The sequence below is a fragment of the Perna viridis genome, chromosome 5 (assembly GCF_037379345.1).
Source record: "Perna viridis isolate PV_CMFRI_1.1 ecotype Kerala chromosome 5, ASM3737934v1, whole genome shotgun sequence".
In the NCBI taxonomy this organism is placed as follows: Eukaryota; Metazoa; Mollusca; class Bivalvia; order Mytilida; family Mytilidae; genus Perna; species Perna viridis.
Genome location: NC_142449.1, coordinates 14972363 through 15098728, shown reverse-complemented (window position 1 = coordinate 15098728; position 126366 = coordinate 14972363). Strand labels below are relative to the sequence as shown.

Genomic DNA, 126366 nt, shown 5'->3' with positions numbered 1-126366 from the left:
AAGGCAATGGTTTTTGAGTTATTTGCAAAAAACAGCCATCTGACCCCTATGTTCTATTTTTAGTAACGGTGGCCATGTTTTTTCATGAATCAACAATCCCAACAGTCATTTTGTGAAGGATACCCTAAGAAACATAAATGCCAACTTTCATTCAATTCTGTGCAATGGATTTTGAGAAGATTTTCAAGGTTGCACATGCAAAAAATGCAAATAAAACTGTTTCAGGGGCCTTAACTCCTACATCAGTTGACCAATCGTTTTGAAAATTTTAGCATGGGTCCATCTCATGATGCTGACCAATATTACCAGCCAGAAATTTGCTAAAGGCAACGGTTTTTGAATTATTTGCAAAAAAACTGCAATCTGACCCCTATGTTCTATTTTTAGTAACAGCAGCCATGTTTTTTCGTGGATCAAAAATCCCAACGATAATTTTGTGCAGAACAGCCTAAGGAACAATCATGCCAAGTTTAAAACCTGTCAGTCCAGTAGTTTCAGAGGAGAAGATTTTTTAAAATTTGTCCACGGACGATGACAGATGCCAAGTGATGGCATTAGCTCACTTGGCCTTTAGCCAGGTGAACTAAAATAAAGAACGTAATCCAAGGATAACAAGTAAACCAAGAAAATAGACTCACAAAATAAAATAACCAATATAACATGCACATATAATCTAATGTAAATGAGCATCCCACACTCTACAAAAAAACAAAAATCATGGACTAGGTACACTGGTAGGGTAAGCATCCTCTCTCTTACTATCTGTAAAATTGCTCATAAAATGTCAAATCTAGGGTAAACAAAAGAGGAAAACTGACACCATGAACAATTCTGTTCACAGAGGAGATTTATATACACAGCAGGATGCATTAAGGTAATCTGGTATACATGTGCCATTGTTTGTATATTTTTCATACTTGCTACATGTAGAAATCAAAAATGCTTTCAGCAATTTTTCTGACACTTAAGAAAAAAGTATATATTTATATCTCCACTTAAAAAATTGTGGTTATATAATGGTATGGCACTGGTTTTGTGCAAAAACTTGAATATTTGTTGGTTGACCTTTTTAAAATTTTATAACAAGGTTCTTAACCACAAAAGGAAGGTTGGTACTGATTTTGGCAAAAAAAAAGGGGGAACGGTACTAAAAAAAGGCATTTCATAGAATTTAACTACATAACTCATGTAAAAGCATAGGAATGACTATGATATTATTCAACAATATTTAAACCACAACAGTCAGACTGGTTTTGGTTTGGGTTTAAGACGAACATTTTAGAAATCAGGGACCAAAAGAACAAGCATTTTACTAATGTCATGACAATAAGTTGAACATAAATGAATGGATCTGCTTGAAATTGTATTACTAGGTGCCATACCACCAAAAGGAAGGGTTGGCTTAATTTTGTGAGTTAAGACTTGAACATTTTTGGAATCAGTTGTCTGAACTAAGCATTTTCCATGTGTCTAGAATAATAACTTGAGTATCTTTGAAATTGTTTTACAAGGTACTGTATTATGAAAGGAAGACTGGGATTGATTTTAGGGGTTGTAACTTCAGCCGATTTGAATGAAGGGCCCCAAAAGAGCCCCAAAAAGTATTTTTATTTATTTTTGGATAATTTCAGCAAAAGGGAATGGATCTCTTTGAAACTGTGTTACTTGGTGCCATACCCCCCAAAGGTAGGTAGTGATTGATTTTAGAGGCGACTGGAACCATATAGGAATTAGGGGCAAAAAAGTGAGCAGTTAAATTCTGGTTAAAATTCTTATCATGTGTCAAATGTCTAACTGTAACAAAAATTCAAAGCTGTTTCATTTTTGAATGGACTTATGTCCAAACCTGCCCCAACTGTTCTGGTTCCACTTCTGTAGTTGTATCAAGCTGTGTCCTGCAAAGCATTTTATTCTAATTTTTTTATATTTCTCCCTTAGTTGAAGGATTTTTTTATTCATATAAATCGGTGGGATTTTCTAGTGTGGTAACATAAAATACTGGATTTTGATATATTTGTAGCCATGGAATAAAGCGCCCTGAGTTTTTACTACAACCTGTGTCACCAACAGTGAAAGCTGGTATACTAATACTAGCCACTTGTCTGTCTGTCACACTTTTTATGTACCTACTTTGAGAAAGCTGTAACTCAACTTGCATTTGACCATCATTACTCAAACTTTTTACAGTACGAAAATATTTTTTTAAGATTTGCATCTTCCATCATGAAAGAATTTCATAAAAATATACTTATATATTCCACGTTGACCTTAGCCATTTTGTCCACTCTATGTTGTTGACGGTGCATACTTCATGTAATCCAGAGCTCAATAACTGTAGAATTAATATAATCCAAACTTTGCACTGTGTTAATAAATTGAAGATGTGCATCTTCTGTTATTGACAAGGTGACAGATATTTAATATGATTTTATACCTGCTGAACTTTTCACCAGTATAATACGTACTTTTTTTTTATCTTGCACAGTGTTCATGCATACATATATACTGAGAAAATATGCTCACAAACATCTGATTCTAAGACAGGTCCCAAACATCTGATACTGACACAGGCCCAAACATGTGATGCTGACACAGGTCCCAAACATCTGACATTGACACCGATCCCAAACATCTGATACTGACACAGGCCCCAAACATCTGATGCTGACACAGGTCCAAAACATCTGATACTGACAAAGGCCCCAAACATCTGATGCTGACACAGGACCAGACATCTGATACTGACACAGGTCTCAAACATCTGATACTGACACTGGTTCAGACATCTGATACTGACACAGGTCCAGACATAATATTGGTCTTGTTTTCTTGCTTTCTTATTTCTTAGTATCTGTTTTAGTGTAATAGTAATACAACTATAATATATGTTATATTTATAGCATAGTATTCCGAGTTAGACAAATAAACTTTCGAACGCGCAGTGTGAGAAGTTTATTTGGCTAACGAGGAAGGCATTGCTATAAATGATTTGTAACATGAATGACACGCCCATGACAGTCCGTGCAGAAAAAAATAACGTTTGGCGGGAAAATCTAATAACCCGCACAGTAGGCAGTATGGCAGACGCATTCTCTCTACCAGATTGAAACAATTCAGAAAAAGGTTTCAAATGTCCTTAATCCGCCTCAAGATTCCACCGAAATTGCAGTGGCGCCCATTTTCGAGGAAAATGCTAGCGTTGAAGCAACTAGTGAAAATTCGAGCGTGTTGGCCATCCCACCGATAAAACGTCAACGGACCACACCAGAAATCCTTAAAGACGTTACAAATACTAAAGGGGTAGTTCAATTTTCAAATTGCAACTTAAATTAATAAACTTGGGGGTTTTTTTTTTTTTTGCTAATATGTTTCAAAAGTAGAGAAATGTGTATTTTTTCGGTTCTATCTTTAAATTAATGAGTAGACATTATATTTTTTGTTCTCTGTCTGGCAAAGAAAACGTGCAGAGATTTAAAGATTTGTATTTTATTATATGAAACCTAATAAAATTGACATTTGTATGTGTGCTTTTTTGTAGGCGTAATCTTTTCCCAAAGAGGCGGAGCTTACCCATGCAATATTGGTTTTAGTGTTTTGGTTATTTCATGGCTGTTTCCTCATTGCATTATATAGGCCCATGTGACCTTTCATGCAATATTATTTGGTTGCTTCAATTTAGAGCATACATTTTGGTACATGCTTGTCGTCTCTATGTTATTCCATAAAAAGATCAAAGGAAAAAAGAAGATTCATGTTACAAATACAATTATTTCACAGTTGTGTACCATCCTAGATGAAAATGCCTCAATTAACAATCTACACTATATGTAGGGATGAATAACATTAACCTTAAAATGAAATAAGTGTATAATTTTGAAACATTAAGTTGCAACACATGTTTTATCGTACAGTAATTTTACATTGGACAGTCACTAAAATTGCTTACAATGTATGCCCCATCTATAAAAAGCCACATACTCAATTTAAAATCAATCAATCCATTGGATACCAAGATAATTGCAAAGGAATTCAGACAGACAGAATGATGGATGGACATGATGATTCCAATGTACCACCCACTTGTGAGTGGGGGTATAATAATTCATTACATTTTCTAGTAGTACTATGTTTTATAATTGATTAACTATCTACAATAACTGGAGCATAATCGTCAGGCTCTGTGTCAAAATCCCACTTAAATTTCTTGGTCAAATGTTCCTTAAATTTTTCACCTTTTCTTTTCAGTTGCTCATCTGCAGAACTATTTTCTAAATTTGAAAAGAATTCTTGTAATGTTGTTGTAAGAAAATTACTGTGGGAAACAATATCAACAAAGAAGTCCTCAGGAATTTCATGTACTTGGAAATACAGTACACCAATGAAATCCTTAAAGAGTTGGGAGTCAGTTGATAGAGCATCTTCACTACTGCAAAGCAAATGTACCAATTTCTTCCATTGGTCAAATCCATCATAAACCTGACCAATCAGAAAACAGATAAAAGAGAATTGAATTTCTCCAAGAAGCTCTTTGCAGTTTGAATTGTAGTTATGTGAAAGTAATGTCCTCAGCAAGTAAGAAGAGTCCATGTTGTATTTTGTAATGTCAGTAGGTTTACAACCTTCTGGATATCGTTTCTTTGGAATTTCCGTAAACCTAATAAATGTTCCGGGCTGTAACCTCATCTGTGGTAACTTGGATTCTGCATCTTTACATGATGTAGGTTCTGAAGATGTCAGTGATGCACATTCATTTGCTTCTTTTCGACTCTTTGTATTACTTCTTTCAGACACAAATTCTGAAACACTCAAAATTTTTCCATTTTCTGGCTGCAGTTTAGTTACAAGTGGCTCATTTAGGCAGTTAGAGAGGGAAACCCATTTCTTGTAGCTGTAAGTAGTAATGTTAATTCAGCATATGATATTAAATTGTACTTAATAAGTTGATCTATAATTTTAGTTAAAGCAGTGAATCGAATATTACATATGATAATTTCATTTAAAAAGTATTCCCAATATTTTATGTAAATTATATTTTGTGGATCAGGAAAAAAACACAAGTTCGTGGATTCTTGAATTCTTGGTTTTGAAGTTTTCTGTATACACACCATTGGGAATCTCTTATTCGTTGGAAACCAAATTTCGAGGTTTGGTCTACCCATGAAATCCACAAAAATTGGTACCCCACAAATAAAAGTACTTTCACAGTACAATTTTTTTCCACCTTGACAATAGGTGTATTGTGTCATATTCAATGCTGAAGTATATCTCAGTCCCACTTCTTACCATTACCATGCCCTATTAACTTGCATGACAAGACTTGTGATATAAAACTTTTTGAGATCAAGTATGGTGATATTAGCACAGTGGTCTAACTTGAACATTTAACATTATTACAATTCTTAATTAAGATTGAGAATGAATATTTGATACAGCTTTGTTAACTTCCACAGAATGAACATGGTCACAGAACTTAAAATTGAAAATTAGACTTGTTATGGTCTGAAATCCAAAATCTAAATGCACGATAAGATCCAGCATAGCAAGGAACATCAACAATGCATTTCTTGTTGACTTTGGACCCTGACCAGGACAAATTTGAAAATATTACCTTTGTAATAGTGTTGTTCTGTTTTACATATAGAAAGACCTCATCAGTTTAATCTTGGTTGGAATTGAAGTTTGATTTAAGACCCTATGAATGTCAATGTAGACAAATTTGAAATCAAGACCCAAACTCTTAGTTCACAGGTAGATTTAGCATATCAATAAACCAGAAAAATTAATCTTTTTATGGAATCAAATGTTTTATTTAAGATAATGATCAGGAACAACTAAAATATGAGATCCAAAATAAAAAAATCAAAATACATAGTAAGATTCAGAACCCTCAAAGATTCAAGACATTCAATTAAATCTCACTGTAATTATTCTAGAAGTAAATAATTTTTGCAAAGTTTAAAAACAAAAACATTCCTTAAGTCTTTGACCTCTTTTAATCCCAGTCTTGAATTTCTACACAGTTAGTCCCATAACAATCTCAACTTTTCTTTTGAGGTGTGAAACCTTGCAGTATAATTTCATAGAGATTCATTCACTTATACTAAGTTATTGTTGCGAAACAAATGTCTACTGATGATGACATCCCCATGATGTTCAACAAAAGGCAAATTTTTTTTTGCTGTCTTATAAAAATGAACTGGTATATACAATTATAATATTGTTTTTACCATATTGGGATTTTTTTAATTCTTTCTATGACATTCATTTTTTGCATTATTGTCTAATAAGCATTTTATATAAAAAAAACCCCCAACTTTTCTTAATCTTTGATATTCGAGTGTATTTGGTTTGATAGAGACAAACAAATCATATCTTTCATTCAATGCATACGTAAAAGGAATGACAGAACATTGTTAATCTGTACCTTTTTCCCTTTGATCTTGTTGACAGATATTTTTAACACTCATACATAACAAGATGCTCCAAAACATCTGTCAATACATTGGGAATGACAAATATGTTTATCTTACCACTTTAAAGCCTATATAGAAAAAATGGTAATGATTCAATATGTACATCTATTTCTACCTACCTTTCATAAGGATAAGCTCCAAGATATTTATCTAATTCTTCTTTGTTGTCTTGCAATCTCTGTACTTCAGATTCCGCTATTTCAGTTGTATCTATATCTGAAATAAGAAAGCAATTTTAATTTGTTTTAGCATATTTTAAACAAACAGATTCGGATTCAATGTGTGCCTTATCATTTATAAGTTCCTAAAATATCCTTTATTGAATTTTATGTGCTACATTCTAAATTCATTAATCTTCTCTACTTGTTTTTTTTTCAATACTAAAATACTGTATCACTACCTGGAATGTAATTACTCGCCAATGATGGACAAATCTTAACATAAACTTACAATTATATAGCATCAAACATAGAGAATGAGCAAACCTTCCATCATTTTATTCCATCTTCGAACAACCATTTCATTTTTCTTAAAATTGTAGAAGAATCCAGTCCTAGGAGCTGCCTGACCTTCCTTATTGCAAGCACTAAAATATTGAAGAACAGAATTATGTGTAATCATATCAACATACCAAGTCCTTTCAGTAAGAATAATTTTGTGAAGATTCAAGGTAATTCCATATTTTACCAAGGACTGGCCAACAACAGTAGTGTGTGTGATAAAACAATGATAAAAAGTAAGTGACTAAACATCATTTGGCTTCAAATTTCATTATTCTTTAAGATAATTTTTAAGATTAATGGTTAATTACGAGTATCACAAACATCTTGGTAGATCAACAATTACTTAAGAAGTCGACCATATACATTTGTAAGTAACACAAAAAATAAGAACAAGCATGGCATATGGCACATCCAATTAAAGCATGATTTATCAAGTAAATAGCCTCCACACACTGTTTTCTAATGTTCCTGATGCATATGAAATTTAATCTTTCAAAGTAAATGGCTAACCCATGATAATTTTAGGAACTCTGAGCGAACCATTTAGAAAACCAGAATAAAATATCACATTTGATTCAGCTTATTAAAGATTCTGTACATTTCAGTTTTTCATTGAATCAATCTACAGTAAGTTTAATATTGGTACCTAATTTGAACTAAAAAATTCTAAATACATGTACAAGGGAATATTCAGCATATCACAGAACCTCACAATTAAAGAACCTATTGAAATTTGACCCATACAAATTTTTAATAAGTTGGTTTTTCTTTACCTATGGAATATTATAGTAAAATTCATTAGAGATGGATACTAATATATTACAGTTATATGTCAGGAAACTAGAAAATTAGGGGGGACAAATATCAATCCCAACCTTCCTTTATGGAACCTTGTGGTACTGAGAGATCCATTCACATATATTCAGTGATCTAGTTGAAAGTTTAAGAAAAGGTGATTTTAAATGATGAATTTAGATTTTAAATTGGCTATTCCCTAAAATTCTCTGTAAAATTTCTAATTTTAATGGGACATTTACTATTGGAATATGATTAATGACCCATGGTCACATATAATCACAATCACTATTATTCTCAAGTTATTGTAGATAACCATAGCATCATACATGTATGACTGCAATTTATTTTTGTAGCTCTATAAAATGTGGTATATAAAATAATTTGTTGGTTCCTGTTGAAAGAAAGTTAACCTCCAGTGTTACTGTTTTATTCGGTAATGCAGTAAATGTTTCTGAAAATTTTGTTTGACTAAACTAACTCACATTAGTTCTAGGTATATTACATACTATCTTGTTGAGATTTTCCCTAATAAACTTATCTCATAGAAGTTTCCATTTAGCATGTTAATAGTTCATTCCAAAGAGTAATCAAGGGAACCAAGATTCTGGTGGAAATCAAAAGAATGTAATCCTGGGACAAAGACTAGACATGGAAAGCAGACACACACAACAAACAACATAGAACAACCAAAATAATACATACAAAGTAACAAAAGTAAATGAGCAACTCTGACTCCACTAAAAACTGGAGCATGGACCAGGTGCTCCAGTAGGGTAAGAGTCCTCTACTTCTCTAGAAACACCTGCCAAGTTTCTCATAAAAATTCAAGTCCAGGGTACATGAAAGAGGAAAGGAAAATTATGACACATTGAACAAATCAGTTTTCATGGTGCAGATAGATACACTGTAATGGTCCATGAGTTCATGATGACAACTATAAGACTTCTGTAGTGATGACTTCAATCTTGTATCAACATAACCCTGTTCCAGAAGTGTAAGAAGTCTAGCATGATTCAAAAAGTCTATGTAGTTACAGCGAGCTCTAGCATAACGTATGAGTTGTGATATGAAAACTCTAAACACAGGTGCTGAAGGAATGTTGCTATGGTTGAAAGGGAAGTTGACAATATGAAATGAAAAGTCATAGCGTTTGTCGTATAGATTGGTCAATAGTTTCCCTTTACCAACAATCTCCAAGTGTAGGTCAAGGTATGAGGCAGACTTAACTGTGTTGTATCCTTTATCTCAAGTTCTTTGGGGTAGATGCAATGTAGAAAATCCCCAAAACTAGGATTGTTTAATGATAATACGTCATCAATATAGCGGAAACTGAGATTAAAGGATCTAGTTAAACAATATTACTTTTTTTTAAATCTTTTTTTTACGTGCTGTATTAGGTTACCTGTACAATTTTAAATTGTTAAATATATCATAATTTACATTTGTGTGCCTATATATTATATATGTTATGTATTAGAATTTGAACAGATATATTATCTTAACAATGAGGCATACCTGTAATATATAAAGTGAATTCCTGGTGGAATCATTTTAACACCTTTAAACTGTGGGCCAACATTCCATGAGTTATAATCAATTCCAAATTCTGTGCCTACTGGTACATCCAGAAATGCAAAAACTCCTCCTTCCCTGAATAAGATTTGAGCTGTTTCTTGATCCATTATCTAGGATTAGTGCAAAAATATAAGTATGACTGGCACCACAATCTAAAAATAAACATGAATAATTTGTACATGATGTACATGAAATCCAAGTAAATGCTCTTCACTCTGTAGAGAGATAATACTCTCCATTATTTTTATCAATTAACAATATTTACATATATATAGTGTAATATATACAAATTATTCTAATCACTTCACATATACATAAAAGTATACAATAAACCAATCAAAATGCAGTAAAATAAAATATGTTAGCAGGTACAAATATACATACATCTGCAAAATGGAAATGCTTTCACAGTGTTTTTAGAACTCCTGGAAAAATTGGTCAGGGGTCCCCCTATGCCCTGATACCCCATCAGGTCTCTGGGTGGCAAATAAGTCTGCTATACATTTGCTGAGAAAGAACATAAAATGGAGTTAAAAAATGGCTATACAACGTTTTCATCATCACTGTTCAACTTGGGAGACCATATTGACCAAATATCGATGAAATCAAAGCAAGTATGAAAAATAGCTAGAAAATGACTGCCATCTTGAAATTGGCCATCTAGAACAATTTTTTGTCATCACCATTCAACTTAGAATACTATGTTTTCTAGAAAAAAATAAAAATAATCCAAGCAACTGGTAAAAGGGCCATTACTTTTACATCCGGCAACAAATAATTTTGAAAATTTCAGCACAGGACTGTCTTCTGATGGTGAACAATATTACCCCATATGAATTTTGCTTAATTCAACAATTTTTGAGTTATTTGGAAAAAACTTTATTTTAACCCCTATGTTCTATTTTAGTAGCAGCAGCCATGATTTTCAATGTTCCAAAAATTTTAAACTATCAGTTAGTGCAAGGTACCCTAAGGAACAACCATGCAAAGTTTCATTCCAATTGAACAAGCAGTTTTAGAGGAGACTATGTTTGAAAAAACTAAAACGACGACAGACAAGGACAAATGCATATTGATGACATTAGCTCACACAGCATTTGCACAATGCACACAGCATTTACACAATGTAGGCCAGTTGAGCTTAGAAAAACCCATTTAACAAATTTAAAGAGCATACAAGAGCCTGTATTCAGGTGCTTGTAAGGCAAGGTTAGGCTGACCCAAGGGGTTAACTTGACTACCAAAATACATGAATAGAGTTTTGAATTCAAAAATTATCCAGGTCATGTGAGATTTTAGACCAAAAATTATCTGAGGAGACAAAAAAATCTGACCTGTATTTTCTAAACCATGAGGACTTCAGGTAAGGGGGAAACGATTCACCATAGGTACCAAAATTGCGGTATTTTTGGGACAATTTGTTCATAATATATTGTGGCTGCTTGTGATACTAATGATACATTGTTATTTTTACACAAATTTGTCAGTGTTAGTGTTACAGCTTAAGTTATTCTAATGACTCAGAGCGAAAAAATAATATATTGGCTAAATGTTTTATTTCAAATGAAATGATGGTTCATATCCTAACTAATTATTTCCTCTTGTGCATAAACCACTTTGTAAAAAATGGCTGCACCCATGAACGACAAACATGTATGGGAAACTGTATCCCCGTTTCTAAAAAAAATAGAAAATTCGGACTCAAAATCTCAAAAAAACATGAAATCTCTACTTCTGAAACCAATCAGAATAGGATGGGTAGAAAAGATAAGAAAAGTCCAAAAGTCAAAATAGTGGCAAATACATACTTAACATCAAAATATACATTAGTATACAATGTATTTTGATGTTAAATATGGTTCAATAAAACTGTCATGGGAAAAACTCTGAGACGGTAGAAAAAAAGGACCAGAAAAGTCCAGTCGTAATTCAAATAAAATAACAAATATGAGCTTTTATAAGAGTTTGTCAATCTCATTTACTAATATGCATACATGTATCATTACGTGTCAAATTGGTTGGCAAATAAACAATTGATAATTTCATGATAAGTATCCCAATTTTCAAAACTTTGTTATTTTATATCCAATATCGGTTCTCCTGTAAAATTTTTCATTTAGATAAAATAATTCATATTTATAACGGAATTTATAACTTTTTTATTTGAAATGATATTTATATGCAGACCTCTATTCTCATATAAAATTATTTTTAAAATTGTATGCTCATATAGTCTAATTGCTGAATATTTATTTAAAAAATCCATGGATAAAATGAGTTTCATTGGCAATGAAGGGAACCAAAATAATTTAAAGTTGATGCACCATGCCACTCAACTGATTCTTTGCCAACCAAAATCAAATCAAAGTTCAAGGATGACATCACAAAGAACTCTCCTATTTTTTGATAAAATATGTTTATGGCTATGCAGACATGTTTCATCAAACTTCAGCACATATTTATCTATGTTTTGGTTTCAGTGATAAAAAATGCCAATTCCACTGGTAAGGCCCAGAAATGGAAGAAATACAGACGAGAAAGTGCAGAGGTGCTTTCAAATTTTTACTTGTAGTAACACATGTGAACAGGTTAATCTGTTCATATTACTGTAATAATATTGCGAAAGTAACCTTGGCAATACATTTAACCTTATTTAATCCTGGTTGATTAAGAAATTTACGTAGTGAAAGGTGTCAATGGAGAAATTTGAAGGACTACTAGTACTCCTGACACATGGATGGGTGTTTTTTTTTTCTTCAGTTTTTCCTGCCCAATCGTTCGAGTTACGTTTGGGAGATGCATTTATTGGGGACTGAAGTGGTGAAATGTGTCGGTGCACTGAGCTAACCGTCTGTTTCGTCCAATCATAAGTTCGGAACATTAGGACATATTATGGCACTCCCAGTCGGAGGACAAGGTAGATGTGACTTTCCTTACATAATGAGCTTTAACTTAATTAGACCCAGATATATATATATTTCAGGGAGTTTGTCATACATCTCATTTCCAAAATTAAAGCAACTGAATTAAAAAAAAATACTGGAAACATTAATATTTTTAGCACAGACCTACTCCTACAACGTAAGAGGTTTGGAATTCCGTTCCTCCATTAGGGGTGGTACAAAGTCAGAAAATAGCTTGCCAAACAACCTCTAGCATTGCTGGAGTAAGCAGAGACCTATAATAACAGGTCTATGTTTTTAGTGTTGACTTATAAGATACTGGCAAAAATGTTCCAAAGCGTCAACAACTGGACAATCAAAATAGTCAAAATCCAAATGCACAGCCTGAAAGTGAAAAGGTGTAATAAATGTATCTGCATACACAATACTGTAGCTAATCGAATACAACAGATCACATATAAAAACTGAAGATAAGGAAAAAAGATGTAAAACAAAAAAGACTAAAGCGCAAGCAACATTAACTCACATAAAACAAATAAACAAACAAACAAACAAACAAAACAAACAAACAAACAAACAAAACAAAACAAAAACAAAACAAAACAAAACAAAACAAAACAAAACAAAACAAAACAAAAAACAAACAAACAAAAATGGCTTCACATCAGGTGCCCCAGGGGCGGATCCAAGATTTTAGTTTAAAATTTCGCCGAGCGTAGCGAGTGGAGTAATAAATTTTTTAGATTAATTTTTTGAAATATTCTTCTAGAGTGAGTGCAACGTAGATATCTTTTGTGGTAAAATTAGCGAGAAATTAAAGTTTCAACCTAAAACCGCCTAAATCCACCTCTGACAACCCATGCTTTGCAAATTTTAGGGGGGGCGCACACCCGCCACGCCCCGCCTGAATCCGCCCCTGTGCTCGTAAGCATATCCTTCTCCGGCAAAGGCGTTATATTCCCTTGCAAGTGAGACATAATATTATCCGGTAATAATGAAGCGCCTCGACACGAGTCACAAAGGGCGATATCATTCAATTCAACTAAGTATTACAATACGATACAATACAATACTTAATTGTCAATCAAGACGTCCTAAATAGAACAGAACAATCACTAAAAGTACTATGTATACATTTGATTATGATTGATTACATTGATTAAATTAAGGATAGGCATTTTTTTCTTCTTAGAATATCATAATATTTAATAAGTACAGTGATCTGGAGACACCACATACACGTACTAGATCTACTACTAACAAATGAAGGACACGTGGTGTCGAACATTGAACACATTTATAGTCCTCTTAGGAATAATGATCATTGCGTTATTACCTTTATTTACAATTGCTTGATTAACGTATACAGCTCGCAAAAAAATGTAAATATGTATAAATATGGAAACTACAGACATTTTAACCTAGAATTGGTATAGTGAATTAAATAATTCACATAATGTTGACAGAATTTTGACAAAGCTTTTAACCATTTTATAAGATTTATAATTCAGGTTTGTCCCAACCTAAAATCCTAGATCCGCCTCTGCTTTCCCAATGGACAAGAGAACTCGTACGCAAGAAAAATCCCTTCTCGAAAAATGTATTAAGCAGCAATAACCCGAATGTCTAATTAAAATATAATAAAGTAAGAAACAAAGTAAAAAAATAGTTGCTTAACTGAAAAAGAAGTTTGAAACAAGAATATCTGCAAATGCAAAGACAAACCCAAAGGCTGTTTGGAGCTGCATTAAATTAAAGCATAGAAGACATAGCTATGTGATATATACATAGACCATGAGGATACAAAATCCAATAAAACTGATAATGACAAGAAAAAGGCTGATAATTTATCTGAGTACTTTGCTACTGTTTTCACTAGTGAACCAGCAAGTGATTCGCCAGAAATGTAATCCGGTGAAATATCAATCGACATCCTGAGGTAAATATAAACGAGGAGATAATGTATTGAAGCATGCACCCAAAAATATTAAAATTGATAAATCACCAAGCCCGGATAATTTGTATCATAGACTACAGCTTGAGCTAAAAGAGACTATATCAAAGCCGCTATGTATACTTTTCATATATTTTCAAATACTAGTAATCACTATCAACATCATTATTCCAAGGAATTGGAAGTACGCCCAAATAAGCGCAATTTTTCATACAGGTAACAAAACACAAGCCAAAAAATACAGACCCGTCAGTTTAACATCAATGATATGCAAAACAATGCAGGTAATCATCAAGCAACATATCATTGACCACATGAAACTACAATTTTTTTTCAAACAAGCAATATGGGGTTAAAGCAGGAATATCTACAGCCTTGAGATTCCTAGAAGTTATAGATAAATGGATTGCGGCATCGGATCAGGACCTAGAAGCAGACTGTATCTATACAGATTTCCGGAAAGTTTCACACAGAAGGCTAATTAATACGATTCAAGATTACTGCATTAAGAACCCAGTCTTAGACTGGATTCAATATTTCCTGATAGAAAGGTTTCAGAGAGTATATATAAAAGGAAAGAGAGGAAACATCAGGCATTCCTAATGGATCATTACTAGGACCTCTACTCTTTGTTCTATGTATAAATGATTTGGTGGACTCAGACGTGTATTTATTTGCCGATGATACTAATTAAGAGCTTCAGAATAATAAGAAACCGCAACGATAGGCAGATACTCAAAAGCGATTTAGATAAAATGGAAATGGTTGCTCAAATTCCACCCTGAGAAGTGTAAGTTCGTGAATATACATAGACATGGAGTCGAGCAATGAGACGATGTAAATTACACCTTACTCGAGCAAACTACATAAAAAACTAAAGAGGAAATAGACATCGAAGTAACCATTGACGAGAAGATCACATTCGAGAAATATATATCTATGGGAAGGTAAACAAAGCAAATGTAACATTTGCAGAACTTCTTGGTCTATGTCAGCAGGTATGTTCATTCCATTGTACTTAACCTTAGTGCGTACACATCTCGATTATGCTAGCTCAACATGGGTCCAATATAAGAAGAAATTCATTGAGTAAACACAGAGTGTGCAAACCCAAATACCCGGGTTCAAAAATCTAAGCTGTGCTGAGAGACTTTAGAAACTCAAATTACCAACTCTAGCTTACATGAAAATCAGAGGAGATATGATCGATGGGTACAAAATCATATACTGCAGCGATATGATCCAGAGGCTTGCACCTTTCTGAAATTATTGTTAAACACAGATAATAGATATAGCACAAGAACGAACAAGAGTAAAATAGTTCACCAGAGATTTAATACAAGCACAAGCTTTGCCGTATGCATAGCAAAAATATGGAATACACTTCCAGAACATAAAACAAATTTATCAATGCATTTAAGGCACTGGGAAAGTGGTGAACTATTAAACCACTATAGAGCTGAAATCATTAATCAAACCGGAAACGAGAGAATTGTACAGTTGCCTACTTGAGAGCCCGAAGTAGTGGAACCGGAAGGATCCAGTTTCAGGAATCATTATTAAGTATAAGTAAGTTTCATTAAGTATAAGTAAGTAATAATATTAGTTTACCCCGTTTTAAAATGTTTTATAGGAGGCAGAGCTTTGAAGATATTTTTCTTTACATTTCTCACTTTAATTGTCATAATGAAAAATGTTGAAATTCAATTAATTTAAAGAATATTGTTTCTCTCATCACACAGTTTAGTCATAAGTAAATGCTGAGAATACCCATGTCAATTTTTGTAGACTATTCATGAAAAAGTTCACTAATCCATATTTCCACCAGGAAATGGTGGAAAATTATTCGAAATAGACAAATTAAATTAAGATAATCAAATACATAAAACATTAGACATGGGACATGCTATATATGTAAAAAAAAATGACCGAATGTTTTTAGGACAGTTCAAGTCACATAAAAATCTAAGCACATCCGTAGGCGGATCCAAAGGGGGTCATAGGGGGTCCGCCCCCTTTAAGGTCGAAAAAAAAATAGGTGTTTATATAGGAAATCACTGACCCATGACAGAACCGGGACTGCCTCAGACCATTCAAGGGGCCCCTCTTTTGAGAATTTCCGGGCCAACACCTAAAGACAGTTTGTGGGTATGCAAGCTGAAAGTGAAAATAAAGTAAGTAATATCAAGGATTTTTTAGTAGACATTGGTACTTACTGTTTTAAAAGAGAAAAATTGACAACAAATTTGCATATTGGCTGGGTTTTAGGTTAATAGCAGTTTTATTGTCCCCGATGTACTAATTATTGTCCGAGGCAACGCCGAGTACAGAGGGGACAATGAAAATACTATTACCATCACATCCAGTTAATAAGTGTTTTATTATACTGAAAGAGTAATCAAGCAAACCAATGTTATAGCGGTAATCAAAAGAATGTAATCCAGGGACAAAGACCAGAGAGGGAAAACAGATATACACAACAAAGAACATTAAGTAACTAAAATCGTACATACAAAGTAACAAAAGCAAATGAGCAACTCGAACTCCAATGAAAACCGGGAGCATGGACCAGGTGCACCGGTAGGGTAAGCGTCCTCTACTTTTCTAGAAACACCCGCCGAGTTGCTCATAAAAAGTCAAGTCCGGGATTGGCAAACGAGGAAAGGAAAACTATGACCCGTTGAATAAATCAGTTTTCATGATGCAGATGGATACACCATAACTATGACAACTATAAAACATCTGTAGTGATGACTTCAATCTTGTAGCAACATAACCCTGTTTCAGAAGCCTATTTGTTAGAGCTCTATCGCGATACAAAAAGTCTGTGTCGTTTCGGCAAGCTTTGGCGTAACGTATGAGTTGTGATATGAACATTCCATACGCAGTTGCTGAAGGGATGTTGCCACAGATGAAAGGAAAAAAAATTCTGAATGAAAAGTCATCATGTTTGTCGTAAAGGTTGGTTAATACTTTTCCTGTACAATCGATTTCTAAGTGTAGGTCAAAATATGAGGCTGACTTCACAGTGTCTGTAGTATCCTTTTATCTCAAGTTCTTTGGAGTAGATGCGATGTATCAAATCCCCTAAATTAGGATTGTTTAAAGATGATACGTCATCTATTTAGCGGAAACTGAGATTAAAGGATCTAGCTAAACGATATTCTTTCTTTCGGATCAGATCAGCTATAAAGTCAGCCTCATAAGAGTGAAGGAATAGGTCAGCAAGTTTGGAGCAAAATTTGTTCCCATTGGAATGCCAACCGTTTGTTGAAAAACACGTTTATCACACTGGACAAATATGTTGTCGGTTAAAAATTCCAGCATTTTGCAAACATCTTCCTCTGTATATTTGGAAGATGATTTGGAATTATTTCTTACAAAGTATGAGGAATCTCTACCAAGAACTATATATTTGTATCTAGGTGTACCATCTTTTTTGGAAAAACAAATATGTATAATGCATTTAAGTCGGTATTTTAACTGATTATGGGGAATAGAAGTATACAGCGTTGAAAAACATAGGTTTTAATGCTATTGTATACAGATAATAGTCTTAAACTGATAAACTGAAAAACTCCCGGGTTCTCTCCCATGACGTCATTTGATTTAAAACAATGAAATGAATGAGACAAAAAAAGTCCGGGGAAATGTATACTATCTTCGTGCTACACGGTATAATTACGTCTGTGTTGAATAGGAAGTAAAAACTGTATACTGCATTCATAGACTTTTGCAAAGCCTTTGATCGTGTAGACCGTCGTATATTGTGGTATAAGCTGAAAAGCAGTGGTATTAGCGGTAAACTGATATCTGTGATATAAACAATATACTCCTCTGTAAACTTTGTGTTAGGTGTAATGGAAATATACCGGATAATTGTGCTAATTATGTGTGAGTAAAACAAGGCGATGTTTTATCACCTTTTTTATTTCCATGTTTTGTAAATGACATTCCGATGACATTAGTTCCGACCAGGATAGAGATAACCAGTTTTTTGTATTGAATGAAGCATTGTTATACTTTATTTTATTTGCGGACGACATTGTGCTATTTGGGAAGACTCCAGAATCTGTTCAAATTCTGTTGAATAGACTGTACTTGTATTGTAGTAAGTGGAATAAAAAATGTCAACAAAAGTAAAACCGAAATAGTTGTTTTTCGCAATGGATGGCAACCAGTTATACACAAATGGTACATGTACTTTGATAATGAAGAATTAAAATTTGTAAATTCCTTCGTCTATCTAGCTGTACTTTTGAATTATAACGACAAATTTCAATCGACTCAAAAGCGTGTTGCTCAACAGGGAGAAAGAGCTTTTTCGTTGTAATTAAACACTTTAAAGACATTATATTGATCAATTACAATATGTTATAGTCCATGGGTGAGAGGATCCTCCATGCAGATCCACTCATCAACTTCATGGTGATTTTTGGTACCTATATACCTCTCATTACCCAATCATTTTGTCGCCAAAGAATATTCTCGGATTCTTTTTCAGTACAAGCCTATATTTGTACCCAACCGGGTCTAAAGGCCAAGATTTTCGATTTTCGATTAGTGATTGCTCAACTAAAACGTCTCAAATTTGGTATCATTCGATGGATAATTTAATTTTCTACATAATTAAACCACGAAAAGCTAATTTTCAAGAAAGAATTTTCAAATATATCTAAAATATTACCTCTACCCCTAGAAGAGTGGTCTCAGTATCAAATACAATTCTAATTCACAGCATATACCGACACTGTAAAAATCATATTTTAGGCATTCATAATTAACATAATGGTGTACCCAACATAAGAGATCAATTCAGGCTCTTAGATGTATCTTTTGGGCTGACAATTACCAAAAAATCGAAAAAAATGAAATTTTCAGAAAATTTGAGACGTGTTTGTTGAGCATAACTTGTGGAGTCGAATTTATGTCACTTTTTTACGAAAAAAATCGAAAACCTCATTTTTAAAAATTTTTTTTGTGGATAAATTCTGACTACGAAAATCACCCAAAGTATCCCATAACTATCAATTGTGATGATACTAAGCAGAAAATACCAAATAAGCCATTTTTACTGAAGCATAAATTCTCTAGGGGTTTTGACATTGAAAAATATGTCAATTTAAGCGATTTTTTAGTGGGGTAAGGGTACATTTTTTTTCATTTTACCCCAAAACCCTAAGTGTTTCCGCAACTTTTTTTTTGAAACCATTGTAAAGCTGTGACATTTGGTTACATGTTGATACATATATATGTCAGTTTACTTCGTTTTGTAGAAAGAAGAAGTTTGAAGATTCAAAGTACGTAAAAAATGGATTTTTGCCTCAACGAGGTATAAAAAGTAGCCAAAAAAATACAAAAATGTTTCAGTTTATTTTTTGGCGACAAAATGAATCGTACATGGGAGTTAAAAGGGTAGCTGAAAATCATTTTTTGGTTGATGAATGGGGGTATCACGGGGGTTATCCCAGCTCACGTACTAATATATTTGACAGTTTGGTCTCTTCAGTTTTGTGCTACGCATCAGAGTTACGGGTATTGTTACCATGCAAATTAAGTCGAACATTTGTAGATTTGTTTTGAAGGTCCCAAGGTTGTTTATTGGGTGATTATTGTCACCTACCAATGTATATTGAAATACTGATTAATAAACCTGATATTGTTTATGATTTATACGAACTTATAGTTTCTGACTGTAATAATGGTAAAACGAACTGGGCTTTTAGTGTTAGAAACTTGTTATATGAAATTAGGTTTAGTAAATTTATGGTATAATATATATATTTAACTCCTTGATTTTTAAATATGAAACTCTACATAGACGTTTAATTGATCAGTTTTATCAACACTGGCATTCCACAATACAAAACTCCGAGATACTGTGTGTATATAAGATTATAAAGTCAGAATTTTCCATTGATGATTATTTACAGCATTTTATGAACTTTGAATTGTTTAAAAACAATCTTAGATTTGGAATGCTAAAGTTAAAAACTGCAACTAGAACCAACAAGATAGATCATGTCTTTGTTGTAATATGCAGAGTATTGAAAATGAGTATCATTTTATGTTAGTTTGTCCAGCATATCGCCAGTTAAGATTAAAACATTTTCCTGGTAATTAGTGTTCGTGGCCAAATTTTTACAAATTGTATAGTCTACTGAAGGCAAAATCTAGAGAGAAAAAAACAACATATAATACTGTGCTTCTTAAGAGAAAGCTGAGACAAAAGGTCTCATACACTTTCATAACTATTTGCTGATGCAATAAAGTTTCTTCTACTATGTGAGCTTAAGCCTGGATTACCATATAATCTGATCTTTGTCTGAAATCAATCGATACCCAAATCTATGTTTGAAGTCGTAATCAATACCTGAATTATTATGAAATTATTTAATTATCAAATCAGAACGAATTCAGTGAGGACTTCTAATATATTACCATAGACCTATAAACAATACGATATCTGTGATATTTTTATATCTCTATTCTAATCAGCATCATCATCTACAGGTACAGAGATTTACACTCCCTGATATCATAGAAGAAGTCTATGCCGATATTACAGATTTTTTTAAATGTCAAAAAGCTCACACTCTGGAACTTTTATATTATTTACTATAAGCCCCAGATATATGTTATAATTATAGGTCTGTGGTAACATATAGTCCGTTGTTCAGTAAAAGACAAACTCGACACCTTTTTTTCTATAAATTGTTTATGAGAGAAAAAAATATTCAACAGAGAATTCTTCATTTTGTAAACAAATACACGTGTTATTTTTCCCGCGATATGACGTACCTAATTTCGTAGCAACATGTGAACGGAACTCATTTTTGATTGGTTCAGTTAGACCATTTAATGCGCGTAGAAAAACAGTTATGGTGGAAATTCCAACCTCGAAGATATAGAGGGTAAATATTTTCATATGTTACATTATTATGTGGATATAGTTTTTTCGAAGCCAGTTTGAATTATTTTCACAATCTAACGAAACATTTTGTTATCAAATTATACCCAAAATTACTTGCTAGACGTCGTTTTGTTTTGGTAACCGATTGACCTGCGTTGGTGGCCTCGTCTGATTCATCTTGTGATCTAATAGGGAAATAATTTGGTGTTTGAAAAATTATACGACTATGTCGTTAGAAAAGATTGTTATTTTCTTTTGAAGTAGGAAAGTGTTTTATTCACTTACTCTACTTCTCTTATCATTTGATTATATTTCCAGATCGTAAACAAAGGGACAATAACAAACCCAGACCGAGGCTTTGCATTTTGGACAGGATCTGACAGATTCTGTACTGGTAAAAGATCTTTGCATCAACTTGATGAGGTTTTATCTGAGCACACGTATAGTTGACAGTAACAATGAGAGAAGAAATTGCAGCAGCTGTTGTGTTTTTATCACGTGTTGTACGCCAGTGCGGTAGCATTCCAAGTGAAAAAATGGAATCCTTCTCAGATAGTCTTTCAGCAGTCCTTGTTGATCGATTTAAGAACCACTGGTACCAAGACTCACCAACTAAAGGGCAGGCTTATAGATGCATCAGAATCAGCCCAGAGGAACCTATAGATCCAGTCATTGAAAGTGCTCTTCTTAAGTCTAAGCTAGCCTACAAAGATCTGATGTTATTTTGTGAATTAACATTATGGGTTGATCCTTCAGATGTTTGCTTCAGGTACTAAATTTCATTTTCACTTTTGTATAATAGGATATGAGAACGAAAAGCAATGGATGGAGAGTACAATTTTAAAATGCAAAATTTATATAATTTTGCACACATGAAAAACTTAGTGTACATCTACAAAATCATGAAAATGTAGTTCAACTAGGAGCAGTCAGTGTAATAATACCAGAATTTGCCATTAGCCCTATGTTTAATATTAGCGAAAAGTGTTGAAATGTTGTAAAAATCTGCCCTTCAATCTTAGAAGGCAGTGTCCAAAAGATCACACAGGTGTTCTGTAGTACATTGTAGTTAAGTAGGACACATAGTTATAATGTAGGGCAGATTTCTACCTACATGTATAGAGTTATTTGAATTGCTCACTAACCTACATAAATTTGTATCGAAATTGGAACTGGCCTTTTTAGCTCACCTGGCTGAGTGAGCTTATGCCATCACTTGGCGTCCGTCGACGTCGTTGTTGTGGACAAATTTTAAAAAATCTTCTCTGAAACTACTGGACTGACAGGTTTTAAACTTGGCATGATTGTTCCTTAGGGTATCCCACACAAATTGACAGATGGGATTGTTGATTCAAGAAAAAACATGGCCACTATTACTAAAAATAGAACATAGGGGCCTTATGGCAGTTTTTTGCAAATAACTCAAAAACCGTTGCCTTACGCAAATTTCTGGCGGAGGGTAAAATTGTTCAGCATCATGGGAAGGACCTATGCCGAAATTTTCAAAACCATTCATTGACTAATGCACAATGTAGGAGTTACAACCCCTGAATTAGTTTTTTGGTTGTTTTTTTTTTTTTTTGACATGTACAGATTTGAAAGTCGTCTTCTCTAAAACCATTTAAGATCATTGAATGAAAATAAGCATAATAGTTCTTCAGTGTATTGTGCTCAAAATGACTATTGTGATTTTTAATCCGTGAATAGATATGGCTGCCTATACTAAAAATGGGGTCATAAGACAGGGTTTTGAAAAAAATTCAAAAATTGTTGCCTTAAGCAAAATTCTGGTTCTGGTCATGAAAATGCTATGAATAATTTTAGTTGATTTTAACTTAGCCTGTATCGTTCCTCAAGTTTTTCAAATAAGTAAATGGTGAACCAGGTGACCGATTCAGGCTCTCTTTAGCCTCTAGTTCAATTAGCTGTAAAAATAGCTTATACTTTTTGACACAAACATTTATTTGGTATTAAGATTCATTTATACATGCTATATTTATCCATGTTCATTACTTTTCATATTGTTGAAAATTTCAAATGCTCTTTTAGGTTTGGAGAAATGTATGGAGCTGTATGCACACTCGCCACAAATAAAGATGGTAATCTTGAGAACAAGGCACATACAGTTGAAATAGATGAATATCTGCAAAAGGAAAAGGAGCGATACAATAATCAGGTATACCAATTTATATTTTATTAATGAGAAGGATAAATGAATTATTTTTGTGCCATAGTATTAGTAATGTACATTGTAGGCATGGTTTAAAGTCATACATATATCTTTTTGCAAGGGTGAATGGCAGATAATTGATTTGTGCAATTTATGAAAAGTTCATTATGTATTTTCAAACACTGGGTAAATATATTATGGGCATGTTGTTATAAGTAGTTTTAAAAACAATTAATCATTAAGTGGGATAGTTGGAACATGAATCATAAAATGTTTTACATCTCATTGTTTTACATTCAAGTTCACATCAACAACAGATTCATTTTATTTTCCTTTTTAGGTTAATATTGTAACCACAAGATCAAATACTTCATCCCGTCCATACAACCATAATCTAGTCTATAATGGTTACAACAATTACCATCAGCATAATTACCATAACAATCACCGACATCATCGCAATAACAATCGCCGTAGAGGTCATGTGGAGCATCAAGTCAATGGAATAAGAGTTTCCCCTGACCATGTGAATGAGGTTCGCCAACAGTTCTTAAATCAGGTTAATAGCATTGCAGGAAAGCCACAAACAAAATCTGATGATTCATCAAAGTCTAGTGACGCTATGTCAGTGTCGTCGGATGATGGCGGTTCGTCTGATGGAAGCAAGTCCCCTGACCAAAGTCCAGCAAAGTCTCATGACAAAAAATCCCTGCAATCAAATAGATCTCACCAAAATAAAGGGAAGAATACCTCAAGTTTTAATCAGGGAAAGTCCAAACAAGGCAGCTCAAACCATGGAGTGAAGAATTTTAAAGGGGGCGACCAGTTTTATTGGGGTAAAGGGTCAGGCCCAAATCACAGCAAATTTAATCAAGCACAGAAAGTACATTGATAATTAACATGTAATGTGTTCATTAATAATGGCCAGATTTTTCATTTTTCATTTAATTATTATTTATAGCAGAGTATTTATTTGTCAATTTGTTCTTAAAGAAATTTAGTTTTGTTTGGTTGTACAAGGTATAAATCACAGGAAAAAGACCAATACTTCTTGTCCTTGACAAGAGTTGTTATTAAGATATCATTTCAAAATCAAACCAGGTAAACTGTATTTGAAATACATGTACGTAAATGTAATTGGATTCAGTTTTAGTGCTACTGAGATATACATGTATGTTGATATATTGTTCAAATTTCTGATAAGAAAAGACGTACAACTATCTTGCCACTATTTAGTGGTGTATGTAGAAAGTGCTTTTGAGCCTCAGTTGTGGTGAACTGAGAAATGCATAGTAGATGAATTCTTTAAAATTTTAGTTTATTATTTTATAGATGAGTGAATTCATCAACTTTGTGTATAGAATTAAAGCATTCAAAGTGCAAATTGTGATAATTCCATCAATTCAGGATTAAAGAACTCTACAGCTTTATTAATAATTCTTTCATCTAAAGAAATGAGTAATTACATGTAACAGTATGTAGACCTGAAAATAATAATTTAAAAATATGCTTTTTAAAGTGTTAGTAATTTTTTTTTAAAATGGCATAATTTTTTACGATGTTTGTATTGTGGAATTTTGGAATGTAGTAATGTGCATGTTAGCTTTTTGCTACTTGGAATTTTCAAATCTACATGTATGTAGCTTAACATTTGCTACATAAATTACCGCAAGCAGAACTATCTAGATAGTAACTGTAGAATGACCAGAGCAATAATTGAATCTTACGATGAATTGATGGAAGTGATTGTCTTAATAAAAATTGAATGTCGTTTTTCTGTGTGGTTAGAATAAAATATGATTTCTGTATAAATTCAGAATGAATTGCAAACAGTCAAAGAAGTACATGTTTTATTGATAGACACTGAATTCTGGCTCTGCCATTGTCTTGGTGTTTAGCTTTTAGTAAATTGCTTTGTCAACGACTTTTTTTTTTGCTTATGCCTCAAATATGGAAAGTTAAATTTAAAAAAAAAAAAGTTTTTATTCCAAAATTAGGATCAAGATGGCTCATAATAGAGAAGAGCATGTCACAACAATACATGTACTACTTTTAATGTTGTAATGGGTCATACAGGTGGTTGTGCTGAATGTCACCTCAATTCTAGTACTATACAAATCATCAACTACAATGTAACTGACAAACATTTTTTCGTCATTTCAAGATAAAAAAAAAATATATTTTACAGTTTTGATTCTGAACTGAAACTCAAAATATATATTAGCAGAAGTTGTGCACTTTTGTAGCATATTTGCTTTGAATTTGTCATTTTATGAATCAATAGTACTTGTTTGAGGAGGAATCCCTGCCATTTCTGTTACCTATTGAACAAGGGTCACCTTTGATCTTTGTTTTATGTCTTCATTTTATATATTTGTGATAATGGATCAGCATGGAATTGCTGACAGATAAAATGTGTATTGTCGAATTCCAAAATATATTTTATTATTTCTGTATAACCCTTAGTGGCCTCTGAAAGATCCAATGCTATTTACATATCATATTTTTATTATGAATCTTAGCAACCAATGCTTGGTGCAATATTGTTAATTTTTTAGCTTTATTAATTGACAAGTTAATGTAAGTCGGAGTTATGTTTCCTACAAAACCTGAATCTCTTGTCATTGACATTTTCATGTTATTAATGTGGCTTTCAGTGGTCAAACAATGGTTATAACTAAATGTTTTATGGTATGCTAGCTTCAACATAAGAATTGTGCTAAATTTAACTTAAAATACAGTGGTCAGTGACATCTAATTGTTTCACATGACGACAGTGATCCAACAAGTAAACTATAATAGAAGAGCAAGTCTTTGAAAAGAGTCAATTAATAGACTTATCAAAAATATTGGCACACTGTACATATTTGATATAAGTTCTGGTATGGTTATTTTTATTTGACTTTTCCCTAGTTTATGTAAGCATTGCAATGTAAGAACTTGAAAAAGGTAATTTTCTGGTAAAAATGTGTAGTCCTTTGGAAGGGAAAGATGTGCTATTTTATGCTAACTGGGACACTGGTTACAAATATATTTGATTTCTATTGTGTAAATATGCTAGAATTTACTTTTGAAGACCATAATGATTGGTTTCAATATTTTTTTATTCAATCTGCTTCAACTTTTAACTTTGATAATAAATTTTATAGTTGAGAAAGACTTGTATTGTCCACATTCTTGTGTTGAATCAAGCAGACCATTTTTATGCTAGATCAATGGAATTTTAAAACTCAGTGTGGTATTCACTGTTTTTTTTATGTATTTAAATCGAGTTTGCAAATCTGACATAAGAAAGTCTTGACACTGAACTTTTTTTCTTGTTGTTATTCCTGTAGGCTTATGTAGTGCTCTTGCTGTCAGTACGACTTAAATATTATTTTCACGTCTTCCCAAAAGGTTTTCATTTAATAGATGTACTATGGTTGTAATTTAAAAATCCTTTTGATTTACTGTAAGTCCTGTTACTAAATTTTCTTTCACCTTTTTGTCAATTTGGCTTGAAATTGAACTTCTAAAACTTGATTTGATTTGTTTCTTGACCAATTTGTGCTCCTGCTTGACAGACTTGGTACTTTAGTTGTATGGAAAAAAATGATCTTCCATTTGTTTTGGTGTTTTATGATCTAAACACTGCTGAGGCAGACATGTTCATTTAGTAAATTAATGTTTACAGTATGTTACACTAAATCACTCGTAACAAATGTGGGAATATTGGCATGTGTAATTCATTCTGTCTCTAGAAAATTTAAAGAGTTTATTATCAACAAAAAGTTGCTACTGAACAGAAAAAAATTTACAATCCTTTAGTTAACGAGTTAAAGGGTGTGCTGAAATTTTTAAGATTCAAGCCAGTAAACCATCAATTTTGCTTGAATTTTCGTGTTAGTTTGCTGGTGAGGAGTCTTGGTGCTTAAACAAGTTCGAAAAATAATGTATTTGAAAAACTGTTGAAAAAACAAATGTTTTTGTTATTCATATGAACTTGGAATTCGATAAGCTTTAGGGATGAATCTGAATTTCTGCTTCAAGAAAAACAGATATTACTGTAATGTTTTCTTGTTGTATATTTAATTCTGAATTGACCGATTTTAGCTTCCCTGTTCCTTTTATTTCATCCCTTAAGCATTCTAAATCATGAGATATTGTACATTTTACTAAATTTTGATATCCACCACTTTTAGTATAACTTTGATTGTGTATAGTTAGTTCGGCAACACATTTATAGACGAAATTGTATCAATGGACTTCAATCTTCATCCTTATTAGCCAGCATGCTCATTTTATATTTGAACAAAGTTGTAATGAAAAAGTTGTTATTTTTTTGTAAAAGTTTTTCTAACAATTGAATTCTTCTATAGTACTGCAAATCAAAATTCTATCTGTGATATAATCATTTTACATACCTGAAATAGACTTTTAATCTTGCCAGCATCTAGTAAATGTCGTATTATTGAAGTAGCTTGAGTTTTTCATTTCTTGTGGCGATCGTATTAAGATTTGTTTGGTGAATAAGAAGAAGCAAAAGAACATGTCAGATATCTTTGTATTCCAAATCAGGGCAGGTCACTCATTTTATTGATCTCTAGACCTTCAATACATTCATTATTATAATTGTAAAATGGCATTCATCATGTGTTTTTGATGATCTCAATTATGTTATGTTTGTATTTTGCTAATTTTATTGTCACCTTTGCAAGCATTTATGGCAGTCTTACATAATCCTTTGAATCAAGTTGAGTTATCAGATTCCGAGTTGTCATCATTACTTACAACTTGCTGAAAACCAATTGTTCATTTATTGAATACCAGTATTTATTCACATTCATTTAAAAGCTAATAGTACGGACACCAGTGATATATAAATTGTTTTTAAGATCTGTTATCCACAAACCAATACATTTTAATTACATATAGATAAGATTATATTTCTCCTGCAACTTCAGTACTTGTGATTGTTGATTTGCATGTGATGCATCCAAAAGTGTGTTCAGATAATTTGCATAACTTGATGTTTAATACACCCTGTGATATTATACCACAGCATTACAAGTTTTAAACTTGTTTGTTCCAGTGATCTGGTATTAAATTTTATATATATAGAATATGTGTTTGTTTTGATATTCTTCCATTATGCACCACACACACACACAAAGACCTAAAGTAGGTAAAGTATAACTGAAAGAAAAAAAAGACAGCACAATAGAAACTTTAAAACATTTTAAACTTTAAAATCCTACTAGATTGTATGCATATCCAGATTTACATTGAACACTTTACAAGATTTTCATTCACAATGGCGGATTCACATCGCCAACCTATGGGAATGAAAAATTTCAGGTAATATAGATGATGATAAAACAATCTGAAAAGTTGTGGTTCTTGTTCGTTGGTGGTTATGAAGTGAGATGTCATTGATAATACTAAAGACAAGAGGCTTTGAAGAAAATGAATTGATCACCTGGGTCTTTAAGGTGAAATAAGAAAAGAATAAAACGCCTGGAAGTCACATTGGTACTATTTTAATCAAAATTTAAAAAGCTGTCAAGATTCTTTGCAATTTCACTGCTAAACATAACTGTAGTGTGGTAATTGTCAAATATGATAAAAAAGAATAGTAAAACCAGGCTGTAGACGAATTTAGCCCTGTGAAATTGGTTATAGTCCTAATGATTCTACACTTACTAACATGGTCATCTTCATATATTCTGGCGCATAAGGTCTCCACACATTTCCGCGAGACACCAGTATCTGTTATCTCTCCTAGGTGAAGCATTGTGCTTTAGGTTCTTTCTCTACGTGATTTTTGGCGGATCTCACTTTCTCAAATTTTGCTTTACTTGTGGTGTACTGGGTTTTACAGAGGACGCCACCACCAATCCTATCTCCATATTCTTCCTGTGATGTCTCTTGTTGGAATTTCTTATATAGCCCCTAGGGGCCAACATATCTATATTATGACGTCTTTTAAAATAAAGAACTATCAAGTTTTTGTTCCAAAGAAGCCAGTTATCACACTCATAGAGTAGAACCGATTTGATATTAACGTTCAATTTCCTTGCTCTGGATTTAAGTGCTGTTGGTTGATTTTTCAGAATTAACCTTTTAGTATTCATTGTTTTATCCATGGCAAATCGACTTACGCTCTGTTGCATGAAGTGTAGTCATGATAGAACTCTGTACAATATCTCAATATGTTGTTTATTCTGAACGCACACAAAACAACTATGCAAATCACATATTAGCTGTTTCCATAAGTTTACTTAATTGTTCCTCGCAGTTGCTCAGATGCATACTAAAAAGTGTGAAAGAATAATCAAGGGTATCAAGGTTATAGCGGTAATCAAAAGAATGTAATCCAGGGACAAAGACCAGACATGGAAAACAGACGTACACAACAAACAACATAAAGTAACTAAACTAAAATTATACATACAAATTAAAAAAAAAGAAAATGAGGAACTCGGACTCCACTAAAAACTGGCAGCATGGACTAGGTGCACCTGTAGGGTAAGCGTCATCTGTTTTTCTAGGAACACCCGCCTAGTTGCTCATAAAAAGTCAAGTCCGGGGTATACGAAAGAGAAAACTAAGGAAAACTATGACATGTTGAACAAATCAGTTTTCATGGCGCAGATGGATACACCGTAACGATGAACAAGTTCATGATGACGACCATAAAACTTCTGTAGTGATGACTTCAATCTTGTAGCAACATAACCCTGTTTCAGAAGCCTATTTGTTAGAATTCTACCTCGATACAAAACGTCTGCGTAGTTTCGGGAAGCTCTGGCATAATGTATGAGTTGTGATATGAACATTCCATACGCAGGTGCTGAAAGGATGTTGCCACAGATGAAAGGAAAGTTGACAATACTGAATGAAAGGTCATCACGTTTGTCGTAAAGTTTGGTCAATAGTTTTCATTTACCATCGATTTCTAAATGTAGGTCAAGATATGAGGCTGACTTCACAGTGTCTGCAGTATTCCTTATCTCAAGTTCTTTGGGGTAGATGCAATGTATCAAATCCTCAAAATCAGGATTGTTTAAAGATAATACGTCATCTATTTAACGGAAACTGAGATTAAAGGATCTAGCTAAACGATATTCTTTCTTTCGGATCAGATCAGCTATAAAGTCAGCCTCATGAGAGTAAAGGAATAGGTCAGCAAGTATAGGAGCACAATCTGTTCCCATTGGAATGCCGACCGTTTGTTGTAAACGCCTCTACTACACTGGAGAAATATGTTTCGATTAAAAATTCCAGCATTTTGTAAACATCTTCCTCTGTATATTTGGAAGATGATTTGGAATTATTTCTTACAAAGTATGAGGAATCTCTACCAAGAACTATATATTTGTATCTAGGTGTACCATCTTTTTTTGCAAAACAACAATGTATAATGTTTTTAAGTCGGGATTTTAACTGAGTATGGGGAATAGAAGTATACAGTGTTGAAAAATCATAGGTTTTAAAGCTATTATATTCTGATAATAGTATTGAACTGATTGTCTTCAAAAGATCTTTCGAATTTTTCAGGATCCACATTGAATTAATGCCACCACGTGAGTAACACGTGTTGTGGTAGGGCTGCTGACCCTTTTTGACAGCTGTGAGTATAGAAGTTAAAAGTTTTGAAAGAGGTTTGGTAGTACATTTTGCAGATCCAGCTATGTAACGTTGTTTGTATGGATTCTTGTGGAGTTTAAGAATCAAGTACATAGACAATAAATCATTATGATCGTCCTTGGTAGAGAGACCAAAAGAGGGTATCACTGATTTATGGTTTTCCACAATCTCTTCTTTGGAGAGTGTGTTAGCAGTATATGTCTTATCACTGCTTTTATTTTCTACCTTTACCTCTGATAATAAACATTGGATGCAAAACGTTTTGCAGACAAAAACAATGTTGTCTTGGGCTTTGTCTGCTGGTACGACAACATATTTGTTATGCATAGTAGACAATGTTTTTTGCTACATCGGGGTCTTTAAAAACTGGTGTAGAATTTGCACTCATTGACCTACTTAAAATTTCATTCGTTTTTCAAAATTAAAGACCTCACGGCATTTAACCACTCTGACAGAGAATCAATATCTTCTTGTTCTCGTTTTATCCATTTTCTTGCGTAGTTCTCCACGGCACCCATGAGGACTTTAGAGTTCCAATTTATGGTGCGTGGTTCACGGTACTTAGGACCTTTAGAAATGATATTACGGGGAGATTTGTTTTCGATGATGGTTAAATCTCCCGTAACGACGTGACAGGAAGGACCATATTTGAATGGAGAGTTTTTGCAAGAACAGTCAGGTGGTTTAGTCTTGAAGTCCTCGATCTCGAGTTTCTGCAATAGCCATTTATAATTGAAAATTTTGGATGCAATGGGTGAAGTATAGGAATATGAAATATTTGGTATGGATTTGTCTTTGAAATATGGGGGAATTTTGTTGGTAACGTTTTTGTGATGGAGGATGTTTAGCCAAATTAATTACATCTATACCTTTGTGGACAAACGGTAGTGGAAGAAATGATCGTTTTTATTCATCTTGACTTTTCACACAAACTGGATTAAAGAGTCTGTGGAAACCAATATCCAAAATGATGGCAACAATTCTGTATAATGATCAGGTAGTGTCAGAAAGAGGAGTGTCAAGGCTTGTTTTGTAAATGGAGTGTAGTAGAATGAGAAGTAAAGAATAGAGTTTGGTTCTAATGCGATGAAGTCCAAGAAGTATTTGTATGAAAGGAATGAGACCATCTATGGAGACATCATGAAAAAGCCAATTTAACAGGAAAAAGCGGATACTCCAACAAGCAGTGGTGGATTCAGGCGGGGGCGTGGCGGGCGTACGCCCCCTAAAATTTGCAAAGCTTGGGGTGTCAGGGGCAGATTTAGGCGGTTATAAGTTGAAACTTTAATTTCTCGCAAATTTTATCACAAAAGATATCTACATTCCACTCATTCTAGAAGAATATTTCAAAAATTTAACCTACAAAAGTTTTTCGCCTCGCTCCGCTCGGCCAAATGTTAACTGTGCCCCCCCCATCTAAAATCCTGGATCCGCCCCTGACAAGAGTAATCACACAACTTTGGTCATATGAAATAAATTATAGCCCCGATTAGATGATTTCTGCACTTTTAATCAGTTTACATTTACAGTTTCCGATATTAGCAAAAAAGTCAATTTATTTTGATAAAACCATTTGCACTATTTTTCATACATGTACTAGTATGTTAAAAAAATGAAAGGTCTATTAAAATGCATTTTTATGCGGTTCTTGAAGTAAAAGTTCACGGGAATTCCAGATAGTAACTTAATGAAACTGTACGAGGGAAAGTTCCGATTCAATTTCGTGGTTATGGCCCAAATAATTTAGTAATTAGGATCTTAAACCAGGGTTGGGTTAATCGTAATCGACTGTAATCCATAATAACATAGTGAGTATTCGAAAGTAATCCGTAATCATCAATGATTGCAATTACTTGTAATCGAAAGTTAATTGATTACAGCTTCTCCAAACTCTGTAATCATCGATTACTTTTCAATTACATTCAATTACATTTTGGAATCTTGGGGTTTAAAAGCAGTGCATTTGTGTAATTTTCAAGAAAAAAACCCATTTACTAATGATATTTGAATAGAAAATATGTTTATAATAATGAAATATGCTATCATGTATCATATCCTAATGCATCATGAATATTGTTTTAATTTGGTATATAATCATTACAGACAAATTTAAATATATCATGTTTTACCAAACGTGTTAATAGTTTAATAATAAATTAATTTAATATTGTCCTTAATTGTATGTGTCTCCAGGAAATTATACATATAATGCTGAGGGAGTTCGCAACCTTGCATCGATTCTAGAGTTGGGGTGTAGTTTAGACTTAATTATATATATATATACATTCTTGTATTAACATACTATGTTGATCCTCGCCGTGCATGTTATGTATCTACACAATAATGTACCATCAAGTAAGATGGTAGAGTTGCCTCACCCCATTAGACTTCTTATATGTATTATATACTTTGTGTGGCTGTATTTGTATATTGTTACTAACAGATCCTCTACTGGGTACCGTCAGAGGTTGTCCTATTCAATTACATCATGTGCTAATGTTGGCACTCTAGATTTACTTGCGAGGAAGTATCACTCGGTTAACGAAAGAGTAATCAAGGGAACCGAGGTTATAGCGGTAATCAAAAGAATGTAATCCAGGGACAAAGACCAGACATGGAAAACAGACATACACAACAAACAATATAAAGTAACTAAAATCATACATACAAAGTAACAAAAGCAAATGTCAGAGAAGAGAAGAGGTTCGAATCCCGCTGAGGGAGCGACCAAATTCGATTCTAGAGTTGGGGTGTAGTTTATACTTGATTATATATATATATATATATAGCCTAGTTGGTCGAGTGGTCTGGGGCAGGTGCAGGTGGTGTTGTCATAGCGGTACGAGTTCGAGTCCCGCGGAGGGAACGACCGAAAATTTGCATCGCAAATTTGGCAATTCTAACATCGCTGGGAATTTTTCAGACCTTTCTATACGTTTATATATCTTCCCTGTATCAATTTGATCCGATGGAGCAGTGTAGCGAATAGAGTCGTCACATTCTGAGACGTTTATATATATATATTTATATATAATTATTTTTTTTGTTTTCTTTTACTTAAATCATGTCCAATTGAAATTCTTTTTAAATTTTATCGAAATATTATAAAACAAACAGAATAAAAGACATTATTTAAAATAATGTTTAAATATTAATAATAATAAAAAAAAAAAACAAAAAAAACCCCTCCGAAACATAAAGATTCATAGCGATTTCAATAATTGTTTGGTAGTTGTACCGATAGACTAGATGACCATTAACAATTTAGTTTTTGAAAGATGTAAAAAAACTAAAGCTTTATCAGAGCAAACATTAAAAAAAAATAGAAAAAAAACCTTGCCCAGTCTATTCAAAAGAAATTAAATCGATATGAAAATAAAAATAACAAAAGCAAAAGGTTACTATAGTGTACATGATAACTAGTACATTATCACCACTTTTCCCCGCACTCCATACCTTAAAATTCTTATAAACATGCTTGATCCTAGATATGAAATTCCCTCAGGCAAACAATTCTCAACTTAACACTATAATATAGTATTTGAAGAAGTTGAGATGGAATTGAAAGGTACCTTTGAGATCTGTATAATTTGTAAGTCTGACAGGCGACTTTGTGATGACAGTTTTCACAAAATTATAATGATAGTGCCAATGTGATATTTAAGTTTTATCAATATGTGAATTACCCTTTGATCTGGTATTTGAAATTTAATGTTTTTTCTTTATATAAATATATTGAGCATTATATACTTTTTTGCCTTCTGAGAAATGTAACCAAAAGTAACCGAAAGGAATCATCGATTACATCTTTAAAATGAAAATGGAAACAACCCATGTAATCGATTAATAATCGATTACTGTTGAAAGTAATCACGTCCATCCTTGGCTTAAACAAAGCATTTGATAGTGTAGCGTTTAGCAAGAAATCATTCCGCCTGCCGTACATGGTAACAGTATAAAAGCTGGTGACGGATGCAGTTTAAACCAGTAGGAAGAAAAGAGGAGAATTACAGAAGTGATTGACAAAATTTTGCAGCGAAATATTTCTGTGGACTGTAATTATTAGAATCAAAATGTATACTGATTTAAAATGTGATTACAGAATAATTATACCAAAAAAAAAAAAAGAATAGGGAACAGAGGCAATATCTTCATACACAATATGGACAGCAGAATAGACTACAATTTCGTATTTAATAGTCTAAGCGTAAGAACCATCAAACAGGTCCGAGTCATTTTCTTTCCAAATGATAAGGTGTGTTCGTTTGCCTAAACTACAGTTTATGTAACTCTGTTGTCTATACAAACAATAATTGCATTGACTTTACACAAAACCGACACATGGATGAGGCTATGAACCGCGGAAAAAATCCTGTAAATATGCGGTTTTATGCCTTTTCACTGTTTTGATAGAACGTTTGTAGTAAACCTGTAAGCTTCTTCAATATCCGAAATCAACTGAATAGCATACCTAGCATACTCAAACAAACGTATCAATAAAACACATCCAACAGAATTTAGTGAAAACATGTCAATAGATGTCTAAGAAAAACAAGGTTTTCGTCCAAATGCCAAGATAAAAAGTAAGCAGGATGAAATATAATAAAGTTAATTATTGTTTAATTTATAAACAAGAGAGTCAATATTAGAACAAATAAAGCACAATTCAAAGATTTTACAATGACAAACGAAGACAAATCTTACGGATAAGATTATTTAAATATTTAGGATTCTGTTTAAACTTTTGTGCTTTATTTATTAAAAGGAATGTTCCCATCAAGGAAGGGAAAATTAATATTTGGAAACGAGAAATCGTCCCTCTTGTCGTATTTTTGTTTGTTTTGAGTTTACCATGTGAAATGGAAACTTCCAAATCCAGAAAAGGACAATTAAGTCTGTCCTTATTAGCTTTATTTAAAGTCATTTCATTAAGGTATATTTTAGTAGTGTATTTTATTCATAACAATACGGGAATAGATCTGCCATTAAAAGAACCCAATTTGTGCCCTACAACCTCTCGATGAATTTAATCACCGAAAAGGATATTAATATATAAATGTTGCCAAGAGGAAAATTGACTGAATTTACAATGTCCTCACAGATCCAGTAAGTACATCTATAAGTTTTATATTTGTTTTGTTCGTCTAAGAAACGACCATTCTTTATGATAGCAAATATATTTTTGATCTGTTTTATCGAAACACCATTTGATAAATTTAATAAGACAATTTCTGTTTATTATGGTAATGTGGAAGAGTGTAAAGTGTGGAGAAATCAGAACTGTTAACTTCTTCGGGTTTATCCAAAGCATGTAATTTATCCAAAACTTACAACGAGTTTTTTACAATCCAAAAAGAGTTAACACAATTATATTCATAAAATTTATTACAATAATTCATAATTAGTTTATTTAACTTAATTAGAGCACTGGTTTTTAGTTGTAGCTTATCTGTGTTAGGAATGTGATTGTCTACTATTTGACTATCTGTTGAGTACATGGCTTGAAATGTAGAAAAAATCATAAGATATCTTCATTAAAGTAGATGAGTATATACCCAAAATATTATTATTATCAATGCATACAAATGCTATCTAATGAGGTATATAAAGACAAGAAAAAAGCTTTCTGCTATCTGAATTTCAGCTAGATTTCACGTATAACCGGATTTACAACCCAATTAATTGACTTTTACCGTATTATTACTAATTTGCAGTGGAACAAATGTCACCGACAGAGCAGGACATGCTCACCCTCTGGAGCGCCTGATGTCACTCTCGTTATTTTCATCGAGTCCATATTGCATATGGTTTATTTTTTTATTTACTGTTTTGTTTTCATTCGGTTTTATTTATGTACATTTGTAGTTGTATTTTGTTTAATTGTCTACATTATGTATGTAAATAGTCTCTGTATCACGTTTTATCATGTACATGGATATTGATGTCTCTGAATTGTTTTTTTATTTAGATGCTTCGCTTTATTTTTGTCAATATTTACCTTTGAGCATTCTGTTATTTCTTTGCCTTTGACATTTGATCATTGTAGTCACTTAACTTATTTACAATAGAAAACAAATATATATATATATATATATATATATACATATATCTTTTAACTGCATTCAGGGTTAGGAATGTAGAATTGAAGACACTTCGCTATATGAATGTAGGTGAACAATCCTTTGTTGAATATAGATCAGAGGTTACGTAACGAGCGAAGTAGCGAAGACTTCATATATCATGCATGTATCATCAACTTCTTCGTCATTAACTTGAATCATTAGTACAGTTTATTAGTCAACTGTCATATTATATATACTATTATGTATGGTATGAAATTAAACCAAGCTAAATGGGCTGAATTATAACAAGATTGCTACGCCTAACCATATGTCCTCTGCCTCCGCAAAAAAAGTTGAAGCGCATAAGTCCCATAACTCCTGTAGATTTTGTAGAAACAAACTTGCCGTGCAATATTGTGGCTAACAGACTTGCAAATTTTGAACACAATCCGTACAGCGGTCTCCGAGATTTGGCGTCCACAAAGTGTTCCATTGGTATAGACTGTACAATATCAAAAATGTTCAATTACTCCTGCAAAATTTGTCGAATCTAAATGGCAGTGCAATATGATCAACTACATATGGTGAATAACAAACTACAACATTTGAACTAAATCCGTAAAGAGTTTTCCGAGGAGTTGCGTTTTCAAAGTCAAAGGTGCAGACGGACGCATCTTTGTCTCTTCCGAGTTGCGTCGGGGACAAAATGGCAGCATATAAAGTTAAGGCAAAAAAGTTTATTTTATTTCCAGGCAATATCTTTGATTTTATTTGTGTATAAATTTATATGAAAGTGTTTAATCGACGCAAAGTTCATCAGTATTAGGGAAGACTGAATATTGTGAAGTATTTACCATATAAATAATGAAATAGAAAGAAATGGATCAGCGACACCAAGGGTGACAGCGATTCTTGTAGAAATTAAAACAGAGGGATGTAGCGATAATTTCTATAACATGCGTGTATCGTCAATTTCTTCACCATTAACTTGAATCATTGGCACAGTTTCTGAAACTTCTTGAGAACCTTCGAATCTGAAAAAATGCACCAATTACTTATTGGGAACGTTGACAATAGACAGTTGCTAATTGTCCGGACTTTTTCTGGTGACAAATTTAGGATATTGAAAATGTTTTGTATTCAAAATATTCAAAATATTTTTAATTTAAATTATTTTCAGGTAACTTTCTATTTGACTAGATTTTTTAACAAAATAAAATTGCTGTCACGTGATATATATGCATGTAAGTATTACCGATAGTCACTTTCGATTTGTCAAGCTTTTTTATTACCTTCTATATTCTTACCTTTGATGGTATCCGTGAGTTTTATCGAAAATTTTTAAATTCAACTTCAATCAACTGGAATATCATTGACAGCAAAAATGTTAGATGATTCAAAGATTTCTTGACGATTGTTAAGTAATCTTGATTGCCCCTAAGATATACATGTATAACTACTCACATTTCCTCCTCGTCAATCGTTGGTGTTGTTGGTGTAATTTTTCGGCCGGTTTCCTCAAGTTGTGAAATGCTGGTTATGGTTCCACCTTCTTCAATAGCAGACAACAACGGTGCACGCGACACTGTGTGATCAGAAATTGCCTTTTCTATCTTCTGCGCGTTTCTCTTTTGAAATGTATTTGGTTCTATGTCGGAACCATCTGATACCTTCTCGACAGTAAATCTAAAATGATTTGTTAATTTGAAAATAAAAGTATCAAGTTAATCCTGCAAAGTAGCTGTCGAGTAAAAGTAACAGTGCAAACTAAATCAAATTAGTGAGGAGACTAAAGTGAAATTGGGTGTGGCGAAAACCTACAAATAAGCAGAATTAAGTAAGGATATAAAAAACGAACCCATAAAAATATAATGTACAAACAGATTTAAGATGCGATATAAACGATATGAAAATGATCAGATAAATTAAAAAAAGGTGATGCATTAAGTATAAAAAAATGAATTATAAACCATATTTTTGTAACACCATACCTGCTACCTTTATCGCCTGCCATGATAACTCTATCTTCGCCGAGAGTTTCAAGGTTTGGTGGAAAACTTATTTTTCTTTTTCGTTCATTGTTTTTAGTTGTGTTTGAGAATTCATTGTTTTCAACACTTGCTCGTTTCAGAGGAACATATTCTTGAGCATATTCAAAATCTCGCTCCAGGTCCTCTCTTGCAGATACAGTAGATATTTTTCTTGGTGCTGATGCCGAAGATCGAACAGTTGATGTTGATTCACACGAAATTTTCCGAGAGTCATTTCTTCTGAAGAAATTAGTTAAATGTAGTGGAAAACTGATTTTCCGTCTCCTTGGTTTCCCCCGTGAGTCAGTATTAGACCTGTCTCTTCCCATGGATACTACACGTGCAAGAGCCCTCTTTGTAAGACTAGAATCAGACGACCAAGATGGTCTTTTGCTCATGCGTGGTGGTCTTAATCTGGTTTTGTTTCTCAGATCTATTTCTTCGTCAAAATTACTGACGGTATCTGGATTATGTCCATTTGGCATTTGGTGGTAATCAACGTATTGCTTGTCCAATGGAACGTTGTACAAATGATCGTGTGAATTCATGAAAAACCTTGGTTTTCTGAAAATAGTCGAGTAATTCAATTTAATACTTATTCTATAATATAATGTACAAGTTCCTTCGCTTCTTATGTTATTTACCTATCTTAGAATATATAATGTCTATCATTTTACAATCAAAAGCACATACAGACATTGTTTGTTTTTGTTTGTCTTTGCTGTTTTACTTGTCTTTCTTGATTTCTTGATTTTGTGTAATGTCTTTGTAAAAATATCAATTGTTTTTGTTGACTTTGACTTCTTGGTTTTTGGTAACTTGTACTGATCGTTTTAAATTTACAACATACGTATATGAGGACCGCCCTGTTACTACACTGGCCATAGAGCCACCTCCATGGTTACTGCTAAATGACATGTGTCGTTGTGATTCAACGTCTCCTGTTTCAAACAATACCATCCTCTGTCCCTTGACTGTCGGTGACCTTAAAACGTGAGAAATGTAGAAAGGAATAATTTTATATGAGATTAAATTTATTCCCTTCACATAACTTAATATTTCAAAAAGACTTTTATATCCTTAAAGATCTAATTGCTGCAATAATCACAAGTCACAATCCTGTCATAAAAAATATAAAAAAGTAAGAAATTGCTTTCTTAAAGTGTAAACGCGTAAGTTAATACCCTGATATAATTCTAGTATAATATTAGTGAAGAAATAGCCATCAGAATTTAAAATTGCTTACGCAAGATTGTATGTTGAACCGAGGAACATTGGTTTCTTTGATGCCATAGAAGCTTCGGTGTAGGGCAAGTCCGTGAATGTATCTTCAAAGTGCATGTCTTTCACTAGTGGAGGACATTGATCACACATCTGGTCTACCAAGGTCATTACTACCTATTATTTTACTATAATTATAGTTAAATGGTTGGACACTACAATAACTCTAAATGCAAGAAACGAAACGGAAAAAGACACCGCAATTTTGGCATAAGGTCATAGGACAGCTAAATTAATTCAAGGTAATTCTAACAACAAATAAAAACCTAGATTTGCAATCAATATTTAGCAATATTCAATCCTTTTTATATGTACCTATTTCTGTGAAGTAACTATTAAACCATTCATCATTATTCAAACTGACAATTCATTACGAAATGCAATGAAAGTCTCGCTATTCTTTTTAAAAAAGAAGAAATAAAACAAAACAAAACAAAACAAAACAAAACAAACGAGCCGATACCAGCAAAAATACTTTCTATTAACAGTCAGCAAAAATACCTACAGCGGCATGTCTATCAATTAACCAGTTAATGTCAAAGTCATCGTCATCTTCACCAAATGGGTTTATTAACTGTTCCGCTACCTTTTAAACAAGAAGTACATCTTATAAAACATATACTTAAAGTCAAATGGTCTTGTCAACTAACTTCTATAACTAATGGTCGATAAAGCAGGCGCCATAAATTCATATACTGAAGCTGTAAAATTATTCACAAGAGTTCACTGTTGATGTAGACTCTTCAAGCATATTTATATTGCTCGTTTTTTATCCTCCTAATCAATGACAAAAATTGAAATAAACTTCTTATCCCCATGAATATGTAAGGATCTCTAATACAGATCATTTCAACATTTCGCTTTTGTTCCTGACTTGACTTACTTAGTTGGTAATTTTAGGGGAATGTAAGTGAATTATAGCCAACCTGAAACGTTGATATGTTATAGAACCCCAGTTGACAATAACTTTGTTAAGTCTGAAAAACGATGACAACAATAAATTACTTCGATAATACTCTACCTTCAGCCAACCCATGTAGAAGAAAAACTGAAGCAGTGTGAAGATTGGGAGGTAGAAGTCAGTTTCATGTCCTTTGTAGTTCTTTGATGGATCTAAAAACTGTTGACTGACAAGAGTTGTGGCAAAGTATGTATGTACAGCCCATGTAACAACCTGGTCACAAGATTAAAAACCATTTCAACTGTCAATAAATTCTTTATCTTGTAGGCAGATTCGGAGACTAAAACTAAAAACATTCTTCTCACACGAATTAAATTTATTGGAAAATTTAAGGATGTCATTAAATGAAATATTTTTAAAGGCCAAATCAAAGTTATAGTAAAACGTATACTAGTATAATACTAAAGACATAATAACGAAATCATTTTCATTCCTTAATTACTAACATAGTAGTGGCACGTTTTGAAGAAAACGTATACAAAGAAAAATGACAAAACATAACATAAATATTTCATGTCATGAAGAAGACAAATCAAATGAATTGTGTCAACGACTTAAGATGTAACACAGAATTTGGTGTAAACAGGTGTAACCTTTATACATTTTAAGGACATTTTAGTCATATAAGCAAATGATTTTACACAATATATGATCTACTTTTTCTTTTGATGGATGCAATTATGTTTGATGTTAAAAAGAAAAGACATAGAAACCAATAAGTCCATATGCCATTCAAGAATGAATTTAAATTCTTTAAAACGACGTTCATGGTGTCATTTGTTTTTTTAAGATAACGATCCTTTTGTGGAATTGAAGAAGGTATATTTTGAAAATGTGAATCTCCATCTACGCACAAATCAAAATAAGTCCAAATAATATGCTAATACACTGTAAGGTAACTTATTTTCACGAGCGATTTATTTTAGCTTATATAATATATGGTCGCGAAAAGGTTTCCTTATAATGAATATAACTTAGGAGAGGGTGTTATGAAATTTTGGTAAGCCACGAAATTTGACTTTCATAAAATAAATGATTTACAGTTATCATGTGATACTACAGCATGTATGTTTATTATTCTGTCCATTTTGTTTACTTTTATAACCGCACATATATTAAGGATGCCAACAGTGAATCACCCAAACAATTAAATCGATTATCAAAATGGAAAAGAACTTTGGTGATATCTTCATTTTTAGATTTAACAGCATATTCACGAAACACCTACACGTAGATAATGAATCAAACATCGTAGTATTACCAACTTACTTGTGTATAGACGAGAGGAATTGTGATCCAGTCAAAAACAAAACAGCGAGAGCATGTATCTCTGATGTTTGCTACAGGCTAAAGGATAAGATGAAACATTTGAATATGTAATTTTTTTGTAGGCTTTAGGAAGCAAGCAGATGCAGACAAAAGTTTGATTGTTTCAGATCAATCAAACATATTATCTTCAAGATGATGAAGATTAGAAAGAGATTTGTCTTTGTTCTTACTTCAAAACTTCATTTATAGTTTTTAAAGGAGTAATCAATGGAACCAAGATTATGGCGGAAATCAAAAGAATGTAATCCAGGGACAAAGACCAGACATGGAAAAACAGACAAACACAACAAAGAACATATAATAAAATAATACATGCAAAGTAACAAAAGCAAATTAGCAATTCAGACTCCACTAAAAACTGGTAGCATGGACCAGGTGCACCAGTAAGGTAAAAAAGGTTGAATCTATTTTGTAATGTACTTGAAAAAAACCCATTCATACTAGATTAGTAAGGTATCGACTGACCTCTATAACCATCCTCAATCCAAAGTCTGTCTGTATCAATCCTTCCTTCCGAGCCGTTACTAACACTGTATTTACCCACATGAATGGTACCCAGAATTTATTGTATTTACACTCAATATTTTCATACATTGAAGCCTCTTCTTTTGTTATGAATCCTGTAATAAAAATATTACTATATGAACGTGTTGATATATTTATTGCAATTGACAAAAAGCTTTTGTTAAACACATATTATTATCTGAATTTCTAAGCTGAAAGTTTTGAACTTTAATTCACTTTGAATTGTTTTAATTTTTTTTCACCTAACCTACTCTTAGTATAGAATCCGTTTCAGCATAAACTAGAACATATTTGATTTTATTTTAAGTAGTATCCATTTTTACTGAAAAGAATGTTGTGTAATTACCTGCCTCTACTATGTGGTCCAGAGTTGGAAATCTTTTCATCACCGCCACGCTAACAGATCTGGCTATCAGAATAATTCCGAACATCATGTACCTAGCAACAGTCCTCCGGAACAATCTTTTCCTATCTGTCTGCCCAGGTAGGTAACAACACAACATGAATATAGTTCTGAAATCAGATCATTTGTAAAAATATTTCTATTTGATCATGCATTATGAGAGTATTAAACATGAATTAACAGTGTAGTTATAACGTAATATTATTTGCATTTGCGTAATTTATCATTTGAATGGATGCTAATAGGTAAAACTTTTTAAACAAAAGATTCGAACTGTGTAGGGTTTAATATATGAATTGTTTTCTTGTCATTGTATGTTCCATACCTGTCTGGCCAAGGAAAATTCTCAAACTGTCTCCACCATCTTGATACTACCATAGTTACATAGAAACCCAGGACGAAGGATAAGGGTATGTATGTAGTATATTGATGACACGAAATAACCACTTTCTCAAACATTCTATAATATTATAACAATCATTTAATTTATGTCCATATTTTTTCGACAAAATTGGATTTATAGGTTTCACGAGTTATTTCCCCTTCATTATCCAACGTATAAATGAGCTTTACTATGAAGGTTTGATTGTTGCACTTTCAAGCCATTTTTACAAGCATAACAACAACAACAAACATAAATAAAGAGAGACTGAAGCACCTATAATATTACGCTAAAATGTTATCAATATTGATTTTTGTAGATCCCTAAAAAGGCTTCATCCTTTGTATTAACATGGGGCTACAATAATGTAACTTCCTTGACAAACTCTGGTTGAACTTAAATGTGTTGGATTTGACTACTTATTTCTTGTTTTTTTTGTACTTCCTGTATACAGTTTACTTTTGTGTAGTATTTGGTATAACGCTGCCAATGAGAGGTTAATTCTTGAAACATGTGTACTTTGTTTTGGTCTGATATTTCTCTCATCAGTACAATACAAAGAAATTTTGGGTTTTTCAAAACTTGTGTTTGTCGTTTACACAATTTACATACTTGTATGTGATAAACTAGTCATACATGGGTATTTTTGCATTAATGAGAAAACGTAATTAACAGAAAATTAATTTGTAATTAGCATGATTTAATTGAGATGATCATGTGACATTTTCTTTTAGTTCACAAATACGAAGGACATTTTAATTGACAAAATAGACATACAGTCAAACCTCGGTAGCTCGAACCTCAAGGGACCAGTGAAATGTTTTCGAGTTATCGGGAGTTCGAGAAATTGAAGTTCGTATATTTCCGGATTTTTTTCGGTGCCGGTCCGAGTTCGACTTTATTGTTAGAAATTGCCTACTTCCTACGAAGTTTTGTTAGTTCGTAGATCTTTTTCGTTCGCTTTCGGAAGATTATGTTGATTTTTGGACATTAAAAATGCTGTATTCGCTTTTAAAAACGTTCAGAGTTCGAGTTCCTTGGTCAATAATTTGTTTTCATCCGATTTTCTTTCATGCTTTTATCATACCGACTTCGTAACATTCTCGAACTTCAATCAGTGTTATATTAAAGATCAAAACTACCTAATTAGTGATGACTTAAATTTTACCTGTAATTAATTAAAATGACACTGATTAATGATAGGGTTTCAGTTTTTCACACCTTTTATTACCCAAGCTGACAAAATTGCTGACGAGTTGGAGTTAGTGAGGTTTATTCTCCAAGATTTATTACCGAATGGAACGACTAGTCAGTTCAAGCACTGGAGAAATCGAAATTCAAGAAATCCAAGGTTATCTATATTGATTATATAGGAGACAATTTTGGTACTTTGAATTGTGTTCGAGAAATTCCAGGTGTTCGAGCCATCCGAGTTCGAGCGAGTGAAGTTCGACTGTATTTATGGTGATGAAATGCAGTTTATTTAACTTAGTATTGTCGTTGTATTCTAAAGGATCAAAGGTCAATTATGATACATATATGCTTGTATTTTATCGTAAAGTCAACAGTAGTTAGTTGCATTTTAAGCCCTCAAAATTTTGTATTGTTTAAAGAAACTTTTGCCAGACATGCGTGGATTGCAAAACATATAAACTGTTTTATGAAGCGTGTGTGTTTTTTTTTTTAATAACTTGAAGTTAATATTTTACTTTCGGTACTTTTTGTCAATAGTTAGTGACATACTTACAATTTTTGTCCCTTATTTAGGGCTAGCCTATAAGTCAAAGAAATAGCAATATAGAGGCTGGAGTAAATAATCATTTCTTTGTACAGAAGTTTGTAGACACTACCCCGCCATCTTAGCAATAGCTTCACAAAAGTCCCTAGTCCTGTGTTTGCGACTTTGTACTGGTATATCACCGTCATTCTTAATTTGTTCAGAATAACAAACACACAGAAAAATAATCATTGCTCAAAAGTATATGCAAAAAAGAGTGTTCTGTTGATGGTTGGCCACCATTATCATTTAACTCAATATGTGAAATCGGTCTGCATCTAAAAATAAAGGAAAATACTCTATGCATTTATCGGTTCGGCAACTTTGTTATTTTCCTTCATTTTTCAGTGTATCAAAGTTTGATTGCTGCACTATCAAGTCATTTTTACAAGCATAACAAAAAGTACAACAGAAAACATAAAACAAAAAGTACAACAGAAAATATATATAAAAATATAAATAAAAATAGAATAAAAAATAATACGCTAAAATCACAATTTTGTAATGGAGGAACGATACACGTCATTATTCGTTAAAGCAACGTCTGAAATATATGTGTTCTATGAAAAAAGACAGCCATTGAAAAACGCATTGCTCATTGATTTTTGTTTTATTTACGTGTTTTTGGTTATTTTGTGTTCTTTGTTACATGTGTATATTTCCTTTGTCTAGTCGTTATCCTTGGATTATGTTCTTTTGGAAAAACCATTCGAATCGTGGTTACTTTGATTTCTGTTTAGCTGTCTGTGTCATGTTTATGTTTCGATAAACCAATTAATTAGTCAATCTCTTGGATATAAAAATCGCTTTTTATGGTACAAATCGTTGAATATAAAATAATGTTAGTACGATCCATTTAAATGACGGATTTCGTACACCGACTTAACGGACTAAGTTAGACAATATGAGTGATGTTAACATATTTATGTATTAATAATGACAATACAATTTCACTTCCTGAAATAAATTCAACGATCGGCGTTATCATTACTGCGTATTTACACGTATTTATATGTATCATGGATTGTTTATTACATTTGGCATGAGCAGCAAGTCAATTTCTTTAGCTTGTTAAGCAGTAATGCCAGTAAAAATAAGGCGATAATCTTCTATTGTAGGCCCTGAGTGGATGAACTTAACGAACTGTATATTAGACATTAAGGTTACAGACTAAGATTTGACAATCATCTTATTGAGAGAAATGAAGGTTCATAATATTTATTCGACGGGGTCTTATTATAAAGAGCACCACTTACAACACCTTGTGTATTCATGATACATCACATATCAATACCTTTGTCAATGTCATCTCAACTATTAATCAATAGTTCACTCAAAATCGACAATTGATGAGAAACGGAATAAACCGTTTAAATTCCTTATTATGAAGCTAAACCTAACAATTTCTGTATATTTACTATCATAAGATACTCCAGTTTCTTTGTTTCGACACGGGATCACGAAGATAACTTTATAATAACCAAAAGGTACAAATAACAAAATGAATCTAACGTAACTGAAATATGCGCTTAAATTTCAAGTAAAGTAACTGTATTGAAATATTTCATTTATTTTGTTGAAAATAGGTTTTTATTGTTGTATGTAATTTTTTTTAAATAGTGTTAAGCAGAAAGATTGTTTTATGAATATCCGCGCAACAGACTCCCGAATCATGGGTATGAAGAAATGCGTCATAAAAGCGCATTTAAGATATCAGCCATTGGTTGAAAAATACTTGTTTTTTTTCTAACATAATGAGTGATAATTGTTTTTTTTTAAATTGTTCTTTGTGATGAACTGACCGCTGATTTACCGATTAGGACGCAATATCATGCAAATGCTTACTCACCACTGGTATATTCATGCGGAATGGAAGAGGGAGGTTTAGCGGGCTGTAAAACCTAGATTTAACCCACCATTTCGTTTGAATTGCCTGTAACAAGTCAGGACCATTGCGTACCAGCTGCTCCGGTGGTATAATATCTATTTTGCCAGATTTATTTAGGACTAGACTTGATTATGAAATGGATTAATGTACGATAATTTAGTTGTTACCTTTACTTAAACACATCTCAAAATTAATTTGATATAATTATTTACAACTAGAATGTAAATTACATTTGGTTAAATGACAGTTGCAAATTAAACTTGATATACTAGTAGTCGTCCCAAACCACCTAAAAGGTAAAACTGACACCATTTCACAGTATTGATGCGTCAACGCAATGGAATATTTGAACTATGATGCCTGAAATTATGCACATTGAAACTTCATAAGATGTCTAACTTATTATTTTTTTTTCGACATAATCGTCAGTGAATATACATTCATTTTAGATTTCATATGAAATTAATACCGATTTACACAAAAAGAACATAACAGGTAAAATGAATTAATTAACAGTATAAAATGATTCATGACAATATTTACTATGTGACGCGATAATTATATAATCCAAGGCTCGTTTACATTGTTTTGTAAAAGTGAACATAGTTCTGTATTCAATCTTCAGAAATTCCACTGTTTAATGCACATATCAGGATATTATTTAAAAAATATCTGGAATTATGCCAAAATGGTTATACGTTTTTGATTTTGATAGTGTTCTAAATTGTTTCCGGGTTTCTATTTCGTCCAGTCTGTAAAGTAAGGCTTAAACTATTGACTTTTAAAACTTATTTCTTTTTATTTTGTTTAATTTCCACGTTACATGACATACAAGGATTAAATCATTGAACTGTACACATATTGTATTAAATATTCATGGCATCTTTTTATTACCTATGCATAGTGTCCTCCAAGACATTTCCCGTTACAATTGGATGGTGCCTATGATGGAATTAAGTGGTACCACGCCCTCCCCCAAATTATTTTAGAATTTCTTTTGATCAAGTGAATAGGTAATAAAATGTGACTTACCTTGTTCAGGTAGTGATAGATAGAGAATAAACGTCGGCTGACAAAAGGTGAATGTTTTAACTGTATACAGATGACGTTGTTTTACTTGTATCTTAACGGAAATAAGATGTAGTTAATAATTTAGTTGTCCTCAAGGTATCATTATTCTAGAACTCTTTTGTTTCAGTTTCATTAATGTCTTTCAATATTTTCTTTTTAGTTGTTAATTTGTGATTTTGTAAAAATGTTTTACTCATTGTACATTTCTTTTCATAAATTAGATACCATATATGTTAATAATCATACACTCATGAGAAGAAATACTAATTTTATTAGGTTTATATGGTCACACAAAAACAAAACTTGTAAACTTAAACATTTCATTCTATTATTCGTTATTACTACTTTTTACTTGAATATGTATTAGAAAAAATTCTTACGTCAGAATACCGAACCTTATGCATATCTATCAAAGGGTTAGTACTAAAAATTTGAATAATATTTCCAACCGAAGTTGTAGTTAATAAACCGGTGTTTTTTTTTTTTTTTAACAAAATCAAACAACGAACTGTGTAATTAAACCTATTTTCCCAGGAAAGTATTTTTGTCGGGAAACCGAAGAATGCCGAAAACATTTTCTAAACCTACTTCATACATTGCAGAAATGACTTAAAGCTTAAGACAAATGTAAATTTTAAATTTAGGGGGTACCACAAAAGATATTTCAGTAGATGTTAATATAACGGTAGTAGGGATTTCAACAGCTGTTAAAACTTTCTTGATAAATTCATAGTATATTCCTTTTCAATTTTTTGAAACTGTTTGGTAAAATGATGAGATATTCTACTTTTTGAATAAATACAAAAGATATGGCTATTGTTAGCTGCAAAAATTATTACTAGATTTGTAAAAAAAAATTACGAACTCCATTTCAGTGTTATTATATGTTATAGACATGGACTCCGTACAAAGGGAAATAAGTGGTGTTGCTTAAAATTGAATTTCTGTTTTAAAAAAGGCGCGTGCTACTAAACACTTAATCAATAAACTGAAGAATAAATTTTAAAAAGTGTTAAGACGCATTTTTTTAAACGAGAACTCACTAAACTATCAAGAAGGAACGTGAAGTATCCATGTTTAAGACCAAAATGAATCTAGGAAACATTATCTTGTTGTTTTTCCATTAGAATATGTTGGATTGTTTAATTATCTTCGCTGCTACATTAAAATATATTAAGTGTATTACAGAATGCATTTAGAATGAATTATATCCAAATTTATTTTACGTACTCATGTATTGCTTTGTGTGTATTGAATTTTAATGCGATAAAATCATAATCGGATGTCTCCCCCCCCAAAAAAAAACACACACACACACAAGAAAATGTAGATATTTAATGTATTGAACCCAGTAAAAAAAACATTTTATTTTAAATCATACAACGTACCTACCTGTCTAAGATTATATTGATTAGTATTTGTATAATAATTATTTTTTATTTAGATCTTCCTTTGTATTTGACTTTAATGCTGCTGCTGAGATGTTATTCCTTGAAACACGTATACAGCATATTATATGATTGGTTCTTTTGTATTTGATAACCACTGGGTCAGTGCCTTGTTGACCAAAAGTCCCCAAGGGTAATCGATATCGGTATTTGCATTATTACAAATTTAAAAAGTAAAAAAAAACAAGGCTTCATTCCTTGTATTGCACATGAATGATTTTCTTGGTGCTGGGTTTAACCTTCTATTTCGAAACTTGTGGTTTCGAAAACAACTTCTTGCTTACCATTTGTTTTTATTTAGGTCTTCCTTTGTATTTGATTTTAATGCTACTAATGAGAAATTACTTCTTGAAACACATCTACAGCATATCACAATTGGCAATATTATATAAATGGTTATTTTGTATTTGGAAAAAAAATATTCCCAAATTCCTAGAATGCTTACATCATTTTAAAAAGTTAACTGTCTGTAGATCGAAGAATGTTTATATATGGGAAAAACCGTCAAATCAAATCAATCAGTGTAGCAATATCTTCATAAAAAGTATGATCGGACACAGAGGAGTTCCTCTTTTGTCTATCACGCATATGACATTGTATGAGCAACTCGGTGGGTGTTTCTACGAAAGCAGAGAACACCTCCCCTACCGATGCACCTGCACCTAGTCTATCACGGATCCCAGATTTTAGGAGTCCGGGTTGCAAATTTATTTTTGTTTCTTTGTATGTGTATTTCATTACTCCACGTTCTTTGTTGTGTGTGCATGTTTTCCCAGTCTAGTCTTTTTCCTGGCAAAATATTCTTTTGATTACCACTCGAATGGTGGTTCCCTCAATTACTTTTCTTGATTAAGAATTAACTCCTTGAAATTGAAAAGTCGTTACCATGTTTTGAATTGTTATTAGTTTTTTTTTCAATATATTTTTATGAATACCTTTCAATCCAAATTTAAATCGTCAATATGCATTAATAGGTCAAGAAAAATGCGTATTTAAGAATAATTTATTTTGGTCAAATTTTGACTTTATTTCATGCTGACTTTAATTCTTATGACGTTCTGCTTGCCATACAATGCGATTCTATTTTTTTACTCTTTTTGAAGATTTGGTAGTCGCCGTGTCACTATTTATGTCTTGGTTTTGAAATTAAACCTAGTTTGTAGAGTATCGCGGGTTTATGGGTCTGTATTCAGTGTCATACTCGGTGTCTACCTAAGTATGTATTTATGTATGCATGTAAGAGTCAAATTGTGTATTCAAAAGAAAAACGAATGAACCTTTTCTTTATTATTGTGTATTCAATTATTTCCTCGTTGACAAACCCAATTTATTTGGTTTATGCCCTAATCATTGCTTCTTAATAAATAAACTTCGTAGATATTTGATAATTCTGAAAATGAACATTTATAGTGGTATTTGTCTTATTGGTACCTCAGAATATTTTTCTAAAAATGTACAATTAGATAACATGACTTATGCACTTTGCTGAGAATTTCTTACAATAATTCAAAATTTTCAGAAAAAAAATTATTTAAGTAAATTCCGTAATTTGATCTCGTTTTGCCATTAGGTGCAAATATACTGCTACCAAAAGAAGCACACTAATTATAACGCACTTGCTTTAATATAACGTTTAATCAAAATATAAGAACACATTTGTATTATTTTAGCTAATGTGAGCCTTGATGGAACATTAGACGGAAGACTTTTTTTCATCACATAAAAGAAAAATGACATTACGAGATATGTTGTCCATTAGTTCTGTTTAAGAGAAAAACCATTAATATACAACAATAAGAATTGGTTTACCTCGATTTAATGTTTTGTTAATTTGTAACACACGCACAACAAATTAGATTTTCGGAAAGAATAACAACAGTAATATGATATTTTATGTTAAATCTAACAAGAAAGAAAAATGCTACTGATCGAAAGTCATAGAAATTGAAAATTGTTTTGGATGAAATCAACCATATGGTAGTCCTAATGTATCATTACCATAAAACTAATTAATAGCTGGAGTTGTTGAAATGAATGGAACAAGTGAAAATGTAAAACCAGCTTATTTGGAGATAATTATAATCCTCTGTTCTCGTCTACTAATCAGGAAACAGATTAATGGTATTACACTTTACCTGAAATATGAACACTGATCGGTAGCAAAATTTGTAAACGTCATGCCATATCTGTGTTTATAAACAAATCAATGTTAAGTAAATTTGTAAAGAATGTGTGTTTTAACCATGTGTAGGTCATAGAGTCTAAGTTCATATACATTTATTGACGTTTGCAATATTTTCATAATCTTTCCGTACCTTTTTAGAAAAATATCTTCATCCATTTAACTACAGCGGAGAAAACGTCAATGAGGTTTAGTAATTTCAAATGTTTTCCGTAATTTTTTGATACAAGTTAAAAAAACATTCCATTGTTTAATTCAATTTTTGGAACTAATATACCAAGAGCGTGTCTTACTATTTAAAAATAACTTAAGTATATATACGGTTTTTTTTTCATGTTATCGTTTTGGGTTTTGTTTATTTTACCATACATTTATTCTGTAAAAAACTGCTGAATTTTGCTGTAAATGTGTGATACTTGCTTATATATCTTGTTAATTTGTAAATAAATGTATCTGTACGTCACTATATTCATTGTTTTGATATTGTTGATGGAAAAAGCTTTAATTTTGAAAAAAAGTAAGTTTTGTCAATCTATCTTATAAAAATTGGATTTTGTTTGTGATCATAAATTAATTGATAACTTTTTTATGCAACACTTTAATTTCAAACAATGATTGTCATAATAATACATACAAGTATCTCATGTAAGATATAAATATATTATATATTTAAAATACCATTTTTTAAAATAAATCTCATTTTGTTTAAGCAGAGAATGCTTTTCTATCAATAAAAGTACACCGTAAAACAAAGTGGTGACAATGCATATTATAGATTACAAAAAGGTTTCCACACTGTCAGAAGATGTGCTTGTATTTGCTGCGACATGAAAGAAAACTAAGAATATAGTGAAGGCAATTTGATTAATTACAACGAAACTCAAAATGTGTGCAGTGCCAAAGTGTGTATCTCTTTTAAATTTGATGAAGTAATATTCATAAATAAGTACATAAAATGAATGAAACCTAAGAAAAATAGTGAAATGAAAGAATATATTTAACCCAGTTCAAGAACATGTGTCATATATGATATATAACATATAGCAAGTCTTAAAATTTCGATTTTAGAAAGTTTTTTATCTGGCGGCAACGTTGGAAGCAACTTTCTAAGCTCAGAGAATGCAACATTAAATGCTTCTACCCTAATTCTTTCTCTAGTTGCGTGCGCCGTTCGATATTTCTGTGTTGCTCTCCGACGTCTTCGTCTCTCTTCGCGACTCAATCCTTGTTCCAGCACTGCATCGTTGTTTTGGTCCTCTCGTTCATGTTGGTGATCAGTTGAACCTTTTACATAACAATATCCGTCCATTGTTTCTTCCTCTGAGTTAGATGTAACACCACATTCTGATCCGTTAAAATCAGTTTTTGAATTTGAAAGCGAATTCAATCCCTGTTCTTGAATATATCCATATTCAAACATCTCGGTTTGAAAGTTTTTCATTGCAACTGAAAAATAGAGAAGACAATGTAAATTATTAATACACCCAATTGAAACACATATAATCATCGATTCCTATTAGACTTTGCCTCATTTCTTCAATTTGTATCACCGTATATAGGGTCTTGCATTAAGATTTTTTTTATTTTTCTCGATCTCTTTGAAGGTGCTATGTTGGGTATTTTGTGCGATTGCTTTAAACCGAAGAAAAATTCTTGATGGGTAGCTGTACACTGATCAACTACACGAAACAATTTTTATTGTCTTCGCTATTTATTATTATTATTATTTTATAACGTTCTGTGAAATTTTCGTGAACGATCCTTGGGATACTAGAATGATTATAATTTTTATTTAGTTTTTTTTTTTAACATTGTTGTCCATCCACAAGGGGTATTGAATTTTTAGCTAGTACCATCATATTTTAAACAAATGAAATGTTGAGATGAATGAACATTTAATGTGTGAATAACGAATCTTTATTGAAATTTTATTATTTCATGGTAAATCTTCCTGGTGATAATTCTCTAAATGAACTCATTTATCCACAAAAAGACATCTTTTTCGGTCTTTTCATCACATCGTCTCTACAACTTAGGGCAATAAATTCTCTTATTATTGCGTTAAAGGGGACCACTTTAGAAATGTTGGATATGATAACGGCAGAGTAATCTAATTAGTGAAATAGTCATCGCCATTAATATCCCTACACCGACCTTGCATGTTTATTGAATGCGACAGGTCTCGTGAGAATGTGCGTTAATTCAATGAAAGAGTAAATAATTCCTTAACAAGATGTTAACTGGTTAGAGATGTTTCAATATATGAACACGCTTGTGCACTTACGTACCAAATTGTTCGTCCCAAACAACATTTTGAACACACACGCGCGGATTAAATTTAACAAACATAGTTTGATGTATGTAAGTAATAAAAACAATTCATACTTAAAAAAATGTTAGAAATCATAAGCATGATCTACCTATTTTGATAGTTTTGGTTTTTAGTACTTCTTGTATACAATTAATTTTTCTGCTGATGGGAGTTTACTTTTTAAACATACATGTACAGCATATTTGCAATTTATACGAAATTTGCAATATATATGATTGGTATTTTTATATTTAGGTATAAAACTAAAATAGACAAAGATATTTTAAATTTTGATTGAACATCATCAAAAAAGAACCTTTTAAGACGATGCCAGTACAAAACTTTCCACCATAGATATAAATGACTTTGATATACATATATCTAGTATTTAGAAAAGATGCCAAGAAATATAGAATCAATGGTAGCCAGCACTTCACCAATGTTTTTGCAGATTATCAATCCTATTATCTCTTCCTGAAATCTTCTTAAACCGCGGGTCATTGTTCCTGTTACAAATTATCCAGAAAATGACCAAGAAACAAAACATTTAAGACTCTTGTAAAATCTTTTATCTCTTTCGTAAGCTGTTTATTCCCCGGGAAACGGGAAGATTATATTAGGTTCTGAAATGTCTTGGCCTGAAGCTTTTGTTTCGTTATTAGATAGTTTAAGCCAAGGGCACATATAATTCTAAACAAAGCTGAATCTTGTTCCTTTGTTTGCTTTGCTTTGAGTAGTATTGGATAGTAATTAAACATACATTAAACGGTGTATTTAGTGTTTCCAATTTCACAGAAGCTTAATTTGTAATGATGTTTCTCTGCAATCTCTTTCGTTACTTTTTCCTTGATTTTTGGATGCAGTCGGTATTACTATCTAAATATGATATATTATAAACGAATCCCTTTTTGTTTGAATTCTGTTTTAAAAGATATGTAGAAGCAAAGAATATACAGTTTCAAGGCTTTAGATCATCTTCAGTTACGCGAGTATATATTGTATCAATTTAATATGAAACACGTATAGATGATGTGTTGTTTTGATAAAAAAAAAATAAATAAAATGTATATAAAATCTTAAAACTCGTCTGTGAATCAAGATCATATGCACACACAAGTTAGTCATTTACGAATTTCGGATAAACCGATCAATTGGATTCAAACAACTGTTTATATCAATTGAATTTTATACAACTAAACCAAAAGGAAATCATATTATAGTAATGGCTAAGTGAAAAGAATTCATTCGAATCTTAAATTAGTAATGTTCTATTGTAGAATGACAAAAAAAGCTGAACCGAGCATTTGCAAATTGTAACAAATTTCAATATGAATTGATAAAGAATATCACACAAATTGAATGTGTTTGTTCCTTTTTACCCTCATTCTGCCATTTGAAATTTGCCGATATGTAATAAGCTCCTTTTGATGAATGCGGAAACCTATCTCTATCGATGCAAGTGCACGAACTTGTAGTTTTTGATTTTTTAAGGGTTTTGTGGTTCTTAATCATTTCTCGTTTTGTGGAGTTATTTCTATGCATATTTCATTTTTTTAATTATCATAAACTTGAAATCAAATGTAATCGTAGTTTCCCTGCCGTTAATTTTCAATTTTTAATGAATAAAAACAAGAAAATTTAATATTTCAGTCAAGAAATAAGTATGAGCAATAACCACGAGAAAAGAGGTAAAACATGAACGAATGAATAGACATGTCTATTCTGAAAGGAGATGCATGAATATAAGTCTGGCAAACATCTTGCATAAAAATTGCTGTTCTGTTGACAAACGACGACTTTCTTAAATCAACTTCACAGATGGAACCACGCACAACGAATGATGAATTAAGACGACAAATTGAATTTACATGGGAAATGAAATATCTAGATCCACTGGGATAAATCAACTTGTTATTGGAAAGGGGCAAAGATCACATCCTAATTTGTCAACAACTCGACCTGTCAATTAAATGCTGACAAAAGGGAAGTCATGAATTCATTATTACTATCGGATATTCATTAACACAGTACATTGTTATATGAAACGTGTATATTTAATTATAAGGCCAATGTAAAAGTTTTATAAAGAATATTCTTTAAAAAAATGTTATTGCATTTCGTTCAAAACAGCTAAATACTTTGATATTTTAATGTTTGGTAACTAAATGGGATGGCCATCCATATACCTTAAACCACATGTCATCTAGCTTGATCATACTTATACTTCAGATTACGAGTTCTTGGTTTTTAAAACATTGGTATCAAATGATAAAATTTTAATCCATTTCCCTACAAAATACTTTAGCAAAAACAAATATGCTTTTGAGATGATTGCGTTACGAAATTGTACATTTTGGGGTTTCTATAAGGAGTAAAAATATTAAGTCAAGTACTTTTAACTAGGAAATTATGGGTAAACTTGGGTATTATAAATGGAATATTCAACGATGCTCACGGGTAACTATATCAGAACAAAAAACAAAACAATCATCAGCAACAACAACAAAAACTGACAGCAAACATTCAGAAAACTAAATTTGAATTAGGAATTCTGGCACTTGAAACTTAATAGCTTATTGTTAATCGTTTGGATAGACGTTCTTCCCTTACTCTTGGCAAAACGCTGTATATGTGTTGTTCCGTGTACATGAATGGACACAATAACACTCCAAAAGAAGTGTCGATCTGTGACGCTTGTTTCCATTTATTTAGAGTAATAGACTCTCAAAAAATAAAATAAAACAACATAATGATCTTAACTCATCGTAAACGTATACGGCAATAAAATTAATTCTTTAATATTTATTACTGATGTTGAAAAATATAATATATATTGTTTAGATACTAAGAATTAAGAAAATTGAGATACGTTTGTATAAGTTCACGATTTCGCTGTTTAGAAGTATATACATTTACATCCTTTAAAGGAAACAAATGTTACAAGGCCAGAGAATTTCTGTAAATTTTCGAAATCAAAAGAACTGTTCAACATATAGATATTTTTATTTTAAAATAATATACAGATCTGCATTATTTTGACTTTGTATGGAGCAAACATCAATTAAACTTTTCAAAGTACTCATGAACCATGAGATTTAGCACCTGACATCATTTGTCTTCGAAAATCCATTTTAGAACAATCACCGAAATCTAAATGTGTTTGACCTGTATGCCTCTTAATTGGGACATTTGTGTAAATTGCACGATGAACAGATACATGATTAAAAATATCAACGGTATATTTAGGCATTTGGAAATTATAAAAATACTAAAACAAAATAGACAGTCAAGAAAATGAATATGTACAATCAAAACATAAAGGGGTTAACAAATATACTGATGCATAAAAAAGAACAAGAAAAATATCTCATATGAAATGCTTGTCTTGGAGAAAATTTCGAACGCCTACATTTATGGTGTTTCTATAACTCACATTTAAATAAACCCCTCGTGTATCTTAATATCGATACGGGTGTAGTCGGCGAGGACAGTCTAGTTTGTGATGCCACTTCTTCGTAAAATTTCTTAAAATATGCATTTCAAACAATTAAATGAAAATTGAAAATCCATGTTTACAAGGGGAGAGGAGCAACTGGATAAAAAACCTTTGAAAATCATAACCAAGACATCTATTAATTATCAATTAAGCATGTATATAAGAAAAAGGAAAAAAAGGAATTTTAATGGAAAAACAAAACATAATAAAACATCTGTATGCAGGAAAAATTAAGTGCCTACAACTAACAGCACGTCAATGTGTATGAAATATGAAGCATTACTTGACAATTCAACAAAATTATATAGTTAAAAAGATAATTTAAAAATTCAGCTCTACTTACTTAAGTAGGCAACTGCCAAGTTCATACAGCAATAGTGTCCAGTATGTGTTGGTCTAAGAACATTTTAGCCTAATATCGCAGAAAATACAACTAGTGAAATTAATATCTTAACCTAGATTGTAGTACTATAACATATAAAGCTTATTTAGATAAAATTGTGTCTTAAAACCAGTTAATTATACATGGAAGTTTGTCGAAAGAGAAATCTTAGTTTCTATTGGTTAGACATCTGTCATCAGGAATTCTCTGACAAAATGTCTTCATCGATCTTGGAAGTTCTGCCAATCCAAGCCTTGTTTTCAAATTATAAATTAAAGATTAAGAAAAATGAACGTAATCAACAATCAGTATCTATGGAATAAATTATCTATATTCATTTCTGCAATGGAAGTCATGCATATGTGTTATTTTAATACATATTTGACTAATATACTTTAACGTTAATCAAAAATATATTTTATTAAATGGAATGTGTTTTATTATCATAATTATTAAAGTGTAAATGTAAGACAGAGCAAAAGAATAAAAGAAGATGTAAAATTTTACGGAATGTCACTATATCCTAAGATCATTTGTGTGTGTATTTGTGCATGCGCATGGTTGTCTGTTTTTTTTTGTTTTGTTTTGTTTTGTTTTTTGTTTTGCTTTTTTTTTATATTATTGCTTTCTTTTTTTAAATTTTGTCAATTAAAGTTAACCGTAAGTAACAACTTTTTGTCATCTGTTCTACCATTTCTTGTCAACTTTTTTTAGAATAGAAAAATGGATATGGTTAGTATGTCAAAAAGATAACAACCCCACCGGGCTGAAAATTGTCAGCTCATTGGTGTTAAATAAACGACGAGGAAACCCTCATATCAACGGGCAGAAAAAAAATTATATACAGTGAAAATGTTGCTCCTATAGACTCCAAAAACATAAAAGTAAACTGAAAATGCAAAGAAAACAAGACATATTGAGGCCAGAAATTCCTGACTTGGGACAGGCGCAAATAATGCGGCGGAGTTAAAGTACTTTGGTGTGATCAAAACACCCTTCCTTTAAACTCTGGTCACTTTGGGAAAAAATTACACAAAAATCAGTTCAGAAATATCTGAGTCCTTTGTTAATGCAGTCCTAAAGAAACTGATTATACGTAACACAAATGTACAAAGGACTACTACCAATTAACTGACACGCCAGCGCCAGACCAGTTAAAACCTACAAAAAATCATGTCCTCATCGTATGTAATGTAAATCCCAATTCTTCACATGAGGATTTGAGAACCACGGTACATTATAAGTCATACAATAAAGTTGCAACCCATGTCATGCCGAAAACTGCTTTTTATATAATGTTTTAATTTCTATGTAAAGACCATGTGAGCGAATTAATGTTAATACAAAAAAAAAATATTTTTACGAGATTATGATATCGAAAACCTTGATCTAGGTTTCAAACAAACTTTTTCGTTAAAACATTGTTACAAATATGAGGAAATTGAACCAATTGTGATATGTAAACACCATGTGATGGTGACAAGGGGACGTCACCATCTAAAAACGGATAGCTGACAATAAGGAAAAGGAAAAATCATCCGTTTTATCATAAAATTAAGCATCAAGTTTGCCATTATTGATATGAATACTAAGATTAAGAAACGGACATTCTTTGTAATCAATATTTGCTTTATTCAGAGAGAGTCCTGCATGATATATATCTTCAGTATAAATATTGAAGTCGTTGTTGTTAAATGCCAAAATATCGTCCAAATATCTAAAGGTGTTATTATTTTTTTGTACCTGTATGTTATTATATAACACAGTCTACGATTTTTTCTCATCTTTTCTTTTCATGTTTTCTTTGTGTGTTCGTGTGTAAAATGCAAACTGTCCTATTTGTTATACCCGAAATCAACCACTCTAATGTCCAAAACTGTCTATGCAGTATGTCTACATGGTAAATCTATATAGGTTTCCACTAAATAGCCTAGTGGAAATGGTTAATATATTCATGTTTATTTTGTCATTTGAATCTGAAAACCTTTCCGTGTAGATTAGATTTTTTTCATTCATTTTGTACTGACAATATCTCGTTAATTTCAATTCAGTAACCAATAGACTCTTGATATCTTCCGCGGAATAATCTATAGGGTATAAAACAGATAAACCGGGGTATAACGGCTAATTCTGCCGTGGATCATTGGCAGTCGGTCGCGTGACATGTCAAATAGAATAACTCCAACACGTGTCGGCGATAAGATACTTATTAATTCTAGACAAAATGTTCTAAATCTTAATCATGACGATTTTCACACAGAAATTAAACCGTACGGAAATCTTCGATTGTCATTGTCGGCAGTATTTAATTTCCATATTTGTAGAGCAGAAAGGGTAGCTATTTTCAGTTCAATGAAGTGGGCGTGATAGCAAGAATAATGAATGATTCCAATTTTACGATAATTAGCATTGAATTACAAATTAATAAACAGTACAATCTGTTAGTTGTAGAAAAAGAAGACATAAGTGGAAATAACTCTTTCCAAAATGTTCTACCAATTCCATTATCATACATATGAAAATTGCATTATATTTTTTTTAAATCGATTTTATATAAATTTTATTTTTTTTTTCAAATTTATGTGCCTTTCGCAAAAAAAGGGGGGAACTTTGATATCAAACACCATCTTCTTAAAATACCAAAGAAACGAGGCAGTTATGCTATGATTTTGCTCACATTTTTATTTAGAGAAAAGAAGATATGACTGAAAAAAAAAGTCAGTTTATACCTCCGTCTTTTTTTAAAGCGGTGAATTTTCAAGTTTTACTATTGTCGCCTGTGGGAAATAAACAGTACCGTTCTACCTGCAGCAACTCAGCCTGTTACATATTTTTTACAGAAATAATACAGTGATTATAGTGTTTCATTACTTTATTACTCAAAGCGACTGCGTCGATTTAAGTATTCGTTCTTCGTGGCTGACAACACTAAATGAAAGTCCAGTACACACAGCAAGGATTATAACCATTCCTCATGTTTTAAGTTAACCCACCTTTGACACCTTAGCACACCCTTGTCAAGAGAAAGTCGCCTAAAAGCACAGCCATCGATAAATACATTTATCAGTACGTAAGATATGTAAATATTTGGAAACTTTGTGAATTTATGGTTATGTTGTGTGTCCGGACTAAAAATAAAAGAATGTTTTTTTCAATTTGTTAAGATTTGTGCTTTTTGTGATTTTCTTTCACGTCAATAATTGGAATAGTGTGTCTATAAATACAATAGGTTAATGCATGTAAAGAGATGTCTTCTCACTGAAAGTAATTGGACTCAGTGTAAGTCAACAATTTTCGGAATTAGGATGGATCCTGGATAGCCAGATACAAATGACATGATTTGTTGTACATTTTCTTTCGAATATTGTAGTAAGACTAATAAATTGGTAAGAGGAAAAGGTTTCAGAGGAGGTACATGTAATACAGTATTTGAATACATGTATGTCACCGGTTTAATTACCTTACGACCTACACAATTTCTTTTTCTGTACTTTTAAAATTCAAATCTGAAATAATGATAGCACATCAAGTGGCAGAATCGGAAATTTCGGATGGTTTCTGGGGCCTTACAGAACTAACAGTGGTCCGCTCGTGTATTTTTATATTATTATTCAAATCCTGGTTCTCTTAATTTCCGTTCAGTTGATTTTGATATTATCAGCCAAAGTACTTGAGCATAAGCCACCTCTTCATTTTCGAGATCCGCCTATGACTAAATTTGGCTGTTTCTTTTCTTTTTTTTCTTTTGGTCATTTGAAGTGTTTACCGTCAATAAGTTGACATAGACATCAACTTTGCTGTCCCGGAACTTTCAAAAACTGCCGTTTGAACTAACTCACGACAGAACCGATTACAAGTCATGATATATAAGATGCACGCATGCATCCCACACAATTTCAGCCCTTTTAAGGCAGATTTTATTCGGTTTACAGCAGTTTGAACATATAATACAAGTGGATTCCGTAACGTTTGACATCGTATTTTCAACATTTTTCTTTCATTTTCTGCCGAAAAATTAATTATTTAAAAGATAAAATTGTAACAATAATTAACTTAACTTTTTGAACTGGGTTCGTGCTTTTATTTTACACCCAGGCAGTTTGTTTTGTAAAAGAGGACAATTTCTAGGCGAATTTTAGTCGTGATTAAAGGCAATTTTTAAAGTCTGTAGCAATAATGTGCTCAACGTGATCAACACTACACAAATTGCTGGAAAGAAATTGTTGTTCAGTGCTTACCTTGTGATGAAGTCCGGGTGGTGCACTTTTTGGGGTTTTTTGTAAGCATTTTAAGATTCTCTGTCTAAATGTCATTTTACAATCATGGCTTCTGAAGTCAAAGAATTAGTATTATGATTAGTCATTACCATATAGTATGAATTAGACTGGCTTTTTAACGATATAATTTACAAGTGTTTTGTTTGGTTAGCATTGAAAAGAAAATACCCTAGCATATACATATAGTACTGTAATTCATAATTTAGAAAGGTTAACTTTACAATTGCATTAACAAGTGTTTTGACAAATTAATGAATGAAACATCTGAGTACACAGAATTTGAGAAGAATTAAGTCTGGATTTTAAAAAACGTTTTTTTAACATTCATCATATTCGGTGTCTTTGTGTATGCTGTTTTTCATTTTTGTGTCTATATATCGGCAAAAATAAATACCAAAGCGTCAGCGTATACGTCAAAATAAAAAAAAAAAACATGACCTAAACGTGAACACATGAAACAGAGACGATCTACATACACCATATATGATTGATTGATTGTTGGGGTTTAACGCCCGAGCAGCAATATTTCAGCTATATTCAAGCGATGAACATGAAATGGGTGATAAAATGAACATGAAATGATGATGAAATGGGATGGGACACAAGGATAATGGGGTCGACAAATTTTTATTGCCACTGGAAATAAGGAGAAGTGGGTAGGGTCCGGGCAATTTAGCCTCCTGTGGCGGAGCCCTATGGTTCCTACTCCGGGAGAATACCATAGAAGGGTTTTTTAACGTGCGAGGAACATGGCATCTATTCCAACACGTTGCACCACTATGATTTGGGGCCAGGTTTTCTGTATTTTGGCCTGACGACCCCAGTATGTAACATGCCAGGGTACCCCATCCCACCACCTGGCACACACAATCCAGTTGCTCTGTGGGCGGAGTGCCCTAGCCCACGGTAGGGTTCTGAGCACTATTTATTCGCCTTTTACGACAAGCTTATCGCTGCTGCGGGCCTTTTCTTTTGACACCCGGACCCTAACGAACCGAATTAAGAAGATTTCACCTGAAAACTGAAGTTAAGAGAAACATGAAAAACCAAAGCACTAGCAATATGAAATCCCATAAAAAAAACAAAAAAAAAACAAAACAAAACAAAAAACAATACAAAAAACAAAAACAAATATATAAAAAAACAAACAAAACAAAACAAAACAAAACAAAACAAAACAAAAGAAAAAACAGGAGTGACATCAGGTGCTCCCGAAAGGTAAGCATGTAAGCATTTCCTGTTCCGCCAGCGGCATCCTCCATATTGCAAGTGAGTATAATCCTATCTAAGTTTATCGTATTTGTTGACCCATTTGAACAATTTCTGGGTACTCCTCTTATTACTTCTTGCGGTGCCGTTAATGTTAATTTCAAACGAGATAGCTGCGCTTGTAAAGAAATCAGATAAATCCTGCAAATATCTACATATAGACATTTTAAACAGAAGAATCACGTCTAATGGAGTGAATTGCCTAAGAGCTGTAATAAAATGTATTGAATATTTATTATGGTACAAGTCAGGCTCAGGTGGTACATTGCTATTGTGTACCTTACAGAAATGTCAACTCTGAACGAGCACCTGCCTTCAGTCATAATATCAAAATCAATTCTTACTGTCGACTATTCAAAACCAAAAGAACATTGTAAATTTGTCCATGTTATTTTTTATAATTGTCGATATATAAAAACTGTCGTTGCTTTTTCAAGGTCTGTTTTCTTCGAAAGTGATCGGTCTCTTCAGCATTCATAACAAACGGAAGACAGAAAAGCAACAGTGTAGACGAAAGAGTTGCAAATTCTAAACATTTCTTTGAAGGCGGTGTTCGATTTTTATGGGCGATTTTGTTAGTTTACTTAACTCAAAATTTGTTTTTCAATCAATCAGTTGTCTCATTATTAGGGAAATATATTCACTTAAGGATTTGTAGACTGTGTGCTAACTTTTATTCAATTAGTGCAAATTTCAATTAATATAGCTTGTTTATATTCATATTTACAATTAACATCAAATCAAAGGCGGATCCAGAGGGGGGTGGGGGGGCTCCCTTTTGCTCGAATGGCTTGGATACCTAGAAATTGCTGGAGCGGGATCCTCTATGGACAGTCGGCGCCCCTTCTTTTTCATAATTTCTGGACCCACCATTGTAAATGTAACATTGCGCCATAGTGGATTGATCATTTTTTTGTAATAAATCATGTACGTGGCGTTATGGTTTTATACCATATTTCTAGAAAAGCTAATTGCAACCCAATTAGAAATGAAACGTTTTCTTTATAAATTTATTGTTATTTCTGCCGGGAGGGTCAAACTTTTAAAAAAGATCTTCTTCCGACACTGGGATACCATTACAAAGCAATGAGTTTTCTAATGAGATCCCAAGAGTTTTTGAGTATCGCGAGCCATATGTTACCAGGGTTATTATTCCCTTACAAGTTTAGGCGTGAAGTTAATTAGCTCGTTGACAAATAGTTATCAATTTGGTGGACAGACAAGTCGTCGTGTAGCTAGAAATAAATGTAGAGTATATATAATGTTGTTGTGATGAACTGAACTTTTGTTTGGCATACATGGACGCCTTGGTATAAACAAGTATTCAGTTGAGGCACTTACTGTATTCAAATTAGCCGTAACATATTCCGATCTTCTGCTATTACATTATTTCTCTGTTAAGTACAAGTTCATATAAAATTCAGACACTACTTATGGTAAGAGTATTCACGGCGTAGAAAAACCCACGGAACAAACGATGCTTTTTTGGTCTACATATGCTATATTTTTATGTGACAAAAGTCCTTTCTGTATTTAGATCTGTACTTTTGAAAGAAAAAAAAAACACTTTAACCTCGCACTAAAATCAACCAAATCAAACCAAATCAAGAACGATAACTCTTGCAAAGTGCCAATTTTCTGTAAAATATTTTTTTTCTCAAAAGCGCAACACTCAAATGAGAACCTAAGACTGGTTATGTGGTTAGTAACTGATTCTGAATAAGAAATATAAGTAAATTGCGTGCATGAATGAACTCCTGTTTACTAAAGACTGCTACTTAACAGTTCCAACATCGTTGGGAATTTTTCAGACCCTTCTATACGTATATTATCTTCCCTGTATCAATTTGACCCGATGGAGCAGTGCAGCGAATGGAGTCATCACATTCTGAAACGTTGTATATATATATATATATATATATATATATATATATATATATATAGAAGGGTCTGAAAAATTCCCAACGATTTAAGAACTGTCTTTTGGTCGTTCCCTCCGGGGGACTCGAATTCATACCGCTGTGACATCTGTGGCAACACCGCCTGCATTAAGTCCAGCGCCCTACACCACTCGGTCAGCTATGCTATATAAAAATGTAGCTTTCGCTGGTCGGGTCATTCCTCCTCGTATGATTAATCTAAACTTAGTACACGATGTATGGTAGTACGGGACAACAATAGCACAAGTTGTTCCTTGTATAAAAAGAACAGAGATCGGGGCAGGAAACTATACAGACCTGTTAGTATATTACAGGTGGTGTTCAAGTTATTTGAAAGGGCCATTTACCAACAGCATATAGAATATTTTGGAAATAATTCCATCCTTATTTTTCAGCTGTTGTACAGGTTATGACTGTAATACAACACTTATAAAATATATAGAAGACTGGAAAAATGCAGTCAATCGAAATTTATAAGTAGCGACTGTGTTGGTCCTTTTGAAAGCCTTCCACATAACGTGCTTTTATTCAACTTAAAATGTTTTGAACAGAATATGGAAATACTTATCTACATTTGAATGTTTAGCTATATTTATCTTTCATTCATTATATGTCTAACTTTAATTATTGTCCTGTGGTTTGGCATTTTTTGTTGGGAGGAAAATAGCAAAAAAAAAAAAGTAAAAAGATACTTAGAAAGAAATTTGTTTTTGTGTCGGTGGATTAAGTGGTTAATAACGTACCATAGTTATCATATAACGTATGTATCATACAGAAGTACTTCAGAATGGAATAACTAAAGTAATTTCCAATTCATAAATTCTACAGAGAGTAAACAAACTGAAGAACATTATAAATCAGCTGCTTTGTTGTGTACTAACACCGATCACAAGACCGTTCCGACCTTTTACTGGATACCAAAAACTCCACAAAATAGCCGTTTAAATCACATTTTATTTCACCTTTCAGCAAATGTTATATTTCTAATATTTCTAAATTATGAACCTCTACTTCAACCACTATTAAAAACATTTTTTTAATTATTGAAATAAATGTTGTGAAAATAATAATGTTAACTATTTTTGGAGTGTTAAAAATTCATTTAAGATATAGATTGACTTCATAACTTTCAAGATTCCTTATGATTCTGTTGGTTGTTATGGCTTTTCTACCCTATATACTGTATAATACAACGTTGTTACATAAACTTTTCACGGAAAAATTGTCATATTTAATAAAATTGTCCTTTGATAAATCTGGCTCTCGTTTCTTCCGGTGACTATGCATTTTTCAGTGTCTTTGGACGGAATTATTGGACATATCTAGATATGATCAATGCTTCGAGCTAAGAATCATACAAAATGTGATTCATGGGTAAAAAGCCTTTTATTATATCTTTTTTTATATTTTGTTTGAATTGCCACAGTAAACAGAAATTAACATTCAGTTTTTCATATAACCCGTGTTCTAATTTTATAAAGAATTCACTGTAGATTTCAAAATTAAGAAAGGTAAGTCTGTAAATGTAACTCGAACGCAATAGAATCTATTTTCAATATTGATTATCTCCTAAGAGCAGGCAGATTTGAATGAATAATTACACATTTCATAGTAAAGACCCATAAAAGAATTAAATTACAAAAAAAAAAATTGTAGCCTTTTAATGGGGTGTATCACATTTTTCAGATTTTGCATGATTCTTACAAAGACAGTTACTTAACAGGTTCGTTAAATGTTTGTTTTTGTAAAATATCAGATGTTAATGAATGCAAAAAATCCCCACAGAAGAGCTTTTGCACCAGGGGTATCGATATCAAGAACTTCTAAAAATATTTACAAAGTTCTTTTTACACCCTTACAAAACTTGGATACAAAAATATAATAGCACATGTAGGTAATCCGTAAAAATTGTATTGCTCATCCTGCTTTCTTTTTACGGAAATATTGTCTATAGTCGACCCCTTATTGCTCCCCTACGTAAATGCTATGTCATTTCTGAATACAAACTCCGGAGCATTGGTCTCTTCCATGCCTGCACTACTTTTGCCATTCCAGAATTAGTGGAGGAACGTCAACAGTACGGAACTGGAGCTGCTTTGGAGTCTGTTCTGAATATTGCACTGTACAGCAAATATTGCCTATTCAGTATTTGACGTTACATCTACCCAAAAGAACTTGAGATAAAGGATACCACAGACACTGTGAAGTCATCCTCATATCTTGACCTACATTTAGAAATCGATGGTAAAGGAAAACTATTGACCAAACTTTACGACAAACGTGATGACTTTTCATTCAGAATTGTCAACTTTCCTTTCATCTGTGGCAACATCCCTTCGGCACTTGCGTATGGAGTGATCATATTACAACTCATACGTTATGCCAGAGCTTGCCGAAACTACGCAGATTTTTAGTATCGCGCTAGAACTCTAACAAATAGGCTTCTGGAACAGGGTTATATTGGTACAAGATTGAAGTCATCACTGCAGAAGTTTTATGGTCGTCATCATGAACTCGTGGATCGTTATGGTGTATCCATCTGCACCATGAAAACTGATTTATTCAACGGGTCATAGTTTTCCTTTCCTCGTTTGTCTACCCCGGACTTGACTTTTTATGAGCAACTCGGCGGGTGTTTCTAGAAAAGCAGAGCACGCTTACCCTACCGGTGCACCTGGTCCATGCTCCCAGTTTTTAGTGGAGTCCGAGTTGCTCACTTGCTTTTGTTACTTTGTATGTATGATTTTAGTTACTTAATGGTCTGTGTTGTGTATGTCTGTTTTCCATGTCTGGTCTTTGTCCCTGGATTACATTCTTTTGATTACCGCTATAACCTTGGTTCCCTTGATTACTCTATTACACTAAGTAGGTGGTAAAACTATATGAACTTATAAAACTAGTTTAATACAAAAAAATATAAAACGAAATAAAATAACTAAACAATAAACAAATAAAAACAAGATGATTAAATAAAAATATATATATAATCAGGTTATAATCCATAATCAAGTCAGTGCTCGATACGAATGGAGATTATCGCCGCTAGGTGGCAGCTCCCTTGGCAACAACTGTTTACTTCCGCTCAAAGCTGCGTTTGGAGAACAACAGGTTGACTGCATTTACTTCTCACTTTAGTTCATCACAGAAAACAACAAAATGTCAGATTTAGGTTCAGATGAAATGGAAGATGAGCAGCACCCATACATTGGGGTATGTAGAATTCCCGAATGGCATACGATTGAACTACAAACGTGCCCTTTAGCTTTACTCGCAAATCGCATGAATTGATACCCCGAGCGACCGAGCCGGAAAACTATTCGTGAAATATTTCGCCAAACATTATCACACACGTATACATTTATATATATAGTTTCTGACTTGTTGTAAATATCTTTGTCTATAAATTTGATGATCTTGAAACAGAAAACTTTACTTAAGAAATCATAACTATAAGGCTGATGAATTTACTGTATTTATCACTGTTACATGTATAAATTTGCCAAAAGTTATCCATCAGTGAAATTGTTGTATACCGGTCAAGGCACAGGCACAAGATATTATGTTATGGACAATATTCCCCCATTGACCCTCTTTTCCCCATTATTTAATGTCTTGTACCTGTGGTCAAGTCAAGGGATAATATACAGCGGCAAGCATTTCTTGCAAACCAATTTTTCCTCCTCTCCTATGGAATAAGTTCATGCCCAAAGTTTAAGACTAAATGTCTAACACATTGTTGATATTTTGCTCTAAAATGAACTATCATACAACAATTTTCATTGGGGAATAAAACTTTGGTGGGCAGATTGGGTAGAAGTGTTTCCATCTTGAAAATGCCACAATTTACTTCTATTGATCTTCAATGAACGATGAGGAACCCCTTACACCACAGGACAGGTTGCAGCTGGCCACAAAACAACATTGTACACTAATACAGTGAAAGTCTAAAAAGATATCTGTAAAATTGTGATACATAAATTCTGCCCCCTCCCCAAAAAAACAATCCAACACGTATGTCACAATTTTTTAAAAATCAATAATAATTTTTCATTATATAGGAATATGAAGGTGGAAGGAATGAAAATGATGAGCGTCATGGTTTTGGAAAGGCTACCTTAGCCAACCAGGACACATATGAAGGAATGTATGAAAAAGGAAAAAGACATGGACAGGGAACATACAGGTAATTTTTTTTTTTGAAACTTGTCAGCAAGTCATAAAAAGGAAAACTGAGGTTGGGCATAACTGATTTGTTCCTGACAGAAGAATCCAACTTTCATCTATTATTTTCACAGATGGCAATGATAGGCTAGTTTTAAATGATAACATTACAAAGATGCATTACACTATTTATAACAAAAACATTGATAGTGTAGTTGATAATTTTTTTTCCTATTTACTTTAAAAGAAAGATAAAAAAATTTCTATAAACAACATGGTTTTAATTACAGATTTAGAAATGGTGCCAGATACATAGGAGAATATTCACAGAATCAAAAACATGGTCAAGGAACATTCATTTATCCAGATGGTTCAAAATATGAAGGTAACAAACTTGTATTCATTTAACTGACGGAAAAAAGCATGTTTTGGTTGTCAAGTCTGTAATTCAGAACTATATTAATACAACAACAAGCTGTTAGTGACTCATTAATGAAAAACTAACAACAAATAACTGCTCTATAGTTAATACACACTTCATGATTTCTCTAGGTAAAGGCAATATTTGCACAGTTGTATCTACATTCAGACAAAAAGTAGTGGCATAATCACTAAAAATAATGTTGAAACACTTGCTGCCTTAAATCTAGTTTCCAAATGGAGAAATCTATACACTAAACCTATTATATACCTTTATGAATTGAGGTTAATTTTTTTTTTCTTCAGGAAACTGGGTTAAAGACCAACGATGTGGTTTTGGCAAATACACATATGTAAATGGGGACACTTATGAAGGAGAATGGCAAGATCATTTACGACATGGTCAAGGCACATACACATATGCTCAAACTGGTACTAAATATTGTGGAAGGTGGCAGCGAGGAAAGCGAGAAGGACATGGCGAGCTCATTCATGCAAATCATAAATATGTTGGTGTTTTCAAAGATGATAAGGTAATAAAAAGCAAGGACCTATATATTGTTATATGTGAAAGTGTAATAATACAAGTTCTTTGGTACTAGTAAGAAAAATTCAGGATCACTTATCTCATTCATACTTTTGAAAATCATTGGTTTGATAACATGATCAAACAGTAGTAGACCCTCCAATTTCACATTGCTTTTATTTTTACAGCCATTTGGAAAGGGAAAATATGTATTTGATATTGGTTGTGAACAGCACGGAGAGTACATCCACATAGAACAGGTAATTTATAAATTATTTAGGAAGTGATGTTTTTTTTGTATACAGTGGGCTGGCTCTTTCATATTTTAATCACACCTCTTATACTCCTTCTTAATGAAAACTATTATGAGCACTATTTAATAGTGTTCCTTGCAGCTTTTGAAAAAGCAAGGTAGTTCAGTTTTAAAAAGGGGACTAAAGTATTTTAGAGATAAATTTGAAGGCAAATCATGCAAGCATTACCATGTAAAAATGATCTGCTCAGTGAAAAATGACAGAAAGGTGCAGGGCACTTATAAAATTCCACAAAAAGGGCAGCACACCATCTGTATGAGACCCTAGTTCAGCAAAAGATGTAGTTGTAAGTCTCATACATTGAGTACTTTTAAGTTATCAGTAATGAACTATGTTGATATCATCAAACAATAAATTAATTTGAGATGAATACTGTTATCTAATTAGTTAAAATAATTTTGTTATATCTCAATGAATTAAAAAAATATTGACACGCCCCTATTCTGTTAAATTCAGAGCTACTTTTCTCATGTTTAAAGATAAAAATATGTTTTAAAATTAATTTATAAGAATTGACTATGATAAAAATTTTGCCTATTGAAAAATAAGATAAATTTTCCATGTGCATATTTTGTTTATTGCACTTTGCGCAATAAACAATATGCACATGGAAAATTTATGTTATTTTTCAATAGACAAAAGTTTTATCATAGCCAATTCTTAATTATATCCAGAATTAAGTTAAGGCAATAAATCTATGATCTAGGACAAAGAAGATAAAGGAACAGACGAAGAAGAAGCGTCACCAAATGTAACACCTAAATGGCTTGCTGGTCAGGTGACAGCAATCCATCTTCAGACAGATGAAGAAGAAAAAGCTGAAGAGGAATCACAAGGTAGATAACTCATGTATAACTTTCTGTTAAATACCATCTTCACATTAAAAAATACACTTAGCTCATCCTTGAACTTTTAATTTATCCCTCTGTTTACACCTGATTTTTAATCACTGTTAAAATTCATTTAATTGTTTGTAGGTGAAAATGGATCTAACAGCAAATAACTTATGGTATTAATTTATTATGTAATTATTATTTTATTATAATTTTTGATTGTGTTTCCCAATCTATGAAAGAGGGAGATAACTTGAAAGTCAGGGGAGACAATTTCAAAATGTCATGTAGGAGTTTTTTTTGTTATGCTGTATGTTGTATAAACATAGATAGAATGTACTGGTAGTTTATTGCTTTGAATATAAAATAGCTTTGTAGCTACATAGATAATGTCCATTTTCTATATGATACTTAATTATGCTTAAGTAAATGTGAATTATGAAGGATGAAAAATTTATCTATTGAAAACTATTTTAAAGATTTTACCTGAAAATGAACACCTGATTATTTTAAAGTGCATCAATTTCCAAGTAACATTCACATCACATTTTAATCCCATATTGTAATGTGCACTTTTTTGTCCACAGCTACTTATTAAATACAACTAACATCTGAAGGTAATCCTCGGGACTCCTCAGCATGTTCAGTGTTTGCATGTCTGCTTGCATATTTGTTACACTAAGGTTTTTTTGTTATGAAAAAATATTTTCTGAAGTTTGTTTTTTTTTTTCATGAAGAAAAGTTGGTTTTTTTTTTAGAATGAGATGAATTATATCATCTATGTAGATTTAGAACCAAATCAAATGACCTGCGTACCAAGAACATGAGATGTTGATTTTAAATCCAAAGTTGTTGTTGCTCTGTATCAGCTTTTCAGTGAGGTGTCTGTAAATGTTGGTGTTTTTTGCATGCTTTTGAATTTGTAAAATATTTATATCAATGATGCACCAGCAAAATATTTCACCATCCTGAAGTTCACCAATTGATGCATGGTATCATCTTCCTTAGTACACATAATGTAGCCATATGTGGATCCAAAAAATCAGAATTTATCATGAGTCTTCTTTAGAGATGACTTTCGAATTTTAACATCTTTCAGTGTTTTATGATGACAATTTTAAAGCAAGATGTAAAATTATTTCTTAAATTTATATACCATAAAAAGTTCATATTGACTTAGCCATTCATCTGACTTGTTTGATTGTCTCAGATTCGCAAGTAATCACAACTTATTTTAGAAAAAACTTGATGGTATTCTTAATTACAGGAGAACAACAAGCTGATGAGCAAGCAGAAGAGCAACAAGGGGAGCAGTCAACTGAACAACAGGGAGAGCAATCTGAGGCTAAAGAGGACAAACCTTCAGAGGAACAACCACAGGGTGACAGTGAGGAAAAGGAAGCTGAACCAGAACAACAAACTCAGGAAGAGGAGAAAACTGAGGAACCATCAACAGAACAAGCTGAGGAGGGGGGTGACTGAAGCAGTGAAACCATTTAGACTCATATTTTAAATCTACTTTTGGAATCTAAATTCAAATTTTCAAGAGTTGAGAATCATTTTGAAAAAAAACTGTAGTCTGAGATTAAACAGACCAAGTCTACAGGACCTATAGTCTTATAATCTGTGATATCAATTTGTTGTTCTCCTGACTTTCATTAGATCTATGACAATGTATATTTATTGATGAATTTATTATGTATTATTTTATCAGAGCAATGTTACACAAGTCTTGTTTTCTACTCTGTGTTTTATTATATAACCCTTTAAGCAGGTGCATTTGAAGTCTACTAACTACATCGTATGTGTGCTGACTAGTTGGCTCAAAATCAGAATGTGTCAAAGAAGGGTGACATGTCTTCATGCTGCTGACATATCTTTCTTTTGAGCTAGCACATCAAAATCCAGCTCAGTGTGTTTGACTAGTACGTAGTAGAGTCTGTTTGATGAAATGGCTGTCCTAAAATTCATGCGATATTGTCTATAGTTAATTCCTGTCAATCATTTAATATGCCAGTTTTTAGATTACCTCAAATTTTTCAGTTGTTTAATGTACTTGTTAGAAGGTCTGCATTCTTCAAAGTTATTTTTTCTTCTTCTTTCTGATTCTTACCAAGGTGTATAAACCCTTCGGAACTGCTTCAAACTTTTAGAGCCATTTTTTGATTATGACCTGCAGGTCTGTATTTTTTGGTGAAAATCTAACTTTTATTTCTGATCTGAGTGATTGAACTTTAACACTTTAAAAAAGTTTTTGAGTGCTGCAAAAAAAAAAAAAAATCGGAAACCAACTTAAGTTGCTTATTTCTGTTTTTATTTTTATGGCTAATTTTAATTGAAGGATTAAAGACCAGAAAAGCATATACTGAACTCCTACCTTTTATGTCAAAGGAAAAATGTGTTAACAAAACACAGCTCAGACCGTAAAAAAACAAAGAATAAGTCACATAAAGGAACTGAAATGTATACAAATGAGCACTCCACTAAAAACTAGGAGTGAACTCAGGTATTCTGGAAAGCTATGGAGTATCTACTTCTTTCAAGACAACTGATCATTGGGGTCATAACTGATGGAGGCTGTGTGTCAAATTCGACATTCAATAGCTATCAATCCAGTCATGGTAACAATTGTAGAATTTTTTAAGTGACAACCTTACCTATAGACAGCATGATCCTGTAGATGTAGGTTTCGAGTTAACCATTGAACCCTATCCAGAAAATCAGTACACTGGGTGCAGCTTCTCTAAAATTTAACATATAAGTTTGGAGATACAAACAACATTGGAATGAGTAGCTGATAAAAAGGAAACTCAACATTGTAACACTTGTATTGTAGAAAGATTTTCTCTTTTCTATTTCTCATGGTGAAAGTAAAAAAAAAAGAGGATGACTTCTGCAACTTTGAAGTGTCCTCAATATAAAGGAATAGGATATTTTAAATTAAATAAAAGGTATTTAGTGATAAACCCTGATCCATAGAGTCAATTCTGAAATTCAAAATATTTTTCCAGTGATTATTCCTCCTATTCTAACATAAACATGAAGTCAATAATTCAACTGAATTTAAAACTTCAGTGACAATCACTAAAAAGTCAAAATTTGTTGTATTATTTTTAAAGTACTACATATATGAGAATGTGTGAATTATGATTGACCTTGACCTTCCTCAGATCTATCACTTGAATTTCTAAAAATGTATCAGGAACTAAATTTCTGCTACATTTAATATTCATTGCATGAAATGATAAGAGTAAAATCAAACAACTTAAAATATTTATTTCTTATAAAACTGACACTCACTGTACTTCCAAATCTTTTGTATAATCTTAATTCTCCCCCAATATAGATACTAATTCTTTTTGTTTTGTTTTTCTAGATAGAATTTAAACATTCTGAAAGACATCTAGTTTTGGTGGTATTAAAGGGAAAGACTGCCTTTGCATTAAGTGAAGCTCTTATGATAAATAATACTTACGTAAACAAAAATAAATAACCTTTAATGCAAAATGCGGTTTTATAAAATGCTCAAGGCTATACAAAGTTCGAAATCTGAAATATATGTAGATAGACATCTTACAGAACTCTATCTAAGGAAGATCATAAGCAGACTATATTGATTTTTACCGATGGCTTCGGATTGACTCATGATGTCACAAAGTCGGTTTGGTACTGATACATTGCAAATAATATGTACATGAAGAATAATCCGAATAAATTTCTACGATCCTGTTTATCTGATCACCAAAACATGTCTTGTCAAGCTTACGACTGCACGAATAATAAAAGAGAAATATTCAAATTATTTTTACCAGCAATACGAACATTCTTTGGAAGTAGCCATTAGATATTCCTCAGACATAATAGCCTTCTGGCTGCAAATCCTGTTGTTCATCAATATTGTCTGACATTTGCTTACATGTTGTGCTTCAATCTCTTCTGTTTATTTTAGGTTGAAATTATAGGAAAAGTCCCAATTCTGTGATTTCTTTGGACATCATAATCAATTACCTATTTACTTTCACTTTACAAACCGACTTCATGACGTCACAGCTCAACCGATCATGGTGGCATTGTTAAGCAGGGAAATTGAAATTCCCTAATTTCTAATTGCGATTAATTAGTTAAGGAAAGGAAATTATTTTGTTTCAAATTAATTTTCATGGACATTTTACAGATTAGTTTCAATATTTATGACATGCGTAATTTCATAGTCTTCTCCTTTAATATAACTACTTATTTAGTGCTTTAAACAGCACATTCTAATAAAAAAATACCTATACTTAGAACAATGTTCTAAAAACACATATGAGAGGAAAAATAAATCTTTTTTTAATGAAAGAACAATGGTTGTACTGGTAATTAAACTATACTTAAACTATACTTAATTTTATTACTGTCAAAATAATACCTACTTTTAATGCAAAGAAGCTTATTTATCACATGTATGTGTGTCAATGCTGTTTAAACATTATGAGTTCAGGTCTCAATGACAACTTTTACTTCTTACATTTCCTTTACTTTACATGTTCAAATTATAAATTTCAAAATTAAGTGAATTCCCAGGACATATGAGGTATTAAAAGGTGCATACCTTTGCAAAATAATCATTACTCTAATGGTACCTTGTTTGCAGACATTTTTCACAAATTTGACTTGAATAAATGATACTAAAAATCCACAATTTTACCTTTCATGATAACTGACAGCATGAAGGCAAATTACTCACACATGTAAACAATATTTATACACCTTTGTAATAAATTACAAATATGATTCTAAGCACACATTCTCCACATTAATTCAACTACTTTTAAAATCACAAGTGAAACCCTTATTTCATATTGATGTCTTTCCTTGAGCATATTTCATAAATACTACAAAATAGTATCATTTTTCTTCAAAAAGAAACTTTAGATTATAATCTGCATGTTAATTCATTAAAGTAATTTTTGATGCAAGAAGCATGCATATCACATGACTGTCTTCATGGAATTACACAATGCACACTTTTTGAAGTAAAAGCAGAAAAAAAATGGCATGACTAATACAACAAAGTCATATCTTAGGGCAATAAAAAAACAAACTAAAAACTTCTAAGGAAAAATACTGCTGGTCAATGTCTGCTGATACAATCAGTGGTTATTTCCATTTTGATCTCTTGTAATACTCTGAATCTGATTCAGAAGAACTACTTTTGCCTGAGTTGTATACTTTATGTCTTTTTCTATGCTTATGTGAGTCAGAAGATTCTGAGTCACTACTAAAATAACTGCTGGCTATATGTTTTACATTGCTCTGAGGAGCTTTATCTTGCTCTGCATGACTTCTTCTAGATAGAAGTTCTTTGTCAATTGAATTTTCTTGATATGTGTGTCTGTAAAATATATTGTCAACTTCAGAATCAAGTCTTTTTCTTTTCCTGAGATTTTGCGTATTGCTGCTGCCAGAATCTGAATCACTGTGATGAATTTTTGTTTTATGTCTAGAATGTCTATGAGATTCACTATCACTATCAGATGAATACTTCCTCCTAGATCTGTATTTCTGGCTTAAATCAGAACTACTACCTGAGTGTCTTCTCTTTAATTTAGCACTTGTATGAGATTTTTTGTTTTTTGTTTTCCTTGTATCCTCCTGACTACTTGTATCTTTCTCTGAACTGTCACTATAATTACCATGGCTTCTCTTCCTTTTTTTGGCAGATATTGAACTTTTTTCCTTCTCGGCTTTCCTTCTGCGTCTTTTCTTCAGATCATTTTTTTCCCCGGATTTGTGCTTTTTCTTCTTACTTTTCTTGTCTTTCTTTTTATGCTTCTTTTTCCTATAAAGGCATGCAAGTACATGTAATAAGAAATTAATAAAGGTCACTTGGCAAAGCAACCTTGTACTTGAGAAGATATTACATTCATGCATCCACCATGTGAAGATTCAATTTAGTATTTCATAGAATGTAAATTATATCTAATTGAAAGGCTATTCTATCAGCGAATTTACCTGAAAATACAGATATTCAAACAATACTCTCTGGTTATGACATATAGTCTGATGAGAATAATAATAGATTTTTTATTGCTGTACAGAGCTACATCAAGGATACCCAAAGGTTTGGTAATTTATCACATGACAATCCTTTCTCACTTTCTTTTTCTTTTTTCTTTCTACTTTCACTGTCATTCTCTCCGCTCTATGTCATTTGTTTGTTTATAATTTATTTGTGAATATGTTGCTGATGCATGTTAATTATATATGTCTTGGCAAATCTTCAATTTTTATAATTCATTTGTCAGGTTTATCAATGCACAAATAAAAAAAAATGAGGGTTTAAAGGGTCAGAGGAAATTTTATATAGTTGAAGGTGTTTTATTTCAAGCACTATTTCAAGTTAAGGAACACAAAACACTATTTGAGTTTCAAGTACACTGGTAAATGACCTATCCAGCATATTCAATTAATAATATTACACATAGATTTAAATTCTTATTTGAGTTCTATAATAAAAGATAAATACTTTTTATCTGATTTTCTTCTGTATTTATTTCGTCTAGAACTATTTTCATCACACAATTCCTCGAATCCACTGTGCCCCCACCTACATTAAACAATCATATAATCAGAAATAAGCTCGAATATGGTGGATAAAAATTCAAATGCTTTCTTAATATACGCTGAAGTATTACTAAAAGCACATAGCACATGGGTCACTTTATTTTTTTTTCAGTACTCTACTTATTTCAACAATTATTTATTTATCTCTACATGGAGAAAGTCTTCTCTGAAACCTTAGCATTTAATTAACAAGCATTAAGGTTACATACCACTAATTCAAACAATGAGCTTTCAGAACATACGCAAAAAGTCCTACACAAGTTTTAGTGCACTTGTGTTATGTTGCTGTAGAAAAAGTGCACATCAAATGTGCAAAAGTGAGCTTGTCTTTGGCAGGGAATTATATTTCCTTTATTTCTTCATAAAATGGTCACTGTAACTTACTGAATTAAATATTTTTTATGTGTTCTACATGAAGACCCCTTTTTATGAAATGTAAGGGAATTCCCATTCTATTTTTAGCTCATTGTCTTCTAGGAGCCAGTGTCGCACTGCAGGGTAGTAAACCCCACATAATATTTTGCAGCTTTTAGGTGATGTATAGTCTTCTTCAGGTTAAACTTAAGGTAGAATCTCCATAACTCATTGAACTTAGTGAAATGAGCATTGAAGCCTATGGGAAGTGACATTAGTGGTTTGTAGCCTTAATGGACACTAAATATTGACATACAGTATCATGTTGCTTTTCTTTCAAATTCCGCCAAATTTTTTTTAACCGTAACTGTAACTTTATGTTAAAAGATTCACAACAGATTTGCCAGTAGGATACATATCGTTTAAATATCCTTTAAAATTAAAACAAAATTTCTACTTTAATATCTTCTTCTTTATAACCTTCAAATTAAATAATGTTTTTTTCCTAAATCAAAAAAAAAGTATGATAAACCTTTCATCGTCTGATCTATCACTGTCAAAATCTTTAGGGTATAATTCTTTATATCCACTGTGTCCCCATCTACAAAAGCATAAAAAAACATCAAATTACACGTAACTGTAAGAATGATAAAAAGCAATGTCAATACCTGAAGAAGTGCAGAAAATGTTTGACTGATTGAGTATATCTATGATCCAGTCTAAAATTATACTAATCTATATCTACCTTCCCTTTTGTGCACAAGAGATAGTATAGTAGAAAAAATTACAAAAGAAGTTGGGGTATTGGTGAACAGAATTTCTTCTTCTTTGCTGTAGAAGTAACATGACAACAATTTTAAAGTTCTGCTATTACCCCATTAAAAAGTATTGAACCACATACATGTATCTCTACCCAGTGTTCCAGGATTTTTTTTTAATTTCTGGCTTCCATGGAAAAATTCCAAATGAAGATTAACTTTGCCACAAAATAAGTCTGCTATCAGAACTGAAGTCTGAAGTTTTAAATTAAAGTTTTCTACTCATCAATGGAAAATCTGAACATGATAAACTTTTCCGCTTCAAAATTACACTTGCCCCAGGTGACGGTAAAGTGGAATCCTAGAACACTGCAACCACACCATAAATTTAACAAAATTAGCATCTAATGGAAAATATCAATCATGTCATTACATTTTATGCCATTTAACATATCATACCTGTCAGGATCCTTCTCTTCTAACATATCATACCTGTCAGGATCCTTCTCTTCTAACATATCATACCTGTCAAGATCCTTCTCTTTTAACATATCATACCTGTTAAGATCCTTCTCTTTTAACATATCATACCTGTCTGGATCCTTCTCTTCTAACATATCATACCTGTCAGGATCCTTCTCTTTTAACATATCATACCTGTCAAGATCCTTCTCTTTTAACATATCATACTTGTCTGGATCCTTCTCTTCTAACATATCATACCTGTCAGGATCCTTCTCTTTTAACATATCATACCTGTCTGGATCCTTCTCTTCTAACATATCTTACCTGTCAGGATCCTTCTCTTCTAACATATCATACCTGTCAGGATCCTTCTCTTTTAACATATCATACTTGTCTGGATCCTTCTCTTCGAACATATCATACCTGTCAGGATCCTTCTCTTTTAACATATCATACCTGTCAAGATCCTTCTCTTTTAACATATCATACTTGTCTGGATCCTTCTCTTCTAACATATCATACCTGTCAGGATCCTTCTCTTTTAACATATCATACCTGTCAAGATCCTTCTCTTTTAACATATCATACTTGTCTGGATCCTTCTCTTCTAACATATCATACCTGTCAGGATCCTTCTCTTTTAACATATCATACCTGTCTGGATCCTTCTCTTCTAACATATCTTACCTGTCAGGATCCTTCTCTTCTAACATATCATACCTGTCAGGATCCTTCTCTTCTAACATATCATACCTGTCAGGATCCTTCTCTTCTTCTTTATAAAATTGCCTCAAACAAACTGTACTCTGTTGTTCTTCGTCCATGTGAGCACTTTTGTTTTGGCGTTTTGAAAACTCATCATTCATATCAATTCTTTTATCCTGGAGGAAGGAATATCTACTTTCCCTTTCATTTCTTTCAATGTCCTTCATTCTATGGTAATCTTTCCACATCTCAGTCTCCTCCCAAATCTGCAAAGACAGATGGATATGATACTGACTATTTATGCAATTTTAAACCTTTCATTTTCAGGAGGTAAGATTAGAGCAGGTAGTACAATACAGCTTGCAGCACAGTCTGATAAATGCCAGATATACCTCCAATACCTGGCACAACTCTCAGATGTTTACCTCTGTTATTTTTAGTATATGATTCATTAATTAATTGGAAAATAGTTGTGGTATCCCAGGTACATTTTACTTGTTCACCTGGACAGGTACAAGTACATAAGTTAAATTATTGAATTGTTAATGAGTTATGACACAAAACATGAAGAAATTTTAAATTCAATGGTGTACCATAGAAAGAGTGACTAGAATATTGAATCTGTTTATCTTTATAGGAATATGTTGTATGTTTTGCTTTTCTTTCAAAGCAGACAAATGCTTTTATTTATTCAATTTAAAAAGGAAAAGTTAAATGAGAGTTAAAAACTTACAAAAGTCAAGATTTTAGTTTTCCAATGTTTACTCAAAATGAAATTGAAAAAAATAGAAACAATAAATTAATATAAACCAAAATAAAAAGTACTTATAAGCATATGCATCAGTATTAGGTTTGAGATAGTCCAGTGTTTTTCATACAGAAAATAATTTTTGGTTCATAACTGCATAAAAGAATCTAAATTGGTGCTATTTTTGGTATATTAAGTATTTGCACATTGTTTTTCAAACTCTATCATTGTCAAGATAAAAAAAAAGTAACTTTTACAATTGCTACATTGTTGAATGAATTCCTAGTGAAATTGAAAAAAAAAACAACCTATTTTTGAACTTAAAAAAAATATAAAAATTGTAAAACTGACAATATAACAACTAATGCCTACTTAAAAAAAAAAAAGAGTAAGATTTAACAGAATTTTAAAAATCAACTTAAAATTTCAATACAAAATAATTATAGAATAAATCTCATAAAAACACTATAACTTCTGCTTGAATGCAAACTACTAATACTAAAATGAAGATAAACATGTACATGTATACTTTAACTATTAACTGCATTTATTAAAAAAAAAAGACCTTCTGATTTTTGTATGACCCAAATGTAAAAGTGATTGGAAATTATTCTAAAAGTGACGTCTATTACACTATACCGAGGGAAATCACCTGTAGAGTGAGTGACTCGCCAAAGGGATTAAACTATTGAATTTTCAAAACCAAATTTAAATTTGAAGTACATCTTAACATTCTTAATATTTCCAAAGCTAAGAAATTCTGCAGATTCAGAACTACAAGTCAGTTTTTAACTTTCGAAACTGGTAGATGGCAAGGTATAGAAAGAGAAAACAGACACTGTGTATTATGCAATCACCAAGGACTAAGTGATGAATATCATATTTCGAATGTTCCTCTTTCTCAGAGAAACACAAACAGTTTTTACCACAATATTATCTAAATCACTGCAATACTTTCAAGTTTTCAAACTTAATGTCAACTAAAAAGCCGCATCTACTTCTTAAACTTTGTAATTTAATAAATTTTTTTAATTTTAAAAATTAATTTGATGTAAATATTATGTGTATGCTTATTATATTTCTGTGTGTGTGTGTGTGTGTGTGTGTGTGTGTGTGTTTGCTGTGCTGTGTCTCAAATTGTATTTGTGTATGTACTCTGTGTCAATTGATTTATGAGAATAAAGATATATAGAACCAAGAAAGGATTTACCTGTAGAGTTAATAAGTCACTTCCTGTTATATATTGGAACTACAGTTGATGCTAGGGATGGGGTACTGCTAATTTGGGGACAATAAGCAATAAAGTTTTTGAAGATAAAGCAGAAAAAGCAGAACAATTCTATTTCAGGCCTTACCAGAAGTAAACTGTCAGTTGTAAAGATGCTCAAATGATATTTGTTTGCAAGAATCTACTATGCTTTACCAACGCTTGACTGTAATATTTTTTTTAAGAAGTGTACAAACATAGATTAAAGCAGTGTGACTATTGTGACAGCATTATTTGTTACCTTATTGTGAGTATCAGCATGACGGATATGGTTTCTTAGCAATGTTTTTGCTGCAGAGTTGGCCATCTTCAACAATCTAAAAAAAAAAGTAATGCATACAATGTACAATACAACTTCAACTGATTGGAAAAGCATATGGCAAGGAAAATCATTATTTTAACAGATTTAATCTGTAGAATTTGCAACCAAAAAAAAACCACCCAAAATCATTCATTTTCTGTCAGTTCAAGAGAAGTAAACTCTAATGATAATATTCATACAAATAATAGGTCACATTCAATTGACCTGATTAAAAATCTATACAGACGGACAGAAATCCTAATGAAATTTTCAAAGGCCTATAGGAGAGTTCGGTAATCTCTGTTAGTGATGTCATATTCACTAATTTGCATATTAGTAAGTGTCAAATTGGTTGACAAATAAACAACTAAATAAACGATTGTCAATTTTATAATTAGAATCCAAATTTTCAAGTTTTTAGAACTTTTTTATTTTATATCCAATTTTGGTCCTGCAAATGTATCATTTAGATTAAATAATTCATATGTTATTTATGTGACATTATAACTTTTTTACTAAAAAAATAAATTTGTTAAGATATTTTTATGTTAACCTCTATTTTCATATAAAACTAAAATCTTATCCTAGATCCTATAGGGTCTAATTTTTTAAAGTCCATGGATAAATTTAGATTATAGACCACCCATTCAACCAATGAGCATTTGGAACGTATGCAAAAATAGTCCTACGCAGAAATTACCCCATTCCTCATAGTGCTGTGAAAAAGTTCTCATTTCATATATACTCCTCTGCAGGTTAAAGTTTAGGTAAAGTCCAGAGAAGCCTTTGAACATTGTGAAATTAGCATAGAAGCCTATGGGAAGTGGAATTAGTGGTTTATAGCCTTAAGCTGAAGCCATGGCAAAATGAAAAGTTTCTCGGAATAGCTTTAAACTACTTGAAGATCTTGTAAACTTTGCTATGAGAGGAATACACTACAAAAATCCTTCAAAATAAGCATTTTTTATAGTTATTAGACCAAATTATGAAAATTAGGTCTTTCTGGCTGATTTTTATGATCCATCTTGTAAAAAGTGTAGAAAATATCAAATATTGAACTTTGAAGGCTATATTTACCTAAATATAGTGGTGATCAGCACTTGAAATCAAGTTTTGTGCAGATTTTAGCAAAAATTTGATTAGAAATGAGGAAAAACTCACTTTTATTACAGAGGTTAAGGACATATAAGCATTTCCCTATGGCAACATGGAAATTTCAATTTTGAGTACTTTTTTTGCTTTAGGTGCCCTTTACTGGTCATGTTTTAATGTGAAAACACTGTATTTACAAATTTAAAGCCAAAGATATCACCTTTTGTGAAAATTTAAAGATTTAGGATTTTGACATGTGATCAAGAAAAAGGGGGAGGCATGTTACAAATAAATTTTTAAAAATAGACCAATTTTTCAGAAAATGATTACTTTTAAAGGATATCTCTTTATTAATATTGTTAAAAAACAAGTAGTGATTGAATTTTTTTATTTGAAAAGTCAGAAAAAGTTCTTTGCAAATATTTAAGGCATTTAAGTATGGTAGAATATTGTCACCATTTTGCTCGCATAACTTGGTTAACCTATAATTAAAAATCAAATATTTAAAAAAGTGCTCATCACATTTCACTGAAACTTTGCAAATTCATTCACTACGTGTATAGGAAGGTAGTTGTATAGTTATTTATTTTTTCTAAGACAAAAAATTACTCTTTAGGTTACAGACCACCAATTCAATCAACGAGCATTTGGAACGCATGCAAAAATAGTCCTATGCAGAAATTACCCCCTGTTCCTCATAGTGCTGTGAATAAAGTTCTTATTGTATTTTAAAAATTTAAACAGTTTCTGAAAGGAAAAACATTTCTGTACATTCAATAGTTGCATTTTGCTTCTTGTGATTTGAAGCCTAATCTCCATAATGATTTCTAAATATACCCCTGTCTTGAGAAAACATTGGGATTTCCCATGCTATTTATAGACCACTTCCGGTGACCAGTACTGCACTGCAAGTCTGCTAACCCCACATGCTATTCTGAGGATTGTGAGCCGACATATGTAGAATCATGCTAATATATAGTTCTCTGCAGGTTAAAGTTAAGGTAGTCCAGATAAGCCATTGAACATTGTGAAATTAGCATAGAAGCCTATGGGAAGTGGAATTAGTGGTTTCTAGCCTTAAAAAAAATTATTTGCAATGTTGAGAACCAAAAGAATATTTCAATAATCTTAAAAATTGATGCGAGTTATGCCACTCAATGGATTTTTTGCGAACCAAAACCAAATCATAGCTAAGTGATGACATCATGAAGACATCATCTCCTATAATCAAGACCCAAAAAATTAACATTTGATGTACAATGATTCAACAAAATAAACAAGACTATGCAATATTGCTAACTCTCACATATTTTGAAGCTGATTTGGCAGCATTTTCCTTTCATCTTTTATCTTTATCCCCTTGTTCTTTTAAACTTTTGCCAAATCTCTAGCATTTGCACACTGGAAGCTTGGCAGCCATGGACAATGTACACTGTATAGTTATGATAAGGCAGGGACATATAATTTGAACAATGTATTATATTGTAGAAACTATGAATTGTATATGTCCCTGGATTAAGTAACCAAATGCATGTAAATGGATGTTAACTTCATTATCACTTAATAACTACAAGTAAGTACAATAATGGTAAATTGACAACCATTATTTCACCAACCGTCAGACTTATAAATAATATGTTAATATGGTATTGGTAGTCTGTTATACCAGCAGGTGGATCTAGAAATATATAAAGCATAAAACAACAAAAAGGGGTGTTTCAAAGGCAGAACCCACTGGGTATACCAGTGGCAATGACCTGACCCAAGGAGGAACATGGTCATAAATCTAACTTTTTTCATTTAGAATTTTTTTCTAAATTGAAGACTCATGCTTGTCAGAGCCGAAGAAAGTTTAGGACTAGTTTTAGCATATCCACTGTGCTTACCGTGCTAATCGGAACTGTGCTACTTTCCTTAAGTCAAAGGACTGCTACTGACGCCTCATGTTATGAACCTCATGTTATAATTAACACCAACTTTTTATGTGCCCTTGGCCTTTCGCAAAAACTTATTAACTTTTTCTGTAATAGTTATTTAACTGTGTAAAATAGAATTATGAAATCAACTTTACATATGCCTCAGTGATAATCCATACATTGAATGTTTTAAACATAGAAAATATCAGGGGAAATCATGGAAATATTAGGGAAAGAATGTCTTACATTAGTATAAACAAAAAGATGGACAAGTGGTGAAGAGTAGAGTTGTTTCCCTTGACCACGTAGATATTGATGACGTAGTGCGCTGTCTAAGGACGCATTCACATTGCTGCATGAAAAGACAGGTGCGCTCATAACAAGAAAACGTAGGTTGATTTATAGAAATATAATTGTGAGTCAGTCCTTTTGGTTCTATTGCTAGAAAGAATGGTTTGTAAACGTTTTATATTTCGAAACAACCATACTAGTGTCATATCCACGAAAGCGAACATCACCAATGCCTTCTGAACGACTGAAGCTCATGATTGTCTGACTATCCTTACGACCTTTGCCTGAGGAGGAATTCGTCATCATATCCTCGTCATGTTAAGCTGCAGAGCTACAAGACACTATTTAGACCACAACTTTAATATGCAGGAGTAGTATGAGACCACCTGAGAAAGAAGAACATCACTGCTATTGAACAAGTCCCTAACTATTATTTTTTTTTAATTTAAAGTTAGATCGCAAAATCAGAGAAAAGAAAAAAATCAAGAGCAAAGATTTCCCAGCTAAAAGAAAGCAGTTAGATACAATATCGGAAGACAGTAGCGCCACATCAATGCTACAGAAGTAAGAACTAGAAATCCTTCATGATCCAAGCGTACTGCGTCATTTATAACTTTGTTGAGGTACCATCCTCCCAGGTTCTTTATCTAACGTGCAACAACAAGAGGCCATTCCGTGTGCTTCGTACAGCCTTTTTCTATGTGAAGACGAGTTTCCAACACCCCTTTTTTTCCAGCAACAATACCAATCTGGAACAGTCTGCCACAACACATATTAGATGCTGATTTCCTGGACACCTTCAAGGATGGAATCAGCAAACTCAACCTTTGCTGAAAGCTTAGTTTTTAACTATATATAGCAGGCCTTGGGTCTTATGCAGTTGGCTTTTTAACCCTAGTAGTGCATTGATGTTCATATGGATCCCACACTGTATTGAAAGAAGACTTCCATTTGAATTGTAAAAAGAAGTACCATGCTAGAGGTTGTCTGGCAAGCTATTTTCTGACTTGGTGCCATCCCTATCCTTTAGCATCTGACATGTTGTATTCCACAGCGCAATCATAATTTGCATAAGATCTTAGTCTTAGTCAAATGAGCATTTTTTAGGTAAACTTTCCAGAAAATCAGGCGTTAATTCCATAGGTACTGAGGAACGGAATTCCAACCTCTTACCTTGTAGGAGTACAACAGACCATACAAAATAGATCTACTACTATACTATAGATTTTTAGAAACTCCAAATACAAGGGTTGTATGGTGTGTTATTTTGAACAGTATTAGGACTTCAATATCATTTCTTCTATGTTATAATAAGGACCATTGCAGAAGTTTTAGCGTGTGGTGAAATAAGGGTGTTTGCTTATATGATGGAGTGTAATATAAAGTCCCTGCTTATACAGGCATAGATTGTTGACAGCATAAATTCCAAAAAGATATGATCAACTTTTCTATCTTAGAAAGGCTTTGCTTTGATTAGGATAATAATATTATTGGAGCTATATTTTTTCCGAGGTGGGTTAGATTCTTGGACAATGAATATATTTTTTTAATATGACCAGTTGGCTGGGTTTTTACTTTTCAATAACACCGACCTTATCATTTCCTATCGGAACACCCATTGTTGATTTAAATATACCTTGTTATCATGCATGTAGCATCTTCCTAATGAGTGAAGTAAGATATTTCATTCCTGTGTTTCGATATAGCATGGAGGACTTGATAATACATACCTTCTCATAATAGCTATTCTCTCAAATGAAGTGAAGTCATTTTGCTAATACTCCTGTAACAGTTATTTATCTGCTGATGATCCTTTCGTGTGTAGTCAAATGTTTTCTGAAAAATGCACCTGTGTATATATATTACAGAATCATCATGACTGAAACTGGTGGATATAGTAAAGAGTCTCTTCTTAATCAAGCACAAAATGTCTGGACCATGTTAGATGAAATGGCAGAGAATAATCCAGATAAATACAAGGAATTTATAGACAAACAGATGAAAGAAGCAAAGGAATACATGAAACCACCAGAACCAGATATGTGTGTTCAGACTACCTTACTGGTAACAACCTTTGTTTTTACTTTTTTTACATGTTTAAGAATAAATCACTAATTGAGATCCTTGCATTGGTTTCTTTCTTACTCTATCAATACAAGTGATACTGGAATAATCTCAGCTAGTGTTGTTTTATTAAATTTTCTAAGTATAAATATTTCACATGTGAATTATTGCATTATCATACTTTATTTTATCACAATATTTATTGGTAAGTATCTGTCATGACAGAGATGCTATCAGGCATTACAGAAGGTCAAGATTTGCTGAAAACAGATACCTGTCAAAATTTAAATTAAAGTACGAGGAAAAGAATTGGTACATGTTAGACATATTATAGTGATGTGTTGAGGTCTACCATACTTGTTGTAACCCTATTTTGGTTATTCGTTTTTTCCAAATTGTAGTATTACATGTTTTTTTTCAAATTCGTAAGTACCCAGTATACAAGACTTACTCTGGAGTCTGGACATGGAAGACGTAAGAACACTTTTTAGAGAATGCATGGAACAACAGTGACATTCTAATTACATTTTCTATGATTTTTTTTTTACATCCGATCTTACTAGTAAAAAAGTATTTAAAAGGATAAAAAAATCATAAATAATCAGACATACATGTCGCATAGAAAGCTATAAAATAAAAAATTAAGAAGGTTCTATCATTGAAGTGTTTAAATGAAGCCACTGCACTGACTCAGTTTTAAAAGACAAACACCAGGTCCATGATTGATTGATTTGACATAGTCTGGATTTCAGGCACCAAAGCAGTGGAAATTATACATTAATTTTTGTGGTTGGAACAGAGTACATGAACCAAAGACTGATGAAGATCCCATACCTGTGATGGGTACTGAACTTCAAAAAGAAAAAGAGGATTCAGGTATTCAAAATTTAACTTAGCCTAAATTTATTTTATGCGGACAATAGTTTTAAGTGACCAATACTACAGATTTTATTTTCCCAAATTTATTCAGTTTGAATTTCATGTATTCTTCACACTTCAATTTTTTTATTCTGATAAAAAAAATGTAAGCAGAAAGCTTTTTAGAAATTTGTACTGCAAGTTAAAATTCCATAAAAAATTAAGGAATGTTACAACAGCACAAATTTCCTAAAGTTGTTGATTGTTGGGGTTTAACGCCCGAGCAGCAATATTTCAGCGATATTTAGGCAATACATTTGTTGGATTAAATACCTGGACATCAGGGGGATACTCAGTCATTAGTGATCTGGTTTTTAAAAAAAAAACATAGAAAAAAATGTAAGGGTAGACAAATCAAATTTTGATAAATGAACATTTTTGCCATCTTTTGCAGAGACTGTTATAATCACATCAGTAGCATTTAATCCAAAAATACTTAAAGAATTTGGTCGACATAGTCCACATAGGGTAGAGAGAGATCAACTGGTTAACTTGGCATTCAGATATGTTGAATCACAACACAGTGTTCAAATTTCAAAGAATTATCATATACTGGGTGGTAATGTCGTGTTTAAAGGAAACATGGAAAAAATAAGACAGATTTTTATGAAAAAGACAGCTCATTTGGACAAAGAATTTGATCAAAACATGTCAGAACTGCAGAAAAACTTTGCACCTTTTCCCACTGATGCAAAGGAAACATTTTTAAATAAATTTGCAAATATTGGTGTAAGTGATGACAATATCAATAGTGGATCTATCAAAACACAGCAAAGTGAGTTTGATATAAAGTTACCATCATCTACAAAGGGACAGGAAAAGAAAGGATTAATTGAAGAAATTTCATCTACAGACATGAAAACCATTGCAACTTGTCCAAAATACACTTTAGATTGTATTGAAAGTGATGTTGGGACAGATATTAAGGTCAAGGTTACTCTGGATGGTGTGTCCAGTGTTAAAGAATGTTGTCTTGATATTTCTCAGGTATGCACAGCTTGTTTCTTAACAAACAAAACATGAAGTTGAACACATTAATGTGTTAAGAATACCCCCACTTGTACAGGGAAGCTGATATCAGACAGAATCCCAAATCATTTAAAGCATATGCTCTATCTATACAAAACACACACCAATTTAAAATCAATCCATCCATTGTGACAATAATTTGCTCTATCATTCCATATAAGTTGATTCCATAAGCTCCATGAAACAGAAAGTTGATGTCTGGCAGCACCAAAAATCACAACTTATGCCCCATCTATATAAAGCCACACACCAAATTTGAAAGCAATCCATCAATTGGGATCTGAGATTTTTGTGACAAAAATTTTGTCTATTTTGCATATATAGAGTAAAATGGCAAAGGCCCATGGAACAGGAGGTTGATATCTGACAGCACCCAAAATCACTTACAACATAAGCCACATCTACATAAAGCCAAACACCAAAATCCATCAATTTGTGTCCAAGAATTTTATGAGAAAGATTTGCTCGGTTTCATTCAATAAAGTGAAAAATGGCAAAGTCCAATGACACAGGAAGGCAATATCAAACAACACTCAAAATCACTTTTGCACTTTGGCATATGCCCTATCTACATAAAGCCACACACTAAATTTGAAATCAACTGATTCATAGGGAGCCGAGTAATTACAACTAAATTTGGAATGACTTATGGACAAGGTGATTCCAAAATACCACCCACTCATTGAGCGTGGGCATTATATTCTTAAATGATTTTACTCCAGTGTAAAATTACCTCCCCCCCAAAAAAACAAAAACAAAAACAAAAAAACACTATGGCAATTAAATACTTAAATAGTATATATGTATAAAATTTCACTTTTAATTTTAGGAATAACAACATGTTGCATTCTTGACCTAAAATAGATATATTATGATATCTTCATGTATTAATAATTATATGCAGACACTCACAACAAGATATTGAGTAGCATTCATATTTTTTGCAGGACGATCTGAAGTTAGAAGTTGATGACAGATACAGTTTACATATAAAGTTTTCTCACCAAGTTGTTGATGATGAAGCATCGGCTAAATTCAGTAAAAAAACTAATGTTTTAACAGTAACTGTACCTGTGGTTAAATAAAATAAATGTCAATAAAAATGTCTTGAATAATGAAAATATTCAATAGAATACATCTGTGACTTGTCTTGTTGAAATTAATACCAGCTATTTTGAAAGAATGCAATCAAATTGTCAAATATCTCCTAACACATTGAAAGCTGGATATTAGCTTTATTTTTGGTAATTGAATGGAATATAAAAATGACCATATACATCTTTTAGTAGAATCTTAAAGTCTTGTGCTAAGACTTTGGTAGAAACCTAGGTAGACTCAAAGCAATTTTGTTGAATACATTTTAAAACATACAACATATCATGAAAATGCTGTTTCAATAAAATAACCAGCGTTTCAGTGTACCCAACTTTATAGATGTGACACCTTTCAAAGTGGTAACTTGCTTTAAATTTGAAAAAAAAGTCCAACCTATTTATATACTAGCTATGTAAAATTCTAATTCATTCAAATACTTACATGCAAATTAACCATAAATACTTATCTTTCCAACTGGAAATTTTATTGCCATTTCCTCTGATAAGTCAAACATAATTATTCAAAACTAATGTAATTACAGAAGAGCTAGGATAAGCAAAGGACTATCTTGTCAGGAAACCATAGCACACTGATATACTATTCTTCAGCAGATATCACCAATAAAAAATGGACATACATGAACTGAAAAAAAAAAGATCTGTATGTAGATGATTACCTTTACTCAGTGTCCTTTCACCCACTTTTTGTTCATGCTTCTAACTTGCAGAACTGTTGGTGTTTTTTTAGTGTGTGTAAATTAGGGCTATTAAGAAACTTTCATTCCAAGATGATTTTTTTAGGTACTGGGAAAATAGTCACAGCCAGGGTTTGTACGATTTTGAAAATGTGTGCCAAAATAAAAAGCTGACAAAAATATGATTTTTAAACTATTTTTACATTACATAAGCAGAAATTGCTGATGTAGAAACCCAACAGTATCGAAGTCCTCCACTACCATAGTAGAATATATTCCTTCCATCACATGATTACATGATTTTTTTTTAAAATAATTTCTCTCCCTCAAATGATGGACTCAATACCCTGACTAATTAAGATGGTGCAGAATGTAAGACAAATTTTGGTATTTTGAGTATATTTTGATAAGGCAACAGATCAAGTCTTGTGTTTTGTACTACTCCTTTTAAATTATGATGAAACTGGAAAAATACATGGAAGTATCTTGCACTGCCTTGTTCCTTAACAGTTATCATTGCAAATAAAAGATTTTTTTTCTTACAGAATAATGAGTACAACACTATAAATAATTATAAATTTCATTTAAAACCTTTTTGGACTTATGTTGGACACTTTTATTAAATTTGTTTTTGTATTCAAGTGAGTTGAGCTTACATTCCTTTCCATTTTGTTGATTTACAAAGAGATTGTCTTTCCTAAAATAGCATCTTTATGGACTCTCCTTAATTCATGACAAAATATATGTATTTTTTTCCACCAAAAGATGATCTCCCGGTATATAAATAATTATTTCTGATCTTGACAAGGTTCGAATTTTAAAGTAAATCAGCAACAAGTTACTTATGTAATATTTCACCAATGTGAAGAAAACATTGTCTGTATAAATAAGAACACAGGAGGAAAAATAATCAATAAGTTAATATAAATTCTAGCAACATTATGGGCAGGAGGATTTGTTCAACTCATTAAAATTTACGAAAACCACCTAAGTAACCTTGAGTGAGGGAGGACATTGGTTTCATCCAGGCCGAGGCATAACAAAGACTTTTAAAATAGTCACTGCTTCTCTGCTTAACATGCAGCATATGTGGTTTTTTTTCTCTCAAAAATCTTAATTATCAAATATACATATTGTCATTTTTCTTTATTGAGAGTTCTTGTGAGCTGTGTTATTGTCTCTTGATCTTGTCCATTACACTGCCCTGGACGGCACTGAAGTAGCAAATGAAATATTTGTTTGCTGTTTTATTTGTTTTGTTTAAAGGAGATTGGTTGGCTAGGAGTTGGAATGTATCTTAAAGGGAGTGACATGCTAGCTTCTGTAAAGTAGAGCATGAAAAATGCAGCTTAGTGTGTCACTCTAGAATAAAGTGAACATTCTTGTCCTTGAAATGCAAAGGATACGAAAATAGTACCAATCAGTCATTTGAATTTACCAGAATTGAATATAGGCATTTCATTTTGAAATTTCATAAATTGCTCCTTTTTAGTAACAAAGTGTCTTGGACATCAACAGGTCATACCATTTAATAATGGCAAAAGTATCAGGTAGTATAAAAATGAGAACACAAATATATTGTCACTTTTTATCTATAATCTTCAAAACAAAATCACAAATTGAGTTGGACAAATTGTCTATGACCTGAATCTATCAAAGAATGGTACATCAGGGTCTTCTTTAGTGACAACCGGATCGGTTTCCTTGGGCTCTATATTCTGCTGTACAAGTAAATCTGTCAAATTAGCTACCTCTTCTCCTAATAATTTTATATCATTGTCTGAATCTGGAACAGAAAATTTTAAGAATGCATAAGTCTACTGTGCAAGACCTCAGCTATCATCTTGAAAATTTAAAAGGAACACATGTACGGTATGTAGACAATAATCTTCTAACTTATTTGACACTTCTGTCATGTAGCTTAAAAGTGTTATTTATTGGGTACTAACATATTTTTGGAATTATTATTCTCTTTTTTTTACAAATTATTGACTGTCAGAGTCTTTCATAACTTGTATATGCTATACTACTGGACATGAAGTGAAAGGTGAAGTCCTATATCATTAAACATAAGTTTTGAAATTCATTCTTGCTAATAATTAACAAACCACAAATTTCGTTGTCAGTGATTCATTTTTGTCTTTTTTCTTAAAATAGGTTGATAACTGATAATAACGAGGGGGAAATAGGACTTAAACCCAGAACACTTAATGAAATGAATGTTTAATTAAACTGTATTCCCTCAAGCCTTCAACATCTGCCTGACCAGTACATGTAATTTAGAGATATGATTTTTGTATATTATCTCACTGACATCCTCCACAGCTTCTCTGTCATGTACATGTAACTATAAAAAAATCATTTTTAAAAGCATCACTTGTAATGTGGTAAAACATAGATCAAACCTTCCCTCTTCTAAAAATAAAGTAAGTTTTTCTTTCTCTATTACTTACCAGAAAAATTAAATGTGGGGAATTTGCAAAATTCTGCTTCTTTTCCCTCAGGAACTTCAAACTGTGTAGCAAACTTTTTGAGTTCTTGGTCTAAAGTGGCCTGTGCTTTTACATCTACATCAGGCATTTTACCAGCTCTGTAAGAAAACATATCATAAAATGAGGAAAATATTCTAATATCAACTACCAGTACTGGTATAAATGTATGTATTCAAGTCAATACTGAGGTAGAGCATTTACAAACAAATTTGTCATTGTTTTTATTTCATTTTGATAGTTTTTCATAAAGTATTTCTCTCCTTGCACTAGGGTTTAAATATCTGACAGACATGTAAAAAGCAATTTTAGGAGCCCTAACTTCTTGTACTGATTACAAAAACATTTGCCTATACAATGTATTGAAAAAAATGAAACTTTTTAAACAATCTTTTTTTAATATGAAAATGGAAATTAGTTTTAATAATGACATCACTTCCTACATGTAACCAAATGATTAAGCTTTAAAACTTACTTGGACTTTTGTGCATATTCCCTGATTTTGGAAACAAAAAGCTGCTGGATAAGATCTTTCTGGTCACCACCAGCTGCTTGTTTCTGGGCTAACACAGAACAACAGGAAATATTTCGTGCCAAATGTGGCTTAGCACTAAGAGCCAACCTTGTACAGCGAGCAGCAAGCATCTTAATCACACTGCAAAGAGACAGATAATTTAAACAGTTAATTAATGCATGCACATTTCACAATTTATTACTTTAAAGGTTCTTTTATTATTTTTAAAAATCTAAATCATTTTCTATTATAGTTAATTAAATCCTCCAGCCAGAAATTTGGGTTGGTCTTCTTATAGGTTCCACCCCTTATTTTAGCTAGTGTTCCAGTTTTGTTTTAGTTTAAAAAAAAATGACCATTCCCTGAAGGAGCAGATCAAATTATTTTGATGACGAGGACATAACTTTATAACAAAAGCAAATGCCAGACAAGATTGACCTCTTCCTATGAAACAAGAGACTCCTAGGAGCCTGAATTGCTCATCTTCTTGAATTTCGCCTTTCAAAAGCAATAAATTAAACAAGAAGTTGTCCAACAATTTTGACTAAAGAAGTCTTTGGTAGGACTATCACAAGATCTTTTCAACAATTGAAAGTTTCTTTTAATCTATCATATTTTTCAAGATATTGACTGAAAACTATTTAAAAAAGTCATTTTTCCCCTTTCAAGGGCAACAACTCTTAAAAGGAGTCTGAAGACTTTTGTAGTCCTAATAATATGGATCATTTCAGGTATTGAAAGAATTTGGATAAACCTAATGGTTTAGGAGATATATGTGAAAAACTAATGTCTGACCCTTATGTTCTATTTTTAGTAACGGCAGCCATGTTTTCGACAAATCAAAAATCCCCACAACAGTTCTATGCAATATACCCCAAGGAACATTCATACCCAGTTTGGTTTCAATTGGTCAAGTAGTGTCAGAGGAGAAGATTTTGGAAATCAATAACATTAAAAATAGCAAAAATCGTTGAAAAAGGGCAATAACTCCAACATGGCTAACAGATTAAAACCAAAATTTGACCAGAGATAGATCTATCATCCTAAACACTTTTACCCTGTCAGAATTCAGTTAAACCTAACGATTTAGGAGATATATGCGAAAACTACTGTCTGACCCCTATTTTTAGTAACAGTGGCCATGTTTTTTGACGAATCAAAAATCCCCACATCAGTTCTATGCAGGATACCCCAAGGAACATTCATACCATGTTTGGTTCTAATTAGTCAAGTAGTTTCAGAGGAGGAGAGTTTTGTATAATTGTTAACGATGACGACGACGACGGATGCTAAGTGATGGCAACAGCTCACATGGCCTTTGGCCAGGTGAGCTAAAAAGTAAATAAACTTTATATTTGAATATACAGACTGCTTTATCTATACTATTAATATTAACATCATGTATGCTTGAATAATAATGTGTTTAATTTGATGTTAGAATTGATATTTAAAATGGCCATAACTCAAAATTAACAGTAGAGTTTAAGTCTTGACTTCCCTTTTCTAAATCAAAGTGTCACAGAGAAAACGGAACACCTGTCTAAACCAAACAAAACTCACAGTTCCCTTGCTGTTTGTTTTAGACAGGTTTCACTATATTATTTTATTGAATTAATATTTACATGTATTAATTTATATAAAATTTGATGTAGTAAATGTATGCAAAAATATGCATATAATATACATATTTTTTTTAAAAATTATCCTGCCACCTCATACCACATGTAAAATTCTTAATAGACAATGACAGCAAAACTTTTTACATTTTATTCTCCATAATCAAATAAGAAATAGAGGCTTTTTTATCCTGGTTTAATCTATTAAAGTTTGAACATCATGTCATGTGTTACTAATTATGTTTTGCATGGATGTCCTTAAAGTAGGAGCAGTAGTACACGAGAATAGAAAATGTTATTCATCATCAATCTCAAAGGATGTACACCTGAGGCACAGTCTATTTTGTCTTGGAACACCAAATCAATTTTAAATAAACACCGGCAAAAAATAGTATTTTAGCCCTTTTCTGCAGAACCCAATAGAAGGACAATATTCACCTAATCACAATACTATTTTCATATCTATGGCATGCTATGCCTTAAAATTTTTCCAGAAGCACAGGTTTGTAGTCAGAGGGAAATTTGTTGTGAAATTGACCATGTAATGTATTTGTCAAAAAGTAATGATGAACCCTATAACAATGAGATAGGGTGTATTTTTACTATTTTATATCATTTCATTATTGTGTATTGCTTGTCAGATATTGTGTATTCATTTTATTTTCCCTCGTCTGGTATATAGGGTCTCTAGTTTGTTTGAGGTTTTGATACGTATGTAAGTCACTATTCATTGAGAGCGGTTGTAACAGTTTCTGCCTTTACAATGTCACACTTGATTTAGTTCTCTGTGGTCAGTTCTGGTTGGTCAGACAAAACTCTTTGAGTTTTTAAAATCACACTTGAAAATGGAAGTTCGATCATAATGCTATACATTGGAAATAATTCACATCCTCAGGAATTGATTGTATGACTGTGGTATAGACCTAAGTGTATATCTTGAGTGCAGAAAACAAAATTCAAAGGAACACTTGATTTATTTGGAAAGAAGCACTTTATATCTGGTAAGTGTATCATACCTTGCACAGTGTAGAATGTGAATGGCAGAGTGTTATGTTTGTAGTTGGTAAGTTTGGCCCTAGGTCTGATTGATATGATACATTGTAGATGCGAGATCTTTTTATAAATCTGTGAATGTATTATGATATGAATCTATAGTTTGATTGCAGTTTTGAAAGATTTTAGAGATTCTGTGAGTGACTTGACCCTTGCAGTTATAGGTCTATATTTAACATCGCATGATAATTATTTATACTAGCCTTGTTGATTGTATGCTAGTATCTACATGTATTAATCATAGAGATGTGTTACATGTATATTGATATTTTTGAGAATTATATATCTCATGGAATCAACGAATGTGTAATGAGTTTCTTTATTACATGATGGGTTCACAGCTTTGATACAAGTATTTTCATTTTATTCCTCAATGCCTTATGTACTGACCCTATATGTTGTTATACATGTAGCTATAGACTATTATAACCCAGTCCCATAGATCTGTAGGTTTACATGTATATGCTTTATAGTGCACTTGGTTTTATATGAAAATTATTATGCTTGGTATTTTGATAAAATCTATGATTGTCATTCATTTGTGAGTTGTGAAGAAGTCTGTCAATTTATTTACAGTTATTATTTAGTATGACTGCTATATGTATTTTGAACTTGAGTATTTTCATTGTCATTTTTTTCTAATTACATATCTAGAGTGTGAACTGCATTCTTTTAAATATAGTTTGACAGCAAGCTGTTATTTTTACCTATATAATTTGTGATACTGGAATTACTTTAATGTTGTATTGTTGTTATTTCAGGGTTATCTATTTTACTGCATAAAGATCTAAAACACAAGTAGCCGTGTTTGAAATGACCTGCTTTAGCAACACCTTCTAATATTAAGTTGTATGATGGATGGAAGCAACCAAGCAATTAAATTGACAACATTCACTTCTGTACTGGAACAGAAACATGAAGTCAATTACTATGACAAATATTTAAATGATACATATATTAAAGAAGCCTTACAGAATCTTTATGTTCAGAGATGTATTTCCAAAACAACTACATGTATTACAGTTCTTGTAGCCTTCAAATCTGTTATTCTTTCTAGGTCTAGTATAAAACTGTAAACTAGTTTCCATTAAATTTGATGTAAATGGTGAATATCAGGGGTTGCTCTGGCTTCCAAAATTCTGTCGCCAGAAAAATCGCCAGCTGCCATGTGTTGTTGCCAATTTTCAGAAATTAGAGCCAAAGGGTGCCAAAAAAATTATACTTTTTTTTTTTTTTTTTTAAATATGACAGTATTAAGGCTACTGATGAATTATCAAAAAAACCTCTCCATTCATGATATACATGTACCCAAGATTCACTCTTGATGCATGTACAAAGCAGGTTTTTAGCTCTTGTCTGTTACTTTCATATGCATAAAATAATAAAGTACTACTCCAGAAACAGGTATTTTACTTCTATCAAGGACTTAATATTACTATTCTCATCTAGTCCCTGATTTTAAAACATTTTTGTTTACCTTGTCCTGAATGGTCTAATTTATCTTACAAAATAATTTGATTTTTTTAAATATTTTCAACAAACTTCATTCTTTTTTTCAAGTGATTAAATTTCCAGCAAACTGCATTTTGTACCATGGACCATTAATTGTATCCCTGTTTAATTATATTGATATCTGAATAGCATTTCTTTAATTCGATTTTGGGAATCCCCATTCTATTTGTTTACCGATTTTCCCGCCAAAAAAGTCATGGCAAAAGTGTAAACATATGTCATCCATTTTCTTTTATCAATTCTTTCATATCAAAGTGTTTAGACACTTCGAGATGGAATAATCATTTTTAATTGGATTTAATTTATTCTGTTATTAGAAAAGTCTGTTTCTGAATGTATTACATGGTTAAACAGGGCTGTGAAGCTTGTATGTAGCCACGTGTACATGGCCTTAATTGTGTTTACCTTTGACTAGACGATATGAGTTTTGATTGGCTCAATAATATATTTACATTTGATTGACACCTCCAATGAGGATATTATAAGTCACAGTCGCCTGTTCTAACTACCTTTAATTGCCTTCAGTCGTAAATTGGTCATCATCATTTAACTCTGACCAGGTGTCAACACAATTGTTTAATTAGAGAGAATATCCATTGCTGATAGACTTCAATTTTAATACAAAACCTAGGCGCCAAGAAAAATCGCCAACTGGCTATTTTGTCGCCAGATAAAATAAAAAATCGCAAATTGCAACATTGGCGAAGCCCCGCGCGACCCCTGAATATGAAACTTCAAAAAGTCCTCTGTATTATCCTTTCAAATTGATTGATTGACTAGGGTTTAATGTCCAATGGCAGATATTTTAGGCATTTCAGGATAAAAAAATTACCAATCAAAAAGACCATGCTTTGTATTAGAGCCAATTAATTACACACTATCATACTAACTCAAAAACAACAGCCAGTAGGCATGCCACCCCACTAGGACACAATATTCTGTCTAAGAGCCAACCAGTCATCACTCACTGTGTCTGTGTACTTTTAAGGCAGAAAAGCAGTGACAACCAATTTTGGTCTTTGATTGACTGAACTGGGATGAAACCCACCATCTCACACACCTGCGACAAGCAATACTACCATGAGACCAACAAGGTGATAGTTCATCAAGAAGGTACAAGATAAATAACTGGACAACGATTTCATACTGCAAATCAGCATGAACGTGGATGCTGGAGTAGAGCACAGTAATGAGTAAGCAGGATAGTACAAAAAATAAATGTTCTCTTGGGAGACTATTTTTTTTATTTTGCTTGGTCGCATTAACGTCAGATTAAAAAACTGCATCAGTCAATCAGCGATTGAGTGAACGTGTATGTCTATGAGCAGGAATGTACTTGGTTTAGCATGGTGAGAGTACTCTTTACCACTGTAGACCATCTATTTCTCTACCAAATTTTGCCATAGCGGAAAGGAACTAGCAATAAATGATAATATCGCAGCAATATATTCCTAAAACCATATTCCGACGATAAGTACAACATTAGCTACCTTACCACTGAAAGCCGCTCGGTTGACCTTCACTGTACGACTGAAACCGGGAACCTGTTGAAATTCGTAAAATAGGTGGAACGAATTCCATATTTAAAGCAACATGAATACTTCGCCAGTAAATTTATTTTGCTTCTATATTTTCACAAATTTTCTAAGACAGGATTCGGATGATTCCAAACGTTTAAAATTAAAATTTAAAGAAAAACCATAGACAAACCTTCTTATGTACAGTAACATTTCCTATTGGTGAACATTTGATATCAATATATGTCTGCCGCGAAATTTTAAACATTAAACGCCATACGCTGCTATGATATGGTCAAGTTCAGATTGGCTTATTTCATGATAAGCATGATAGTTATGCCACACCCCCAATTGCTCATGCATTTCCATTATTTCGAACTTCTGTTCCCCATCTTCAGTTAAAATTCCGAGTCAAAAACATTATACATCGTTGTTACTCCAAAAAGACGGTACACCTAGATAAAATATGTAGTTTTTGATAGAGATTCCTCATACTTTGTAAAAAAAATAAATCCAAATCATCTTTCAAATATACCAAAGACGATGTTTTTAAAATACTGGAATGTTTTATTGACCACATATTTGTCCAGTGTGGTGCATGGACGCGTTTTTTTTCCCAACAAACGGTCGGCATTCCAATGGGAACAAATTGTGCTCCTCTACTTGCTGATCCATTCCTTCATTCTAGTGAGGCTGATTTCCTAGCTGATCTGATCCAAAAGAAAGAACATCGTTTTAGTCTCAGTTTTCGCTATAAAAACGACGTATTGTGGTTAAACAATCCTAGTTTCGGGGATTTTATACATCGCATCTACAACAAAGATAAAGGATACTACAGACGCTGTGAAGTCAGCCTCATATCTTGACCTACACTTAGAGATCGATGGTAAAGGAAGACTATTGACCAAACTATACGACGAACGCGATGACTTTTCATTCCGTATTGTCAACTTTCCTGTCATCTGTGGCAACATCCCTCCAGCACTTTTATATCACAACTCATACGTTATGCCAGAAATTGCCGTAACTACGCAGACCTTTTGTACCGCTAGACATCTTACTATTAGGTTTCTGGAACAGCTAGGGTTATGTTGCTACAAAATTGAAGTCATCACTAAGGAAGATTTATGGTCGTCATCATGAACTCGTGGGTCGTTACGGTGCACCATGAAAACTGATTTGTTCAACGTGTCATATTTTTTTAGACCTCCGTGGGTGTTTCTAGACAAGCAGAGGACGTTTACCTAGCTGTACACCTGGTCCATGTTCGGATCCATTTTATTTGTTGTGTATGCTTTTTAAATTTCATCGATTAACTGGCAAAGACCTACAAATTATCTCTAATTGTTTTCGACTTAAAACAGTTTGAGATTTTTAAAATGTACATGTATAAAAACTTAATAACAATAAAACCTCAATAACATGAAATCCTACTTATTGTGATTTATTATTATTATTTTATCCATGATGCTCCAATTTTCCTTTATGACAAAGTGTATTCATAAGCCTATTGAATAAAAGAACACAGGAAATATATGTCACATCTTAGATCTGTAACATGTCTATGGTGATATATATCCCCAAATAAAACTTCACACTATTAAAACGTGGCCAGGTGCACATCAAATAAATCCCTTAAGTCTACGGTAATGTTTACTCCTACAATGTAAGCGGTTGGAATTCCGTTCCTCTAACCAAGTCAGAAAACAGCTTGCCAGACAACCTCTAGCATTGCTGGAGTACATTGTTGTTTACAGGGAAATCAACAACTGATCATTTGATTTGATTTCGATCCAAGCTTGAAATCGTTCAAGATTACTGATGATCATGCAGTTGTTATCCTCGGCAAAAATAAGGCTAAAAATCTAAGATTCTGGTTTCCTTCCGAGAAAGGTGGGTTAAGATAAAATGACTTAAAAGTTGACACTTACTTTTAAACTTACATTTAAACAAAACAGTTTCGTTTCGAGGCCGTATTCCTAAAAATGCATTCAATCCTATTACGTATGCAAAAATTTAATCACGTGGTTGAGAAGGAAGACTTGTCTTTGTCTGCCATTTCCGTTCAAGTGAAATTTCCGGTCAAAAACTTTGGGTAAAACCATTTAAAACTTTACCAAAGAAATTCTAAGAGGTGAGAAAGTAACACAGTCACAATTTTATTTATATTTTTATTTTTATTTTATAGCCTTTTTAATATAAAGTGGCATGACAGTGATGTAAAATCCGAAAGACTCAAGCTTGACCAAACAGGATGTTGAGCGTGGTCTTGCTTTCCGGAAGTTTTGATTACATTACTCGATTGCGCTGTTGCAGACAGGCATTTCCTCTTCCGATTGGCACTCAATCGTAAAGATGCAACTCTTCGAACGAGAAATGTTGACCATGCTGTGCATTTTGAGAAAAGTGACCGCCATTTTTGTTCACGATGTGCCTTCTTGCCAATCTTGGTAGATCGTAATTTAGCCCTTAATCTGACGACAACAAACTATGTGAAAAGTGGAAGAAGGTTGCATTCTTTGTATATCCTACAAGGTGTGGAAAAAATTGAAGATTTAAGCTGTTTGACCATGACCTTTCAAAATCCTATTTTTCTGTAGTTTGATGGTCTACAATACATGACTACTTGAACCCAGCTTGTAGTAGTCCGAATTTCCTCTGACCCTGCTACCCTCCTCTTTTTTATTTGGAAATTAATATGTCGGATTTGGGTCAGAACAATGTGCCATACATAAAGTTGGAGATTTAGCGGTACCGCAGAGTATCGCCCTTCAACCGCTTGTAACGACTTTCGAGTTGAAATTGTGCATGTCACACCTACCTAGTTCGATTGCGGAATCATTTTCCTGTATGCTGATACCAAATGTGCTACAAAAATTACATTTATTATTGAAGTTTCGATAATTTTCCACATGAGACCCTGTTTTGTTGACATTTTAACCGTAATAGAGAGTAGGCGGAGCTTGTTATTTTGGAACGGAAGGGTAGCGGGCACGTAATTTTTCAGCAGAATTTTGAAATATTCTGTTAGATTCCGGTTTTAAAAATCGTTTCTGCTCCATTCTGTTCCAAAGGTAACAAGCTCCGCCTACTTTCTATTACGGTTCAAAATGTCAACAAAACAGGGTCTCTCGTGGAAAATTATCAAACTTCAAGCGTAAAGGAAAATGATTCCGGAATCGAACTAGGTAGGTGTGACATGCACAATTTCAACTTGAAAGTCGTTACAAGAGGTTGAAGGGCGATGTTCCGCAGTACTGCTAAATCTCCAACTTTTTGTATGGCACATCGTTCTGACCCCAACCCGACATATCAATATCCAATTAAAAAAGAGGAGGGTTGCAGGGTCAGAGGAAATTCGGACTAAGCTTATAGTTGTTTAGTAGTTCATAACTTCTGTGGTTCTGTTGAAGAGGGACTGTATATAAGATAATTTTTGCTTACTATAATATGAGGAAGGTGAAACCTTAAATGCTTCCGAAAAAATCATAGCGAGCGCTGCGAAGCGGTGTGAGCTCTACGGTTGTTACATGTACTTTCAAAATTTTCCTAAGGTTCCCCAATATACTAATGAAAAAAAATCATGTCCCAGAAATAACAAAAAGTAACTGTCCTTACGGAGAAAACTAATTTCCTTCAATCAAACAAATAAAAAAAATATAGGTTAAGATTACATGTCGGTAAAAATAAATTCATCTTATCTGATAGTTTTCAAGTCTTTTTCCAATTTGTTTTACTTATTTATAGAAGTGAATATTACGTTTATAAAAACTTCATGAAACACGTGGATATACTGATGTGTATCTCCGCTGTTTCACTGTTGCTGTTGTCAAGAACCTAACCCGTCTTGGAAAAAAATATAACTTATCCGTGGAGAACTGAAATATTTCCGGTATTTGTACAGATTGATCTGACAGGCCAAAACTGAAATGGATGTTGCTAGAGACGCCCTTAAGGGATACAAAATGTAAAGTATTGCAAAGTGCTATAAAGTTATTAATTAATTAACAAGGCAAATTTTCAAATACAAATATTGATTTTGCTTGCTGCTTAAATATAAATAAAAATATTGCACAAAAATTTTTATTCAAGCTGACCCTCCCTCTTTGTAATGCCCCTTATTATTTTTTCCAGTCTCGCACAGATGGTACATGTATGGTAAAGTTCACAGTGCTTGCTGATTTAGGCAATGCGTACCTTATATTATAAATTCAAACACCTGTCATAATTTTTGTAATTGGTAAAATGTGTAATAATATGTGGTTTTTCATTGTTCTTATGCTTTTTTTTTATTTGTCATAGTCTGAAATATGTATGGGCCGAAATGTCCAGCTTTGGTAAAGAACTGTGCTTGTCATTGTCTGAAATGTCTTTGGGTCGAATTGTCTGGTATCGATTACTTAATTTTTGTAAACTTTGGGGTGCCATGTTTTGACTGTCCCTATCTTAGAAAATGCTCAGATTCAATTTATATTTAATCATGGAAGCAAGTTTATGTTTCATAGACTGGTGTTGTCCTCAAACGCATTTACAAAGTATATGAAAATGAAGCTGCCATTATACCGTTTTTAAGCTCCCGATTTTACATGCCTCAAACCTGATATTGATGCTTTATCTGCCCATAAGTATGCAGGACCCAGCTGATATTATACCATTTATGCTCCTTTCGGGAGTGTATAAGGTTATAGAGTATTCATAGGCATCTTTTGATAAAGAGAAATCTTCTTGAATAAAGGGTCACTTTATTTAAAGGGAACCATCTGTGGTACTACAAATTTAATTTGAGTGGTAGCTTGTTATGTTGTTTTTTTAATGTAAACAAGTTTTCTTCTGTTTTAGTAAACAATGGAGGAGAATGGGGATGGTAGTGGTAATGATACAATCACAGTAACTATGACAGATGATGGATACATTTCTATGTGTAAGCATTAGTTTCTCTTTTAAAATAGTTGTATGCTAAAGAATTTGTAATATTAAGAACATGGTGTGAAAAACTGAAAAGGTTTAATAAAAGCAGAAATATTTAAGGTTTTCAGAAGGGAAATAGTACTTATCGATTGAATCAAGATTGACTGACTTCATGTATAGTCTTATCAAGTATTACCAAACTGCCAAACTACATGTTCTTATCCGTATCAAAGTTGCCACTCGATTACATCAGGTGATTAATTAGCCATGTAAATACAGTGATTGGGATGAAAATTTTGCCAATAGGACTATGGCCCCTCACCCTTCAGTTCAATGGGACATTTTTTATTTCAATGGGCCATTCTAAAAAAAACAGACAAAATTTGGAATAGCAGCTAAGGCCGGCTAGACATAGATATTGAAGACCAAATGTAGCATAAACTTTAATTTACACTGCAGGTCAAATGTTTATTGTTATTTCAGTTAATTGTCACATCAAATCACTTCTTTTCTGTTGTTTGAGTTTAATACTAATGTACTTTAATAGTGCTTTATCATAGTCCACAGTCCCCCATCAGTAAGAACCTAACTTTGCTATCAAAGTAGTTTATCACAAATGATAGGAAAGAGTCTGTTTTTTTGTTTGGCAGCGATCAGATTTTGGATTTTTTGGGGTGCTTCAGGACCAGATAATATGACTGCACTATTATCAATATTTTCAATAGGGGTTGATAATCATGTCCAGCTGCCAACTTAGTTTCTACAACAATAGCAGTTTGATTCTGGTAATTACCATCATTAATATTTTTTTGGCTTTGAAAAATATAATTTCTTCTGTTTTGGGTCTAGCTTAAAAATGTCTTTGGTGGCATTTTCAGTTTTAAATGGGACCGCCAGTCAATGCTTTTCCGATATTATCAAATTATTTTTCTTCTTTAAAACCATGTTTATTGTTCTTTCAAGTGTGTAAGTGATTGAGAATATTTAATCTAAAAAATCGACAAAGCACTGTTTCATTTCCCAGTCTTCAAATCCCCTTGAAAATGTGGCGATCAAAACATCCACCTGCAGCTAATTATAGAATTGTTAAAAGACACGTTCGTGCCTTTTTTACTGTCACAAGTAGTGGACAATACTCCACCATCAGTGATGGAAACTTAATGTGCACACATGGCGCGACACATTAGTCACTCAATGCGCTATTTTAAGAGGAAATGCAACTATGGCACGTGGCACTCGGTAATCCCAATCACTGCTAAATAGATGTATCTAATAATGAGTTTCAGAATGTGGATTAAGTACAGAAATACTTCCAAGACTGTATATGTGTATGTATGCAGGTTTTTGATCAGTGTCATCAAATTTTGTTTTCTTCTCACTTGTCATTTATTTTTCTCTCAGAAAATAATGTTACTGATACTGAAATCATTTGATACGGCTACTAAAAGCGTTAAGGACAGTGGAAATTAAGTTCATTCAGTGATCTCCCGAGGGCCATTTAAGATCACATTGTCCTGATGCTATATTTTTTTCCAGGATACCATCTGAAAAGAACTTTCTATAGGGTCCAATACAGGTGTAATGCTAAAATTGTTAGATACAAGATGCTATATTGAAATTCAGGGGTTACCAGGTTGCTTTCTGTAAATCTTAGGGATAACATCATCATTCTGGTTCTCTTCTCTGTGGCTGACATTGAAATTATTTTGGTTAAATTATGTAGTCAACTATGTTAAAATATGAAATGATTTTATTTCATAATTAGCCATGAAAAGGCCACATGAAGATGACGAAGCAGTATTAGAGGAAGAGCCGGTTGCCAAACAGCTCCATCTAGAAACAAGTGACGGTAATGTAGTGGAAGTTGGGCATGAAGAATTGCAATTGGAGGAAACAATAACCCAGGATGAACAGCCACAAGCAGAAATTATCACTACTGATGGGTTAGTTATATTTAAGACCTTGGTGTGTTATCACTGAATTATTTCTTCTTTGCCATTGTCGTTTATCTTGTATTTTATACAAATATGATTTATTCTGTTAAAGGTAGTCAAAACCTGCCCACTACAACTACGTTTAATTTTCTTTGCAGTCTATAACATATTCTTAATTGAACAAAAGAAATTATGAATTCAGTTTCTATTAGTTCGGTGATTTTCATCTGATAACTACTAAATTTAAGTTCTAACTTTGATACCAATATATCTATTTCAGTGTTATTTATGAAGAAGAGGTTGTACAGAATCAAGGTAATGCTCCACAGTATCAGAACCTAATTATACAACACATGGATATAGCAGAACCTTTGGCTACACTTAAAACCTTACTTGAAATGAGACTTCAATGCTCCTTGTCAGACCATCAGTTCTTCCTTCAAGATGCCATTCAGGTGAGGTGTATTTACATTACAATAACTTCTGTGACCTTTAAGGAGAAGAAGTTGAATATATAAAAATTCTATTTGTATGAAATATACTTCAAATTTTGCCATCTTTGTCCTTTAAATTTTATTTTATATTTAAAAATCATTTTTTGTTTAATTGAATATTTCACTTAATTTTTGTCTCATTTTCTGTTCAAAGCTTTATTTTCAAAATCTTTGAGTCATTTATTCTTGTCACTTTTATTGAGATACTATACATTAACAGTATTTTAATTGAAAAAAATAATCTTTTTGTCACTGTTTTTTCCCCTTTTGTTGATTTTTCTAGACTTGTAACGCTTCTTGACACTTTTTGAGTCCTAATTAGTGAGACCAGTATTACATAGCGTTCGTACTTCAGTCTTTTTGCTAAAGCCTGAAATACCTACTGTTGTGTCGTATGGGAATCAAAAAAAAGTATCTTAATTTAAATAATTATTGAAGACCTTATAATAAATGCATTTTAGTGAGGAAGATACAAAACTATCTAGCAGTTTATGAAAAGTTCTGCAGGAGGTTATTTCTTGTCAGTCTGAAATCGGGCTCTCAATGCTTCCAAGGCTATCACTTTATTTGGCATTGAATAGTTACATCATAATGAGGGCTTCGTCCTCTATGATTGTAATGAGTTTTGACAATAATTTAGAAAACTATAAAACAAGCCATTTTTTCATTTAAAAAAGTCATTTACTGCACATATTATGGTGATATCTTCTAATTCGTGGAAAAGTGATTTTCTTTTACATTTTATTCATTGTGGCATGAAATCACTTTTCTGAATGAATTAAAAGATATCATCGTAATAATGAAATGAAGTTCAAATAAAACTTTCTGAATCTATTTTGTATCACACAGCATAAATCTGTATTTTACAGATTACAAAGACTTTGAAATACTGATTCTTACTACTACAAAGATTAAGAGAGTGCAAATTCTTCCATCAGCATACCATATTTTTTTCCATTTTTGTCTTTTAGAAGATGCAAAAAAGTTCATATATTTGTAATGTGTGTGGTAAGGTTGAAAGTTTTGTAATTTATTAAACAACAGGGTTTACATGTTAAATTTTGACTTAAATTTTGGTAGCCAATATGTATTATTCTTTACAATCACTGTCAAAATTTTAGTAGCTCTCACCAAATATTAGGGGTCATTGGCAAGTGAGTCCCTGCTTATTTCAGGGTTTCCCTGCCTCTGGGATAATTGAAAAAAACCTGGGAATTTTATTTGTGGTGCTCTTGGCAGGGAAAAAGTCTTGAAAGTGCGTAAAATTTAATATGTCCAAGAAAAACCCTTGAAACATAAGTTAGGAAAAAGTTACTTCCCTTTGGTCTCATTCATCCTTCGCTTCCTTACCCCGAACATACTTTATTGCTACATTGCAGCCTTTTTTTTGGGGTGAGGTGTATGGTAAGAATCGAACTAAAATTGTGGGCTTGCTCACAGCTGTAATGGAGTAATGAAAGCAATGTTTAATTACGATGTGATATTCAATTTTTTGCTTAGCATTTGCCAAGTCAACTAAAGTTGGTTTAAGTCTTTTTTCCCAATGCAATATCGTTTAATAAAAATACATTCAAAGATTGCGAAATTTTTATAAATATCACATATTTACTTTCATATGGTTTAGTTAGCATTGAATTGGAACCAAGAACGTTAACAAGAAAAAAACAATTTTCTGAGGAAGTTAGGGATTGAAATAGCTAACGCTAATATTATTGAATTTTAAAAAATTAAAAGGGCTTTTTATTTCAGTCTAAAACAAGTTGTGGCTAAAAACCCTGTAGAAAACATCCTGGAAAACATGTAGATCCTAGAAATATCCTGGAAAACATGTAGGTCCTAGAAATATCCTGGAAAAAGCCTTAAATTTTATGTCAGTAAAAGAGTGGGAACCCAGTTATATCAAACCCTGGAATAATGAAGTTCACTTAAAAGTGGGTTATACTAATATCCAAGTTTCAAAATCTAAGTTTTGATAAATGACCCAAAAACACTTCTTAAATCTTCCCTTTACTAAAGAGTAAACTTTGTAATGAATGAATAAACTGGTAATGCTTACATATGAAATTTACTCTTTATTACTCAGTAGGTGTCTGAGTATTTAACTTAGATAGGAAGGAAAATTATCGTCTTCTACTACTCCCTTTAACTATACATTTGCCTTTTCAGTTGGATACAAACAAGAGTTTAGTGGACCAATGTGTGCAAGGAGAAGGAATGGTTCAGATCAATTTGGAGATTAAATCACAGCCAGGTTAGCTTAATGTTAATTTAGTTATTGTGTTTTTCTTTTTTTATAAAAAAAAAAAATTGTCTACAGAAGTAAGATGAAAATTTTCTTCTTTCACTGTTTTCTTGTTAATCTGTTAATCTGTATATACTAATAATGTGTTCACATTAAGGAGATAGACCTAGGGTAAGGGACACAGCTCTTAAAAATCATTGGAACGTTAGTATTCAGCATTTCTCATCAATCATATGTACGCATCAAAGAAACATGGATTGATTTCATTATGTGTCAAATGAAAGCTTGATAGACTTTGGTGGATTGAATAAGATAAAAACATATCACCAATTTCAAGAGTTGTGTCCCTTACACTAGGTCTACCTAGTTAAATAAAATTTACTTTTCTTTACCTAGGTTTAATAAATAATTTACTTGACTTTTACTTTACTTGGGGATTCTTTTTTATATATGTTACATGTACATGTACATTGTATATCTTTTTATCAGTTGAAGTAGTAATATTCTTTTTATGAATAAGGAAGTAAATTTACAGAAACAAATCTCTGTCTTATCAAGGAAGTGTCAGGAATAGAACATATTAAATTAATACAATGTAAATTTGTTTTGATAAACTTTGAGATCAGCCTTTAAAAATTATGTGTTAATTTTTTATACGACCTCATATTTCTTTATTTGTGTCTAGTTTAGAATTGTCAGTTGTAGACTTGAAATAGTTTCTTAATGTTCTTTTGCAGGTGTAAAACCCAAAATAAATATTGTTGACATTTTGAAACCTGCGGATGAAGTTGAGACAACACCTGTTGAAGGTGAGTTGTTAAAAAGAAAGAAAAAATAGTCCATAATAAAAATGTATATATGCAAAAAGTTGTTCTGTTTCATGTTTTTGTTTTAATTGGTGCACAGGGTGGAATGGTAACAAACTTAATATCATGTGAGACATTTCCATTTTCTTGGACTATGTTCAGTTACTGTGTAAATGTAGTACATGACATAAAATTTGATGGACAGCAATGAAAAATGTGAAAATAGGTTTTTGCAGTAAATTTAGCACACAATTGTTCACCATTTAATATGTAGGAATCAAAACTTGATTCTTTAATTGTTTGATGTTTAAACCTCTATTCAGCAAGGCCAGGATATTGGTGATCATGATAGCTGTTCTTCATATGCTTGGTTTATGTTAGAACTACTTAAATGAATTTTTCGATCTAAAAAACATGCAAGTTATTGAGATTGTATTATTAGTTAAGAGTTCGTCAGTTTTCATTTACAAAATTATACTACAGGGTTACATGTGATCCCCATGTCTAATTTCTATAGATTTACATCTTTGATTTTATAAATTGAAATTTTCTGCAGAACCACCTCCTCCTCCTGTTCAGACTGTACATACACCTAGTAAGAAATCCCAGACCAAAGTTGTTATCCCATTACCTGAGGAATCAGAGAATGTCACACGATGGATTGTAGATCAGAACTTCAGAAAAGAACAAGAAAGGTTAAAGATTCCATTTGGTAAGTAATGTTGACGTTTTGAAATTCTAAGATACAACACGAATTGATCATGTTTAAAGGGGAATCTATTATCTGTTCATAAGGCAGACAAATAAAAATATTGTACATGTCCTTTTGGGCATTTGTAGTGGAAGTAGAAATGTTTGTTCTTACTTTATTCAGAAAAACAAAATGTTCAAATAATTCATAGTGCAGGGTATAGTTTTTTGTGAACAAAATGGATTTGTAATTTGTGAATTATTTGGAAAATTTATATTCATAATTTATGACATTGATTTGTTTGATAGATCCAATGCAGTGGAGTGAGTTACATGTTCGACATTGGATAGACTGGGCTATCAAAGAGTTCCAGTTGGATAATGTGAATGTGGATAACTTCAGAATCAATGGAAGACAACTGTGTGAGATGACTCATCCAGAGTTTGTCAAATTGATTCCTTTTGACAGAGGAGACATATTTTGGACTCATCTTGAACTTCTTAGGAAGTGTAAATTTGTCGGTAAGTTGCTTGGTTGGGGGGATGCGTGTATGTTATAGTTTGTCAAAAAACATACAAATCATCCCATACCCAAAACTTCAAGTTACATCTATATGTTAAAGGGATTATTTCACTACAATCGATTATTTACATTTTAAATTTAGTCCCCTGCCTTTTGCAAAAGCGGGGAATTGTAGAATTCAGCTTTCTGTCCTTCAAAATAGGTTTCCGGGGCATAACTTTTGAACACCTTCATAAACTGTCATCAAACTTGTACAGTTGAAGGATTTTGTGGTCTGTGGGTCAAAGTCACACATGCTTAATGAGTATTTGGGTGGAAAAGTGATTTACGGGGCATAACTCTTGAACGTCTTCATAGTCTTTCATTACACTTACACATTTGAAAGCTTGTGAGGTAAGGAAGACACATGTTTATTTTGGGGGTCAGTAGATTTACACATACTTAATAAAATAAATTTTTTTGTAACGAAAATTGGTGTCTGGGGCTTATGTTTTGAGCATTTTCATAGATTCATCAAACTTACACATTTGATTGCTTATGAGGTAAGCGGGGAAGTATGTAATTATGCTTTCCATCTGTCTGAAGTTTGTTTTCATGTGCATAAATTTGTGGCAATGAACTTTTCTTTTCATTACTAATAACCCATGAAATGTCACTTTTGTTGTGTGACAGGTGACCTGGAGCACTGATATTGTTGATGTAAAATCTCAGTGTTAAGTGTCTTTACAATATTTTATGCCAATAGCTATTACAATGAATACTAATCTAATTTCAGCTGTAATGCAGACTCCAACTCCACATGCTATAACAACAATAACTGTTTCTACCTCAGGACAACAAGATGGTAAGTAATAATAGTGAAATAGTCATATCAAATCAAAGCTTCTCTATAGATACACAACTGCTTTACTTTCTGCTTCCATTCCTTTGTGTCTTCATATGAAAACTACAAAAACTACTTCTAAGCCCATATTTGACTTGTATGCATTAAAACTAAAAGTAAAAAACCAATGTATTTGGATTTACAGAACTTAATACGTATGAAACTGTGATTTTTAAGTTTTAAATATTTATTTTTCTTTGTTAGGAAGAGTAAAACATCTGAAGCAACACAGACCAAGATCTCCAAGGATAACTGGGGATGAGAGATTAACACATGGAAACAGAACAGGTTTGTTATGGTTTTCCTATACTTATTGAACAGTCTGTGGGGTGGCTGATTGGCTAATAAGCTATTGGCCATGAATAGAGTTGGTATTTCAATGAAAAAATGACATTATAATATAGATAGCAGTGTTTTATTGAATGTTACCTGTGCAGTAAATTTCGATAATTAACACTTTCGGTAATTCGGTAATTGCACTCTCTGACTCCAAAACTTCACAACTTGATATCAATCTGCCAGTCACTGAATTTAAAATTCATGTTGAAAATATTGATGAATTATGAAAGGAATCTATGTAATAAATAGGACAATCAATTGGCTATCGTGAACAAAAATATGATCAATCCTGCAAAGAATGCTTGGAGATTTAACTTATGCATGGAACAAGCTCCTCACACTTGTTAACTGGGCTTTCTTTGGCACTCGTGATAATATTTTGGTTATTCACTCTTTCCATTAATTATCCTATTAATCACCTGATAACTTGTGTTGGTAGTTAACTGGACATTTGACAAAGTTTAATTCTCCTTGTTTAGCTATTTCACCAGGTAATGGTCATTCAATCAAAGGAAGGCCAACCATAAAGTCAATTATATTTCTTACTGTAAATTTGTTAAATTTATGACATTTTTTTAACAACACACTACATGATATATTGTTGTATCAAGTCAGATATGATCTTGTATTTTACTGCTTGGTCAGAATAAAATATTTCTCATGCTTTTGAAATAATATTCAAAATGCTGACTTGGATATATATGAAATTGATGCTCTTTTTTACAATATTTTTCAGTTTTGTTAAGTATGAATATATTCTGTATTGATAATATAAACAAACTATTAAAATATAAATCCTATATGTATTAGTCTAGCAACACAACTCTTATCTTTGCAAAATAGTATTGCAGTATTGATATGCATCATCTCAATATAAGCAATTCATTTACTGATAATATATGTAAATGTTCTTAATTATTCTAACAGGTAACAATGGTCAGATACAGTTATGGCAGTTCTTGTTGGAGTTACTAACAGACAAGGATTGTCGAGAAGTTATACAGTGGGTTGGAGATGAAGGAGAATTTAAACTGAACAACCCTGAAATGGTGGCTCAATTGTGGGGTCAGAGGAAAAACAAACCAACAATGAACTATGAGAAACTCAGTAGAGCTCTTAGATACTACTATGATGGAGATATGATTGCTAAGGTATGATTTATTACACCTCCAACTGCAAGGTTGGGGGTGTATAATGATAGTAGTGTCCTTACTTCCTTCCATTACATAGAGGGGTACGCATCTCTAATCTGTTACTCCTACTACACCACTCTATGGAATTTAATGAAACTTTCATAGAATCTATTATATATTTCAATTGTATAGAATCTGTATTATATATTTCAATTGCATAGAATTTGTATTATATATTTCAATTGTGCATCTCCTACTTAAGGTATTGGTTAAAATCATTTAGCAATATGTGAAATCTGTCATTTATGAAGAACGGAACACATGAATACCCATCTCTAATCCTACACCACTAAATAGAATTTAATGAAACTTTACAGAATCTTACTTACATATTTCATTATGCGCCACCTAGTTTAGAATTTGATCCAATCAATTTGGAAGTCATAAAGTGCACGTTTTGAAATAGTGGAGTAGAGTATCAATTGAATGAGCATTGCTCACATTTATTTTAGTTATAATACATATTTTTATGGATATGAAGTCCAACTATGGTTTCCTGCACATAGATGTTTACAGCCTCTTCTTTTATACTACAAAAAGTATTTTCAAGTATTACTTTTCAAACTTTCATGATAATTTGTTTTTGATAATTATGAACTTCATTTTAAAACCATAATTTTGTCCTTAAAAAGGCAGGTGGTAGACTCTATTACTCATTGCTTGCTGTCACATAAATTATAAGTGATAAGACACCAGAATTTATGTTTTAGGTTCATGGAAAAAGATTTGTGTACAAGTTTGTATGTGACTTGAAAATGTTATTAGGATATACAGCTGGTGAACTGAATAGACTAGTAACATTTTGTGCTGAAAGAAAACTACAAAGAGTTCGAGAAACACTGCGACCTGGTACTTGTAAGTACATGTTTTCACAAAACCTTTGTAAAGGAAATATGATAGAAACAAAAGAACAATGGGCACATGTCTCCTGCTATTGCTATTCCTAAATTTTTATGTCCCAGCTCAACTTTTTATTTAAGTTGGTAGATTATTGCTAAAAAGAACTTTATACACATGGTTGTAAAAAAAAATTTCATTTGTTAAATTTCTATTTATTTGCAATTTATCTCATTGATATGTTATCACAAATAGTTGCATTTTCATCTCTTTGTTTATGTACTTATTTCTTTAGTACAGATAGCAGTGACAACATAGTAATACTGAAGAATGCTGCATAAAATCTCAGAGGGTGTGATACTCTTAGCATGGTTGGAAATCTCAAACCCCTTTACATGAATTGTGATATTCCAATAGAACTGACCAGATCATGATATTAATTCGCAAGTTTGAATTACATCAGCTGCAGGGGTCAATGAAGAATTATTGAGAACATCTAGTGTAGAAGTTTTTTGAGTGAATTATATTAGCCTCGCATAATTTCTCAGTTGCCTTATTTAAATGTTTGTTTAAATAGATCTAAAACTTATGATGTGTACAAATTTGCACAAAAAGTGCTTTGTAAAAAGTTGTCTCTAGTATCCAATGTATATATATTTTTTACCCTTATTGTATTTATTTAAGAATGCATTAGTTCAAATATGAGAATCTTTAGCAGTTAGCTTATGATTTGCAAACTTGAGTTTTCATTATGGTAAATATTGACTCTTTTGTAAAGACTTCTGGCACTGAAAGAGGGATTAAGCCTGCCTTAAGTTCTTTATAAGAAACTTAATACAAATGTGTTGGTGAACATGCTTTTAGGTGGTAATGGTTGTTGAATGTATTACTTGCATTGAATCTCGCACTGTTTTACAATTCCTATTGCTATGATAAAGGATCATGTAGATGATATTGAGAGAAAACATCTAATGGTGGTAGTGAACGTTAATGGTTGGCCTTCAAGATTTAATCATTGTTAAATCCAAGCCTTTTGTTTAATTTTAGAATCATGCTGTACAATAAATCTACTAGTTAAGTTTCCCACCTTTGTTTCTTACAACAATGCGAGTAGATTGTCAAAATGTGAAAGTACTATTGTTTGTGGGGTACCAATTTTCATGGATTTCGTAGGTAGGTCAGACCACAAATTTTGGTTCCCAATAGAAAGATTTCCATTGATCTGTACACTGAAAACCTTTAAACCACTAATTCAAGAATCCACAAACTTGCGTTCCTTCCCTAATCCATGAAAATTGGTATTCACTAATTAAAATACTTTCACAGTAATCAAATGGATCAAGTGTCGTCGCTCATTCCTTTTTCCATCAGTCAATAAATATCTAAAGTCTTCTTATTTTTATATGAATCAGGGTAATTATACATGATATATTACTTATTTTCTTCTCACATATGCGTAGTTTGTTAAATAAGCCATATTATTGGCTTACCTTTGTTATTTATGAACCTTGCCAGGGCAGGTGAACAGATTTTGCCTTTGCCATGTGCTATTTTTGTGATCTATGTGAGCCACACCACTGCTTCAGTTGCTATTGCTTAGATCATGCTGTACATACTTCCTGTATCAGGATTAATGTTAGTGCTCAGGGTCCTCTAACATCTGTAAATAATATAAATAGAATTGTCAGTGATGAGTATTTATTATTTCATATAAGAATGATGTGAGAATAGTATTTAGACAACTAGTTATGTTTCTCAGATCACCATAAAGTGGTTGTTTATGACTAACACAATTAAAACAATCTTTTTATCTTACCCTGAGCTTTATGGGGGTATACATTGATCATGGTGTCCATTTGTCTGACCATAACTTTTTCGCTATTTAACTGCAAATACTTGCAGCTACTTGATATTTTGACAGCTGTTCCAAAATGTATGAACACCATATTCTGAGATTAGATTTCAGACTGAAGCAACCTTGACTTCCCGTTTTATGACTTTCTATTTTGACCATGTGGGTGGGGCAAGTCGTATTCTTTAATGAGCTTTGTTCACAGGTTTTATAGTTCATCTTCATGTAGCCAATAAATTGTTTTCCAAAATCTAGTATAATGTAGTTATTAAACTTTTTACTGTCCTATGCTGATTTAACATGAATGATCTTTATCTATCATTGATATTGTTTTATTAGGAGTATAATGTTTATTTGTTATGCTTTTTAAGTTCAGCTCTGCCTTAAAACCAGACAGAGGCTTATGATTAGTGATTCATGCATTTCTTAATCCCAATAATTTTGATTGGAAATCCGTCAGTAAGCCTCATAGAAACTTCATTGGACAATAATGGTGCAAATGAAAGTTGGTCACTGGCGATATTTACACTTAAAATTTTGTTGCATTCTACTACATAAAAGTACAGGAAAATTCCTTGCCAGAATGTTTAAACTGTAACCAGTCAAAATATATCATAATATATAGACGATCATAGGAGATGAACACAGTAGGAATTGTTTTTAGGATGTAACCACAGTATTCCTTGATTATCTTGAGATATGATGAATCACTCCTGCCTGGTTTTAAAACTGACCAATACATCTAACAACATACAGTGTATAATACTTTAAACATACATATGTATATGATGAAGATGAATGTGATTTTGTTTGCCTTAGTTGTTTACATTGTGAGAAGTTCTAACCAATGTTGTTAATGATTTTTTTTATATGGTTAAAATGTCTCTACTTGTTTAATCTTGTGTAAATATATTGATGTAAATATGTACATTTGTAAAAAGCTATTTATGTTAATTGAACTTGCTCATTCTAATGCTGTAAACTGCATTTAAACAGTCGTGTCATGATTTTTTTAATGGGAGGGACTGAAGCTGATATCCTTATGACACCACATTTGACTTCAAATTATTGGTAAACATACAATTATTTAGTACATACAGGTAATGGAAAAAAGCCTGCATAGGAAAATGACCACATCATTATGGCTATATACTGTAATATTTCTACTTGAATATTTTAATGAAAGTTGTAATTGATCTCTCAAGTTTTTATTTTGTAAAACTTTTGTACAGCTAAAGCAAGAAAATTGTAGTGTTTAGGATTTACTATAATCTATGACTATCATACATTTGAAATCAAAATGATTATTTGCTACATGTACCTGTAAACATAACTTTTTATTATTTGACAGTTTTATCTTTTTGTATTTCCTTATTTTTTTTGTTAACCACAGTGGACCAATATGAAGACCAAATTCCTTACCATTATACATTAAGGAGATAGACCTAGGGTAAGGGACACAACTCTTAAAAATCACTGGGAAGTTTGTATTCAGCATTTTACATCAATCTCATGTAAGCATCAAAGAAACATGGATTGATTTCATTCTTATTCAAATGAAAGCTTGATAGGCTTTTGAGAATTGAATATGATTTAAACATATCATTGATTTCAATAGTTATGTCCCCTACCCTAGGTCTACCTCCTTAATGAATATTTCTTTCCTTTTGTGTACAGAGCATTTATATATTTGTATTAAAACATAAAGACTGAATAATTTTTGTTAAGGCTAGTAAATTCTTATTATTGAAAACATCATCTTTGAAGATGTTTTCTGAATGCAGGCTTTTTACTGGCTGGGTAAACAAGTCTGTTACACTCAATATGTGTTTGTCAGTCTGTGAGGCTTAAGAGATATCTACTAATCTATAACTTAGGATGTATTGCACTGATATAATTTACACATACTTTATATACACATTGAAGGTGTGCATCTATTATTATGGAGAAATTTTACATGTATTTTCCTACATTTTTATCCTGATAAACTTAGCAATTTTCATCACTTTGTTTTGTTGATGGTACATTGTGTAATCACTAACTCAAAAAGTATTGAATCAATGTTTTTCAAACTTTGCTCAATGTTAAAATTAATATTGAAGGTATGCACTTCAAATTATGGACAAATTTGAAAGAATATTTTTATGAATTTTTATGCTATCATAAGATCATAAGTACTAGAGGTTATTTGGGGAAATATATTGATAGTGATGTCCACCCTTCATTCTCTTATGCAGAGAAGTATCCTGATCATGCTCCTCTTATTTTAGATTTTGATCAAAATAGATTTGGAGGTGCATGTTAGCATTGGAAGTTTGGGTATTAAATAAGCGATATTGCTCACAGTTTTTCTAGTTGATTTAGTACTGAAGATACTCTACATGCTGACAAAATTTGATGGTGACTTAGATCCAGACATATTATAGGTTTTGCTTCTCTCAATGACATATTGAAACATTGCATATTTGTATATTGCTATGCATTTTTATTATGTATTGCAATATCATTTTGTAAATAGCATGTGCATATAGATAGAGAGAAAGAACCTACGATGAACAACTGTCTCATGACCTGTGGCGTTTAACACTATATGTGGAATATCATTTTAAAATATAGAAAGAATAAAACTGAATTTTTATTTCAAAAGAAATTTTTCTTTACTTTAAAGAACTATAATTCTGAAGTATAAACTTGAGTTATCATGAGATAAGAACTTTATATGTACATATTGTTTTAATATTGTATTGTTATTAAATGAAAATATGCATTATATATTTTTATTTGTAAATAGAATTCAAATAAATGAAATCCTTTATCTAGTCTTTTGCTATTTGAATAATAGACATCTATTAAATTATGCATTGTTAGTCTAGTTGCACATGTAAGAACAGTTCTAATTGTAAACTGGTAGAACACTCATGTGTTTCTAGTTTTAATATTTTGTTTTAAATTGTCCCCTGTCAATTAGAAACACAGTAACAATATAATAGGTATCCATTAAATTGCAACAGAAGGATAAATACCTTCTGGAACTGCTTGTAGAACTGCTTATATATTGTCATGTAGTAAAGATATGAATACTAAACTACCATTGAAATTCATCTAGTATTGTAGGAAGTTATTTGATAAAAGACTATTTTGAAGTAATTGAGATTTCAGACAAGGCAAGGGACTTTATATTGCTAACTGGTTTCTCTTTATAAAAGTACATTTAAGTATTTATGTCTCTCTCCCATCACCCACTTCGGTGGGAGACGTATTGTTTCTGGCCTGTCCTTGTGTGTCACAAAGTATGTCAGCAAAACTTTTTTAGAACTATTGAACTAAATTTTACGAAACTTGGTATGCAGCAAGAACATCATATGTAGTTGTGCATATTACAGGAAAATTTGATCCCCTATTTTTTGTAGGAGTTATGCCCCATAGAGCTTTGAAATTTGCCCCCAAAAAAATCCTCATAAATTACTTTTTCAGCATAACTAAATTAAAAAAAATACTCTGGTATTATATAATAATTAAGAGGCCTTTGCACTATCCAAGAACTATATTATGATATACCGTACCAACAGAAATTTATACTGAAAATAATCAAAAAACCATTTCTTTACCTGCATACCTTTCACTTCTGCTCAGAACAGTTTGCGGGACGGGGTGGACATATGTTTTTGCAAACAAAAATAAACTTTAATTCTATAAACAGTATTGCTTTCGAAATTGAAAACTGTTATTCTAATTTTCAAAGTATGTTTGAATTATATGAATTGAAGGGTTTGTTACTACAGATACCTCGTATCTTGACCCACACTTAGAGCACGATGGTAAAGGAAAACTGTTGACCAAACTATACGACGAACGCGATGACTTTTCACTCCGTATTATCAACTTTCCTTTCATCTGTGGCAAAATCCCTTCATCACCAGCGTATGGAGTTTTCACAACACAACTCCTACGCTATGCCACAGCTTGCCGTAACGACGCAGACTTTTTGTACCGCGCTCAACTTCTGACAACTGGGCTTCTGGAACAGGGTTATGTTGCTACAAGATTGAAGTCATCACTACAGAAGTTTTATGGTCGTCATCATGAACTTGTGGATCGTTACGGTGTATCCATTTGCACCAAGAGAACTGATTTGTTTGACGCGTCATAGTTTCCCCTTCCCTTTTCGCCTACCCGGACTTGACTTTTGATGAGCAGCTCGGCGGAGTTTCTAGAAAATCAGAGGACATTAACCCTACTGGTGCACCTGGTCCATGCTTCCAGTTTAAAGTGGAGTCGGAGGTGCTGAATTACTTTTGTTGCTTTGTACGTATTATTATGGTTATTTTATGTTCTTTGTTGCGTGTGTCTGTTTTCCATGCGTGTTTTTGTCCCTGAATTATATTCTTTTGATTTCCGCTAGAATCTTGGTTCTCTTGGTTACTCTTCAACCAAACATTATAGGAAACATTTTCATTTATGATCTTTCTCGATTGAAGTAAACAGTACTAAAAGTTTTTTAAATGCTATTATGCAGAAGTAACGATTAAGAACAACAATTTTACATTCATACTCATACTTGTACATACATATTGCTTTGACCGTGATTCATTCCTCAATATCACTTGGAAAAGTGTAATAGTTCACAAGTTACTGACATTCATATATAAAAGGTAACCATAAACTTACAAAATGTACCTACAATAAGATCTGTGTAAAAAATTTACGACTTCTAATTGGGTCAACATGTGACAAGAGTACTGTCAGTTATGTCACATGGTTTAAAATAACACTGTCTGTCTGTATACGACTCCACGTGCTAAGAATCATGCACAATGTGATACATGGTTGGTAAGCGTACATTTTTTTTTATTTTGTACATTATTGTGTTAAAAATGTTACAGTAAACAGAAATTAACATGGATTTTCATATAGCCCTTGTTCTCATAGTAATCAAGGGGGCCAAGATTCTTGCGGAAATAAAAAAATCCAGGGACAAAATCCAGACATAAAAAAAGACACACGCAACAAAGAACTTGAAATAACCAAAATAATCGGTAGGAGATGGATGTAACATAGAATTCAGAATGAAGGGAGACAATTCTGAAATACAATAGACACTTTTCGATTTGAATTAACTCACTAGAACAGACTGATTGAGTGTATTACATATTACAAAATTTTCATGATTCTTATAATGACTGTCACTTAACTTATCACTAAAATTGCAATATTCTTGAATCGGTATAGCAATAAAAACATTAATGGAAATAATGCATGTGTAACATTGAAAAAAGGAAGTGAAGTTTAAATTTAATTGCAAGCTTTTTCTTTTAATTGTGTATTCGCCGGATGTCACTCCATGTTAATTTATATGTCACTCCATTGTAAAGATTTTACACTTTTCTTTGTCTATATTAGTAAATCACTGAACAACTTAGTCACAAATTCTCAACATGTACAGAACAACAACGAATTTAGACAAAATCCACGGTGAAAATGCGATTTGAGTTATAAATAAGTTGAAAAGGAAATTATACCACAGTACAGTGAACTTTACTGACATTAGCAACCGAATAGCAACGTACAATTAAAATGCATGGGAAAGAATCTAGTAGTTATCGATACACTAACCAAAAGAAACGCGTAATAGAAGAAAAGGTGGATCAAGTAATGGCCGCAAGACAAAGTGAAATGATTTCGTCAATCAAGAAGGAAAAGAGATCATATTTATAGTGGAAATATGTCTTAAAGCAATTTATGTAACAACTTAAAACTTGCTTGTTGACTTGTCGGCAGATCACAGATCCTTAAAGAACCTTAACCTCCAAAGGTAAGACAATGAATTTACATCCAATATTAATTTCACAGCCGTTAAAACTAAATGAAAATATAAGGACCCCAGTGACACATTATTTTAAACGATATTATGTTTAACAAATGGAAATGTTTCCTTAAATCACCGAAATTAAAATCCATAAGCAACTGTTCTTTAGTTAGTAAAATACTATTTTTCAACTGAAGATGGCATGGTTTAACCGTTCAAACTCAACATGCGTGCCTGATCAGGTCTGACTTTGGTTTTGTGATTTATTTGTGTTTCATATTAATTGTCTGGCTATCTTCTCACTTCATGATAGCATTTCATTTTACACTTTTTGCCTATGTTTTGCAATTTATCTACGCTACTCTTTTTGTCACTCCGTTTTTTTCTTTTTAAATATATCTATGATGCTATCGTTGCCATTTCATGTTTTGAAACTATGCATCTTATTTTTTCACCATTCGTTGATCTCTTTGCCACTTCATGTTTCACGATTTGCATGTGGTACTTCTACTCCAACTTTGCACCAATTGTTTTTTATTTTTCTGAATTTTTCCTTATTTGTATTTGTTCCATTTGGCAATTGTCACTTAATTTCTAGTAATGTCTATGCATATCGAAAATAAATTAGTATTGCAGTATTCTATTGTCTTTTACTGGACAAAAATCTGAAATAAGAAAAGTTTCAGAGAGAAATTTGTTGTGAATACATGAATAATTATCTATTTTTTATTTCAGTTTTTTTAATCCAGGATTTTGATATAATGAACAGAACAATTAAAGTTTTATTGCGATGTTTTGCTAGAAAGCTGACAATTGTGTTGAGTTGCTCCGCTATTTATGTGATTGTTTCACTGATGACAACAATTATAACTACAAAGCCTAAACTAGTACTGTATGATACCTTAGAGTCAGATGTCAATCACACAAAAATGTTCTTGCCGGTTTTGAACTTTACCGAGACAACTTCAGAAATGCCATTTAAAAAATACAGATTTCCCCATTCTTATATGTATATCCATAATCCGTCCAAGACCTGCAATTTTAAAGATTCGTCTCTTGAACCATTTTTAGTTATTCTAGTGAAATCTAATGTACGAAACTTTGACAATAGAATTGCTATTCGCTCTACTTGGGGGAATATCTCCGATACTTCCGTAAGAGTTGCCTTTCTTTTGGGAGACTCTCCGTTCTTACGGGATTATATCAAAATGGAGCATGCGCTCTATAACGACATTATACAGGAGAATTTCTTCGATAATTATTATAACAACACATTAAAGACGATAATGGGATTCAACTGGTGTTTAGACAACTGTAAGAAAACGGCATACTTTTTCTTTGTAGATGATGATTATTTAGTTAACACCCGACTTCTTTTGGATCATGTAAAGAAAATAGCACCAAAGAGTATTTTTACTGGTTGTGTTTGGACCGGTGCAAGACCAAACAGAAAAAAATGGAAAAAATGGTATGTCTCCCCTGAAGACTACCCTAATAAAGTATGGCCACCGTATGCTACTGGTGGCTCCTATTTGATATCACATGACTATGCATTAAAAATGCGGCATGGTTTTCGGACGATTAAACCTTTGTATATAGATGACGTTTACATGGGAATTATTGCTAAGCAACTAAAAATCAAGTTGACCAATGATGGTCGGTTTCATCCATATTACAACCTAGGAAGAATTCATCAGCTTTTTTCCATTCATCATTTTGAGTCACCAAGGAAATTATACACAGACTGGGAACCGTTAAAAAACAAATTGAGAGCATAGTAAAATACAACTATGTCGTTATTTTACAGCTACTTGCATAATCAATAATGGTACATCACATTATATTACATGTAGTTTACTATGTCTGTATGTTTGAAGAACAAGTGGAATCACTGGCTGTTGTTGTTACCACAAAACGATTTTGAGGTTTAACCGCTTTTATTCGCTCAAAATGAACACAACATTAATATCCTGTTCTTGTATGTTTATCTCAATCAAGAATCAGACACAAGAATTGTGATGAACAGATAAACATATTGTGGTATACAGTTTAAATACTGACCAACTGTAAGTGTTTGGTGTTAATGATAAATGAAACGAATTGTCTGTATATTAAAACGCATAATTTTGTTAATGTATACATGTAGTTGTATTCAAGAAAAAAATTGGTATTAGTATACGATTAATTAACAAAAGATGAAAAGGGTGAAAAAAAATCATTTTACATTTTAAAACAAGCGACTGCAAAGACCAAATAACAAAAATAGTACGGAAAGCTTCATTATTCAAAATTTGAAGAAATAACTATTTAGTCCGTGTATATGTGAAAAAGGACCATAACTCATGCAAAATTAATGTAGTACATGTGGTATCAAAACCAGACCCGTATAGTATTGTCATCATTATTGTGTTTAATATATATCTATATCTCATGTTCTTCAATTTTCATTTTGCATGTACCTTTGAAGATCGTCAGTAGTCTTGTATAGTCTAATACGCCTACATTTCGACAGACACTTTTACAAATGGTGTTTTAATTTCGAAGATTATGATGACGGGCATTCGTTGATGCATTTAAATCGAAATCTAGACTAAGTGTTGTAAAACTGAATGCAATTTAAATCATATTATGCATTGTATTTTTTTTGCAATAAAGGAACGTAGTATCGG

General features: G+C 32.3%; 9 protein-coding genes across 28 annotated transcripts; 5 read left to right on the top strand and 4 right to left on the bottom strand.

Moving 5' to 3' along the window:
• Positions 1–3468: 3468 nt before the first annotated feature.
• Positions 3469–12166, bottom strand: LOC148616200 (protein AAR2 homolog). 10 transcript variants are annotated; one of them, XM_088582993.1, is made up of 6 exons: positions 11980–12166; positions 9734–9856; positions 9290–9501; positions 6959–7059; positions 6593–6689; positions 3469–4888 (listed from the first exon to the last, which is right to left on the bottom strand). In XM_088582993.1, the coding sequence occupies exons 3-6, from the start codon at positions 9454–9456 to the stop codon at positions 4141–4143; spliced, it is 1113 nt and encodes a 370-aa protein (XP_088439119.1). In that variant the 5' UTR covers positions 9457–9501; positions 9734–9856; positions 11980–12166; the 3' UTR covers positions 3469–4140. The 10 variants fall into 10 exon arrangements, with proteins under 10 accessions (XP_088439119.1, XP_088439117.1, XP_088439121.1 ...); XM_088582991.1 differs by having other exon boundaries at positions 11998–12166; XM_088582995.1 differs by having other exon boundaries at positions 9290–9459; positions 11998–12166.
• Positions 12167–21030: 8864 nt separating this feature from the next.
• Positions 21031–28391, top strand: LOC148616199 (uncharacterized). Its single transcript, XM_088582989.1, has 4 exons — positions 21031–21120; positions 21438–21888; positions 23169–23295; positions 23630–28391. The coding sequence occupies exons 2-4, from the start codon at positions 21578–21580 to the stop codon at positions 24179–24181; spliced, it is 990 nt and encodes a 329-aa protein (XP_088439115.1). The 5' UTR covers positions 21031–21120; positions 21438–21577; the 3' UTR covers positions 24182–28391.
• Positions 28392–37716: 9325 nt separating this feature from the next.
• Positions 37717–48655, bottom strand: LOC148616198 (bestrophin-4-like). The gene is made up of 13 exons (XM_088582987.1): positions 48589–48655; positions 45639–45946; positions 43835–43969; positions 43453–43619; positions 43047–43201; positions 42522–42599; positions 41313–41465; positions 40797–40877; positions 40257–40408; positions 39861–39995; positions 38972–39574; positions 38445–38666; positions 37717–38014 (listed from the first exon to the last, which is right to left on the bottom strand). Exons 2-13 carry the CDS (start codon positions 45815–45817, stop codon positions 37930–37932), a joined length of 2145 nt encoding a protein of 714 aa, XP_088439113.1. The 5' UTR covers positions 45818–45946; positions 48589–48655; the 3' UTR covers positions 37717–37929.
• A 20328-nt stretch (positions 48656–68983) lies between these two features.
• LOC148616197 (radial spoke head 1 homolog) lies at positions 68984–73928 on the top strand. Its single transcript, XM_088582986.1, has 7 exons — positions 68984–69142; positions 69991–70115; positions 70384–70478; positions 70820–71046; positions 71228–71299; positions 72060–72189; positions 73454–73928. The coding sequence occupies exons 1-7, from the start codon at positions 69089–69091 to the stop codon at positions 73666–73668; spliced, it is 918 nt and encodes a 305-aa protein (XP_088439112.1). The 5' UTR covers positions 68984–69088; the 3' UTR covers positions 73669–73928.
• A 1519-nt stretch (positions 73929–75447) lies between these two features.
• LOC148616196 (uncharacterized) lies at positions 75448–88442 on the bottom strand. 3 transcript variants are annotated; one of them, XM_088582978.1, is made up of 6 exons: positions 88420–88442; positions 83331–83406; positions 81123–81340; positions 79679–79747; positions 78695–78775; positions 75448–78007 (listed from the first exon to the last, which is right to left on the bottom strand). In XM_088582978.1, exons 1-6 carry the CDS (start codon positions 88425–88427, stop codon positions 77326–77328), a joined length of 1134 nt encoding a protein of 377 aa, XP_088439104.1. In that variant the 5' UTR covers positions 88428–88442; the 3' UTR covers positions 75448–77325. The 3 variants fall into 3 exon arrangements, with proteins under 3 accessions (XP_088439104.1, XP_088439106.1, XP_088439103.1); XM_088582980.1 differs by lacking the exon at positions 88420–88442 and adding an exon at positions 86369–86638; XM_088582977.1 differs by lacking the exons at positions 81123–81340; positions 83331–83406; positions 88420–88442 and adding an exon at positions 80364–80838.
• On the top strand, positions 86703–91849 carry LOC148616195 (PIH1 domain-containing protein 2-like). Of its 5 annotated transcripts, none has more exons than XM_088582982.1 (5): positions 86703–86787; positions 88558–88753; positions 89506–89629; positions 90066–90658; positions 91648–91849. In XM_088582982.1, exons 2-5 carry the CDS (start codon positions 88565–88567, stop codon positions 91783–91785), a joined length of 1044 nt encoding a protein of 347 aa, XP_088439108.1. In that variant the 5' UTR covers positions 86703–86787; positions 88558–88564; the 3' UTR covers positions 91786–91849. The 5 variants fall into 5 exon arrangements, with proteins under 5 accessions (XP_088439108.1, XP_088439109.1, XP_088439111.1 ...); XM_088582983.1 differs by having other exon boundaries at positions 86718–86766; XM_088582985.1 differs by lacking the exons at positions 86703–86787; positions 91648–91849 and adding exons at positions 86943–87253; positions 91025–91234.
• A 2214-nt stretch (positions 91850–94063) lies between these two features.
• LOC148616194 (ATP synthase peripheral stalk subunit F6, mitochondrial-like) lies at positions 94064–101250 on the bottom strand. Of its 2 annotated transcripts, none has more exons than XM_088582975.1 (4): positions 101169–101250; positions 95454–95633; positions 94943–95079; positions 94064–94275 (listed from the first exon to the last, which is right to left on the bottom strand). In XM_088582975.1, the coding sequence occupies exons 2-4, from the start codon at positions 95621–95623 to the stop codon at positions 94127–94129; spliced, it is 456 nt and encodes a 151-aa protein (XP_088439101.1). In that variant the 5' UTR covers positions 95624–95633; positions 101169–101250; the 3' UTR covers positions 94064–94126. The 2 variants fall into 2 exon arrangements, with proteins under 2 accessions (XP_088439101.1, XP_088439102.1); XM_088582976.1 differs by having other exon boundaries at positions 101164–101206.
• A 1950-nt stretch (positions 101251–103200) lies between these two features.
• On the top strand, positions 103201–120706 carry LOC148616193 (GA-binding protein alpha chain-like). 3 transcript variants are annotated; one of them, XM_088582972.1, is made up of 13 exons: positions 103201–103324; positions 106030–106111; positions 107864–108041; positions 108313–108487; positions 110693–110777; positions 111506–111577; positions 112131–112286; positions 112574–112786; positions 113563–113631; positions 113875–113958; positions 114937–115160; positions 115913–116057; positions 116340–120706. In XM_088582972.1, exons 2-13 carry the CDS (start codon positions 106036–106038, stop codon positions 116378–116380), a joined length of 1518 nt encoding a protein of 505 aa, XP_088439098.1. In that variant the 5' UTR covers positions 103201–103324; positions 106030–106035; the 3' UTR covers positions 116381–120706. The 3 variants fall into 3 exon arrangements, with proteins under 3 accessions (XP_088439098.1, XP_088439100.1, XP_088439099.1); XM_088582974.1 differs by having other exon boundaries at positions 116335–120706; XM_088582973.1 differs by lacking the exon at positions 103201–103324 and adding an exon at positions 103444–103725.
• Positions 120707–123567: 2861 nt separating this feature from the next.
• LOC148616192 (beta-1,3-galactosyltransferase 5-like) lies at positions 123568–125538 on the top strand. 2 transcript variants are annotated; one of them, XM_088582971.1, is made up of 2 exons: positions 123568–123703; positions 124433–125538. In XM_088582971.1, the coding sequence occupies exon 2, from the start codon at positions 124459–124461 to the stop codon at positions 125473–125475; it is 1017 nt and encodes a 338-aa protein (XP_088439097.1). In that variant the 5' UTR covers positions 123568–123703; positions 124433–124458; the 3' UTR covers positions 125476–125538. The 2 variants fall into 2 exon arrangements, 1 of the variants encoding a protein (XP_088439097.1); XR_015922119.1 differs by having other exon boundaries at positions 123574–123703; positions 125042–125170.
• Positions 125539–126366: the final 828 nt, after the last annotated feature.

What these genes read in the sequence shown, in the direction of transcription:
- LOC148616200 (XM_088582993.1), bottom strand. Translation starts at nt 9,456, where the DNA reads ATGGATCAAGAAACAGCTCAAATCTTATTCAGGGAAGGAGGAGTTTTT. An exon ending in ATTCACTTTATATATTACAG is followed by an intron (nt 7,060 to 9,289) that starts GTATGCCTCATT and finishes TCAATATTTTAG; the next exon opens with TGCTTGCAATAAGGAAGGTC. An exon ending in GGAGCTTATCCTTATGAAAG is followed by an intron (nt 4,889 to 6,592) that starts GTAGGTAGAAAT and finishes TACTACTTACAG; the next exon opens with CTACAAGAAATGGGTTTCCC.
- LOC148616199 (XM_088582989.1), top strand. Translation starts at nt 21,578, where the DNA reads ATGAGAGAAGAAATTGCAGCAGCTGTTGTGTTTTTATCACGTGTTGTA. An exon ending in CCTTCAGATGTTTGCTTCAG is followed by an intron (nt 21,889 to 23,168) that starts GTACTAAATTTC and finishes ATGCTCTTTTAG; the next exon opens with GTTTGGAGAAATGTATGGAG. An exon ending in AGGAGCGATACAATAATCAG is followed by an intron (nt 23,296 to 23,629) that starts GTATACCAATTT and finishes TTTCCTTTTTAG; the next exon opens with GTTAATATTGTAACCACAAG.
- LOC148616198 (XM_088582987.1), bottom strand. Translation starts at nt 45,817, where the DNA reads ATGACGGTGATATACCAGTACAAAGTCGCAAACACAGGACTAGGGACT. An exon ending in AATTTTCCTTGGCCAGACAG is followed by an intron (nt 43,620 to 43,834) that starts GTATGGAACATA and finishes ATCTGATTTCAG; the next exon opens with AACTATATTCATGTTGTGTT. An exon ending in GGACCACATAGTAGAGGCAG is followed by an intron (nt 43,202 to 43,452) that starts GTAATTACACAA and finishes TTTTTATTACAG; the next exon opens with GATTCATAACAAAAGAAGAG.
- LOC148616197 (XM_088582986.1), top strand. Translation starts at nt 69,089, where the DNA reads ATGTCAGATTTAGGTTCAGATGAAATGGAAGATGAGCAGCACCCATAC. An exon ending in AGCAGCACCCATACATTGGG is followed by an intron (nt 69,143 to 69,990) that starts GTATGTAGAATT and finishes TTCATTATATAG; the next exon opens with GAATATGAAGGTGGAAGGAA. An exon ending in AGTACATCCACATAGAACAG is followed by an intron (nt 71,300 to 72,059) that starts GTAATTTATAAA and finishes TCTATGATCTAG; the next exon opens with GACAAAGAAGATAAAGGAAC.
- LOC148616196 (XM_088582977.1), bottom strand. Translation starts at nt 80,686, where the DNA reads ATGTTAGAAGAGAAGGATCCAGACAGGTATGATATGTTAAAAGAGAAG. An exon ending in GAAGAGAAGGATCCTGACAG is followed by an intron (nt 79,748 to 80,363) that starts GTATGATATGTT and finishes ATGCTTTTGTAG; the next exon opens with ATGGGGACACAGTGGATATA. An exon ending in AGAAGAAAATCAGATAAAAA is followed by an intron (nt 78,008 to 78,694) that starts GTATTTATCTTT and finishes ATGCCTTTATAG; the next exon opens with GAAAAAGAAGCATAAAAAGA.
- LOC148616195 (XM_088582981.1), top strand. An exon ending in AAAAGAAAAAGAGGATTCAG is followed by an intron (nt 89,630 to 90,065) that starts GTATTCAAAATT and finishes CATCTTTTGCAG; the next exon opens with AGACTGTTATAATCACATCA. An exon ending in GTTGTCTTGATATTTCTCAG is followed by an intron (nt 90,659 to 91,647) that starts GTATGCACAGCT and finishes TATTTTTTGCAG; the next exon opens with GACGATCTGAAGTTAGAAGT.
- LOC148616194 (XM_088582975.1), bottom strand. Translation starts at nt 95,623, where the DNA reads ATGCTTGCTGCTCGCTGTACAAGGTTGGCTCTTAGTGCTAAGCCACAT. An exon ending in GAATATGCACAAAAGTCCAA is followed by an intron (nt 95,080 to 95,453) that starts GTAAGTTTTAAA and finishes GTTTTCTTACAG; the next exon opens with AGCTGGTAAAATGCCTGATG. An exon ending in CCCCACATTTAATTTTTCTG is followed by an intron (nt 94,276 to 94,942) that starts GTAAGTAATAGA and finishes TTTCTGTTCCAG; the next exon opens with ATTCAGACAATGATATAAAA.
- LOC148616193 (XM_088582972.1), top strand. Translation starts at nt 106,036, where the DNA reads ATGGAGGAGAATGGGGATGGTAGTGGTAATGATACAATCACAGTAACT. An exon ending in AAGGTTAAAGATTCCATTTG is followed by an intron (nt 112,287 to 112,573) that starts GTAAGTAATGTT and finishes TTTGTTTGATAG; the next exon opens with ATCCAATGCAGTGGAGTGAG. An exon ending in AACACTGCGACCTGGTACTT is followed by an intron (nt 116,058 to 116,339) that starts GTAAGTACATGT and finishes TCTTTAGTACAG; the next exon opens with ATAGCAGTGACAACATAGTA.
- LOC148616192 (XM_088582971.1), top strand. Translation starts at nt 124,459, where the DNA reads ATGAACAGAACAATTAAAGTTTTATTGCGATGTTTTGCTAGAAAGCTG.